The 144179-nt window shown below is 37.6% G+C and overlaps 1 pseudogene; it reads right to left on the reverse strand.

The window, feature by feature from the left end:
- Positions 1-3530: 3530 nt before the first annotated feature.
- On the reverse strand, positions 3531-4216 carry LOC149263157 (short-chain dehydrogenase ptmH-like; annotated as a pseudogene).
- Between the last annotated feature and the right edge of the window lie 139963 nt (positions 4217-144179).

Genomic DNA, 144179 nt, shown 5'->3' on the forward strand with positions numbered 1-144179 from the left:
TGTGAAGTTGATCATTTCAAATATTATCTTTGGTAGAAGGAATCATGTCTATCAGATACTTTTCATAATAGTCAACTCTAGGTTTTTCTTGTGAATGTTATATGGCTAATATTTTTATTCATCGCACCTAAAATCCTCTTGAGTGCTGGTGAATGCATAAGTTATTTAACAAATCAAATTCTTCTTCACTGATTGTATCCTGACTGGTCTCATGTGTTTTTTATACTAACATTCCTTTTCACTTCTTTCGACAATTACGATGCTAGTGTAGTGTGTAACCATTTACAAGGAAATGGATTTTTATATTTATCATGTGAGGAAGATGATTATTTTTTTCAAAGCATCTGTAAATTTGTTCAGCAATAATCTCATGCCACAAATGGTCCATATGATCATAGTATTAACTTTCATTCATTTTGTCATTTTCCCACTATTATATTTGATGACAATTGTTTCACATTGATGAATATTTATGGTTTATCTCACTATTCTGATAATTTTAAAGCGGCTGAGGAGTTTTAACCTTCCTTGATGATTATGTCAGGCCCTTACCATCTTGACAAGTGTTGGGTGAAACTATGTTCGTTTAATTCCGTTGTAGTACTTACCCAACTATTTAATTTGTCAATCCGAGGTCCGTAGACTTACGAGACACATGCAATATATATGCAGGACTGAAGTGGAACTAATCTAATCTAAATTACTGAAATCAAATTAATCTAAGAAGGCATTGAAACATTAACTATGAAAGCAGGAAGTTGCATAAAAGAAAAGCGATACAGCATGTGAAGAAGTGAATGGCAACAACATAGGTGAGCTCACAACAATGCAACTATGTTAAATTATATTACAATAACTAAATTACAAATCATAAGAATAAAAGAATCAAAGTTAATCTCCATTCTCTATTATTCCTTATTCCAATGAAGAGAGAGCACTCTCTTATATACATGAGGAAGATAACCTTTCCATAATTACATATCCAATATTCTCTCAAGCACTCTCAACTAGTTTCCCGTTATTACAAGATATCATCGCACAAATCTCTCAAACATGATCCCATAAATATCTCACATATCTTGGATAGATATGCCAACCAAATCCTCCATGCTTTTCTCCTAATTATCTCCTTTAGGAATTGGATAAGATATGTCTCCATGATTTTCTCCTTAGGATAAGATATGCTTCCATGATTTTCTCCTTAGGATAAGATATGCTTCCATGATTTTCTCCTTAGAAAAAGGCTTGCATAATTATCTCCTTGATGTGGTGGAGGAGATATTAATTCTTCACATATTTCCTACACATCACAAAACTCACATATTCTTGATATATATATATATATATATATATACATTTTTTCTAATAATTAATCATAAATTCACTTATAATACAAAAATGAATAAAATGGAAAATAAGAAGGTGAAACCCAAATGTATGTATGAAAGTGATATGATAACAGGTTAATGGGATGATGAAATGTAAGGAATAGTGAAGAAAAAGGTGGATGAAAATATGACATTTCTGAGTCCCAACATCCTCCCCAACTGAACTTGTTGCATGTCCTCATGCAACCATGCATGGGTATCTTTTAAGAACATTTGGCATATTGAACTTTGGCTTTACATGATGATGTCTTAAATGTTTCCAGGATATGTGAGAGACATTTAGTAACAATTTACATTTTCTTATGGTTGGTTCTTGTGTGACAACCATGAATATGGTTGGTTCTTGTGTTAACAACATTCATTTCATTTTCTGTTCTCTTTTCTTCAATAATGTAAACACTCACTGGAAATCATAATGTGCATAAGAAAGCCTTTTTGTAATATTAATGAAGCATGCCAATATTGCGTATGAAGCAAAGTGCAACAAGTATAATTGGGAAATAAATGTTGGTCAATGGTAAATGGAGTGATAGTGGTGAAGAAATGGAATCATGGAAGTGAATATGTAGTGAATGTAGTTCTCCCCCCCTCAACTGAATTGGTTGCATGTCCGCATGCAACTTAACATGGCGCATGAAAGGAAATGTAGCATGGTGAGGGAATTTTCCAAAATATTCAAGTTAGCATATAAGGAATTGCATGATTAAAGATTAGAAAACAACATACCTCTACTTACCCAAGAATGATGAATTATGCAATAGGAATGTAACTGCTGCTGCTGCTGGATCAGGAAAATGTGACTGATGAAACCGGATCCTGGAGAATGAAGGAATTTGAACTGCTGATGATGAATCATGGAAAAGATAAATGCTGAAAGTGGTACTGTGGTACTCTCATAGATCAGAATGCATGCTGCTGTAACTGTTGAGGGAGTCATGAAAAAGTGTATAGTCTTCACCTGCTACAAACCCGATGGTACAATTCTAAACATGCGAATGAATGTGTCGATGTCGAGCATGAATAGAACTCATTGGATTACCAGCCATTGATGTATGTCGTTAACCAATGCGAGGCAACTCACCATTGATGTCAATGAGTGCCAAGGTACCGGAGTACATCTTGCGAAGTGCGAATGGATGTGTCGAGGTCGATCCACTTGCAAGAAGATCTGAAGATCAAGGGACATTGATGTATTCCCATGATCGCCAGCGAGAGAGCTTGCCATTAAGGCATGCAAGCCTCTAGGTACTCAAAATGAACTCTAGTCTATTTCCTAGATAAGGTGCTGATGTCGATGGGGCAAGACTTGTTGAAAGGTGGGCCTTAAGGAATCCCACATCAGCCAACGCGACTTTGTACAAAAAGATTTGGTAGGACTATAAATGGAAAGAACCCACGGACAAGCAGTGTGGATCAGCATGGATAGGAAATCAAGGCAATGTAATCATGGAGAGGGAATGAGTTTTATTCAAAAGGAAAACTAGAAGGCAAAACTAAACTGAAAAGGATAAATGGATGTATGCGATTCAAAAAAATAGGTGTGCATGAAGTCGTGAAAGATAAGGAAATGAAAAATGGGCTTCAACATCAGGATGGTTGATCAGCTTTGAAGGAGAAATGTTACCGTGTCACAGCATGGATAATGGAAAAAGTGGAAATGTTGGTGTATCAGTATGGTCACTGTGTAACAGCAAACATCAAGAGGCACAAATAGTTTCTGGATAACAGCAAAGGTCATGATGTTTATCACGAGTTACAGCTCCTTCAAGCTGTTTATCAAAGCATGTTTCTCAAAAAGTTCTGTGATCTTTGAAAATCACTTCAGCAGCAAAATGCTATCATTTCCAAAACCTGTCGCCCGCGCTGGTTTCATCATCGACGGCTGTCAAAGTGACTTCAAGAAAACAAATTAGTGTTAAGCGTAAAAACATGCATTCGTATTGTTTTCAAGAATTTATTAAAAAGTCCATTTGCAATTTTCATGGTTTTTTTTTTTTTTAAAGAGAAAAATTAAACAATCGAAAATTTAAATATACAAATAAGGAGGCTGGATAGTTCAATACAAATGATGGACTGCTACCAAACCAGTGGAATGTTCGATTACTATACTACCGGATTAATATGATGAGAAGCCTACTAGTGCTACTTCTCCTTGGCATTTTCAATATTTGACATTTTATATAGTTTCCTCATTATTAGATCTCTAAGCCAGACTGGTAAATAATACAAGATCGCAGCAAGAGTGGAGTATCGACCGTAAGAAAACCAAGCGGGTGGTTTCGTTTTCTAAATGGCATCCACAGTTTTCTCTACAAAAACGACTGTTGGAGTGTTGCCAGGCTGTTGAGAGAATTCAATCTGTTCATAGATTGCCTTTGCAAAAGGTTTGTAGAACCTCCACTTTGGATTGTTCTTGTAAACAACTGAAGAATTAGCCCCAATATTGGATTTGATTGCCCCTAGAGCCACTGTGATAACATCTATCCCAAAAGGCTTCAATTCAACTCTCAGAGTGTCGGATAAAGAATGAACAACTGCTTTGGAAGCGGCGTAAGCACCAGCCCACGGTCCAGGAGTTCGGCAAGGATGTCTATGCGCCCATACTTGTCAACCACGGCCCGCACTGCGTTAGCTACTCCCTGGTCTGAGCGCACATCGACTTCCAATAGGTGCAAACCAGGATGCTTGTCGAGCCGTCCCATGGATGCCAGGGATCGAGCCGTGGCCACGACTCGGTAATTCCGTTGAGCAACCGCAAGAGCCAACGCGTGGCCGATGCCTCCAATTGTGCATCCTGTGATTACAACCACATCCTGTTGCTCTGCCATGGAAAGAAACGATCCGGGTGTGTCAATAAGAAGCAATCCCGTCAATTTTAAATTAGCATCAAACTTTAGAGTTCATGGAAAATACGTTGTTGCAATCTGCTGAGTGATCCCTAATTAGGTATGAGAATTAATGATAGAAGAGAATCCCAGCTTTCAAAATATGTAAACAAAGAAATAAGAATTGCGCTTTCATTTATTGGTTGCTTATCGTTTTGGTTTTGGTTTGTTGTTGCAGATTGCAGGTTTATGAACAATGGGCGGAGAAATGGGTGGATACTGGTGCATGATGGGAGGATGGTCTCTCCAACGTTTCTATAAACAGGACATTGATGATTTTATCCGTAAAGCTGTAAATATGAGTTTTTTAAACGAATAAATTGGGCATGGAACATATTGTTTCCCAGAAAACTCAAGAGAACTTCAAATGCGGAGATAGCAAAGCAGAGAGTGAAAATGATCCTTTTTTTCTGACAGATGTGCTGTAACTGATGATGCGAAAGGAAAAATCGTCTATAATATTGTGGGTGCACTCTCAGATTTTGTGGAGATTGACTCGGATCTTGGAACTGTCTATTTTGTAACAGTGCCAGTTCGACGTGTAAAGCCAGAGTATCAGGAGTACAGTTATTTTTTTTTGGAGTCAAACCACCATCGATTGGATAAGAATATTCTTCCATGGTGATGCATCGCCACGCTACGGCTCAGCGATAGTTGCAGATTTATGGCATGGAAGGACATGGACATGGACGCTTCTGAACCGAGGATCTTCACTAATTCATAGGCTACCTGAGTATGAAGCTATCTCAGTTTGGTGATATACAGGTTTACAAAACATGAAGTTTGGAGCTGGAATTATTCGGCGAGACATAGAGGTTTCACTCAGATGGAGACCAGATGGAGCTATTAGGAGATACAAATATACATAAAGATTCACTCAAAACTTACTATCGACAGGGGCGATTTTAAACTGAGGAAATTGACTGATTCACAGGCCTGCTGAGTATGAACTAATCTCCTTTTGGGTAATATGCAGGTTTACATAACAAGATGTTTTGATTGGTCTTTCGGTGCAGTTAGAATTATCCAGCAAGATATAGAGGTTTCCACTGATCAGGTTATTGAATTTGGCCTAGTTCTTTTTCATCAATTGAGTGGGTGTTAGAAGCCGAATTAATTTTGCATTTCTGGAGCAGTCTAATGGTGATCCAGCGCCTTTCACAAATCATTGATGCGGCAATGCACAGAGGAAGAATCTGCGATTCTTGGTCACTGTCGATGCAGCCTTGAATGTTCTATCTTGAACCTTTCACAAATTCCTTCTTCTTATTTGTTGTTTTAATCTTTGTGTTTTATTGTGAATTTTTTTTTTTTTTTTTTTTTTAATTTTTTAATCAATTAAAAACTAAAATTTAAAAAGAAACTAAACTTTCTTTAAACTTAATTAAATTTATTTTTTCTTCCTCTCTTTTTTTTTTTTTTTTAACAAATGGACACAGTGATTTGCGTATTGAAAGATGTTTTTGATCAAGCATATTGCAAAACATGAATTTATTCTTGAAATTAATCTATATCATCCTTATTTTCTGATCCTCGAGATCGTACAGAGACGCAGGAGGAGAGCATACTTATGAAAGCAAATGCTGAAACCTATTTTCTGATCCTCGAGATCGTACAAAGACGCAAGAGGAGAGCATACTTATTCTAGGTAAAAGCAAAACTGAAAATGAAAGCAAACACTAAAACTGAAAGCCTACCTACTCTATACTAATTAGAATTTACAAATTAGTTACGTGTAGTTAAACTTCCAATGAAGCCATTCACGCAGCAGTAACAACAATAGATTCAGTAGCAATTTTTCAAATGAAAAATGAAAATATTCGAGAGTGGATGAGTCTAGTGGCTGTAACTGCAAATCAACTAAAAAATAAAAAGAGGAATCTAATCTAATACTTACCTGGAACCATTGGTCGATAAAGCTTTGATAAGCACAGTTACTCTTACTCAGATCATGCTGTAACTTCTGTTCTTCTTCTCCAATTTGCTGCTCTTCTTCCTTGATCTCCTGTTCGAATGGTTGTTCGCCATCAGATACGCAGGATTCTTCAGACGTTGAGTCTTCATTTATTTCTTGGGGAGTAGTTGAACCTTTAATTCTTGTCAAGATCTCCTCTTCCAAGGAAGAAGAGATCCCGACTTCTGCTAGAATCTGAGTGAGTAGTTCCAAGCTGAAACTCATTGTTAAATCATGTTGAAAAAAACAAAAAATCAGCACACTAAAAATTGAATTAAAAACAAAAGGATCACAGAAATAATCTTGAATTCAATACTCAATTAAACCCTCTTACAAGGACTGCTCATTAATTGAGTAATCGAATGCTTCAATTATAACCATGAACCATGAATTTATCAAACACTCTTCACAGTTGCGAAAATCAAACACACTTGCAGAAATTAAAATTCACACTTGTATAAATGTAAACACACCCTACATGCCTTGATCCATAAGAGGTCGAGCCCGTTACGGTATCTCGATTGCGATGCGTAGGCTGTTCCCCACGTCTTACCGCCTTAACACCTCGGAGTTAGGAACATGTCTAAACACACTTGCATGAAAATCAAACTAAACTTCAATCCATCGTGCTTCCCCGGCAACGGCGCCAAAATGTTGGGTGAAACTATGTTCGTTTAATTCCGTTGTAGTACTTACCCAACTATTTAATTTGTCAATCCGAGGTCTGTAGACTTACGAGACACATGCAATATATATGCAGGACTGAAGTGGAACTAATCTAATCTAATCTAATCTAAATTACTGAAATCAAATTAATCTAAGAAGGCATTGAAACATTAACTATGAAAGCAGGAAGTTGCATAAAAGAAAAGTGATACAGCATGTGAAGAAGTGAATGGCAACAACATATGTGAGCTCACAACAATGAAACTATGTTAAATTATATTACAATAACTAAATTACAAATCATAAGAATAAAAGAATCAAAGTTAATCTCCACTCTCTATTATTCCTTATTCCAATGAAGAGAGAGCACTCTCTTATATACATGAGGAAGATAACCTTTCCATAATTACATATCCAATATTCTCTCAAGCACTCTCAACTAGTTTCCCATTATTACAAGATATAATCGCACAAATCTCTCAAACATGATCCCATAAATCTCTCACATATCTTGGATAGATATGCCAACCAAATCCTCCATGCTTTTCTCCTAATTATCTCCTTTAGGAATTGGATAAGATATGTCTCCATGATTTTCTCCTTAGGATAAGATATGCTTCCATGATTTTCTCCTTAGGATAAGATATGCTTCCATGATTTTCTCCTTAAAAAAGGCTTGCATAATTATCTCCTTGATGTGGTGGAGGAGATATTAATTCTTCACATATTTCCTACACATCACAAAACTCACATATTCTTGAGATATATATATATATATATATATATAAATATGTACATTTTCTAATAATTAATCATAAATTCACTTATAATACAAAAATGAATAAAATGGAAAATAAGAAGGTGAAACCCAAATGTATGTATGAAAGTGATATGATAACAGGTTAATGGGATGATGAAATGTAAGGAATAGTGAAGAAAAAGGTGGATGAAAATATGACATTTCTGAGTCCCAACAACAAGCTTTTTGAATATGATCAAATTCATTTTCCCTTACAAGATCCTCATCTTGATCCCATACTTTTAATTGAAAATTCATCTTTTCAAGGATCCCAGGGTTCTCAAGAGGATTGTTTAGAATTTCATGATCCAATTATTAAATGGTTGGAGCGATCTTACCTAGAAAGATTCTTCACAAACAATAAGTTTCGATATTTTCTCATGCTTGCTAAGGGGGACAATACAGATGAAGATACCTTCAAAAGGAGCTTCTGAAGTTTGTTTGATTATGGTTTTCATCGAAAAGGTAAGAGTGAAAGCTAGTTAGAAGTAGCCTCTATGACATATCTTTTTGCAAATAGGAAATACCTTCAATTTTTTGTAAAAGTTATTCAAGTGCTTATAATTTCTATTGCACATTGCTTTGTATCTGTTTTAATCACTTGTATCTTTGTGTATGCTGGTTGGGAGTAGTTACCATAGCTACATTGGAAATTTAACTACACTTGACCATGACCTTCTAGTTGGTTAGGTCAGGGGTAGGTCTAACTACATACCAGTTTTCCTTGCACACACATCCTAAACTCACTCTCTGTAGTTTTTTCTTGTTTGTTCTTACTTTTCTCTAGCATCCTGTTTTCGATTTACCCTCCATTTGCCTTGTCTCTTAGATTTTGTTTTGTCTTCCTTTTGTGGTTTTATTAATAAGACTTTACATGAAGGATTTTCCCTTCAGCTCAAAAGACAATGTGGAAACTTGTGACACTACAACATTTGGCTAACCTTCAATCCTTCTTCTTTGTCTTGGTTGCACCTTTTAGTTAATGATGTTTTGGCGCAAAATATGACCCTTGCGTAATGAAAACTTTGTTTTGAATCATGATATCCATGTATATTCTAGAAACCTCATGCCTACACTTGATTCTTTATGTTTTGGTTTTTTCCATGTTGATTTGATCAAGTAGAGAAGGACAAGGGGAAAATTTAAATGAGCAAACCAATATTAGATGTTTTATATAAGCTTCTCTAAAGGAACAACCTCTTCTTCTCTCTATATGTTTGGATCTCTCTTCCACCCCATGAAATAAATAAGCATCGATGCACAATCCTATATAATATAAATAAATAAAGGGTGAAAGAAGAGAAAGGCTTCCTATGTAGGGAGGTGAAGCAAGTAAATTCACCCGGGTACTATGCAGGCTCGCTGGAAGTGAAGAAATTCTTGTGTTCTTGAAGTGACTCTGTTGGGTACTGTCCAGTCCTAGTAGCACCAAATAAACATAAAATATGAAAAACTATACTCTAAATATCTTAAGTTCGTGAACAACATTACCCTTCTCCTAAATCAAGACATTGGAATATGGTTTTCTTTATGATTGTCTTCAATCAAGAAATGGTGAAGGGGGTCATGTTTATACACGGGGTAAGTTGGGAAGCCAAATTAATTTGCATGATAAATCAATATTTCCTAAAGAACTAAACCATGCACGAAAGGTTTGACCAATGCAAAGAAGTTGTAACTCAACGAGTGTGTCACCAAGTGTTGTTGTTGCCACAACACCCTCCAATTTTTTTCCCACATCTAAATTTTGGAGCCTACTTTGAATTTTCATGTTGTCATCACAAGTATTGAGAGTCATCACATGTGTTTTCTCTAAGTGTTCTTGTCCCATTCAAAAGAAACTCAAAGTGTCTTCTTTTAGCATGGCAAGCATCGCACATCGCACATTTTCATTTTTGGTTTGTTTTAAGAGGAAACCTTGGTGCTAATGAGTCATTCTTATCATGTAGACATGTATTGCACTCATTACCAAAGTTTCAAGAATTTTCGCACAAGTGTCGTCATTTTCGGCACAAAGTGTACGTTTAGTGGCGCACTTGGGGGAAGTTGTCGCAATGTTAGTGCACTGGGGAATTAGGTTGTTCATGTACTCTGAGTGATCAGTGTTGTGTCATAAACTGTTTTAAGTGTATCATCAAGCTTAGATTTAGTCCTTGTTCACTTTGGCCTTACTAATCCCACACTTAGCCAAATCCAGAAAACTTCCTAACTGAGCAACTTAGCCTCACTCAACCTTCCTGGGTTGTGCACTGTGCAGTCTCAGCCATCAAGCCTAGACCTTGCCTCTTGGAACTGCACAATGCACAGTCCCTGCCTTATAGAATTGTGCACTGCGTAGTATTAGTGATCAATCCCGACACTTGAGCTCAAGAACTATGCAATCTCTGCGTTTATTCAGTATCCTCTCTACACTATGTAGTCTCAATAAACAAGCCTCAACCTTAACCTCTTGAACTGCATAATTGCACACACCCTTGGCATTTTTCCCTCTAGAAAAATGTAGTGGGAAACATCAAGCCTCAAGCCTTCATACTGACCCCTTAAGCCCCTCAAATGCATAGTTTTCAAGCCCTCACCTGCCTGAACTGCACATTGCGCAGTCTTAAGGCTCAATCTCAGCCTCTGACCTCTTGAGTTGAGCAACTATGCAATCCCTGAGCTTGTCTTGCAACTTTTCAACTAGTTCCATATTAGTGAATGGTTGTCATGAAGCATGTTAAACTAGGGGTTTATTGGACTAATTTCATCTTATCATGAGTTGATTTCAATTGCAGGTATCATTTCATGTCATGAAAAGATGATGATGAAGGAGATGAAGAAGAAGACCTTACTAGAAGACACCTTTGTAGTTTCAAATACAATTTGATCAATCAAGGAAGACAAAGGGACACTAGATTGCAACAGTAGATGGAAATCAAGATCACGTTGAAGACTCCCTTCCTTGAAGCCTATGGAGGAGGAAAAAGAAGAACATGCACAATCTCTCAAGAAGACTTAAATATAGCAGCAAAAAGAATGGTTTGACATCACCATGTCATCATGCAACCCATTTCATCAGTGTCATGTCATGTCTTGTCATGAGTCATCATTTTCCATATCATTTGTGGATTATGTAATTTTAATATTCCATAAATATAATGTAAAGTGGAATACTAGGAGTCATCTATAGAATGTGGAAAGTCATGAAAGAGTCAAAAGGTCATAGAGAAGTAAAACAATCATGAGGGTAGTTCAAGAGTCACAAGGGAAGTGAATGATCACCCCATTCATTATATATACACCCTCATAGCTCATGTAAAGGACTTTTCACCTTGGCTCCTCCTACGACGCATTAGAGAGGAAGATATTTTTTTTGGAGGAGCAAGTGGCTACTCTAACTCTCCACTATTGGAGCTAGTGGTGTTCACTGTACTAATGTATCTTGGAACTTTTGCTTAATTACAAAGCTCGTTGAGCTAGAAACTTTCATGCATATATCATAAATATTGTAAGGATATTCTTTGAATGTTTGTGATGTATGTTTTTTTCATTTGTACTAAGGACATTGAACTATTTTGGTGGCTTTGGTACTTATCTTTTGGAAGGTGTGTTGTATGTGTTTTAACAATCATTGTTGATATGTGAACTATTCCGCTAGTTGACCAATGATTCATTCATATGTATATGTTCATATGTATTTACTAGATTAGTACAATTATTTTTATTTTAAAGGCTCACCTTTCTCTCCCCTTCAGTAGATGAACCTTGATACATTCTGAAACTGAACATTCCACAAGGAATACTCACTTGTTCATTCGGAAGTACATGTACATTACTCTCTTGTGATGACCATCATAGCCAAGGAAAATCTTTAAGAAATATGGTAGTTGAGCCTTATTTCTAGAATGGCTCCCACACCAAACAGTGTGAAGTTTGATTGTGACTTTTCATCGGGGAGACCCTCTTGGTTGACATATTTCTAGCACTGTCAATGGGGTTTTCTTTCCCTCTATGTAATGCTATAGTAATAGTCATTTACACATTCATTTCCTATATGGTCAACCACTACATATATGTTCCTTTCAAAAATTAAAGATGGACATGTGGTTCCCTTAATTAAAGAAAGCATACTACAATCATGCTAGTTAATCAAAATTAATAACATATTCAACAAACATGGTTGTACAAGATGTGAGCTATGATCATAATTTTTATAAATAATTGTTTTGTCCTTCTCTAACTGTGATAATTATATATTTATACATTTTCAAATTGGTAGTGATACATGATCCTAGCTATCGACCTATTCCATGGATTCACAATTGCCCCATTCAGTGCTACCACATGTAGCATAGAAGCAATTTTTCCATCCATATTTCAAGTATAATATTATATAATGTTCAAATTGAATAAAATCCATGAGTGTGCTTGACCTTTTTGAATTAATTTAAATGTTATTGATCTACATCAACCACCTCCTTGAAAAATCTATGTGCACGTGATTTATGTCTTGATTTGTATTCCTTCATTCTTTCTTCCTCCTCCATAATTGAAGAACACCATTCACAATGTATTTTTCATCTTGAATAATGGTAGTATTAGTGAAAATTTTATTTTGGTATAATGTGGTTTTGATGCATGCACCCACTCCATCATGCTCCCCTTTTCCATAACAAATCTCAAAATAGTTCCAAATATGTGGCACCTTATGTTTTTTATGAAACATACACAACCACCAAAATACACATGCATTTTTGAGTTGGCCATTGCAACCATCCAACCAAATCCAATGTTGATCCATATATATATTATTCTCCTTCAAGTGATTGTAGAATAATTAAAAGTAGTGTTATGCATAAGGTATGTCATGGCACCTATCGTCCCTTATATAAAAGTGATGCTCCTGTTGAAATATCTATCTAGGTTTGGTCTTAATAATGGCATATGTAATATACATCAATGCTATTACAACAATATTTATGTATGGGAATTGAGCTCTACAAGAGATGAAGTACAACTAGGTTTTGAAAACCTACAAAAACCCTAACAATATTGGAGGCGCTGCCAGGAACAAATGACAACTGATAGAAGGAAAAGACATAGAAGCCTCAGTCGGAGGGGGGGGGGGGGCAGAGATCCCCTCCTACCGGAATGTAACAACTGGCAAATCAATCAGAAAAGCCAGAAACCAGCCAAGCTCCCTGGAAGCTGCAGGCCCTAATATTGGCCCTATTCTTGGAGCTAGGTGGCAGGTAAGAAGTCGAGGGCATTGTCTACCATGTGCAACAGAGAAACCCAAATTTTTAATAACACTGAACAAATTGGAGAAATATCGCAACTATATGAAGGATAATGCGATGATATAAAAATTCATTGACGTCTAGACAACATAGAAGGACTTGACAAAGTGGATCTAGCAGAAATGGCAGCCAAAAGGCCATGTAGAACTCAAGCTAGGAGCCATAGGATTCTTCATGGTAATATTCTCAAACCTGCAAGATAAGGAAAGAGTCTTTGAAAATGGTCCATATTTTCATTACAATGCAGGATTGTTCATGAGATATTGGGAAGAATGCTATAACCCAGATAAGGAGCAATTTCTGGTAACCCCTGTCTAGGTTCGACTCTTTGGTCTCCCAATGGATTTCTGGGACCCAGAAATTCTGGAAGGAATAGGTAATTCAATAGGAAGATTTGTCAAAATAGAAGAAACCACACATAGGGTCTAATACACTTCATATGCTAGGATCTATCTGTATATGAATATTTTGAATCCCATCCTTGAATTGATAGAACTGAAATATGAAGACGAAATCTGGCAACAGACCTTCGATTATGAGCATATTTCGTTCTGTTGTCGCCGATGTCATGAGTATGGCCACTTATTCAAAGAATACGTGTTGAACCAAGAATATTGGTTGGATCTAAAGGAGCACCAAAATAATCCCCCACAACAGGCAAATGAGGGGTTCAAAGACGTCATGCATAAGAGGAAGACCTCGAGGGTGTAGCAAAATATAGGAAACAATAACCAAAAGGAAAAAGCTAATAAAAATAGATATGAGGTGTTGTAACAAGAAGAAGAAGAAGAAGAAGCAGAAAATGAGACATAAACAATGGAGAATCAGGACAAAGAAAATGAGAGCAGTCATGTTAAATCAAAGACCATCACAAAGAAAAAATCCCCAATAGATCTGACAAAAAAATAAGAATAGGAACTAGTAGATCTCACCACAATGGAAGTTGATGCAGTCAGGGAGGAGTTGAGCATGGAAGAGGAAGTTTTGAAAAGACTTTTAAATGAGTGGAGACATCTGGATGAAAGATTCATTCCAGAGGATCAAAAGAAACTATATAAGGAAACCTTCTAGCAATACAAGGCTAACCAAGGACAGAGACAAGTTGACATAGCAGAGCAGCTTGGCATGCAACAAGAAAATTCCCAGGAACAACATAGCAGAAGTAAAGGAGGCAAGAAAAGAGGGAGAAGAAATCTATAGGAGTCAATTCAAATAATGGGAGAGATGTTGGTAAACACGGGAAGGGTAGTACCACTATCAGTGGTATTCCAACAACTTAATAAAGTTAACCAATGATAGTAATATCATGGAATATAAGGGGCCTTAACAGCTGCGGAAAGTAGAGGTACCTACAAGATCGTTTGAGGAAGGAAAAGCCTCAAATAGTTCTCCTACAGGAAACAAAGGTAACAAGAGAAAAATTAGAGGAGATCCTATGGAAAATGAAACCAAGATATGAAGTAGTAGCACTAGATGCAAAAGGGAGTGCAGGGGGAATCGCCATATTATGGAACCCTGTAGAAGTAATGGTAGATTATTGGATCAGAATGTTACGAATCCTGACTGGCCATTTTCGTAATATAGGGACTAAAGAATGGATCATAATCTCAGCAATATATGGGCCTCATACTCCTAGAGAAAAGGAAAACTTTATACAGAGCATTAGGAATCTAAGCCAAATGCATGCAGAAAAACTATGGTTAATAGCAGGGGATTTCAATCTGATAACCTCACTGGAGGAAAAAAAAGGAGGGATAAGAAGGGAAGAACCTGAAATGGAGCAGTTCAGGGACATGCAAGAAGAGCTCCATCTAGTAGATATTCCCACCAATAATGGAACTTATACCTGGAACAACCGAAGAGGAGGAACCCGCCAAATCGCATCAAGGTTAGATCGGTTCTTGGCAACAGAGAATTTAATAAGTAGAGATGTATATTATGAAGCGTCAATCTTGCCATGCATGGGATCTGACCACTGGCCAATTAGGCTGGAAGTAGACATGAAACAAGGGCAGAATAAGAGGCCATTCCAGTTTGAAGCCTTCTAGCTTTGTGACCCTGCCTTCTTAGAAAAAATGAAGGAATGGTGGAGATCAAGTACAAAACAAGGGAGGAATAAAATGCATACATTCCAGCTACGTCTGAAATAACTCAAGGGAAAAATAAAGAAATGGAATAAAGAAGAATTTGGTAATATTCAACAAGATCAGGAACTGCTACAGGCTAGGATGAAAAGAGTGCAACAATAGATGATAACAAATGGCCACTCGAAATCCCTAGTGGAGGAAGAAGGAAAACTTTTGACTAGGATTGAGGAAAGGAGGAAGAAAGAAGAGATCTTGTGGAAACAAAAATTGAGAGTCCAGTGGCTCTGGGAGGGAGAAAGGAACACTAGATTCTTCCACAAAGAAATGATTCAACATAGACAGTATAACAAAATATTTTCACTACTCGACCAGGAAGGAAACCGACTAGTGCAAAATGATGAGATGGAAAATTTATTGGTGAATCATTTCCAAAATATTATGATAGAACTGAATCCTGACAGGGCACAAGCAATAAATAGGATAAATAGGCTTATCCCCCAATTACTCAGCAGGGACCAAAACCTAGCACTAATGAGGGCTATTACCTTGGAAGAAGTGGAGGAGGTAGTCAAAGGACTAGCAAAAAATAAATCACTGGGTCCGGATGGCTTCACGATAGATTTTTTTCAGGCAACGTGGTTGATTCTAGGAGAAGACATCCTAGAAGTAGTGGAAGAATCCAGAAGAACAAAAAAGGTACATCCTGCCCTAAACTCAACTTTTATAGCTCTTATTCGAAAAATTGACCACTCTGAAGAGCCATAGGGGTTTAGACCTATAGCTTTATGCAATGTAATCTATAAAATACTCTCAACCATAATGGTAAATCGGCTCAAACCGATCCTCCCAGCACTAATCTCCCAAGAGAAAATTGGTTTTGTCAAAGGAAGGAAAATCATGGATGGGATAGTAACTACTCAAGAGGCAATCCACTCCCTAAAGAACCTCAAAGCCAAAGGAATGATGATCAAGCTAGACCTATCGAAAGCATACGATCGTTTAAGCTGGACCTACCTCCAAAGTATCCTGAAAGCCTTTGGCTTTGACCCCCGATGGATAAATTGGATCTATTCCTTCATATCAACCCTTGTGTTCTCAATCCTCCTGAATGGAGCACCATCCAAGGCCTTCAACGCAACAAGGGGGCTAAGACAAGGAGACCTGATCTCCCCCTTTTTGTTCATTTTAGCAACTGAAGGGCTAGGAAGATATGTTAAAGCAAAGGTGCAAGTAGGACAATTTAAAGGTCTGTGCATGTGGGGAAATGACCTTCCTTTAACTCATCAATAGTTCATTGACGACATCATGATGTTTTGTCAAGCTACTCTCAAGGAAGCAAGGTCCCTCCTAGCCATATTGCAAGATTTCATGAATGCCTCAGGAACTCAGATCAACAAAGATAAGTCTGATATCTTTTTCTTTAACACAACAGCTCAATCTCAAGCCTTCCTGGCAAGAATAATGGTGTAATGTCCCCTAATAATAATAAAAATAATAAATAATAAATAATATAATATAATATTAAAATATAAAAAAATAAATGATAAACAATAAAGAAAAGATAATAATAGTAAATAAATAATAAATGATGAAGAAAATATAATAATAATAAATAAATAAAATAGTAAATAACAATACTAGAGTTCTAAATAAATATAAATATAAATAAACTATAAAAATAGTAAAAATAAGTAAAGTTAACAAAAAGTAAAATAAAATAAGAAAGAGTTAAATTAAAAGAACTATAAAAATAAGTAAAGTTATCAAAAAGTAAAAAGGAATAAAATAAGAAATAATTGTACTAAGAGAATTACTAAATTAAGTTAAACTTAAAACAAAAAAATAAAAGTTGCATGTTAACGCATAGAGTGTGTGCATACGGTCCCATTTCCATTGTTTGGTCTATTTAATAGACGAATAGGAAGATGAGATTCATCATTCCATCATCCATTCTCTTGGGAGAAAAGTGTGGTGAGACAAAGGATTCCCTGGAAGTAGTACGTTAATTGAGGGCTTGAGGGTGGCCAAATGTAGTAAGATTATATGTAGCTAGCATATAGTTGGGTGGAGAGTCATCCCCAAAACTTTGTTTTGGTTAGCGAGATTCAAATAGTGTTCAACTTCAAAATTACAAGTAAGGAATATCATCACTACAGGTAAGTTGCCTTTGCTCATATTTCTCAAAAAATCTATACTAATTAGTTGAATAGAGGAGTATTGGTTGTAAAATCGCATAATTGATCGAATTAGTTGCATGTTTTAATTCGATGAATGTTAAATTACTTATAATTAATTTAATTTTCTTTTTGTTCAATTTCTCCATATAACTTGTTTTAGGAAATATTTATACTATAACCAAAAAAATCGTGATTAAAAAAAAAAAAACCTTAATTATCTCAATTTTTCTTAAAAACAAATCTCTTTCATATATATATACTCCCTACTAATTCGAATTGATGGAGAGGAAGTAACAACTATTAGTTTTCGCTATTTAAACAAATTTTAACAGGTAGTACATACAAGGGAGGAGGAAATATACGTAGGAATTATATTCTTAACCTAACTTAAATTGCTTTTAGCATTTATAAATAACTGAATACGAGAAACTTATAATATTGAAGAAAACATATTTTAATGGATTTTATACTTATAAAATATATTTGGTCAATTTTATTTTATGTAAGGAAATTTATAATTAAATTTAAGAGTCTCATCATTGATGGATTAATGCCATGATTTTTATATATGATTGTATTGCCACAACCCATAAAATTTTCAGATTTATTTTCATATGACACATGAGATAAATGAAATTTACATCAACGTATATTAGGTTTTATGAATTAGGACTTTTCTTTGTAAATAAAAAATTGATAAAAATAATTAAAAATAAATAATAAAAAGAAAAACAGCCGATTTCAGTTTCTTTTGAAATCCGAACTTAAAGTATAGTGTTAGCTTTGGGTTCTCTGTCACCAGATTGTAATTGTAGTCCTCATTAAATTCCATTAGTACATTATTATTATTTGTTTAAATTCTTAGAATAAAGGACCTAACGATGACGCATACATCGTATGTACGATGACTTAGAGAAATCTTGCGTGGTTGGATGAGAAAAAGAGAAAACTGAAAATAAATATTTTACTTCGATTGTGACATGAAACTGAAGAGGCCGTTGACAAGGACATCGATGACTGCAGAAAAAATGAAGATGTAAATATAAATCTATTAATTAGCTCGAGATATTAATCCACTGACTTCGGAGGAAACACTAAAATATATGTAACTTAATATACGAAAATATTAATTCACCAAGTCGGGTCCATTGAGAGGTTAATGGATCAATCCCGAGGTTAAAGGATCAATCCCGAGCGGCTGGTCAAGAAGATCACTTACGGGCTATCTCATCAGGATGTATTATTAGGGAATTTTATTCTTTTGATGTCTTAAAATAAGAAATGTTAAGGGGATTCAATTTGATAGTCACTTTAATAAATTTATTTATAGGGTATTAATTAAGTTGGGGAATAGTAACAACATTTTCAAAGTATATCAATTTTATGAATTTAATAGATGAGGAAAAGAAACCATAATGAATGGAGGTGAGAAATTAAAGTGAAATTGATAACATGTTTTTAAAATTGAAGAAGTTTCCATTGTTGAAGCTAGTAGATATGGGATATTAGATAATTGAGACTAGGGGAAAAATAAATTGTATCTATGAATATTTGGTAGGAGGAAGTGAAGGGATGTTTCTGTTACGAAGAAAGTTTTGTTAAGGATATTAATGATTGAACCAAGCAACATGATTAGTAAAGGTCATAGTGATGATCTACATGGTTTAAAAGTGCCAATATAGGAAGTTGAGAATGCTCGTAATTGAGGAATGACTAGTGATAAACTAGGAAAATGTTTAAAGATATAAATGGTCAAAAATAATAGTTGAAGTATAAGAAGGAATGTTGTTAGAAATTTTATAAGTAGACTGTGAGAAGTATTGTGTACATATTGACAAAGTGAGAGTCAACTAATAGAGGTTGTACTTGACTAATCTACACTCATTGTTTCATGAGTAAGACTTCACATAGAGCAACTTATCAAGTTTTGTTCCAGTAGCGTAAAAGAAGTTTCCACAATACAACACACATTTAAACTTTTCATGGACAATAATGGTAGTAGTGTTCCAATAGTTTCAAATTCTAAACTAAAGATAGTATTTAAGGATAAAAAATTAAGTGGAAGAATCTCTTGTCGAACTTGAAGAAGGGTGAAGCTATGATAATGAGATCAAGTGGTATTGAGATGGGAACTTGATGAGATAAGTCAATCTTTTTAGGATGAAAATGATAATTATTAAGTGATGTATAAATCACCATGGATCAACAAGCCTTTGGACAAGTGAATTAACATGATATAAAATTAAATCATGATGACTAAATGTTTATATGAAATTGCGTATAGTGGCCTTGGAATCATTAATTTTGAGATTGATGATTTAGGGATAATTGTCTGACCAATAATATCTTAACAATGAATTTCACTAAAATTACTTTGGGAAGGAAGATTACATGACGAGACATTAAGTCTCAAGATAATGAGGCCCATTTGAAATTTAAATATGTACTTAAATCAATATATCTACGGTGTAAATAGACAACTTCCTAGTTGAAAGAAGTGGAAATGATTATTGAAAAGTAATTGGTATCTTGATGAAAACATGACACTAATAGTATTGGTGAGATAACTTATGTCCTAGAGGAACATTGAATAATCTTATTTTTGGTATTCATTGTTTATACAAACAAATGAAATTGTTTTTTTGATGAACCATGATAAGAATTCTTATAGTGTATTATTGTTCTATATATGATAAGTATTGAGATGGTTATCATATTAATGATGTTTCATGATGTGATGGTATGTGATAAATGGATATAGTTCTCATGAGAGGTTAATGATGCATATGTGGTGCTTATTTATTTATTCGTTATAATAATGACGTTGTATGCTCATGATGGATATGATATGCATAGGGATCATGATGTTATGATATGATGTATGTTGACATGTAGTTCATTTATTATGTGATGTCATGATATATCTTTGATGAAGATATGTTGATGTTATAACTTGTGATGATATTTCATAAAGTGAAGAATGTGGTATTTTCATGCAAGTTTTATGGCATACATGAGCATGTGGTTGGTTATTATTCAGAATGTTGTGATTAACAATGATGTTATGTTTTCATGATGACATGAAAGACTTGGCATGTAGATTATTTTCTATGATACTATGATTATAACTAATGCAGTGGTTGCATGTTGAGATGTGGTGATTGACAGGAACTCCACAAATGGGCTAAGAGGGCCGGTTTATTTGATGATCTCGTGGGAGCCCATATTTGCGAGGGAGAATATGTAACACCATATGGGCTAGGGACATACTCAATCAACACTACATATGTCACTATTTCCTTTGTCTTGTATAGCTCTTGAGGGGCTATGAGACCATCTTGAGGAGGCCAAGTGCCTGATATTGGATTGGGATGCCGAAGTCTGGTGGGGGTGTAAGGACTTCGATGCATGGGGCTATGCAGCTTTGTAGGTGTGGAGGGAGTGGGCCAGCCCTGTAAGATGCCCGAAGTCATTGAGTACCGTACCGATGCCTACCTTGGGGCAGATAAGGTGTAAGTCAAGTGCGAGCCTTGGGGCCAATCTTGGACTAGGATACATATCAATGAGGCTTATGCCTGGTTTCGAAAGTGGGAAAAAGGATAGAGGTTCCTTGACATTTCCTGGGTGATGTGAAAACTTTCGATGCCTGCTGTTTATACTAGTTTAGCAGAGGGTGTAGGGAAAACATGAAGTAACAAATAACTAAATAAATAAACTGTTGAATAATTTAACTTAACTTCCGAACGAAGTTCCTTAAAGAGGGGGAGTATGTAATGTCCCCTACTAATAATAAAAATAAAAATAAAAATAATATAATATAATATTAAAATATAAGAAAATAAATGATAAACAATAAATAAAAGATAATAATAGTAAATAAATAATAAATAATGAAGAAAATATAATAATAATAAATAAATAAAACAGCGAATAACAATACTAGAGTTTTAAATAAATATAAATAAAAATAAATTATAAAAATAGTAAAAATAAGTAAAGCTAACAAAAAGTAAAATAAAATAAAAAAGAGTTAAATTAATAGAATTATAAAAATAGTAAAAATAAGTAAAGTTATCAAAAAGTAAAAAGGAATAAAATAAGAAAGAATTATATTTTAAGAGAATTACTAAATTAAGTTAAATTTAAAATAAAGAAATAAAAGTTGCATGTTGACACATGGAGTGTGTACATGCGGTCCCATTTCCATTGTTTGGTCTATTTAATAGATGAAGAGGAAGATGAGATTCATCATTCCGTCATCCATTGTCTTGGGAGAAAAGTGTGGTGAGACAAAGGATTCCCTTGCAGTAGTACGTTGATTGAGGGCTCGGGGGTGGCTAGTTGTAGAAATATTATATGCAGCTAAGCCTATGGTTGGGTGGAGAGTCGTCCCAAAAACTTTGTTGTGGTTAGCGAGATTCAAATAGCATTCAACTTCGAAATTACAAGTAAGAAATATCATCGCTACAGGTAAGTTTCCTTTGCTCCTATTTCTCAAAAATTCTATGCTAATTAGTTGAATAGAGGAGTGTTGATTGTAAATCACATAATTGATCTAATTAGTTGCATGTTTTAATTCGGGGTTTTAATGATGATCAAGCTAGACCTATCTAAAGCATATGATCGTTTAAGATGGATCTACCTCCAAAGTATCTTGAAAACCTTTGGCTTTGACCCCTGATGGATAAAGTGAATCTATTCCTTCATATCGATCCCTGTGTTCTCAATCCTCCTGAATGGAGTGCCATCCAAGGCCTTCAACGCAACAAGCGGGCTAAGACCAAGAGACCCGATCTCCCCCTTTTTGTTCATTTTAACAACTGAAGTGCTGGGAAGATATGTTAAAGCAAACATGCAAGTAGGACAATTTAAAGGTCTACAAATGTGGGGAAATGACATTTCTTTAACTCATCAACAGTTCATCGATGACATCATGATGTTCTATTAAGCTACTCTCAAGGAAGTAAGGTCCCTCCTAGCCATTTTGCAAGATTTCAAGAATGCCTGAGGAACTCAGATCAACAAAGATAAGTCAGATATCTTTTTCTTTAACACAACAACTCAATCTCAAGCCTTCTTGGAAAGAATAATGGGATTTCGAATAGGAACCCTACCATCGAAATATTTGGGGATTCTGTTAAGTCTTAACCCACTCAGAGTGGAAAACTGGAAGGTTATTTTGGATAAGATTCAAGGTTGCCTTCAAAACTGGACCTTTCAGGCATTTAACATGGTGAGTAGAGTCATCCTGCTAAAGGCGATGTTGCAATCAATACCTATATACCATCTCTCAAGCTTAGCAGTACCCAAAACTATTTGTAATGATATGAAAAATATCTTCGAGAAATTCTCGTGGTAAGGGCCACAAACAATAAAGAAATTGGCTTCACTATCCTAGAACTGGCTAATTAAGCCAAGAAAAGCAAGGGGCTAGGCCTTTGCCACCCATACACTCTTAACTAGGTTATGAGAGCCAAGATGTGGTGGAGATGGATACATGGAGGAAAAGACCTATGGAAATAAATATGGAGAGGAAAGTATCGGATGCCTAGGTCGATAGAAGGAAGATTGAGAACCTAGGAAAATATAAAGGGATCAAATATATGGAAACTAGTAAGAGAAAATAGAGAATTGATAAGGAACCATAGCTTCTAGGAGATCAAGGGAGGGGATAAGGCTAGTTTCTAGCAAGATTCCTCACAACAGAGAGAAAAATTATTCAGCAGGCAGGACCTAGTGAAAATATTCTTAAATACAAATCGCCCAGCAAATCAGATGGTGAATAACTTCTGGGAAGCAGAGATAGGATTAATATGGAGAAAATGGAAGAGGAGACAACACTAGCCAGAGGCACCAGATTCTCTCCAATGGGAAGCATACGATAAAGAGGTAGACTCCAGAAGAATAGCGATAGTGGAAGGAACATATATAATAAGGTGGGGATATAGAATAAAATGAATGTTTACTATTCAAGAAGGTTACTACCTGAAAGAAGATCACCAACAACAGCAAGGGTTACCCATATGGGAACGAATATGGAAGGATCAACTATGGCCGAAAGTAGCCTTCTTCCTATGGGTGGTCCTCCATGGTCACGCCCTAACATGGGACCAATTACAGATAAGAGGGATGCAGGGACCATCGGTTTGCTGCACCTGTGAAGGACAAATAGAAATGATGGAACACCTTCTGAATGCCTGCAGATATAGCAATGTCCTATGGCAGAATCATGAAATTCTCTTTGGACATACGGACAGGGATTACTCAAGCACAAAAACAACAATGGAAAAATGGAGAAATAAAATCTACTAGAGTCCCATCTTAAACCGAGCCTGGAACATCTCCTTAGGATTTCTCCTGTGGGCAGTGTGGAAAGAGAGAAATCAAAGAATATTTAAAGGGGAAAAAAAGACTACAACAGACGTATGGAAGCTGATAGTACAAAATATCCGTGAAACTATTCTGGCTGAGAAATGGCACCCAGAAAACTGGGAAACCACACCATAGGAGGGCCGAATCATGGAAATGTTAAATATAAATCCGTGAATGTTGATGCCTAACTCCTAGAAACTGAAACCTACACCCCAAAAATCCTTAGCCTACTTTGTGTTTCCTCCAGAGGATTTATAAAACTAAACTTTGACGGTGTAGCCAAAGGAAATCCGGGCGAAGCAGGACTAGGAGGAGTGTTCAGAGACCACCAGGGCCAAACAATCAGGTTGTTTTCAATGGACTACAGAATAGCGGGAAACAACGAAGCAGAATTAAATGAACTCAAATAAGGATTAGAAATTTCTTGAAGGGAAAATTTTCAGAAGATGGTGGTGGAAGGGGATTCCACTTTGGTGATTGACACAATGAAAAAACTACAATAGGAAACCCAATGGGAAAAGATAAGAAAAAGCTGGAGAACGATGAGACTAGTTCAGGAAATAGGAATCCTGGTACAAGGGATAGACTACCTCATCCCGACACATGTCCAACGATCAAGGAACATGGCAGTGGACTTCTTAGCAAACTGGGGATGTGGTAAACCACGAAGCAACCTGGACATTCCGGGTGAAGAGATAAATCAAACAGAAGGAATGAACACCCTTAAGGAAATTCTGGGAAAGAGAGGGAGGCAGGACAAAACACCCGATCGGGGTGTGAAGGGACATTGGAGCTAGACGAAAAATGGGAAGGATAAATGTATGGTGGCGAGGACATCCGAATAATGGACAGGTTAGATAGGTTACAGTTAGGGTAGACAGAAAATGTAAGGTTATGAAAGATGACATAAAGGGGAGGGGAAGTGGGTGAATTTTTCGAGGTCCTCACACGAAGGAAGGGGAGGATGAGAGGAAAAGGCGGCAAGTGGACGACACCTCGAGAATGAAAATGGGAAGGTGGGAGAGTAGCCAGGAGAGGAAGGTGGGAAGGGAGTTGGGGGAGTGCATGCAGAGGGTAGAAGGAGAACGCGTGACAAGAGCTGCGGGTGAACATGGAGAGAAGAGATGGAGAGGGGCCAATAGTCGGCATGTGGAATTCTCCTAAAGTAACTTGGAATGAAATTGGTATGTAAACAAATCCCCCCTCAGAGTAGATTTGGAAATAATGTCACGAAATTGGAGGAGAGTTTGGAAAATAAGGAGAGAGGTGTTGAAAGAAATAGGAAAATGCTTATCCTATTTTAAGAATATAATGTCTGGTTTCTTAACCGTGGAAAGAAATGAAAGGTTTTGTGAATTCAAGTTTAATTATCTATTGATAATTTTTGGGTATGAATTGACAGTATACTATGAAGGGTTGGGGGGGGGGGAATGAGACCTGTGAAGGGTCTGAAGGGAAGCTAGAACTTGAGGGAAAGAAAATACTACCTTCCATAGGTAAATGTTGTAGACCGAAGCCAAGAAAAGGCTATGATTCCTCTATTAGCTCTCGGCGGCCCTGTTGCCTCCAGAAATAGTACGGGGAGAGAGGAGGGAACGAGAATTGGCTAATAGGAATTTCTAGGATAGTCTAGATTCTGGGGGATGCTTACACCAATGGGGAAGGAAAAATGTTTAGTGGATTACGAAGGTGAAAATTCCAGACCAGAGGGGCTTTGCATGGCCAAGGGGTAATCAAACCTCTATGACTCTGTGTAGAGATGGACTACAAAGGAATGATAAGTCTAAAAAAGCCAAGAGGGGTGGGGGTGGTGCGTAGCATGCTAAGAGGGTCCATCTCTGTGGCAAAATTGCAGCAAAAACATACCTCCCCTGTAGTAGGAAAGTTAATTCCTTTCCGGTGTAATCACAAGAGAGGAAGGGGACCTATTTGGGGACCCCAGGGGATGAGAACTAGGGGGGTATATAGGTGAAGGGAGAAGAGAAAATTGAGTGGATACGAACTGGGGGAAATTAGGTTTTCGAGAAGAAAATTAAAAGTGCTAATGCTGAAAAACACATTAAAAAGGAATGGCAGAATATTATGGAAAAACTTAGGACTGGTTTTAATGAATATATTCACGTTAACATTATAGGTAGTATTAATTTCGATACTATTCCATCTCTGGAGATCTGGTACTAGAAACAGGTGAGGACACATGAGGGGATGGGATAGAAGAAACTGCTGTAGAAAAATATGGCGAAAGCAGGAGGGAAATAGGGAAGAAAAGAAGATAGATGAGAAGGTAAGAAGGAAGACCAAAAAATGAAGGGATCGGAGGCACCAATGAGAATAACACAGAGAAAAAGGGGCAGAAGAACGAGAGAGGAAAGCATGCATAATTTAATACATGCTTACGACACAGGCACCCCAACACAAGTAAAGGACGTGGCAAATGAAGAACTCCCAATGGAAGATTGGGAGCCACTACTTAATGACTCAGGCCATACTAGAGGCCGCCAAACTCTATTCAGGAAGACCATACAATAGTACTAGGTAATGAAAAATCTACTGGCCAGGGCAATGATAACATATAGGGACAAAGCAGAACTAGAGAGGGACAGATAAGAGGAACCAATTTTAAAGGACATTGAGAAGGAAATACAAGCGGTGCAAGTGCGGCAATATCACCAGAACCTTCATTTTGGAAGGATTGAAATGCAGATCCAAACTTTGTTGCAGAGAGAAGTGCTTGAGTCAAGTGCTAAAGACCCAACCCCAATTGAATCATTTAATGACTAAAGTAGAGAGATAGAAAGTTATTTTTTGTTACTATTATGGACAACATTTATTTTACAAGCATTAAGTATATAGTAGATACAACACCAAACTTAGCATGGATGATAAGGATCAAACTGTTTAAATTTTGGATAGCTTTTGAGGTGGATAGGTGGCCAACAGACCTAGTTTCCTTCATGCAAGTTGAGGTTACTAGACTTATTTTGTTACCTGCTTATAGATAATTAATAGAAAAGGGAAGTACTAACAAGCTTACACTAATCTTGATTTTATGTATTTGATGTAAATAGAAAAATAAATTTATTATTTTCATTCTTGAGGCAGGGATTTCATGCGCAATGTAAATTTATTTATAGTTGAAGCACCCATTGAGTGCTTCTATGGATTTTCATTGAGTCAACAAGTCAATTAATTCATTATCATGTATGGAAGACCCTTTTGGGCATATTGTTTCATGTCAATAAAATTATTGTGAGTCATAAAATGTGTCAAAGACCCTACAAGACCTTATCAAACAAGCAACATCAAGTTAGCCTTCATGAAAGAACAAGTCGACCTACAAGGTGACAAGTCAACCTCATGAAAGGGCTACTCAATGAACTAGATAGACTATATATAAGAGAGCTCAACCTCATTTGTAAATGCATCCAATCAAGTAGAAACACATTCTATTAAGGAAGATAAGAAGACAAGAAAGAAACTGTCACACGGAATGGGTCGATCTTGCGGACAAGATAGACCTTCCTAGAATCTAAAGAAGACCTAATGACAAGCAAACCAATCACACACTATCTTTCTCTAAATATGCTTTTATAAACAAAGGCAAACAAGTGTTTTAGGCCTACCTTAGGTCCAATGCAAGTTTGTGGAAGCCTTCGCTCCTTCGATCCAAATTAGCTCCTTTGTCTCGAATCTGCAAACACAAACAAGCAAACAAATTAAATAGCACCTGAAAAGCCAATATCATAAAACATATTTAACATGAAAGTCAAGGAATTCATGAAACAAATGACATGAGACAATTTGTTGAGAAAAATGAGTTTGATTGTATTAATTCAAATCAAGAAGAACTTTACAACCTATGCCTTGACGCTGTACAAGCTCCTCCCAGGGTCCAGCAAGATGTCTCCTCTACTTTGACAAGTTTCACTCTTTTCCCAATAAAGCCAAAAAGGTATGTGATCTCTCCTCTTAAGCTCAACTAGGAAGTCTTAATTTCACCAGCATTTACCCTAAAAAATGTTCAGCTTCTAACCTCCCTAGCAACCAGCCCAATGCCTTAATTTATAGTGCAATGGAGGGAAGTTACTAGGTCCTCCTTCAAAGGGATAAAGCCGTCCTTCAAAGGGATAGCTCCTCTCATCAAGGGATTAGCTCCTTCTCTTTTGGGATGCATGAACCACCTAAGAGCGGCCAATCCACGTCAAAGTTCCTTCTAGAATCATCTAGAATTAACCCAAAGTGAGTTTTTTAGAATAAAATTGCGCCTTTTTGACTTTCACAGGGGTTCGCACCCACACCTTTAGGGATAGAGCGGACAGGTCCACAGTTTTTGTAAACAGGAGGTGCGGGACCGCAGGTAACAGTGAGAGAAAGTGCGGAACCAGAGTTTCCTTGATTTTCAATGTCTTTCGCTCATTTTCAAAGCTTGACTTGAAGAGCTGAGGTCTGAGACTTGCCTAGGAGGACAATACAAGTGATGATAGACCCATACTAACTGCAAATAATCATGGTGACAATATTTTTGTGTAAGAGATTGCCCCCTAAAGTGCGAAGTCTGTAGTAGATGAGGATTTCATTTATCATTTAGGAAGAGTGAAGTACTTTATCATTTCGAGGATCATCTTGTGGAGAGCCCGGTTGGAACCTGTAAAAACATTCAATGCAAGATCTATATATGAGATCATATCATCGCTGAGGTAGGCATTCCCATACTCAAATCAAAACTGACTTAGAAAACTAACTACTGCTCTGATACATGAATGATCTTGTAATACATCACAAGTATAGATTCATGTGGACACAGTATGGGCGCAGCCATCTGTTTATGAATAATCCATTATATAATGAATACAAAATTCCTCGCAGCCTGGATTGTGGAAACTAGTTCCAGGGTCTTCATTTCTACTTCCCGAAACAGTACGATTCTATCCATGCGAATAAATGTGTTGAAGTCGAACATGGTAGAAACCACTTGATTACCAGTCAATGATGTAAACTGTTAACAAGTGTGAGAGAAACCACCAGTGATGTCAATGGCTCTCAAAGTACCCAGTACAATCCATGAGATGTGAATAAATGTGTTGATGTCGAACATGTCATGGAATCCTTTGATCGAAGGTCAATGATGTAACCTATCGTCAAAGGCGAGAAACCTGCCATTGAGGCATGCAGATCCCAAGGTACTGACGACTTCTAGATCATCTTTCTAGATAATGAGCTGAAGTCGATAGAAAGCGATCCGTCGCAGGCAAGCCCACAACACGAAATCATAGATCAAGTTGAAGAAATTTAGTTGCAAGGAATGACTCAGGGATGGTCAAGATGGATGACAGATATTTTGCAGATGAATGGCTTATTGGCAGTGACCTCTTGAACACATAATGACACGACAGATGGCTTGGTGACAATTGACCCAAAGTTAATACCCAGAAACTGGCTCAAGGCTTTCAACGTGGTTTGATCAACTGTTAGGCAAAGGATTTCCTAACCCATGTGAATAAAAGTGTCGTGATAAAGAGTGGTTACAAAGTATGACAAACAGGCTCATTTTTCTCTCTTTTCCCCCACCATTTCTGGCAAGTACCTCTTTATTTTTTAACAAGCTTGAGGAGGATAACATTTGCTTGATTATAAGCTCATCCTTTGGATGAGTCCAACTTAGTTTAAATTTGAACCCTAAGAAGGAGCGGTTCGTTCCTGTTTGTAATTGAACAGGTCCTTTACTGTGAAATTTTAACGAGTCCAATATAGGAGACACTCGGCATTTTTCAATTTTAGAGAGTCTGAAAAAACTTAAGAAGACTCCAGGGTTGACCTTTTCCGTAAATTTGTGTCTCCCAAGCCCGAAAAAGTATAAAATAATACTTGAGAGAACCGCTTGATCTTTACGACCAATGAGTACTTTTCGTAATTAGTGCCCCTGATCCGAAAAAGTAAAAAAGCGATCAATGACACGTCGTTTTATAACCAATATCGAATTTGAAACGACAAAAATCCGGCAATCTTTTCATGTTTTTTATGGTCAGAAAAGAGTTGTAAGTGGATCGTCTTTTAGTTCCATTTTAACGAGTTTAAAAGAAAAACTCGGCAATCTTTTCATATTTCAGAAGTCAGAAAAGAGCTTAAAGGTGACTCTAAATGTTTTTTCGTCGAAAATGATAGATTTCGCCTGAATAATTTGTTATCCTGAACAAAAACGCAAACATTACTCATACCTGTTTGAAATGGATAAAAATGCTGCAAAAATTACCTTTCCAAAGTGAAACATAAACAAATTTGCAATTTATTTACTCAAAAAACTTATAAAAAGGGCTTTCATCAATTCATTTTTACCGTTTGAGTTTTGGGTGAGAAAAAGGTGTTTTTGTTCAGAAAACTTCCCGTGAAGATTGCGGAAAATCCAACCGTCGGAATCGAACGCCATCTTCTCCAGGTAATCCACATCATCCTACTCTTCATTTTTAACAGTTTCATTTCTTGTTTTAGGTTTTCATTTCATTTTTTGGAGGGTTTTTAGGCTTAAAACCCGCGCGCGGGGGCTCGCAGGTGTACCACTGCTAGCCCGCGGACCCCGACTTTTTCTCAATGGGGAAAAAGTCAGGGGTCCACACCTTCCATGTAGGCAAGGTGCAGACCCACACACTGTGTCTAACCTAGAGGGTGCGGTCCCCGCCGCAAGGGTTTTTAACCCAAAAATTCTCAAATTTGGCCGAAACAAATTAATTTCTAGCATTCTAATTTATCTTTTTACTTGATGCAGAGAGTACATCATGCTAGATTTGCGTGAACGAGAGCATGAGGATGTGGATGCTACCGCATGGAATCACCAACCTTCGATTGATGCTTTGAAGGCGTGCGGCTTGTACAAATTCTGGGCCATACCTGGCATGAGGGCCCAGGTGGATTTCTTACAGTGGCTGGTTGACAGATGGAGCATACAGGACCAGTGCTTCTTCATTGGCGGCCACCAGCTCGAAATCAAGCCGGCAGATATATATTTCTTGACCGGTTTGCCTAAGAGAGGCGAAGACTTAACTCTATTCGGGGCTAGGCTAGGTGGCTAGTCTGTCGATAGCCTCCGGCTAGAGTTCTGCAACAGCCAAGCTAGAGACAAATGGATAGACATAAAAACCATATCCCTTCCTGAACTCATGGTGATCGCGTTTACTGTCACCAGACTTTGCGGGAGTGCCGCATTACATATTGCCACCGGATCCTAGATGCGTATGGCAGTTGATTGCTTTCGAGGCACCATCTTCAACTGGTGCGATGCTGTGTTGGCCAATGTGAAAGGCCAACTGACCAAAGCCAAGAACGGACAACTAAAGACCTTTGGTTATGGGGCTTTGGTTGTGAGCTTTGGTCTGGAGAGGGTTCCCATGTTGATCCCGCAGCACCTTACTGTTGGAGCTGGGCTTCCTCGAGAGCCCAAACTGATGCGATGGGTTGCAGTTATGGCCCGTCATCCGAACGAGGGGACAGAGGTTGTTCGGTTCAAACCTGAGTATTTCCAATGGTTGGAAAACCAGGTTTATTCTATTCAGGACTTCCCTTATGCTGGGGTAGAATTTTGTGGTGACCCAGACATGGCTCTTCCACCAGGAGAGCAGTGGGATGACTCAGGTAAAATCATTTTCAACATTTTTCCTATTTTAATTTTTTATTTTTATTTTTCTATTGTTCCAAAACTGATAGTAAAAGTTTCAAATGCATATGTGGGTCCACAGCGACCAGCCGCTCTCCGGCCTTACGAGAGGAAACAACCAGTTGCAGCCACGCCAGCCCCACAGGACGAATCAGCAGAGGTTTTAGCCGAGTTGGAGGGTCATCTAGAGCGCTTGACAGGAGATATTCTGGAGACCACCATAGATGACATTCCTCGTCGACTTCAGCGCTATGTGATTGGGGTCCCAGGACCTTTTAGGAGGTTCCTTTGCAAGGTGGCCCGTGCAGTGGTTTCTTATCGAGATCATCACCAGTGATAGGATGATCGCCTATTGTGGGCACATATGACATTTTTGTTTTTTGTACTTATCATTTTTGCCGATCATAAGGTGTTTTTCAACCTATGATGGAGGACGATGTATTTTTTGACACACTCCTATATATATATATATATATCACTATTACTGGCTTATCTTGTAAATCATGTTATGGAATGTTTTTAAATTTACATGTATGATTATTGCAAATGTCTACTTAAAATTTGAGAAGCAATTGCATCTGCTAATGTATTTAAAGATCTTGGAATATGCTGATATTCAATATAATCAAATTCACGTTCCAAGAGACACACTCTCAAAAATAATCTTAATAACACTGGATTTCTAATGGCATACATTCTATTAAGCTGTAATACAACAAGTTCAGAATCTAACCTCACTATCAAACTCCGAATCCCAAATTAAATAGATTCAGATAATAACTCAATCACTGCACTATACTCGACAATGTTGTTCGTTGTTTGATCGAGGCTTACCCCATGCATAGATACTAACTTGTCAGAGGGCGAATAAATAACCCAAGCTGCGGAAGAAATGTTCCGTGTATTACGACAAACACCATCAGCGAAACCAATGTATGTTTGGATAGGCATCGACATCTGCAATATCAAGAGTAAAACCAAGATAAGCAGGAATAATGACGAAAAAAAACTCTCTAAGCTAAGCACACTGTTTAAACTAAAACACACCAGCTGGAAAGAAAAGCTATCCTAACTAAAAATATCCATATCCATTCTTTAAGCATAATACCTCTTCAGGTAAAGACCATTTCTGGGTTTACCTAAAGAGTCCCCGTCAAAGTCTACCAATTCATAGGCCCCTTTTGCTAGCTTTCGCTTGACAACATAGGGACCATGCCACATAGGAACGAATTTTCCAGTGCCTAATTTGTCATTAGCTTTATCGTAAACTAAGACTAGATCTCCTTCCAAAAAATTTCGAGGGGTCACATTTCGATCATACTGAGCTTTCATACGTTTTGCGTGAGTCTCGATCGCCAATGCAGCATCACGTCGATTCTCATCTAATTGAGCCAAGTATAACAAATTCTTTTCCTCTTCGGAAGTGGCTGGAAGTAACTCGATGGCCATTTGCAGTGACGGGATTTCACATTCAATGGGTAACACAGCTTCTAGACCATAAACTAGTTGGAAAAGAGTGAACCCTGTTGATGTTTTTACTGAGGTACGATACACCCAAAGCGCTGAAAATAGCATGTTATGCCAATTCGACCGATGAATCCCAATGATTCGTCGGATCATGATGACTAAGACTTTGTTGATGTATTCAACCAAACCATTAGCTTGTGGATAATAAGGAGTTGAACTATCATGACGCAACCCAAGCTGGCCTGTAAGTTCGGTCATCATAGCATTTCAAAAATGGCGCCCATGATCAGTGATAATCGCTTGTGGGACACCAAACCTAGCAATTATATGATTGAACACGAAAATTGCAGCTGTCTCGCCGTCTGCCTCAAATGTAGGCATTGCCTCGGCCCACTTGGTAAAATAATCTATCGCAAGAATGATATACGCATGCCCCCCGGCCGAGTGAGGGTTACATGTAATAAAATCGATACCCCATTTGGCAAAAGGAACAATGGCAATTATAGGGTGGAGAGGAGCAGGTGGAGCGCGCATCTTTCGATCAAAAATTTGGCAGTTGTGGCATTTTCGGACCGCAGTAACACAATCTTTAAACAAAGACGGCTAGAAGTAGCCAGCGCGCAATATCTTTTGGGCTGTGGCATACCCAGACATATGACTGCCACACGCTCCAGAGTGACAGTCATTTAGAACCCTTTCAGCTTCCTCGTGAGTTAAGCAACGTCGAAAAACAGAGTCTGCCCCACGGTGATAAAGAGTATCTCCAATAATCCTAAATTGTTGGGACTGGAATCATATTTTTTGACGTTCTGACCTTGAAACTTCTGGCCGAAAGGATTGGGTCTGGAGATAAACGATGATATCCCCATACCATGGATCTAAAGTGCTGATTAGAAACAAGGATTCGTCTGTAATGGGCTCTTCCACCACAGTATCCATGCCAGCACGCGGGAAGTCACACATTAACTCCGCAAAAACTAAAGATTTCTTAGACTTAGATTTTTCAAATTCCAAGTCGAACTCCTACAGGATAACAACCCATTTAGAGTACTTGCCCCCTAGCAATTGCTTGGTCAAAATGTAGATCATAGGGTTGCAATCCGAAATTACTGTAGTTTTACGTAGTAAAATGTAGTGACGAAAACGTTGGACAACTTGAACAACTGCCAATGCCAATTTCTCCACATGTGAGTATTTTAGCTCAGTTGGATTTAAAGTTCGACTAATGTAATATATCACATGCTCAGTTCCGAATTCATCTTCCTGAACTAAGACCATTCCAATGGTGGAATGAGAGGCGGCGAGATACAAGAAGTAATCCTGGTTGTAGTTGGGAGGATGCAATAACGGTGCATGGGTCAACGCGTGTTTTACTGCATCAAAAGATTTCTGAGCTATCTCATCCCAATAGAATGGAGTATTTTGTTTCAACAACTGGGTAAAACCCTTTGTAACCTCGGTGTAGTTTGGAATGAATCGTCGTAAAAACTTTGCTTTCCCTTGCAAACTTTGGAGTTGGCGAAGACTCGAAGGAGGAGGCAATTTGACAATAGCTTCAACCTTCGAGGGATCGATGCGAATGTCGGTTTTCGAAACTACAAACCCCAGCAATCGACCCGTTTCTATACAGAAGACACATTTGTGTGGGCTCAACCGAATCCGATAATGCCTACACCTCATAAAGATTGCTCGTAAATGGACGAGGTGATCAGCTCGATGTAATGAATGAACAGGCAAATCATCGAGATAGGGTTGCACAATGTGCTTGATGTCATGGAATGCATAAGACATGGCCCTTTGAAAAGTTGCTCCGGCATCCTTGAGCCCAAAAGGTAGTTTGCAATAAGCAAATGTCCCCCATGGACAAATGAAAGTCGTTTTTGGTTGATCGGCAGGTAGAATATTGATTTGATTGTATCCGGAAAAACCATCCATGAAGGAGAATATTTCGCTGCCGGCACAATCATCAATGATTTGATCGATATAGGGAGTTGGGTAATTGTCCTTTGGACAGGCTCGATTAATGTCCCTATAATCGATACATATTCTTATTGTCCCTTGCTTTTTGTTAACCGGAACAATATTCGATACCCAATCCGTTAACGGGATCGGATAAATGAAACCTGCTTTGAGTAATTTTTCAATTTCTGCTTTAATTGCAGCAGCTTTTCTTGGGTGAATCTGATGCAAACGTTGCTGGACGGGTTTAGCGTTCGGGTAAGTCTTGATCTCATGAACAACAATCGCGGGATCAATTCCTGGCATTTCCTAATAGGACCAAGCAAACACGTCGCGGAATTCTTGAAATAGGGCCTTATATATTTGAATTTCATCATCTGTACACGAGGCACCTATATGAATGTTCTCAACAATTCCAGGCTTAACCGAAATATCAATAGGAATAGTTTGAGAGATGTTTCCAAAATTTAACTCTGAATCAAGATGTTTCATTGGATTCTGAGGTTCCTTGACATATTCAGTCGTAAAAATTGATGAAAAATCATTTTCAAAACGATCATTCTCGGGTAAAAACGAAGATCTGTGATGGAGATCTTCCCATGGTAAATCATCTACACATAGGATTTCACGAATTTGCTCATCAGAGTGAAAAAGTTCAGGAAACGTGATTAAATTCGAGCTTGATGTGAAAAGTGATTCCTCACGGACCACATTCATGAAGTCAATTTCGGTTGAAGATGGGTCGGTAAATGATTGCACGGCCTCATATGCAATTTCATATGGACTCAAAGGCATGACATCACCAAATGAGTCTATCTCAGATTCAGAAGGAATGATCCAAGGATCATCATAAACAATGGTATCTGACATAATCATATGAATGGTTGCAAATGAAGACGATGCGTTGATCGGAGGAAAAGGAAAAGTTCCCAGTAAACCGACATCTTTAACTAATCCTACTCCAACATCCTTATACGGGATAGTCGTTTTACCGACATGCTGAATACTTTTAGAAGAGGCTGGGTCGGATGAAAAGTAAACCAGCTGGTCTATTGTTACGATCTTTCCATTATGAGGAAACTTTATAACCCAAAAGACAGACGAAACGACAACTGTCATAGCGTAAGACCAACTTCGACCCAAGATAAGGTTGTAATATAGAGGGGCATCAACCACCTCCACATCTAGATTAACGGTTTTTCCTTCAACCCCTATAGGCAAATCCTGTAGAATTCCAAAAGGATGAAACCCACGACCATCAAAGGCCTTAAGAATCGTCGGGGATTGATTTAGCGAAGGAGAACCAAGCGATCTCCAACACTGTATCGACATAATACACATTGAGGCTCCCTCATCAATCACAGTCCGATGAATAGGCCTGTTTTTTACTATCACTGGAATCTGGAAAGCCATTTGATGAGGTAAGCGCGGTGTACTATTTTCTAGATCAAAAGTTATGAGGTTCGAGTCCTGAACGTCAACAGCTCCTATAGCCGACAATAGTAATTTACGCTGTGCTGGACATGATTGCAGCACTTCCAAAGCTGACATTGCTGAGGGCGAAACAGCTAAATCCTCAACAATGTTATAGTTCTGAGCCACTCTCGCATGTGGATTGAAAACTGACTTTCGAAGTATACCCTTGGCGGGCGGTTTGATTACCAAGTCTGGATTAGGCTTCTCGATCTGTAGTGGATCGGAACCGAGAGCTGAGGTTGATGGATTAGAATGAGAAGATTCTGCTTCTTTACCATCAACAAGACTTTTACTACTATAATCATGTGATCGAGTCGCAATCCTAACATGGGACATCATCAGTATGGGTTCTTCATTGGCACTCAAGGAAGAACCTATCATCTTACTGTCTTGAGCTGGAAAAGGATCCTTCAAAACAGCAGGCGTTTGGGAACCTTTGACAATCTTCGCAACCTCTGCACGATGAGGGCAGTCTCTTGTAAAATGTTCATCGTCACAAATGAGACAAGGATAACGAGGTTTGCGTTTTTCATCATTGGATTCCGATTTTTCAGGTTTCTCCTTTGAATTTTTGTCCGTTTTATTCTTCTTCTTTCCTTTCTTCTTCCCACCGGATTTTGATTTGGCTGTAGATGACTCTACAACATGAATATCGGCGGAAATCTCCGCAGAAGAATCTCCTGTCGGGGAATCAGGCAAGGTTATGATAGGAGAAGAATTCTTGGAAGACTTCTTCTTACTTTTAGTGTTAACTGTACCAATCATACCGTCGGCGGCATGAGATCCCGAAGGAGCTACAACGATTTGATTTTGCTTGGGAAGATCGGGGATTTTCTCGTGTAACGTACATGATTGAGTATAGACCAAGTCAAGGTACTGTTCTTGAGCAATTACTTGCTCCTCAGTAACTACTCCGGTTTTAGCTACATCTTCAGTGATCTTTGGCAACAAATATTTTACGAACCATTCAGCCAAGATCTGATCCGGAATAAAAACCTTCACTAAACGTCGTCGACGTCTCCACTCATGAATATGATCTGAAATGTAAGTGGACGTCGATTACTTTAATGAAGTTAACAATTCCGTGCCATTGTCATATCGGAATGGCAACTGAAAATGAGTTAAAAACGAGGTAGCTAACTGACTAAAATTATAAAAAGTGCCTCGCGGTAACTCAATGTACCACTTGGCCACAAGACCAATTAGAGTGCACTGGAAAAGTCTTAGACAGATTGAATCATCTGAAATGGAGTTAGACGCACACCAGAGGTGATAAGTCATCACATGGTTCGACGGGTCCTCTCCTGATTTACCTTCGAACTTAGGAATGCCACTAGGCAACTTATTCAGCATTGGCGGCCAAAAAAGAAGATAATTAATGGGATCGTTCGTTAGGCGCGACAAGTCAGGCAAGTCCAAAGTTGCGATAAACGGTAACTGACGATTAGGGTCCCTAAAACTCTGGGTCATGAGACCAGCCCCAGGAGGAGGATATCCGAGATAACTAGGAATAGGAATTGCATTTGGGATATTGTATCCTCCCGGAAAACCAAGATTAACCGGACCGTACTGGGGTTGCTGAGGTTGTTGATATGTGTACCCAGGGTATAGTTGATACTGATAGACTGGTTGCTGCACAGCAGGACCAAATTGGTACTGTCCCTGGTACGGTTGATAAGTAAACTGTGGTTGACTTGTGACAACCGTACTTGAATCAGGTTTTCCTACAGGCATCTGAACCGAAGTTTGAATCGTGGATCCAGACGGTGGTAAATATGTCTGAGGAGTAGATACAGGAACAATAGAAACCGAAGCTGTCGATACTCCGGAAGTAGGTGGGGTAGATTGAATAGATGTTGCGGCAGTTGCAGCAGTTGTTTGAGGTGGAGTATGAGGCGTACTAGGCCCAGGCTGAGAAACTACCGAAGGTACAGAAGTTTGAATGTTAGACTGGACAGGTTGCTGGGGTGTACCAGAAAATAAGGGTTGTCCAGTTTGAGATGACAACTATACATTTGGCTGCAACACTTGTTGAGTTTGCGATGGATCCCACACTATATTCATTTGGGGTACGGACCCATAACAGGTTGAGAATATTAAGGACCATAACCGGGTTGAGGGTAATATTGATAATTCAAAGGTACATTTCCCGTTCCTTGAACATATGATTGACTAGAGGGTGGTTGGAAACCCTGGTTTGAGTACTGACCTTGGGGTTGATACCCTTGAGGCACATACTGATACTGGGGTTGACCTTGAGGTATAAATTGGTACTGGGGTTGACCTTGGGGTACATATTGAGTCTGGGGTTGACCTTGAGGAACATACTGTCCCGTAGGTATGTACTGTCCTTGAGGTTGCCCCCCAGATGCAAATTGGGTACCTTGAGGTTTCCCCCCAGGCGATAATTGAGGCTGCCCCCCAGGCGGTAACTGGCCACCTTGAGGTTAAGGATTGGGAATAGAACCTGACATCATGAGAATATCTTCTACGCTCAACGGCTTAGTACCATTGCTTCCAGTTAATAACCCTTGCTCAACGGGTTGAGGAGATGCTCCCAAAAAAGTACCAGAAAGTGACTAATACCCAGAGGGAACAGAAGGACGCCATACAAAAAGGATTCAGGCGATTTAGTAAACATGGACGACTGTCTTGACATATTTAACGGAGGATAGTAACCTCTAGGTGTTGGGTGATAAGGAACACGAGGTGGTGAAAAACTTAACCCTAGGTTTTCTAAGAAATTAGTCAAAGAAAGATACCAAGTACTGCTCCTAGGTGGACTGTAAAAAATTGATTCACGCTCCCTTAGCTCAATAACAGGTTGATTTTCAGGGATAGGGATGCCTACTTCTTCTTCCGGAGTAGCAAGATCTTCAATAGCTATAAGTCCAGAAGGAAGATCTTGGGTGATTACTCTTTCTACCCTGGGTGAACCAGGACCACTAGAAGCTGGAGAAGAAAACCCCGATGTTGGAGTAGCAGCAAATTCACTTTCAGGTTCAGATATTCCAGGTTCCTCACTATATCACTAGTAGATGAAAAGCTACTAGTAACTTCGGAAACAGACACTGATTACAGATTATATTCTGCTACTAAAGCTTGAAAATCAGGATGTACCACCAAAGAAGACTCTCCTTCTTCAGGTGACCCAACTCTACTGTCTCTAGGAGTTACGAGGACATTCAACCCTTCAGGATGGCTCGGTGAAAACTCAGGAGGTTGGCCCCAAAGTCTACGGGATTTCCTCGGTAATTCAGCCACGGTTAAAAACTTTTAACTACTTCACACGCAAACAAAGTAAAATCTCAATGAAAACCACCTAAAGCCTCTAAAGAACCAAACAAATTTGAATCACATGCCTAAAGAATATAGGAGATCAAACACACACAAACAGTAACTTTCCGTACTGAAAACACTAGTTGGTGATGAAATCCAACGTTGCAGAGTTCAATACAGAAATGGCGGTTGGAACAGTTACCCCGGCAACCTGCTTAATGAATAGACTGGCACAAGTTCCTCCACTTAACCGTCTCGAGTGAAGAGAAACCCCCAGAAAATCCAAGTGAGTCTAGTCGACGTCTGCTCCAGGTACAGTGGGATCTTCCCACCACTGTCACCTCAGGAAGAATCCTAAAGAATATGGCTACTAAGGTTACCAACTGAAACAAATATACCTGGGGGAACAGTCTACGATCCGATACGCACGCAAGGGCAGAGTAGAAAGCTCAATCCCCTTGAAGGCTCCTTGACATAATCCAAGGTTTACCAACAAGTGACCCCAGGCTCCTCGACAATGGTTAATCCGAGGTTTACCGTTTAATACGTGAATATCTGGCGTCGTTCCCAATGAGGAAGGATTGATTCCGACACTGGTTCGGACACGATCTCGTGCTTCTACTTTAAGAGGAGCTTTCCCAGAGCATAAATGCAACAATTGGATTTCTTCCCTACCACAATATACAGCTACTTGTTTGTTTTTACTGTCTTGGAGAGTTAATTACTCTCCTACTCCAAGACAATAGCCTAAGCTAAGTTGGTGTATCAAAGCCCTAGAAATAAAAATATTGCTAGATGAATTTTACTTTAAGCGTTATTTTTATTGGTTTTTGTTTAAGTCAAAAGGTGTGGAGATGAAACTCGTGGTATGAAGACTCGACTCAAAATCACTAAAAATGCACCTAAGATGATTTAAACAATCTTTTCTCTTCAATGAACTTCTAGCTAGGAAAGAGTTTGAGAATGCAAAATAATTTGTAAACACAAATCTTTCTTAACACACAAATTAAAAGAAGAGCTTTTGTCCTTTCCAATGCACTCAAAACGAGACAACTAGTTATTTCACAAAAATTTCCCTTTTCTTTTCAAAGCACTCAACCACTACAAAAAACAAACTTTTTCCAAAAGAGATTTTTTATTTTTTATAAAACACTCAAAACTATGCAAACAACTAACTTTGAGATCTATAAACTATAAAAACCTATTTGAATTCAAAGCCTACAAGATGTATTTTTAAGGATGTTTTACTTAGCTAGATGTAAGCTAAGGACCAATTTATGCAGAATCACAAATCAGTCAAAAACAACCAATTTTGTTTTCTTTTTAAAAATGAAAATCCAAACTTTTAAACACAAGCTTTTCGAAGTTTTGTAAAGAGAAAACACAAAGCGGATTCCTCAACAAGGGTAGATTTCATAAATGGTCAGACTCATAAGAAAGTTTGTAGACACCAAGGTGATATGAGGTCCCTACAACTTCTAAGCTCAGAGCTACTACAAGACCAAAATGAAAAACAAACCCAACAAGCAAAACTCCTAGGAATTTCACCTAAAACCCTAACACTAATGAAATCAACCTAAGGAAAGCTTCTGACAGGTTATATGCAGGTCTGGGCAGTGGATAATAACTTCTAAACAAAAACTAAGCTGACTAACAGAAGAAATCTTAGGTTTTTCAAAATTTTGACAGGGTCCGCAGGCCCACAGCTAACACAGGTGCGGTATGGCTATGTGCTAAAAGCAAAAGTGCGGATAAGTACGCACTGTGTCAAAAGGCTAGGGTGCGGTCCTCTCCCAAAGCTATGAAAAATGAAAAATAACCCTAGATCTACAATTTCCACCCAATTCCACACACAACAAGCCAAAAACAGAAACAAAAACACAGTTTCTCAGGTCAAAGTAAAAACAAGGAAAAAATCAAGTCCCCAGTGGAGTTGCCATTTTGTCACACGGAATGGGTCGATCTTGCGGACAAGATAGACCTTCCTAGAATCTAAAGAAGACCTAATGACAAGAAAACCAATCACACACTATCTTTCTCTAAATATGCTTTTATAAACAAAGGCAAACAAGTGTTTTAGGCCTACCTTAGGTCCAACGCAAGTTTGTGGAAGCCTTCGCTCCTTCGATCCAAATTAGCTCCTTTGTCGCGAATCCGAAAACACAAATAAGCAAACAAATTAAATAGCACCTGAAAAGCCAATATCATAAAACATATTTAACATGAAAGTCAAGGAATTCATGAAACAAATGACATGAGACAATTTGTTGAGAAAAATGAGTTTGATTGTATTAATTCAAATCAAGAAGAACTTTACAACCTGTGCCTTGACGCTGTACAAGCTCCTCCTAGGGTCCAGCAATAAGTCTCCTCTACTTTGACAAGTTTCACTCTTTTCCCAATGAAGCCAAAAAGGTATGTGATCTCTCCTCTTAAGCTCAAATAGGAAGTCTTAATTTCACCAGCATTTACCCTAAAAAATGTTCAGCTTCTAACCTCCCTAGCAACCAGCCCAATGCCTTAATTTATAGTGCAATGGAGGGAAGTTAGTAGGTCCTCCTTCAAAGGGATAGCTCCTCACATCAAGGGATTAGCTCCTTCTCTTTTGGGATGCATGAACCACCTAAGAGCGGCCAATCCACATCAAAATTCCTTCTAGAATCATCTATAATTAACCCAAAATGAGTTTTTAAGAATAAACTTGCGCCTTTTTTACTTTCACAGGGGTCCGCACCCACACCTTTAGGGACAGAGCGGGCAGGTCCACAGTTTTTGTAAACAGAAGGTGCGGGACCGCAGGTAACAGTGAGAGAAAGTGTGGAACCAGAGTTTCATTGATTTTCAATGTCTTTCTCTCATTTTCAAAGCTTGACTTGAAGAGCTGAGGTCTGAGACTTGCTTAGGAGGACAGTACAAGTGATGATAGACCCGTACTGACTGCAAATAATCATGGTGACGATATTTTTGTGTAACAGAAACCTCAACACCTAACGAAGAGAAGAAGAGAGAAATTGAAGTTTTGGATATGTTTTAGGGTTATATCTCTCAAACGTGTGAGGATTTATGGCATCATCTTACTATAGCAAGATTAAATTGAAAATATACTAAGTTGAAGCCTAGTTTGGGTATCAAGAGAATCTAATTTGGAAGTCGAAGTCTTAAGGAGAAGAAATAAAATCAAGCGATGTAAAGAAGGACTCAAATTTCCCTAAAGAAAAGCACACGTGAAATTACAGTGACTACTGTGAGTCAAAAATTGTAGGTTAAAGGAGTTTAAAATTGTTGTGGTCGAAGTTGATGGAGAAGTTGTTGGGGTCAAAGTTGTTGTTGTAAGTTGTAGAAGAGAAGCTTATCAAAGGATGGTTTGACTTTAGCTTGGAGGGATCTTTTTCAAGGGTCATAGGTCTTGGAATTTGTCATTTGAATTTCTATAAGAAGAGAAGAGTTCTTTTGGGTTTTCCTCTGAAGAGGAGATGTTTTGGCTCTCGTTGACAACCTACATTTTGTGTCTCCTTGTCTCATTGATCCTAATTGACAATTTTGGTTGGTATGATGAGATACAATGAGATAAGATAAAATAATAGCTTATGGTACTACTTACTAGTCTGACTCTTATTATGAGAATTATTCAGTATGAGAATGTCCCAAGTACTTTGTGTAGATTACGAACAACTCCCTAGTTAAGAGGGAGTGTTGAAATATTGTTGGATTGATGGGGCCTGACCTAGGTTCATCTTTATCTATGCCAGCCAACAAAACCCTAACTACTCGCCCTTTTAGAAACAACCTGTAGAGTGCAGGTTATAGTCTCACCCGAAGCAGTATTGAGGGATGCTAGAACTAGGTTTCTACATCTAGAGGCCAACGTGATGTGTTCATGTAGTTCTTAATGCTTAAATCTACCTTCACACACCTCTAACCCTTCAGGACATAAAACTACTATAAATCTATCTAAACTGCTTCCAGATCTTAATGAAGGTTCCTAATTATACTTAACATGCATAAAGATTACATATCTACTACTTTTGTGCAATAAACAAGAACTAATTCATGTAAATCATAACATATAATGGAGATACATAAACTTTTTAGAATTAATAATTAAGACACACATGCATCAAAATTGGCTCAAAATAGTCTTTATTAAGTATAATCATTTAGATACAGACTTCTTTTCCCTATGCACTCAGCTACAGGGGCCTGCGCACTCAGCCTGCGAAATTACCAAGGTGTCCTACACTCAGCTACAGGGGTCTTCCCCTTTCCCCTAAGTACAGGAAACAAAACTTTCCTACCTTAGAACCCTTTCCTTTACAATGATTCTTTTATATATGGTATTTTTTAAAACTTGCTATGACTTATCTATATATAACATTTTTTTTACAATACCATGGTCTGCAGACCATGGGTGGGTCTCAAAACCACTCTATCACCTACCCACCAAAGGGAATAAACTCCCTTTTACTCATACTAGCTTCGCACTCCACTTTCACATTTCACAGATTCTTTTCATTTGTTACAAAAATATATTACAAAATTGACCCAAAACTTGACCAAAATGACCCCGGTGACCCTATCCCAATAGGCCCCCAACAGAAATTGGGTGACTCGCCCTCGAGTCACTCGACTAGTGCAACAATATTCATCTGGATTTCGCGGAAATCCACCTTCAGTACCTAAAAAAGCAATACACTGCACCACGACCTGTTGCACTTCCTCTATCAGCATCTCTATTGTAGGGCCTTCCACCGCGAGGCCCATTGTCTATTGTATTTGCTGGATTGTCTTCAAATTATCTTGTACTGACAAAGTAAGATGGCTTGCTTCCTCTTTCCACGACTGTGTCCTAGCCTTCAAGATGACCTCTTTCCTCTACAACTCCTGAATTTGTGTCTGCACTTCTATGGTCTACACGTTGGAACTTTCCCATGCCTTGCTTGTACTTGCTCTGAGATCTGATATCTGCAACAACTCACCTAGCCATTTTCCCACAATCTCCTCTGCATCTACCTCATTCACCAGGTACGGAAACTTGTACCATGTTTTCTTCAAACCCTTCCTCACGTAGATAGACACATTGTGAAAATCTGCCTTGAACTCTAAATTGGCCTCTAGCTACTCAAATAGCGTTAGTGACAACCTTAGCCTCTGGATGATCACGGTGCGGAGCTCCATCTCTACCAGCACCCAGAACATGTTTATCTCCATGACCCTCTCAGGACCTTTTGTCTCCCATAGCGAAGTGAACCTCACGGCCTCTAGTAAGTCGACATCCTCTGGAGGAAATTGACTGTCTTTTGGTAGTCTCCACATAACTAGGGAAATCAACAACAACAACCAAGCATAGTGGAATTCCTTGCCGTCATCATGTGCTTCATGGAAATTGATAAAAAATTCTTTGCAGAGGTACTGCGCCTAGCTGTACTACACCCCCTTTGCGCATTGGATAGTAAGTGAAATGACTGGCACCAGAACCTCGTCCGTGCAACACTTTCTCATGACCTTGCAAGACAAAATATGTGCGACAAACTGTACTCCCTTATCTGTCATTGTCTGAATGGAGAATTCACGTGACTTCTTTACTAAGAAAAACTCACTCTTCATTATGCCCACGAGTTTCTTTTCCTTAGTCTTACCTCAAAACTTCTCGGCTGGATCCACCCTTTAGTATGGAAACCTTTTGATGTGGTGGATTAGCATATCTATAATGGGGATGGGTTCTCCCAACTAGACACACCCATCATGAACCAACGTGAGTAATTTTCGCACACAGATTGTATTGATAATCATTCTGCTGAAATGCAGTACCCTTAGTATATTTAACAATCTAGCATTCTCAACCCTCACAACCCACTTCATAGGCTCAAGTTGCGTGACTCCGGTCTCCTCATACTATATCTTGGCCAAATACTTATTCGGCGCCAACTGTGGGAATTTCTCATGATCCAGTGGATCCCAATCTTCCATTTTAAGCATAGGAATGCACCTTAAGAGCATGCATTCAAATAATACCTTCTCTGGTAGCAGTGGTGTAGAAATCATAAACTTGTCAATATCTATATCTTTTGGTATCTTCTCTTTGCCTTTCTGTGGAGGGATATACTTCGGGAGACTAGTGAGATTCTCTCCTTCCTTAGTGTCCAACTCTCAAAAACCTTCACGAAGCTCTTCTTCATCGAGATCCAGGGGTTCATGTGGCTATTTTGACTTGTCCATCTTCCCTTTCTACTGAATCTCAGTAGGGTTTTTCCTCGGAAACTGCCTTACTGGAGCAAACTATGGTTTCTTCTGTTTCTCCTTAGTGGTAGATGGTTTAGGCCTAGGAAACCTCGACACCATAGGCACCGACGGCTGGCTTAAATCGCTGACATGATTTTAGGGGTTGCGGCTTCAGAGGAAGCTACTTCATAACTTGCAACTTCTATGAGATTTGTGGCCATCATTCTCTCAAAGATGATCTAGTGGCGCCACTCAGGTAAGCAGGTGAAATCTGGTCGGGCTAAAATATCCTCCCAAATTTTCTCAGACATACAACAATCTTTCTGGCAACAAATTCTCTGAAATAAAAGTGTTCCAATGCAGGCCAACATGCCAGATTTATAGGCGATTTCAAATTCAAATCCGATCATTCCCTCCTAATTCTAATCATAAATGCATCCTTGGTGGTAGATTGCCAAAGATTTACACCATAAATGCAACCTACCCGCTCCTCCTAACAAGATTTTCGCCATCCAATTAGCTACAATGCACCCAATGGTTAATTTTTGACCTTGCTACATGGCATGAACTTTCATGGCACAACTCTTCTGGTGCAACTCCTTTTGGTGCTCTTCTTGCTTCAATCACCCAACCTCCTCACTTCGATTTTCCACTTTTTTGGTAGTGTAGTTTATAGTCCCACACTTCCTTGCAGCTACCTAGAGTACTAAGACTATCCTTCCATCATTTAGTCATTGTGTAGGGGTGGGATCCCCTTTCTACAACTTTAAATGACTTCCATTAACTTTACCTGGAAAATAATTCCCCATTTAGCTTCGCGAGCTAGACTGTGCCACAATCTATAATTTCCTTGAATACATAGGGTACTAGCTAACGCATTTGAAACTTCCTAGGGAACTTCGTGAATTTGCTATCATAAAGTAGGACTACATCATTTACCTTGAAGGTGCACAACTTAATATATCGATCATGCCAGGCCTTCTCACACTTTTTTTTCACCTATTGGTGAAATTGTGCTAGAAATTGGTCTTCTTCTAATTCCAAAATCTGTGCAAGGCATTCCTCCAAAGTATCGTGATTCACCATATCATTCAATGTTGCAATCCGTAGATTCGGCACAATATACTCCATGGACATCATAGCCTCTATCCCATAGACCAATCTGAATGGAGTTTGGCCTGTCAACTTTTTACATGTCATCCTATATGCCCATAGGACCGCTAGTATGCACACATACCAACTGTTCCTCTACGCGTTGTAGATCTTATCCAACACGTTCTCCAGGATTTTTTTGAATGCTTCAACTTTACCATTAGCTTGAGTATGATAGGGTGTAATCTTTTGATGATAAACCTAGAATTCTTCAAGCATCGCGACAATTGTTTCATTTAAGAAATGTGTACCCCTATCGCTCATCAGTATCTTAGGATATCCAAACCGAGTCAAGGCATACTCAAATAGGAACTTCGCAGCTGTAGTAGCGCTACAGTCTTTGACTAGTTGTGCTTTCACCCATCTCGTCAAATACTCTGTCATAGTATTAAGGTACTGCACTCCCATCTTCTTCCCTGGTGGCTATATCAAACCCACAAAATCAATCGCCCATTTATTGAATACCTACAATGAGATCTACAGGTTCAAGGGAAGTTTTTCCCTCTGTGATGGCTTCACCGTCCTCTAACAAGCATCGCATGCTTTGCAATACACCTTACAGTCCTTATGCACCATTTTTCACCACAATCCTGCGCAGTTGCTTTGCTTGCATAGTGTCCTCCCACTACTGCTCCATGTGCTTTGGCAAGGATGCCAGATCGTTCAAACTCTGGAACATATCGGTGTAGTATTTCATCAATGCCCATCTTATACAAGTGTCCCATAATCACAGAAAAATCAGATGCGCAAACCACTAACTCCTTTTTTTTTGTGTAGAGAATTCTTCCGGGGCTGTGCCAGTAATTAAAAACTGGATTATATCAGAAAAATCATCATCAGCAACACGTACAACGAAGATCTACACATCTGGAAACTCTTCTTCCAAATTAGTTGGTTCTTCGCCTATCTCAATCCTAGATAGATGATCTAGTGCTGCATTCAATCGTCCAAGCTTCACAATTGCCTCAAAATAATATTCTTGGAATAAAAGCAACCACCTACATATCTTTTCCCCCAACACAGGCTTGTTGACCAGGTATTTGAGAGTGGAGAGATCTATCTACATTTTGAAATGCATGCCTAACAGGCAATGTCAGAATTTTTGCAGCACATATAACATCACTAGTCATTCACGCTCTGTAGTTGAATAGTTCTTCTCGTCCTTTGAAAATTTCCTACTTGTGAAGGCTATAGGACGATCAATCTCGCCTTCTCTTGGCTGGGTTCATACCACACCCAACGCAATACAAGAGGCATCCACATGACCATGAAACTCATTTTTCCAGTCTAGGAAACCAAAATGGGGGTAGTTACCATTTTGTCCTTTAACACATCCATATTGTGCTAATACTCTTCATCCTAGTAGAAAGCCGCATCCTTCTTTAGTAATTTCTCCATCAATGCAATTATCTGTGCATAAGGTTTGATAAACTTTCTATAGTAGCCAATGTGGCCCAACATTACCTGCAATTGTTTTACATTCTTTGGAGCCTCTAACTTAATAATCACAACTATCTTCGTAAGGTCTACCATCAATCCTTGCTTACATACCACATGACCTTGCAAGATCCCATAAGGCACACAAAACATGCATTTCTTGAAGTTCAGGGAAATTTGGTATTGTCGACAAGTATCCAACATTAGGCGCAAACTTGCAACATGGTGCTTTACCAATCCAAACACAGTCCAGTCATCAAAATACACTTCTAAGAATTTATGGATGAACTCTTTAAATGCTGAAATTACAACCCTGGAGAAGATCATGGGTGCATTCTTCAGCCTGAGTGGCATTACTGTGTACTAAAAGCATCCCCACTCTATCACGAAGGCCGTCTTGCTGCAATCCTCTGGTGTAATTTTAATTTGATGGTACCTTGAGAACCCATCAGTGAACAAATAAGATTCCTACCCTCCGACATTCTCCAAAGCTTCATCTTTAAACGACATTGGAAATGGGTCATGAACACAATTATTGTTAAGCTTTCTCAGATCTACGCATATCCTAATTTAACCTTGCTTCTTCTTTTCCTGAACAACTATAGGGCTTACCTAATTAGACTCTTCTACTGCCTCAATGATTCTGGCCTCCAACATTTTATCCACCTCTTTGTGCACCTTCTCCTTATACTTAGGATTTAGATGGTAGGGTATTGCATCGAGCTTTTCATTAGGATTTAGAGTGATCTTCATTACACCCAGATCTCCTATAATGTCCTTCAGGTCTGAGAACTTGGTGGGAAAAAGGTCTTGATATTCACGCAGTAACTCTGCAACTTTATCAATAGTATCTTCATCCCAATAATCACATATCTTTGAAAACTTAGGTTGTGCATCAGATCCAATGTTTAATTTCTTGGTCTTCAGAGGTTCTATTACATCAAGGTTTGCTACTTTGGGTCCTTCAACCTCGCATTGTCCTTCAGTCTCTGGAATGTTGATATTTCGTGGGTCCTCTTCTTCTGCTTCTATAGTCACATTATAGCATTCCAATGCATGGCGCAACTATGTGTTCCAGTCTGGTTGAACCCATTCTATCGGCTCCTCACGCATCCTAAATGTTGCCGCCTTGATTTCCTGGAACGCTTCATCAATACACTGAAATCCATCCTCAAAGTTGAATGTTAACAAGAAAATTTCCCTAAGGATATCCCATTCGTTCGTCCCATGGCATAGCTTCGGTTCCAAGTACCCGTTCATTGGACTAGTATCGAGGGTGTGACAAAAGATATGTACCCATTTCAATTGAGGTTCCTCTACCCAAGCTTTAGTCCATCGCGCCAAATGCTCACACAGATCATCCTTTCTTAAATATTTCTTTGTCAGATAGGTATTCGCGTACCCGAGCCTTAGCTTCATCATTCGCTTGTACTCTTTCCATTCAACAAAGCTATCCTTATGCATACCCCACCAATGGGCAAGTGTGGCATGCAGTCCCAGATCAAGAGTCTGGAACCAATGATTTTCTGGAACCTCCCTTTCAAAGTTATCTAGAAACAAACTAACATTATCCAAACCATCATAATGAGGAATATTTCTTACCTCCGTGGATACACATCGAAGTGATTTTGTCATAATATTGCAGCACATCATTGAAACTTCGTGCAACCTATTCTACCAATGCTCGAGTTCTTCATCTGAATCTGAGGTACAAGAGTTATCTTTATCCCATTTGATTTGCCCATATGTGGTGGGATTAATCCATTCTTCATCCCATGTAGTAATCTTGTATATTTGATCCAAATCATCTTCCTCTTCACAGTCACGGACTGGTTCAGTGTAGTGTGCCCCCTCAACAGGATTCAGTGGTACAATAACTTGCAGTGCCTTTCTTTCAAATGTCTCCCTTTGCTTCTTCAACTTTATTACACCTCCATGTTGAAGGCCCAATCAATTCCCAATAGTGTAGGGTAAGTGATGAGCCTCATAAATGGGTAATTATATGGGCTCATTTTACCTCATAACCTAGTGAAATCAATTATTCTCTTAGCTTATTGTATGATTTTATAATTATATTTATGCTTATAGACTAAGTTGAGTTAGTTAATATGTGTTTAATGCAGATTATTGATGAATTTTGTGGTCAAAGTCAAGGATCCAGTGGAAAAATGGTATCAATAGCTCAAAGAGGACAAAGGAGAGGACTTATAGGAGGGAGTCCCCCTCATTTATTACTCCTCACTTTGAATTCCCCCTCATTCAGCTTGGAGTACAAGCAGCCAAGTCATGCATTAGCAGGCAGCCGAGCAAGTGGAGGATACCTGATGACTATCTCGAGTTTTGGGAGCCAAGCCTCCCTGACTTTAAGGAAGTTGTTGGTAGCTTCATTTGTATAAGTAGAGAGGCCTAGGGCCTCACGAGGGTTGGATTTTTGTTGTACTTTTGCTTATGTAAACTCTGCTCAACTTCGAGCTTATTATTTTGACAGTTCCATGTAATATTGTTATTGTTTTGGAAATAAAGATGGAATCCTTTTTGAGTTAGCACTGAGTTACCCAGAGGGATGAAGCTCTTGGGTTAGGGCCAAATCCAAGAAGACAAGCTCCTCTTTACTTGTATTTGTATGTTTTATTTTAGTTTGTAGATTAGGTTGCTATTAGATGAATTTCTTTTATGGTCAAGAATAGGTTGCTTTTGATGATTCAATAGTTTGCTTCCATTTGTGATTTCCATAGTAGGTTAAACAGTGATAAAGAAAAGATCCAAAAGGCTAGCAATAGTTCCTTGGCCTCTCTTCCTCCCTCTGGGACCATGATTTGAGGCAAATACCCTCTTGTTGCCCCAAAAACATAGATTTTCCTCATTCATAGGACTTCTAGTGTTCACAGCTTTTTAGTTGGTTAATAGTCTAGTTTGCTTTGCTACAAAACTTATCCATCATGATCACTTATTTATTTACAATAGTATTCTTTCATGATTTCCTCTATTACAGCAGTTATTAGCATTTCTTTTCGTAGATCACAGTTTAGATTATTTTGATGCAAAACTCTGTTTTTCTAGATGTACTTATTTCATTTCTTGCTTAATCTCATTGGTTAACTATCAGTTTTTTATGCAGCATAGATCTTATGGTAGTAGGCCAGCCTATAAATCATCCCATCATCCATCTGATCCATGCCCTACAGGTCGCCCAAGTCTCCCCTCAATTCTGCTTTAGTTTCCTGCATGTTCCATAGAATTTCTTCCTCTCTCCTTGAGCAAATCCAATCATATTTCTCTCTCCTAATGATTCTTGGTAGACCTTGGGTGCCCTAACACTTCATTCCAACCTTCATCCACCTTTTCCACCCACTCTCACACCCTCAAAATAGCCAAAACTGCTCTTAGCCTCCTCTTGTAGGCCTCCTGTAGAACATTGTTTTTCCTCCTGTAGATTTCCTGTGTCCTCCTGTAGATTTTCCTGTAGGCTTTCTTTTGAAGGTCGAGTGTGGGAAAAGCCTCCAGAAGGCCACCTGAGACCTCCTAGGACCCAACCACACCATCCTACATCCTCACAAGTCCCAAAACCGCCCTTCAACACCACCTATTCACTGCCACATTCACAAACAATAAATCACATGCATGTCAAATTCACATAAAAATACATAAAAATCCAAAAAGATGTTTTTTGCTCATTTACTTCTAGAAATAGCTTAGTTAGATGTTTTTTTCTTCCTTGAGTAGGTAATGGCATTCTCTTCATGGTTTCCATAGGATTTTCTGCAAAAGTAGGATTAGTAGGTTAATTAGGATTCACTTAGTTTGCTTTACATTTCAGTCTTTCTCCTTTCTGCAGTTAGAGTAGTATCTGTAGAGTAGTCTCTCTCTCCTTTCATCACATATAGAGCCTCTTTTTGAATCTATAGACTTTGGCTTGAGCTCCTAGTGATCTTATGCCGGCTAACCAAGTGATAACTTTGAGTAAGAACTAGTACTTGTGCATACAGCACCGTCGCTTCCATGTTTGTTACAAACTACCGAGTTGATAAGAGTAAAGTAGGTAGCCCAGGAGTTGCAACATTATTGCTGCAAATTGGCACTCACCATACTTTTTGGCACCATTGCCGGGGAAGTGTCAGAGTATTCTATGATTACTGCTTTCTTCTATTTTCTATTGCAAACATTCTACTAATAGTTTATTTCAGCAAGAGTAGACTAGTCATTCTTTTCTTCCAGTTTTGCATATCTTTGCTTTCCTTTTCAATTCTACAAATTTGATTTCAGCAAGAGTAGAGTAGTCATTATTTTCTTTTAAGTTCTGTGTTTCCTTGCTTTCCTCTTCAATTCTGCAAATTTCCATTCAACAAGTTTATGTTAGCTAGTTGCAATTAGTTTTGTTCAATCAATTTCAGTTTTGCATGTACTATCAGTGTGGGGAAAAAGAAACAAAAACCAACCAAAAATATTTCCTTTAATGCCTAGTAGGAATAGAGATAACATAGGGAAATTCTTGCCCAACACCTCCATTGCTTCACACAGCCAACCTTCTCTCTTCTTCGGTGGCTGCGATCAAGAAGAACTCTTAGGTGAACAACTAGACATATTTGAAGAACCTATAGGGGAAGAAGAAGAAGAAAACATTCCTTTTGAGCCAATGGCTGAACACAAAAATGCTAGGGGGAATGAAGAGAGAATAAAAGGTACCTTTCCCATTCAGGATACCAATGGGGACAAAAAAATGAAGAATAGAAGCCCTTCCACCCTACCTCATTTCCATGGTCTGACTACAGAATATCATGATACCTTTTTGTTTGAGTTTGTTGTTATCTGTTGAACCTATGACTATGCAAAAGATGAGAAAAAGTTGAAACTGTTCCCTTCTACTCTCAAGGATGTAGCCTTGTGCTGGTTCATGGGATTACCTGGCAATAACATCACAACTTGGGCTCAGTTGCAACAAGCCTTTGACAACAAGTATCGAGACTATTGTAGGTCAAAGGTACTAAAGAAGAAATTTTCGGAATGACCATAGGAAGTGATGAATCCCTAGAGGACTATGAAGAGAGGTTCCATCTCAGTTACAAAAGGGCTGGGTGTACACTTGACCCTGAGTCTCTGAAGCTAGTTCTGCTCAGGGGAATTCGGGAAGAACTTTTAGACAGCCTCCATCTACTGGCCGGGAGAGACATCTACCAACTGTCCTATGAGGACATAAAGAAGGTTTTTAGAAACCATTATAGAGCAGCCAAAAAGAAAGGTAGGGAGATTCAACCCATAGCCAATACCTCTTCCTCTAGCTCATCCATTAAAGGAGAAATTGGAAACATGCTAGAAGACTTCAAGAGTGAGATGCTGTAGACTCTTGCCATGCAAATGGATACCTTACATATCAAAAGGAAACAAGAGGAAGTAGAGAGGGCTTTGGCCATCTTTTTCCCTAGATGCACCAGGAGGCATCCAAGGAATGAATGCCCATTGAACGCTATAGAAGTTTGTTCAGTCTGTGAAGAAAGTAATTCTACATACAAGTGCCCTTCCTTACTTAGACTTAAAGCTGTATATCAAGGGGCTGAGGGAGTCACTGAACAAATCTATTACATAAACCAAAGGAGGCCACATGGACCCAGACCATACTAGCAGGGTATGCAAGGGACATCTCAGGCATACTAAAACCCCAACCAAGTCACTTCCATACCTTCTTGGGGCCCTCCTGCTCATCCTTCCTGGTCTACACCTCCTCCTTGGTCCTTCACATCTCCATATCATGCCCAACTAGCTACCCATTCATTCCAATCCTATGCTCAGCTGCAGCCTCAGTGGAATGCATCTCATCAGGGGTGGAGGCCCCAATACAACTCTCCTCCCACTCTTTTGCCTCCACCACCTGCCCAACCACAACTGTTACCTCCTACGCCACCAAAGAAACCCCAAATGCCTACCCAACCAAATCCGAACCTGAACAACAGACATGCTCAACAAGTGTATAGTGGGGAACCATCATGACTGACTTATGTTGTGGAGATTCAGGAAATTAACTTGCGATCTGGGAAAGTTCTTCCAGATAGCCAACCTCCACCCAGGGAGGTTGAGGAAGATAAAGAGGAAAGCGAACCTAAAGCAAATCCACCCTTTCTCGAGAGACTATCCACAACAGTCCAGCCTACCCCAGAAGAAACTGAACTCTTGGGAGAATTGAAACATTTATGTGTGAAGATACCACTTCTCCAAGCCATAAAAGATGTGCCTATCTATAATAGGTCGACCAAAGAGAAGTGCTTTAGGCATCTAGGAAGGCGCAAGAGGGATGCCCCAACAATCAATGTCATAGGGCAATTGTCCGACCTGATGTTAGGGCAGGTAATCTGTCCAAAATATCTGGACCCTGTAAGCCCAATAGTTGATGTCCACATCAATGGAACCATGATCCCACACACCTTGATTGATCTGGGAGCTGCCATTAATGTGATGACAAAGGACACAATGCTCAAACTCAACCTCTAGGGCTCCTTGAGGAAGACCATGACTGTGCTACAACTTGCAGACCACTCCACCGTGACCCCTGAGGGGATTGTGGAAGATGTGATGGTATCCATTAATTCTTGTGAGTACCCTACTGATTTCTTAGTTCTCGAGCCAAAGGCAAAGCTCGCTGGGTATCCTCTCATTCTGGGAAGACCCTGGTTGGCTACTACTAATGCCTACATCAGCTGTCGAGCTAGGAACATGACCATAAAGAATGGGCATATGTCCAAGTAGTTAATCTTATATCCTCCTGCCCAACCCTTGCTAGAACATGATCTATCTCTCTAGTTGGAGGAGGAAGATGAGGATGAATTCTATTTTGCACTGCTTTGTGCATTAGAAATCGCCATGGGGGGGAAACCACAAGATGAGGATGATATGAATGCAAATTTGATTCAAAATCCACCCCCAGTGTATCACCATTAGAGGACATAGTAAGAGAAACCCAAAACAACCCCTCAACTGATCTCTGTGTGGCCGACTCCACTCCTCTCCATGTTAAGAATATAGAGTTTGGCCCAGAAAGAACCTTGAAAATCAATCCATCCCTATCCACTTCCCAAGAGAAGGAACTATTTAGCTTGCTAAGAAAATAGCTAGATGCCTTCGCCTGGAGTTATAAGGAGATGAAGGGAGTGCACCCTTCAGTATGTACTCATCATATATACATCAAGGAGGATTGAAAGCCAGTCAGGCAGGCTCAAAGGAGGATAAATCCAGCACTAAAGATATTGTTAAGGAAGAACTATAGAAATTTCTTGATGCAAGATTCATCTATCCCATCTCTGACAGTGAATGGGTCTCTCCTTTGGTGCTAGTGCCAAAGAAAAATGGTAAGTGGAGAATCTGTGTCAACTATCAGGAATTGAACAAAGCCACTAAAAAGGACCATTTTCCTTTACCTTTCATAGATCAAGTGTTAGACGGTTTGGCAAGGAAAAAGATTTTCTCTTTCCTAGATGGGTTTAGTAGGTACAATCAGATTCAAATCAGCCCAGAAGACCAAGATAAGACCACTTTCACTTGTCCTTGGGGTACCTTTGCATACCAGGTCCTTCCTTTCAGTGTGTGTAACGCTCCAGCCACTTTCCAAAGAGCGGTATTGAATATATTTTCTGAATTAGTTCATGATGCAGTAGAGATATACATGGATGACTTTACTCCTTATGACTCTGACTTTCACAAAGCCTTGTCTAATCTAGGAAAAGTTCTAGACAAGTGTATTGAGATGAACCTATCCCTCAGTCCAGAAAAATGTGAATTTTTTATGACTGAAGGGACCATGCTAGGTCATGCAATATCTCAACAAGGACTGCAGGTGGACCCCAACAAAATTGCCATCATCCAAAGGGTCCCACCTCCTCAAAAAGTGAGAGATGTTAGAAGTTTCCTAGGTTTAGCTGGGTATTACCGGAGATTCATTAAATATTTCAGCAAGCTAGCCTCTCGTTTGTTTGGCCTTTTAGGTAAAGATGTCGAGTTTATATGGTTAGAAAACTGTCAAGAAGCCCTAGATACCTTGAAGAGCAAGCTGTCACTACCCCAATTTTGAGAGGTCTAAACTGGGCCCTACCTTTCCACATTCACACAGATGCCTAACAAAGCAATAGGAGCAGCCTTGGTACAAATTGATGGAAAGTTACCTTATGCCATATACTTTATAAGCAAAAACTTGTCAAAGGCAGAGTTAAACTATACGGTGACCGAGAAGGAACTCCTAGCTATTGTGCATTCCTTAAACAAATTCAGACATTATATCATAGGCTATCAAACCTTTGTGCACACTGATCATGCTGCAATTAGATATTTAATGAACAAACTAGATGTGAATGCTTGCATTATTAGATGGTTGCTTTTATTGCAGCAGTTTGATTTAACCATTATTAATAAGCCTAGTAGAGAAAATGTTGTTGCTAACTTTTTGTCTAGAGTAAATTTTCCTGCAGGTGAAGAAGGAATGGTGGATGACCAAATGTCGGATGAACACATGTTTTCTATCTTAGTACTCTCTCCATGGTTTGTTGATATAGCGAACTACTTGGTTTCAACACAGTTTTCACCACATCTGTCCTCAAAAGGGAAGAGCAAGATAGCGAGGAAAAGCGCCCCTTTCACCTGGATTGGGGGAAATATCTTCGTACTTGGCCCAGATCAAATCTTGAGAAGATGTGTCAGGGAGGAGGAAGTATTTGACATCCTCCTAACATGTCATGATGGGCCTTGTGGAGGTCATTTTGTAGCAAAAAGAACTACCTTCAAGATACTGCAAGCAGGCTACTACTGGCCCACTCTTCATCAGGATGTGAGGATATATACCAACCAGTGTGATCGATGTCACAGGATGGGGATACCTACTCCAAATGATGAAATGCCCATGCAACCTAAAGTGACCTTTGAGCCATTTGAGAAATGGGGCATGGACTTTGTGGGTCCTATTGGCCCTCCTTCAAAGCAGAAGCAATACATCATTGTGTGCACCGACTACTTGACAAAGTGGGCAGAGACAAAAGCAATCAAAGCAGTGAAAAAGGAAAAAGTAGCTGAATTTTTGAGAGAGAACATATTCTACAAGTTCGAGTATCCAAGAGAATTGGTCAAAGACCAAGGTACTCAGTTTACTTCCAATTTGATTGAAGACCTACCCACACATCATAGAATCAAGCACAAAACTTTGACCTCTTACCATCCACAAGCCAATGGGCAGGTGGAGGTTACTAATAGAGCATTGGAAGGGATCTTGACAAAGGTAGTGAGCAGCAGCAGAAAATACTGGGCGAACAGATTAGTTGAGGCCACTTGGGCCTACAATACAACATGGAAGACCATTACAGGGTTCACACCCTATGAGCTGGTCTATGGGAAGAAGGCTTTGCTGTCAACATAATTTGAGTTCAATACCCTAAGGATGGTAGCTCAGCTGGACCTAGACCTTAGCCATGCACATAAAGAAAGATTACTTCAGCTCAATGGATTGGATGAACACAGAATGCAGGCCCTTCTCCATATAGAGGTAGTTCAGCTTCAGAGAAAGACATGGCACGACAAAAACATCAAGGAGAAGAAATTCCAAGAGGGATATTGGGCATTATTCTATGAATCAATATATAAATATTTCAAGGGCAAGCTTAGGACAAGATGGATGGGACCCTACACTGTGGAGAAATGCAATGACAATTGTTCAGTTTTGATCAGAACCATTGATGATGAAGCCATCCCCATGCTTGTCAATGGATATTGGTTGAAAGTATACAAGAAACCCCTCTCCAAACAAGAATTCATTGAAGATTTGAATATGATAGTGATGGTAGTGGAGCATGTCTTAGCCTCCACTTCATCCACTCATTGAAGAAAAAGAAAAAATAGAAAAATAAGGACTCAAGTGAAAACCTCCATGAGGCGCTTGAGTCCCATCATTGGATTGAAAACCTCTTCTAAGGCAGCCCAGTGATGTCAAAAAAAAAGAAGAGATAAAAATAAGATCCCTGGGTGAAAACCTCCCTTGGAGGTGCCTAGGGCAGGTAGTTAGGGTGAAAATCTCCCTGAGGCGCCCTAGTTGTTTTCCAAAACAAAAAAAGAAAAAAAAGAAAAAAGAAAAAGAAAAATGAATTTCCAGTTGCATTGCAGGTTTGTAGGAGGACTACAGGAAGCAGCAGAAGGTGCCAAGGGAGCTTTGAAACCAACACCAACACCTATCCTACCTTCCCACACTTTTCTCCATCATTCTTGGCATTTTTTTCACCTCATTGTGCTTATTTTTCAAAAACCGTGTTTTCTACAGGAGGGTCCTATAGGAATTACAGAGAGCCAGAAATGGATAGAAAAGGCAGTTTGAGGGACAGGGAAGCTTCATAAAAAATCTATAAATCCTCCTGCAGTATTCAAACCTCCTTTCCATCATTTCCAAGCCTGCATCATACCCCAAGCACCATTCTTCTTCCTATCCAAGAAAAACACAGAGAAAAAACAGTTTTCAGGAAAAAGAAAAAAAACAAAAAAATAAGAGAGTAGGCAGCACCATCAACCTCACTTGAAGCCTACCTATTACCTCTCCATCTCTATCTACATCTCTGGAATCATCCTCATAGCTCCAGGAATAGAAATAAGCTAAAGTTTCAAGGGGAGAAGCAGCTACAAGAGCTCCTGTAGGAATTCCTGTAGCAGCTGATCCCATTAAAATCCAGCATCAACAGCAAGAGGGTGCAAATATAGAAGTTGAAGAAGACACCTGAAGCTTAGATCCAGCCAGAGAAGAACCTGTGTAAGGCACAACCACACATCAGAAAGTAGAAAGCATGCAGCAAAAGAAACAAAGGCATGCAGCTGAGAGAAAGAACCACAACACCTCATAAGCAAATACATTCGGATCTCAGGTAATTAACTAACCTGCTCCTCTGTTTGCATTTGTGTAGTTAGAAGGCATGCAAGAGTAATGATATGGTTGAGGTTGAATAGGGAAAGATGGCCAGTTAACTTGGCAACCTTCATCTAGTTGACTTCACTCATCTAAAGATGTCACCCACACGTGTAAACAGTTAACTCAAGAAAGATGTTAAGGACAAGAAGTGGAGGAAGTGTGAACTTTGATGCAATCACAAGGGATGATTACGAGGAAAGGGCCATGATGACAAGGTAGGTGGGGACCAACGGTTCAAATATGGCCAACATACACTTGGCTAGCTCACCCTCCATCACTGGAAATATCCATGAAAAGAATTAAATACTCCTCCCTGAGCACTCTCACCACCTTTTCCTTCATTCTCTCCTCGAAACTCTGCTCCTGCAATCTCCTTGTGCCCCCACAGCCTCGTAACCATCGTTCTCCATCGATCTCTCCCATATTCCTTCTCTCGGCGTTTTCTACAGGATCACTTACAGGTTCTACAGGAGAACCTACAAGAATTCTACAAGAGGGCTAGAAGTCTTCTACAAGAGGGCCAGTGAGTTGTTTTGAGAGGAGAAAACATAGGTTTTAGCAAAATTCTTGGGCTGAGGAGGTAGGTTCTATGCATACCCCCATTGAATATCAAAATATGCAAGCATTGGTTTAATTTTGATGAGGAAATAAAGCCTTTAGGTGGACGAAATACATAACATAATTTCTTCTTATTTCTTAAAAAAACACAGTCTCCCTGTTTCTCTGTTTTTCTTCAAAAATTGTTGTCTCCTTCTCCACATTTGGTTTCCCAAAGAATCATAAACAAAAATGACAGGAGGTTTTATGAGGAAGATCCCACCAACTCCTCTAGGCTCCATGCACATCCCCAAGTAGTGGACATATTCACAAGAGCAAATTGGATGAACATTTTTGAGAAATTTCGAGGGTTTGATGAGGAAATTGCTCAAGAATTTGCCCACTCTTTGGTCCCTCACACTGAAACACATGCCACTATCACCTTTAGAGGTCTTTCCATGGAGATAACCCCTGAGTTTATCAGTAGGGTCACTACCCTTCCTCTTGGATTGCCTTGGAGTAAGGATGTGTTATAGACATTTTTGTGCCTTACAGCTCTAAGCATGAAATGTCCATAATCCAAGGGATCCAAAGTCCCTAAAAGTGTTGTTCCTACCCCTAGAGGAACAAGGTCAACCAATTACAGCTTCTCCCGGAAGTTCTCCACCAGAAACTACTCAGAAACAATCAAATCAGGATTATTTCAGCTGCTCCACTAGCTACCTGCGTTGCATAGCACCCTAGTACACTAGCTAGGTGCGTTGCAACGCACCTAAATGCACTACCAGGGTGCGCTGAGTGAGAAATGCCAAATGGCAGTGTCATTCCGCGAGGTGGACAGACAATGGAAGCTTCCAGAATCTTCCTCAATGACACTTGCCTCACTGAGTTCGACCAAGGATGAGTAAGAGGCTCTCAGCCTCCAAGTGGAAGCAAGAACTGACAGAGAGAAGCCACAAGTCAAAACATAAGTTGACTCATCCTATCTGCTTACATATATATATGGATCCCTCATCCCAGAGATCCAGAGGCTAGAATTTTGTACTTTGCAGAGAATTGCAGTTGGTTTTGAGATTGAGATTAGTGCATTGGGTGGTTTATGCTTTGTTGGAGGTGAAGAAGGGATTCCTTTGCTGGGAGGTAGATGCTAGATCGGGACTTACTTGGTTGTATCTCCTCTTGAATCTTCTTGTTATATCAATAAAACTATTTGAGTTTCTCCTACATGCTTGTGTATCAATGATGTTTTTGTTATATTTGCATGTTTAGCTTAAATCTGATCCTAAGCTATTTATGAATGTAAATCTATGTCTTTGTGTAGTTTTCCTCTTCTGTGATCTTGCAGGAACTTGGTGAAGCTGGGAAAGTAAGGGAGCAGGTAGCTGGGAGCTGTCAAAGAGGAGAGCGATTGTATCAACAATCTAGCGCAAGACACATGTTAGTTCATCCTTCCTCTTCGTTTACATTTCATAAAGAAGAATACGCAAGTAGTTTTCCTTGTTTGTTGCTAAGGCACTGTCACACCTTAGAGTGGGATAGGGGCGTTCTGAGTAGATACTTTTCCCAACAACAGGATGAAAAACATATTGGCTAGGCTGCCAAGAAAAATTTCATCCAAAACAATGAAACCCCTATAGCGGATAAAAAGGGCATTAGAAGTGCTAGCATACCATATCCTTGGGATGAGGTCAGCTACCAAATAATCAAATATATTTCCTGTGAGGGGAGGTATAACATTGTCTATGGTTACCATTTTAGAATCCTTCATGAATTAAGATATGGCATGGACACTCCAGCCCCTCAGAAGCTCAACATCCCCTAATTCCTCCTGCGGTCTCTCATTGACTATAGCATTAAAGTTCAAGTAAGGAATTCATAGCAGCTCGCTCACCATGGGTTAATAAAAATTTTAGTGGAAGAAGCCCTCCATACATTTACAATCCCTATAGCATGGGAAATCTTCCAAAACATGATAGCAGAAGATGACATAAAAGCCCTAACCTATGATATCAGTCCTACTGGTAGTGAGGAGGAAGAGAAACAAGGGGGAGAAGGTGAGGCAACTGGTGACTTAGTAGAACAAAAAGGGAAGGAGGAAGAAACTAAGATAGAGGAGGAGAAAGCTGAAGAAATAAAGTAGGAAGAAACAGAGCAAACAGAGACAGAAAGAGAAACAAAAGGAGGAGAAAAAGGGGTAGAAAATATAGAAGTGTCCCTTGAGACTCTAGAAAGAGAGGCAATAGCTACTCTCACTACCCTCAACAAACCAATTAAGCCAAAATAGAAGAGGAAGAGGCAGATCTCAATGTATTTCAGGGCTAGGAAGAGCACAAGAATCAAAATAGGGAAACCCTAGCCTTCTTCAAAAGTGCCAATTATTATTGAAGATTCAACCTCTACCCAAGGGAAAGAATCTTCTTCCAAGGAACCTATCACATATGAAAGGGGGACTCCTAGATCCCCCACATGGAAAGAAATGATAGAACTACAGGACCCAAAAACAGTCCTATAGGACGCACAGATAGTTCTACAGGAGACCCTGTCAAAACTATAGGAGACCCAAAAGCTGGAGAAAAGGGTAGTAGGACAACCACAGGGAAAGGAAGAAGAAATAGAGCTACAAGAACCTGATCCCCAACCAAGTCTTGGCTCCTACTACAGTCTTCTTGAGGGGAAAGAATAATTCCACAAAAAATTGCAATTCCAATATTATTTGAATTAGAGAAAGAAAGGATAAGGACCCATAGGTGGATGAAAATGGCCAAATCCAAAGGGGTTGAGGATATTAGCCATATGGAGAACAAAAGCAAAGAAATGGGTAGAGAGTTAAGTGCTGTCAGACACATAGAAGCAATTGCAAGAAGCCAACTTGAAACAGAAAATGAATTACTAAGGAGGCAGCTGCAAGAGAAAGAGAAACAATTGGCATGCATGGCTAGTTGGTCCATGGAGGCATTGCAATGTAGGACACTAGTATAATCCTATGGCCTATATCTCAAGGACCAATGGTTGCAATTTCAAATAAAGACTTTGGTACAAAGAGGAACAATGCCTTTCCAAGATTACAAGAAGTTTATGGACCTATGTGATCAAAGCACATCAGAAGATAAGCCAAAGATGGAAGAATTCTACCTACATAACATGGACCTCACAAACATGAATGTGTGGGACCCCAATGCTAGGTTAGGGGACGTGCAACTAATGGCCATGGCCTCATGGATGAACCATGAAGAGTTAAGCGCAATATAAATAATAAGGTTGATGATAAAGGAGCAGAATGAACCATTAATGATCAGAGCTGAGCCATCAGACCCCATGGCACTCATCAACACAAATAACCTGCTTGCCAATAATCCTTATATTTCCCCTAGATATATCAGTCATCAGGCACAAGCCATTGCACATTTTGAGGATATGGAAAAGTTACTTCGGGATGAATGTGTGCATGCATGTATGAGGAGATGGAATACCTTACCACACAATCTGCAGATCAGGGAATATCATTCTCCAATGAGGATGAAGGAAGAATTAGGGAGAGTGCCAATGTATAAGCGCTCCATGCAGAGGCTGAAGGTCAATTGGACTGGCCTCAAATTGAGTCCCCCACTACTGCTAGGCATACTGGAAGGTAGGAGAGAAGAAGAAGAGTAGGAGTAGTGGGAAGAAATAGAAGGGAGGCAGGATTCTATGACAAGGAAGAGAAGACAACATCAGAAGCATGGGATGCTAGGGAGGCCACTAGGGCCATAAAATATGAGGAGATGGACTAAGTTGCTCAAAGGATGAGCAACACTTTCAGTAGGGGGTGATGACAAGGGTCATAAATGGGTAATTATATGGGCTCATTTTACCTCCTAACCTAGTCAAATCAACCATTCTCTTAGCTTATTGTATGGTTTTCTAATTATATTTACGCTTATAGAGTGAGTTGAGTTAGTTATGATGCCATGTGGTCTAATATGTGTTTCATGAAGATTATTGATGAATTTTGTGGTCAAAGTCAAGGATCCAGTGGACAAATGGCAGCAATAACTTGAAGTGGACAAAGGAGAGGACTTATAGGAGGGAGTCCCCCTCATTTATTACTCCTCACTTTGAATTCCCATTCATTCAGATCAAAGTACAAGCAGCCAAGTCATGCATTAGCAAGCAGCTGAGCAAGTGGAGGATAACTGATGACTATCTCGAGTTTTGGGAGCCAAGCCTCCCTAATTTTAAGGAAGTTGTTGGTAGCTTCATTTGTATAAGTAGAGAGGCCTAGGGCCTCACTAGGGTCAGATTTTTGTTGGATATTTGTTGTACTTTTTCTTATGTAAACTCTGCTCAACTCCGAGCATATTATTTTGACAGTTCCATGTAATCTTGTTATTGTTTTGGAAATAAAGATGGAATCATTTTTGAGTTAGCACTGAGTTACGTCATAGGGCTGAAGCTCTTGGGTTAGGGCTCAATCCAAGTAGCCAAGCTCCTCTTTACTTGTATTTGTATGTTTTATTTTAGTTCGTAGATTAGGTTGCTGTTAGATGAATTTCTTTTATGGTCAAGAATAGGTTTCTTTTGATGATTCAATAGTTTGCTTCCATTTGTGCTTTCCATAGCAGGTTAAGAAGTGATAAAGAAAAGATCCAAAAGGCTAGAAATAGTGCCTTGGCCTCTCTTCCTCCCTCTGGGACCATGATTTGAGGCAAAGACCATATTGCTGCCCCAAAAACATAGATTTTCCTCATTCATAGGACTTCTAGTGTTCACAGCTTTTTAGTTGTTTAATAGTCTAGTTTTCTTTGCTTCAAAACTTCGCCATCATGCTCACTTATTTATTGACAATAGTCTTCTTTCATGATTTCCTCTATTGCAACAATTATCAACATTTCCTTTCATAGATCATAGTTTAGATTAGTTTGATGCAAAACTCTGTTTTTCTAGATGTACTTATTTCATTGCTTGCCTAATCTCATTGGTTGACTGTCAGTTGTTTAAGTAGTAGAGATCTTCTGGAAGCAGGTCAGCCTATCATTCATCCCATCCTCCATCTGATCCATGCCCTACAGGTCACCCAAGTCTCCCCTCAATTCTCCCTTAGTTTCCTGCATTTTCCATAGAATTTCTTCCTCTCTTCTTGAGAAAATCCAATCATATTTCTCTCTCCTAATGATTCTTGGTAGACCCTAGGTGCCCTAACACTTGATTCCAACCTTCATCCACCTTTTCCACCCACTCTCACGCCCTCAAAACAGCCAAAACTGCTCTCGGCGTCCCCTTGTAGGCCTCCTATAGAACGTTGTTTTTCCTCCTGTAGATTTCTTGTGTCCTCCTGTACATTTTCTTGTAGGCTTTCTTTTCAAGGCCGAGTGTGGGAAAATCTTCCAGAAGGCCAGCTGAGACCTCCTAGGACCCAACCAAACCATCCTACATCCTCATAAGTCCCAAAAGAGCCCTTCAACACCACCTATTCGCTGCCACATTCACAAACAATAAATCACATGCATGTCAAATTCACATAAAAATACATAAAAATCCAAAAAGACTTTTTTTGCTCATTTACTTCCAGAAATAGCTTAGTTAGATGTTGTTTGCTTCCTTGAGTAGGTAATGGCATTCTCTTCATGGTTTCCATAGGGTTTTCTGCAAAAGTAGGAATAGTTGGTCAATTAGGATTTACTTGGTTTGCTTTGCATTTCATTCTTTCTCCTTCTTGCAGTTAGAGCAGTATCTGTAGAGTAGTCTTTCTCTCCTTTAATCACATATAGAGATTCTTCTGGAATCCATAGAAGTTGGCTTGAGCTCCTAGTGATCTTGTGTTGGCTAACCAAGTGACAACCTGGAGTAAGAAATAATACTTGTGAACAAAATACCATTGCTTTCAAGTTTGTTACGAACTACCATGTTGATAAGATTAAAGTAGGTAACCCAAGAGTTGCAGCATTATTGCTGCAATACTGGCGCTCACCAGTAAGGATTGTTTTCATCGACTATTTCAATTACTTCAAAGTTAGCCACTGCACTTGCTCCCTCAATGTCTATTGTCACCCCGTATAGGCACTCCATAGGAATGATCTTCTGTTAATTGGCCATACGTAGCTGTATAGGAGACCACTGTAGCATAGGTATCCCCATACTTTCCCATGTCTACTTAGGTAGTACGTTTGCATCAGATCTGAGATCCAAGATGACTTGATCCATTTCATATTCTCCAATCTGCACGGTCAACCTCATTTCACACCTTGTCTGCTTCTTATGTTTACCCAGTTTCCTCACAGTGTGTTGTTCTAAAGGAATCTTAATTTTACCCATATAATTGTCAATTAGCTCCTGGAGCACTTCTACTTCCTTCCTATCCCGCAACAACTTCATATAGGTTTTCAGAAAAGTAGCCAATAGCGAGGGATCCACGTCCTATGCTTCATTGTTTCCAACCAGTTTTTCCTGACTCCCCGACATAGAAGCCTCAACAAATTTCTTCTTGGCTTCAATGAAAGTTTCTTTAGCCTTGTTGAGGTCAAATCCAACTTCTTTTTTTGCAGCCTTGTGTACCCAACCTTCAGTTTCCGACTATTTTCCTTTATCTTCTCATGTGGAAATACCACTTCGTGCTGCTATATTAATGTTATGGTCCTCCTCGCGAGGCTTTGCCCTCATCATCTATATATTTTGTGTGGGAGTTTGCGTCTTTTTCTCTTGTATCTTGGCAATCAACATCAGGCAATATTCAATTACATGGTCAAACTATTTGCAATACTAACAGGATGGATGTGTCAGGTTCTAATAGTCATGCACAAGATGTCCAGCTTCTCCACTATTGTAGCAAATAACTTGTCCATGACCTTTGCCAACCCCTCCTCTTCCTCTTCCACAACCTTTGTTGGCTTGTAGGGGCCTGACCCAGGTTCAGAGGTGATTTAGCCAAACAAATCCCTGTACTATTGGCCCTTTCAGCAATAGTCCATGGAGCGCGAACTGAGGTCTCACCCGAAGTAGTATGGGAGGGTGCTTGAACCAGGTTTTTACACCCTGGGGATGTTTGATGAGCTCTAGTGGTCCAGGGTTTGACCCAATGCACATGTTGCTACGTGCATCTATTAGTCCCTTACAACCTGTGATGATGCCTTCGCGTAACCCTACTCAGGGCGCAACCCATATTATTACCCAAGTTCCTTAATATTAACCTATTATTATCTGAATACTTAACTTATTTGTGTAAGTCTAGTGATAATTAACAGTATATCTAGCATTCATATAAGTGCGTGCAATAAAAAATGTAGTATAAATGTATAGAATGCAATATACAAGCAGATGCACAGATATTGGAATCAACTTCTCTTTATTATTCTTTGTTTAAGGTTACAGACTTGACACCGTCTTGCGCACTTAGCTGCAGGGGTCTATGCACTCAGCTGCAGACTCTATCAGGCCTTTGCGCACTCAGCTACAGAGCATCTTCCTTCTATTACGACCCAATACACTTAGACTCTTACTCTACGCCCGAACCATTCATATTCGTCTATCTCCAGTTTTCTAATTCGCTATCTTTACAACTTAGAGCCTCGTTTTATTTATACAATCCCATGGTCCATGGACCATGGGTAGGCTAACATGACACTACATTACATTACATTACATTACAACACTTAGAGTGGACAACCCTATGAATCAACCTATACTTCGCGCTCCGCACCTGCAATTCATGGAGTCTTACAATACATTTGAACAAAACTTGGGCTTTGAGCCCCAAAACATGATGTGGGGGGATCCGATACCCAACAGACCCCCAACACAAACATCGTGACTTGTCCCCAAGTCACTCAGTTGGCATGACGATCTTGACACAGAGTCCCTCCAATTGGTCCCGCGCTGCTCGAATGTCGGCAACGCACTGAGCTGCCACCTGCTGTACCTGATGCATTCTTATGTCTAAATCATCTATGTTTGAATTGTGTTCTTACCTCGGTACTGGCATCTGCTATGTGTGTTTATAGTCCTATGCCCTGGTTCGACTCCTCGGGTCGCAAAGACTGTGCTTCGCCTGGTTAGTTAGATAGCCAGCCCACCTGTGTAGGGCTTTAAGTGACTGCCATTTACTTTGCCTAGGAAGGGTTCTCCATTTAGTTTGACTAGCTAGACTGCACCTCCGTCTGTGACCTCCTTAACCATGTATGGTCCCAGCCAGTGCATTTGGACTTTTCCTAGAAAATTTTCAAACTTACAGTCATACAGTAGCACTAAGTCATTTACCTTGAAGGTGCGCAACTTGATATGGCGGTCGTGCCAAGCCTTTCCATGCTGCTTTTGTACCTACTGATGAAATCCGACCAGAAACCATTCTTCCTTGAGTTCTTCTAATTGCGCGAGCCTTTCTTCCAGAGCTTCGTGGTTTGTCATGCCTGTGAGCGCTACTATTCACAGACTAGGCACGATGTATTCTATCAGCATGATAGCTTCCATGCCATGGACTAACCGAAAAGGTGTCTGTCTTGTCAATTTCTTGCACATTATCCTGTAAGCCCCTAATACGGCAGGTACGCGCAGGTCCTAGTCATTTCGCTATGCATTACATACTTTGGTCAACGTAGTCTCCCATATTTTGTTGAATGCCTCTACTGTCCCATTAGCTTGTGGGTGGTATGGTGTACTTTTCTGGTGATACACCTGGAACTCTTCTGCGAGTGTGCTAATGGTTTCATTCAAGAAATGTGTTCTGTGATCACTCATTAAGATTTTTGGACAACCAAATTGGGTCAACACATTTTCGAACAAAAACTTTGCAGCCGTAGCGGTCGTGCAGTTTTTGACTAGCTGTGCTTCTGCCCATCATGTCAGGTACTCTCTTGTGGTGATGATGTAGCGCGTGCTCGTCTTTCCCTGAGGTTTAATTGGGCCCACAAAATCAATTTCCCATTTTTCAAACGACTGCAGTGTCATTTGTGCATTTAATGGCATCTCGTCCCTTCGTGATGGTTTTCTAGTCCTATGACATATATCACAGGCCTTACAGTGCGCTTTCAAATCCTAGTGTAGGGTTGGCCACCATAACCCTGCGCGAAGAATCTTCTGTGCGGTCACGCATCCTGCATAGTGTCCTCTTGTAGCACCCCCATGTGCTTCCACGAGGATTTGAATTCGTTCAAATTTAGGTACACATCTTCACCATATCTCATCATTTCCCATTTTGTAGAGGTGCCCCGCGATGACAAAAAAGTCCGCCATGCGCACCACCAATTCCTTCTTCTGTTGGACTGAGTATTCCTTCGGCGTAGTCCATGTGGTTAGAAAATGGATTATATCTTCGAAGTGTCCATCCGCGACACGCACTGCAAAGAGTTGTGCATCAGGTAGTCCCTCCTCTAGATTCATTGGTTCTTCACTCTTCTCAATTCGTGACAAGTGATCTGGCCCTGCGTTTAGGTGTCTTGGCTTAACTATGACCTCAAAATCATATTCTTGAAATAGTAAGATCCATTTGCATATGCGCCGCCCCAAAACAGGCTTATTTACTAGGTATTTCAACGCGGAATGGTCGGTATACATCTTGAAATGTCCTCTGAGTAAATAGTGTCAGTATTTTTGGAGTGCGTACACCATTGCCAACCCTTCACGCTCGGTGGTGGAATAGTTCTTTTCTGCTTTGGACAATCTCTAACTTGCAAACGCGATTGGGTGATCCATGCCCTTTGCGCCCTCCTCTGTGAGTACGGATTTTAGCGCAATACACGATGCATCAACATGTACATGAAATTCCACTTCCCATTTTGGGAAGACCAAGATTGGAGTGGAGGCCAGTTTCCCCTTTAAGACATCCAAACTCTTCATGCAATCATCATTCTAGCCATATGTAAAATCCTTTTTCATTAGATTTTCCATCAGCACTGTTATTTGGGCATAACTTTTGATGAACTTCCTATAGTATCCAGTGTGCCCCAAAGTAGCGTGTAGTTGTTTAACACTTTGCAGTGCTTCCAAATTTAGAATAATGGCAATCTTCGCAGGGTCCACCATCAGTCCTTGTTTGTATACCACATGTCCCAGCAGGTTTCCAAAGGGAACGAGGAATGTGCACTTCTTAAGGTTCAACGCAATCTGGTGTCGGTGACAAGTATCCAACATCAAGCGTAAGCTTTCTACATGGTGCTTAACTAATCCAAAGATAGTCCAATCATCTAGATAGACTTCCAAGAATTTGTGGATGTATTCCTTGAACGTAGCCACAACGATGGGCAAAAATATAGTTGGTGCATTCTTCATTCCAAATGACATACCAATGTATTGAAAGCAACACCATTCTATTGCGAAGGTCATTTTGCTCCTATCTTCTGGTGCGATCCTGATCTGATGGTAACCTGAGAACCCATCTGCGAATGAGTATGCTTCCTGACTGCCAACATTCTCTAGTACTTCATCTGTGAATGATGTCGGGAATGGATCGTGTAGACAGGCTTCATTCAGCTTCTTGAGGTCCACGCGTATTCTTATTTCGCCCTTCGGTTTTTTCTCCTGTACTACAATAGGACTCACCTAGTCAGATTCTTCCACTGGTTCAACAATTCCGGCTATGAGCATTTTGTCTAATTTGTTGTGGACCTTTTCTTTATACTTCGGATTCAAGCGGTAAGGCTGCTACTTAACTAGCTTTGCATCAGGTTTTAGGGTGATCTTCATCATCCCTAAGCCGCCAACGATCCCTTTTAAGTTCGTAATTTTGGTCGGGAACAAGTCTTGGTATTTGCAGAGTAACTCAGTGACCTTATCCACCATGCCATCATCCCAATAGTCCCCAAGCATTGCGTGCTTTGGCTCTACCTCCATTCCAATGTTTACCTGCTTTGTCTTTAGCGGCGCGGTGATGTCGGGGTCTTCGAGTGATGGTCCTCGAATCTCACGACAACCTTCCATTTTTGAAATGTTAATATTTCATGGGTCCTCATCATCCTCCTCAACATTTACGTTGTAACACTCTAGTGCGCAGCTCAACTGTGTCACCCATTCTGGCTGAGGTACTTTCATTGGATCCTGGGGTATTTTGAAGATAACTGCTTTAACTACCTGTAGTGCATCGTCAATAGAATCTGACCAACGACCTTCAAACGTGAAAGTTAACAGAAATCCCGTGCGCAAGGCATCCCATTCCCTTGTACCATGGTGGAGCTCTGTCTCAATATACCAATTCATGGGTATGACATCCAGAGTATGATAGAATAAATGTACCCATTCAGGTTGTGGCTCTTCCCCGTAGACCTTGGTCCATTTTGCGAGGTGTGTGCATGGATCATCTCATCCGTCATATTTGTCTACTAGCTGTATCTATGTTTTCCCAAATCATAGGTACATCATTATTTTGAATCCACGCCAGTCCTCAAATCTTCCTTGATGTGTACCCCACCATCGTGTGGGCATTGCACACAGTGCCCACTTCAGAGCATTGAACCGCTGCTATTCTTATACTGCGCTTTCAAATTTGTTCAGGGATTCATCCACCACTATCAACCCATCATATGTAGGTAGATCCCTTTCCTCTGTTGTCACGCAATGCAATGATATAACTATCATGTTGTAATTAAGCATTGTTACTTCGTGCAACCAATTCTACCATCGCTCTATCTCTTTGTTTGTATCCAAAGTGCAGGTGCTTTCTCGCTTCCACGAAATCCTTCCATCGACAGTTGGATTCACCCAATCCTCTTCTTGTGTGGTTATCTTGTAAATACAATCGAGATCGTCATCATTATCATCATCATGCACCAGTTTAGTGTATCGCGCTCCTTTGGCTGTCTAGCGGTACTACTACGCGTAGTAATTTTTTTTCAAAGATCATTTTGCGCTTCTTCAGATTTATCACTCTGTCCATATCGATGGCCCAGTCTATTCCTAGTAGTGTGGTATAGGGATTACTGTCATCGATAATCTCTATCACTTCAAAATCTGCCTGCACACTCACACCTTCGATATCTACTGTTACCCCTTGCAATCTTCCCATGGGCAAGATATTTTGTTGGTTCACCATTCGTAACTGAATAGGAGACCATTGTAGCGTGGCTCTTCCCATGTGTTCCCATGTGTTCCCATGTTTGTTTTGGTAGTACATTCACATCTGATCTGAGATCCAGGATTACCTGATCCATTTCATACTCGTTGATTTGTGCAGTCAAACTCATTTTCCTTCCTGTGCACAATGCATGCTTTCCAAGTTTCTGGACCATGCGCGGTTCTCCTGACCCCACGCACCTAGTGATAAGTTCTTGTAGTCCTTTTACTGCCTTTTTGTCACATAGCAGTTTCATGCATGTTCCAGGAAGGTAGTGAGCATTGAAGGATCCATTCTTGGTTCTAGTTGATCCTTACTACCAGAAGTGGAGGCCTCCGTGAAGCTCTTCTTAGCTTCCATGAATGTCTCCTTCACGCGTTCTAAATCAAATTCAGGTTCCCTTGTAGGAGCCTTGTAAACCCATGCACTTTCTTCTAACTACTTACTTTTATCATCACTAGTGGTCATACCACTCCTGAGCATCATGTTTATATTCGGGTTCTTTGTGTGACTCAGACCTCATCATCTGTAAATTTTGAGTAGGAGGGGGCCGAAGTACCCCATTTTCACGCAGTCTCGCTATCAATGTAGGGCAGTCTTCTACCTCATGATCAAACTAAGTACAGTACAAACATAATGTCCTTTTCGGGTTTGTACAATCATGGGCATAGTATCCTCGCCCTATGCAATTGTAACAAATTAGTTGTCTGCGACCCCTTCTTGGTCCCATTCCACCTCGACCTCGACCGCACCCCTGAAATCCAACATGCACCATTCTTGTATTTGGTTCGAGGGTTCGTGTTTCGATTTGCACCTTGTAGGCAGGAGTTCGATCCATCATTAGTTCGTAGCTTCTGCAGGTGTGTTCATCATGGCCTACCAACCTGCAGAAATTACAAAACAATTGCTGGGACATTTGCGTATACTTCTGCAATAGATGACAATCATCCATAGTGTGTTTTCTTCCTATCTGATAGATCACGCACCATAATGCAATTGTTGTGCTTGGTATTGCCTGTGCCTCAGGTCTTAATGGCATCAACCCTCCTCCTGCTAAGTAATTCGTGAACACTGGGCAGTGGTACTTGTCATGCCCTTGGCCTTTGAATTTTATGCACCATACCTCCTCGTGTGCCTCTAGCTGAGGTGTCCTATCCTGTTTCAAATTCTGCATCTCCAGACATGGATTTTGCAGTTGTGCGTGGATTTGTTGGACTCGCAGACTAGCGTCTTGTATAGGGGTCTCGTGCAATCTCATTTCCATCTACAAAGCTTCGACCTGGGTGGAAAGTTTTTGCTGTGACAGTGTCATCCCCAAGTACAGTGTTAGTGATGCTACAAAACATGCGTAGTGCTGTCCATCCATCAATGTCATGTTGGTTTCACGAATCATGCCCTTCAATCTTTCATCCATATCCCAGGGGGTTTCCCTTGGGAGAATCACAATCTTCTTAAACTTGATGATTGATTGTGTTTCTGACATTGGCCTGCTAAATTCCCTGTTCAGCGCGGTTTGGATTTTTGTGATTCCTGCATTTGGATGGTCATTAGAATGCTTGATGTACCATGTTAATGCACGATCCTGCAACGTGCTTACTAGCATAGCCTTTTTGATATTTTCATCCACGACTCCTTGTGCTTCCCAGACTGCTCTTACCACAAACCATAATTGGTCCAGATCTTCATTCCCTACTCCTCTGAATACCGGTAGTTTGATTGCACTCACCATACTGAACTGTGGTGGTGGCGGAGGTGGGGAGGGTGGAGATGGAGGTGAGGAGGGTGAGACAGGTGGCGGTGTAGGTGGAGGTGGTAAGCGCGGAATCGCTACCTTATCAGACTAACCACGCTTCTTAGAGAAACTTTCGTGAGCTCCTCCTCACTTTCCCGTGAGGGGAAATTAAGGCACTGGTTTCCAATTCTTCACTACTTCTGCTTCTATAGATCTCCCCACTTCGCATTGTCCCAAACATTAATTTATTCGCATAACCTACTTTCCACACAATAGCATCTTAATCCAAGTGTTAAAAGATTTAATATACTTACCTCACGGTCCCTTGAGGAAACGTCGCTCTACCTCACTGTAGCTGACGGTCGTATCTACCGCGAACTTAGTGATAAATCCTCCTATAATTCGGTTGAGCCAATGGTCCACATCTCGTGCGATCTTATCTCCTGATGCTTCTAGTTTGCGCACTAATTCTGGAGTCCACACAATTGGTTTGTCGAGCCTACACCTTCCCTGACTGTCTACTAGCTCCGTGATCCACTTATACAGCTCAGAAGGAAAGGATGCAAAGAAAATTTCGCAGATTTCCATATATAAGTAGCGTTCCAACCACTGTTCCTTAGATACTCGTGGATTTCTTTTTTCCTACGCCGCGAACTCATGAATATTCTTGTCCAACCACCCTTCAATTTCTTTCTTTGTTGGATTCTAGTGGTATGACATAAAACATCCCTTATGCAGATCCCGGTCCTGGAAACAGAACCATTTGTTGGCTTGTAGGGGCTTGACCCAGGTTTAGAGGTGATTTAGCCAAACAAATCCTGGTACCACTGGCCCTTTCAGCAATAGTCTGCAAAGCGCGGACTGAGGTCTCATTGAAGTAGTATGGGAGGGTGCTAGAACCAGGTTTCCACACCTTGGGGATGTCTGATGAGCTCTGGCGGTCCACAGTTTGACCCAGGGCACACGTCACTACACACATTTATTAGTCCCTCGCAACCTGTGATGCTGCCTTCACATAGCCCTACTTGGGGTGTGACCCGTATTATTACCCAAGTTCCTTACTATTAACCTATTATTATCTAAATACTTAACATATTTGTGTAAGTCTAGTGATAATTAACAGTATATCAATCATTCATATAAGTGCGCGCAATAAACAAAGCAGTATAATGTATAGAATGCAATATACAAGCAGATGCACAGAAATTGGAATCAACTTCTCTTTATTATTCTTCTTTTAAGGCTATAGACTTGACACCGCCCTACGCAGTCAGCTGCGGTGGTCTACGCACTCATTTGTGGACTCTACCAGGCCTCTATGCACTCAGCTGTAGAGCCTCTTCCTACTACTACGACCCAATACACTTAGACTCTTACTCTATGCTCGAACCATTTTTATTCCTCTATCTCTAATTCGTTAATTCGCTATATTTACAACTTAGAGCCTCCCTCTATTTATACAATCCCATGGTTCACGGACCATGGGTAGGCTGACATGACATTACATTACAACCCTTAGGGTGGACAACCATATGACTCAACCTATACTTCGCGCTCCACGCCCGCAATTTGCGGAGTCTTACAATACATTTGACCAAAACTTGGGCTTTGAGCCCCAAAACATGCTGTGGGGGGATCTGATGCCCAACAACCTTGAAATCCTCCATGTGCAACACCCATACCCTAATTCTGAGGTTGATTTATTTTTTGCATTCGATATGTAGGGGTCTGCTCCATCATCAATTCATAGTTTCGACAGTTTTGCTCATCATGCCCAACTAACTTACAGAAGGTACAAAATAGTTGTTGTAGAAATTTTGCAAGAGGTGAGAATGGCCAGTTGCGTGATTCCTAGCTATCTAGTAGATAGCGCACCATAAGGGTACTCTTGTGCTTGGTCCTGCAATATTCTCTGGTTTCAAAGGAACATAACCTCCTCCAATCAAGTAATTCTGATAAAAAGGGAAGTGATCCTTATCATGTCCATTGTATTTTCATTTTATAAACCACACTTTAGCTCACACCTCTGGCTGAGCTTCCCTTCCTGTCCTCAAGATCTATAACTCCATGTGCAGGTTTGCGAGCTGCAACTGAATCTGTTGCACTCCAACATTCGTATCCTGCATTGGTGAGGCTTCCGACCTCATCGCAATCTCTATAGCCTCTGCCTGTGTTCCTATATTCTGTTGTGATAATGGTAATCTCAGATGAGGAAACAATGAAGCAATGGGTCAGTCTTTGTGTTGATCATCTGTGATCTTCATATTATCCTACTGAATCATCCATTTTAGCCTTTAATTGAAATCCCAAGAGGACTGATTTACCCGCTGTTGTATTTCCTTAAACTCGGTTACAGACTGCGCTTGAGACTTAGGCTTCTTAAACTCACTGTTCAATGCCTACTGAGTCTCTGCCATTGTCACTCCAAGTATATCCATACAGAACTTGATGTACCAAGTCAATGCTCTATCCCGCAGCACTGTGACCAGTTGCGGTTTCTCCATATTATTATCTCTAATATGTTGCACTATCCATACAACATCTGTGACAAACCAAAACTATTCAGGGTCTTCTTTTCCCACCCCTTTGAAGATCAACACCTTCATTGCATTCACCATGTTGAATGGTTGATGCGGAGGTGGAGGTGTAGGTTTATGGGGTGGAGGTGGAGGTGGTGGTGGAGTGGATGGATGGGGTATTCCCAGGATACCCTAGCTGAATATCTGCAGAGCGCTTCGTGGTGTTCTAAGAAATGTCCCCTCGTCATCACTATAAGATGATCCTAACAGCGGACTGTATTTAGAACCTGATTCTTCGTTCCTTCTGAAGGGTTTTCCACTTCGCATAGTCCAAAACATCAATGTAATGGCATAACCCGTTTCTCACACAACAACATCTTAATCTAAGTCTTCAGGGATTTTAAGTACTTACCTCGCGGTCCCTTGAAGAGCTCGCACTCTTCTTTTCTGTAGTTGATAGTTGTGTCGATCGCGAGCTTAGTGACAAATCCTCCTAAGATACGATCAATATAGTGATTGATAGCCCACACGATGTTATTTTCTGAAGCTTCCAAGCACTTCACCAGTTTTGGAGTCCACACAATAGGGCCATCAAGCCTCCACGTACCCTGACTGTCTGCTAATCTGGACAACCACTCATGTAATTCACAAGGAAAGAAACAGAAAAAGGATTTTGTCTCGTTTGTGTACAGGTATGTATTCAACCACTATTCCTTGGATAATCGCGGGTTTCTATTCTCCAAAGCTGCAAACACATGCAAATTTCGATTGATCCACTTCTTAATTTCCTTCTTAGTAGGAAACCACTTATTCGACATCACACATTCCTTAGACAGATCCTGGTCCTGGCAACGAAACCATTTGTTGGCTTAATGGGGCCTAACCCATGTTTAGCATTATCTGCACCAACAAATAAAACCCTAAGTGCTCGCCCTTTTGGAAACAACTTGCAGAGCGTAGGCTGTAGTCTAACCCAGAGCAATATTGGGGGATGCTAGAACTAGGTTTCTGCATCGAGATGCCTGTGTGATGTGTTCCTATAGTTATTAAGGCTTAAATCTACCTTCCCGCACCTCTAACCCTTCCGAACAAACAACTACTGTAAATCTATCTAAACCTCTTCCAGATCTTCGTGAAGGTTCGTAATTATACTTATCATGCATAAAGATTATAGATCTACTACTTTCGCACAGTAAACAAGCATTAATTCATGTAAATCATAACATATAGCGAAGATACATAAACTTTTCAAAAGTAATAATTAAGACACAAATGCATCATAATTGGCTCAAAATAGTCTTTATTAAGTATAATCATTCATATACAAACATATTTTCCCTGTGCACTCAGCTGTAAGGGCCAGCGCACTCAGCCTGCAGAATTACCAAGGTCTCTATGAACTCAGCTACAGGATCCTTCCCCTTTCGCCTAAGTATAGAAATAGACCTTTCCTGCCTTAGCACCCTTGCCTTTACAATGATTATTTTCTATATGGTACTTTTTAAGACTCATTATGACTTATCTATATATAACATCTGCTTTATAATACCATGGTCGACGAACCATGGGCATGTCTCAAAACCACTCTATCACCTACCCACCCAAGGGACTAAAGTCCCTTTGACTTGTACTAGATTTGCGGTCCCCTTTCACATTTCACAGAGAATTTACACTTGTTACAAAAAGATATTACAAAACTGACCCAAAACATGACGAAAATGACCCTAGGGACCCTATCCCAACAAATATATAACTAGGTTCAGTTTTCATAATGACATTTGTAATCATGATTTTATGTATTTGATGTAAGAGAAAAACAAATTCATTATTTTCATTCTTGATGCATGGGTTTCATATTCAAGGTAAATTTATTTATATCTGAAGCACCCATTGAGTTCTTTTAGGGCTTCTCATTGAGTCAAAAAGTCAATTAAGTCATTGTCATGTATGGAATGCCCTTTTGGGTATATTGTATCATGTCAAGAAAATTATTGTAAGTCATAAAATGTGTCAAAGAACATACAAGACCTTTTCAAACAAGAAACATCAAGTCATCCTTCAAGAAAGAACAATTCAACCTACAAGGTGATAAGTTGGCCTCATGAAAGGGTTGCTCGACCAGCTAGAGAGACTATATATAAGAGATATTGACCTCATTTAGAAAGGCATCCAATCAAGCAGCAACAAGTTTGATTAAGGAAGATAAGAATACAGTAAATAAGCCTCAACACACAAAGACGAGAAGAAGAGATAAATCAAAATTTTGGATCTACTTTAGTGTTATATCTCTCACATGTGTGAGGATCCAGGGCATCATCTTACTGTAGCAAGATCAAATTGAAAATATACTAGGTGAGGCTGAGTTTGGGCATCAAGAGAATCTACTTTTGAATTCTAAGCATTAAAGAGAAGAAATAAAGTCAAGCGAAATAAATAAGGACTCAAATATTCCCTAAAGGCAATCACACATGTAAAATTACGTGACTATTGGGGGCCAAAAATTGCAGGTCAAAGGAGTTGACAATTGTTGTGGTCAAAGTTGTTGGGGTCTAGGTTTTTTTTGTAAGTTCTTTAAGAGAATCTCATCAAAGGAAGGTTTGGCTGAAGGGGTATTTCTCAAGGGTAATAGATCTTGGAATTTGTCATTTGAAGTTCTATAAGAAGAGAAGAGTTCTTGTGTGTTTTCCTCTCAAGAGGAGAGGTTTTAGCCCTGGATGAAAACCTACATTTTGTATCTCCTTGTCTCATTGATCCTAATTTTTTGGTAGTTTTTTTATGATAGACAACATTAATAATAATTAAGTGAAAGAAAAATAAAACCAAGTTAAGTAAAAATACATCACAAGAAATTATCAAAGTAAGATAAATCACCTAATCTAGTTTCCCTTAGAATTCGCAACATGGTACTAGAGCTAAGGTGACTACAACAAGAAGAAGACGAATCTTGAAGATCACATCATTGAATAAGGATACATAATGGTCGGGTAAACTAAGGAGAATCAAGGAGGACCATCCATCACATCACAATGATCACATCATCACAACTCTTGGAAGAAGGAAAAAGACCTCAAAAGCCCTACCTCTATTGAAAGAAGGACTCTACATTTGAAGAACCTTTGGAAGCCTCCACATTCTACATTATAATCTAAGGAAGGAAGAAGAATAATTTCCATCATCATCAAATAAATCAAGGTGATGTCCATCACATTGAAGCAAAGGTCACATATCCAACATCCTTGAAGAAGATCATCAAAGCTACATCATCAAGAAGGGATCACATTGAAGACATCATCATCTAAGAACATATTCAATTGAAAAGTAATTATATTTGTATTTATGTTTGAATCTACTATCAACATTACTTCATTCTATAAGGAGAGAAACAAACTAGTTGGGTCATCAAATTTCCTTGCATGGAAAAAGAGGATAGATTTGATCCTCATAGAGAATGAAGTTATTGAATATGTTAAGGTTTCAGTATCCAAATCATCTTAAGAGAAAGATAAATAATTACCAAAGTATATGAAAGAGGAAATAAAGGCTCAAATAATCCTCATAGGATCAATCAGGGGTTCCCTCATCCCTTATGTAGCAAAATTGGAGAAATCAAAGGATATCTATGAGAAGTTGGAGGAATTATTTTCTGTGAGCACCGTAGGAGAAGTCATATCATTGAGAACCAAATTATACAAAATGAAGTTATCAAAGGAAGAATGGATAGCCTCATACCTTATTAGGGTGTCTCAAATAAGAGATCAACTACAAGAACTAGGAGAAATAATTTCTATTAAAGAAATGACCATCGTTGTGTTCAATGCACTACCTGTTGAATTGGGCAACTTTGTATCAAGTATATAGGAAACAAGGAAGCCACTCCATTCAGTGAACTTTGGTCATTATGTATGATTGAAGAAACTAGGTTGAAGGGAAAAAATGATGTTGGATTAAATGAACAAGTTAAAGCATATGTTGCCATGGCGAGGAGAAAAGGAAAGTGTGGAAAGTTTTATCCATGGAAAAAGAAGAATATCGATATGTCAAAGGTACAATGCTATGATTGTAATGAATATTGGCACTTTAAAACAAATTTTCCCAAACTCAAGAAGGACAACAAGAATATAAAGGAAAAAAAATCAAGCCTATGTTACCCAAGAAGTGGAAGAATAAAAAAAAGAAGAAAGCAAAGAAGGAGGAAGTCAAATATCTCTACTATGATTGAGATAATCTCCTTCACTTAGTTCTTTTCATTTATAGAAAATTATAGGAATCATAACAAGTATGATAGGATGCATTATAGAAAGATAGAGATGACATCATTATAGACGCATGGAAGGATAGATGAAGTAGAAAGTCTACATGGTTATAGTAGTCATCATGATAGAAATGGCATCTCCACTGACAGCATATAACAAAAACCAAGTAGAAGTATATATGGTTGGAGGAAAGTCATCTATAAAGATAAAAGATAAATAAAGGTCATCAAACATCATCATTATTAGAAGGAGCATATGCAAAATGAGGATCATCGATGATGCAGGAGCATTAGGGCTTCCAAGTCATCAAGATTTTTGGAGATAAAACTCCAAACAAGGTTTCAACATGGAAAATGAATTTTATTTCCTTATTGTAAATAATTTTAATTTCTTTATTTTTTAAAGAATTGTAGATAGAGATAATATTTAGTAGATAGGTTTTTTAAGAAGAAAATCTACTTTTTAAGGCATGAAAAAATTTAGGAAATAAATCATGAGAGGTTGTAGGAGAAAAATTCTTTGTAGAAATTAGAAAGTTGTTAGGATAAGAAAATTTTTAGAAATCTTAGAAATTATTGGGGTGCTTTTAGGATTTAGAAAACTATGGATAGGCAAGATTTTTTCAATAAGGCAAAGGCACCTTGAAAAGCATGAGTGATTTGTGGATTGATTTATGGATATAGAAAATTTTATTTTGTTTGTATATGTTATTATAAGATTGTAAGAGTGAGGGGAAAACTAATAGCCAAATTAATGTGACATCGGGCCAAGAGAGGAATGAATACTTTTGTAATTGAATGACATGATTTTATTAATGAAAGGATTTTTCATTATGTTCATAAATTGTCTCGTGTATCTATGTAATGGATAATAGTTATACTTTGTGCATGCTCTAGAATTGACTGTAAGTGAAGTAGGATTTTTTATATGAAATGTTTTTGAAGAAAAAATTAAGGGCCCAATGGTGAAGTGATTTATTGTGTGATCATGAGAAGGTGAATTTTGCAGGAAAATTGATTCTTTTCTTGCATCAATCGATATCCTCCAATAGATTCTTCATAAGAAGGTTTACCTCTACTTGGAAGAAGAAAGTGTCTCACTAATTGTCTACATTAAACCTTGTGTGGGATTCATTATTTATAAGGGTAAAAGTATGGTGTCAAAGGAGTGCAACATGTCAAGTTGGTTGAAGTACTTTCATATTCAAGAAATGAAAGAAAGTTTCTAGAAGAAATTCTAGATGACCAAAAGAAGTAAGAGGCATGTATATATTTGATAGATAAATTCATGTCAACATATAGTTGCAGATAACATGGTTGAATTCTCTATCTCATGAGCATGATCGAAGAAGAAGGATATCTTCCATTAGAATGATTCATGAAGGCATGTATACAATATTCCTTGAATCATTTTAAGATGAAATCAACATAATATGACATCATATGGAAGATGAGGTAGTTGAAAAATCATGGTTCCTATAATGAAGGAACTATGTATAGAAGTTCCTTGGGAATCAATATGTGAAGAAAGGAAGAAGAGTTTGTGAAAGATGCAACTAGAGTCATGTAAGATAAGATAAGTGATCAATGTTTGATAACTAGAAGAATTAGTTATGACATATCCATGGAAGAAAAAGGTATGAAGACCTTGATATGTATACTACAAAAGAAGAATCTTGGTAATGAATGTTTTGGAGATGAGTTCATACATGTGTAGGATGTTGATGTTGCAAGAATTCGATGTCATGAAAAAATGCCATCATAAAAAGGTAACTTTGATTTGATGTTCATTTTGATTTTTAAAAACATCTGGTTGGGTTAATACATGGCTACTAAAAGAGGGTTTTATAAGTCAACGACAACTAGTACTCATGAGATTAGATGGAATATCGTGAAAGAAAAATGAATTAGAAGAAGTAGTTGTATGAAGGATAGCTAGATGTGGACTAGAATATCACTTTCAAAAGAAGAGAAGGATGATATGACTATTGGTATCATTGAAAATAGAGTTATGTAGAAGATGGTCAATGCCCTATGAAGAAGTAATGATGAAGAAGGCTCCACAATGAAGAAGATGGAGTTCATTACATGACGCAAAAAGAGGAGCCCTATAAGCAACATATAGTACCATAATATCCACCAAAGAGTAGAGAACTATTGTTGGAAACAAGTCCATAGTTGATAGGGAGCTTGGGCAGGTACCTTATTAAAAGGGATCTTGGGTATATTCATTTTATAGGAATGAGTTAATCCTCCCTAGTTGAGATGGAGAGATAGACACATAATTCTTGTTTTCATGTTATGAATAAAGAATGGAGGATTGTGTAAGCATCTAGTTTTCGATACTCTTTCAAGATGTGGTAGGGAATCCAATAGGTAAGAGTAGTCAAAGAGGAAATTCCTCAAAGATGTGTTATTCCAAGACAGGAATTTTCCTGGAAGGACATACCTTTTGAACATGTAGGTGGGGTATGTGCCTTAAGAGGTCATGATGATGGTTTCTATCAGTCATTGTGTCGCAAACATTGTGCTATGATATTGTGGAAAGATAAAGTTGTTAGTCAAGGCCTTTCTATGTGACAAGGTTGGTTGATATGATGAGATGCAATAAGATAAGTCGAAATAATAGCTTATGATAAGGCTTACCAATCTGACTCTTCTTATGAGAATTATTTAGTATGAGAATGTCCAAGTACCTTGTATAGATTATGAACACCTCCCTACTTAAAAGGGAGCACTGAAATATATAACTAGGTTTAGTCTTCATAATGAAATATGTAATCATGTTTTTATGTATTTGATGTAAAGAGAAAAGGAAAATCATTATTGTCATTCTTGATGCATGGGTTTCACGCTCAAGGTAAATTTATTTACAGTTTAAGCACCCATTGAGTGCTTTTAAGGCTTGTCATTAATTCAAAAAGTCAATAAAGTCATTGTCATGTAAGGAAGACCATTTTGGGCATGTTGTATCATGTCAAGAAAATTATTATAAGTCTTAAATGTGTCAAAGACCCTACAAGACATGTTCAAACAAGCAACATCAAGAGAGCCTTCAAGAAAGAATAAGTCAGCCTACAAGGTGACAAGTTGGCCTCATGAAAGGGTTGCTTGACTAGCTAGAGAGACTGTATATAAGAGAGATTGACCTAATTCGGAAAGGCATCCAATAAAGCAACAACAAGTTCAATCAAGGAAGATAAGAAGACAAGAAGGAAGTTGGATCTGTTTTAGGGTTATATCTCTAACACATGTGAGGAGCTAGGGCATCATCTTTCTGCAGCAAGATCAAATTGAAAATATTCTAAGTGAAGTTGAGTTTGGGTATTAAGAGAATCTACTTTGGAATTTGTTGTATGGAAAACCCAACACCCCCCATTTTTGACTTATTGATTCAAATAATGGGGACCCTTTCTATAAATTTTTAGCCAAGCATATTTTATGATTTTCATTTAAGTTAATTGGCTTACAATCTTATCATTTTTTTTTTATTTCCATCAGATTTATGTTTTGATTGTTTCATTGAATCCGAATTTTCATAAGATTTCCATCGATACTTGTTTCGACTCATTGGGTCAACCGGTTTGTAAATGACACTCCTTTGAAGTTTGCTCATTTTCTCCCCTGGACTAAAAATGTAAATAAATAAATAAAATTTTGATTTTTCGTAGCTAATTAAGATCAATAGTCATTCATTGTAAATATTGAATTTTAGTTAACTTTTATTAATTTTGCATTTTTCCACTAACGGTCCTACAAAATGACCCAACTAAATCATACAACAGATGAAAACGCATTTTGTGATCTTGCTCCAACTTATTATTTTAAAACAAATTGCTAAGAGCAGATTTTCAAAATTGCAAAATAATTATAGTTCAATTTGTAGGATTAATAATTCACACAAGGCCACTCATCTTCATTAATATAATAACCCTCGAAACCAAAATCACAAAAAACTTATAAAAAAATCATATCCTGAAAAATTTCAAAAAAAAAATTCTCGCAAAATTCCTAAAAAAAAATAAAATTAAACATTAACATTGAGCATTTAAAACATGTGATATGTAACACGCTGATGCGATCATGCTTCGAACTCATGTTCATTTCAATTCATTTACTTTACATTCATTCAAATCTATTTTGGATGAATGAGTAGTGTGATATATATATAGATTGAATTTTAAATATAATATTTAATTATTTTAATGTAGTTTATGTTTATTAATTAATATTTAATATTAATTTTAAATTAATTAATATATAATATATTATTAATTAAATTAAATTAAAATTAAGTGTATATTTTAGTTAATTAGATTAATACTAATTATTAATTAGTTTGTAAATAATTAATTTAGTTTATAGTTAGATTAAAATTAATTATTAGATAACTAAAATTTAATTTAGGATTAAAATTTAATTAAAAAACTCTAATTTTTATCCCAGTAACAGAAATTCCAGAATTCTCGCAGTTTTGACTCTTAAACTTTGTAGGTTCATAGATTGAGTTTTACTTGGACAAATGAGGCCCAGGATGGTTCATTGGAAAGATAAAATCACGGAGAACATTTTTTAGAAGGTTTAATTAATATAATTGATCATTTATTGGGTCTAAAATCCAGCATAAGATCAAGCTACGAGTTTTTAACAAAACCAATTTTTCTGAATTTTATTTTTTGCATTTTCATTTGCCCAAGCCTCTTCTGAATGCAAATCCATTCATCAATGATATACTTGGCCAATTAAATCATCATAGGAATCAATAGAAAGCTCATATTTCCTTTTCAATTATTTATTTAATTGAATTTGATTGGATTTGTTTTAATTCCAGATTTAACATTTTGATTTTATTTTTGCATTTTAATTTTGTTTTGATTTGATTTGTAGGAAAACAATTGAAGAGCTGAAGAGAAAAGAAACTCAATCAATGAGAAGGCTTTACAAATAGAAGAATGAAATTACGAGCTAATGAAAATTGATTAACAAATTTATTCTTCAACAAACTTTCTTATTCTAAATTCTTTTGTAAATAATATAAATACCAGATTGTAGAATGTAATAAAGGCTTCTCTCCTATGCAATTCTATAATTCTAAAAGCACTGCTGTAATAGGGATTTAGAGTCGTAGGTGGGATGAGTAAAAAATCTCAAATCTGGGGATTATTGAGGATTTTTCTTTTGCATTCTGAATTATGTATGAAAGACAGAGTTTGCATTATTGTGGCTCTTGTTTTGAAAGAAGAAGTTCAAGTATTGTAAAGGACTATTAGAGACCAGAGCTGGAGAAATGGATTCAATAAATTGATATTTATAATACTATTATTTTAAATGTTAGTTTCATTTTATGATGACAAGAATGTGTCAATTTACTTTCATATTTGTGTGCTTTTGTCGGTATAGGTAATTTGTCTCTATTTTATGTTATTATTTATCTCTGATCCTATGGGCTAAATTCTTATTATGAGTAATTGTTTACTCAGAAATCTGTCTTTTAATACCAGTTTAATAAATAGTGATATGTTGTGAACTTTTTCTGCATATTATTTTTTAATTATTCAAGTTATTGATTAAATGATCAAAATCATTCTACAAACTTTTTCCTGAGTGTTGTTGGTTAATTATTTAAGTTAAGAGGTTCCTAAGTAGGATGTGTTTGGTATTCATAATGTCACTTAATTGAACTAATTCGTTAGCTTGATATTCATTATAATCCACACATATTTAAATCCCAATAATTTAAATATCTTGCTCTCAGTTGGGTTAGATCTATATTTGCTTAATTGAGATAGAATTAGGACTTAGTTCCTTTTTCTTGCGTTATAGAATAAGTTTGAATTTAGATTAATTCCTACATCCTTTTAAGTCTTCTTCCCAAAGAGGAAAATTTTAGTTGTGGCTTGGCTAAGCCCAAAATCAGCTTAAGGATCACTTTCTTGTCTGATCAACAAGAGGGTTGATCTGATGTCTCTTCTCCATTGGTGAATGAAAGTTATATTTTAAATCCATTGGAGATTGAAAGAAGGTAGCTAGACCTAGTTAAACGAGTCTAAACGACCATTCCAAATGAAAAAGGAGTTGCTTTAAGGTCTAGACCGGGTGGTCATCCCCCATGTTGTTGCAACGAATTTTGAGGCTTCAACATTTTGGTGCTAGAAGGAGGGCCTGAAACTTGTTGTCTAAGTGGAGTCTTTGTATTCTAACATCTTATTATTTATCACAATGGCTCCTCTTAAACTTCCAATTTGGAGTTGTATCCATGGACGTGCATCTTCCAATACTCCACCTGAAGTGGTAAGACTCTTGTCTCAGGTAAAATTTAATGGTAAGAGAAATTCTTCTGCTTTTAATCATGCCTTTCAATTTATTCAAGAATTTTTGAATTATGATTTTCAAGGAATTGATGAAGGCATTTTATGTAGAATCTTTACTCTCACATTCATGTCAAAAGCCAAAAACTGGTGTCGAACTCTTCCAGTTGCCTCAATTCACAACTGGGATCAATTTGTTAGAATGTTCCTTTGTAAATTTGACGGCTATAACTACGAACATGTATGTGACAATTTTAAAGATTTACAAAGATTAGAAAATGAATTTTTGATTGATTTTACCATCAAGTTTTGCTTAAATTATTTGAAATTTAAAATTGAAGAAAAACCTACGATGATAAATTATTAAATTGCTATGAACATATTTGCTCTCTTCCTCCTATTCATAATCCATGTGAAAGTATTTCAATCTTTTCTCAGACTCCTTCCAATTATATTAACACAATTGAGAATTCCAATATGAAGATGCAAAAAAATGATGATGAAGTGGCCTCCATTATGTACGATCAATTTCTTCATTTAGTGTGCACTTCTTATAGTATTGATAGTGATCAAGATGCACCTTCACATGTAAGCGAATCTCAAACACAAAGCTTGGAGAATTTTACTATTCAAGTGCAAGAAGATACTAGCAATAATGTTGAAGAAGATACCAATTTGAAATCTAAAAATCAGTATGTGTTAAATTCAGAAAATCAGAACATAAATCAGCAAGTACAAGCAGTGAAAAAAGTTTCTAATAATTCGCAGCTTGCTGTACAAATTTTTGAATTCTTTTCGGATGAGCGAATGTCAAATTCAGGACAACAAAACAACATTCTTCAACAAAGCACAAGTACATAAATGAATGATCTCAAATCTAAAATTTACAATGAACAAAATGCACAAGATATATCGAATAGAAACATTTTTAATTCCATTACTTCTGATTCTCATTTTTCCCTTTATCCTGATATTTTTTCTGATCGCAATTTATCCCCTCTTGATATTAATGATATTTCAGAAAATAGAAAGGTTGATCTTAATGAATTGCAATTAGTTTTTATCAAGATAGAGAATTAAGTATTGATTATTCTTTTGGCATTAATGAATATGTGTTTTATATCCCTTCTTGTTTTGATACATTGAATGAGATTGAAAGGAATTCCAACAAATTTCGTGAGGTCATTTATGATAGTTACTTTGAAATTGAGGATATAGTCTTCATGCTTACATCCTCATAATCAATGTCGAATCAAATTTGAAAATGAAGAACACTCAAATTTAGAAATTGTTTCAAACGATTTTCATTTTCAAACAATTTATCATACTCATGATTTCAACATTCGAGAAAACATTTCAATCTATGATTTATATGATGATCAATATCTCATTCCTATTCATACTCATGATTCTCTTTCTAATTCACAAGTTGGTATTAGAAGTCATTCAACTTCTATTATTCTCACCAAGTCTTGTGAAAAGGAAATTATTTTAAATCAATCCCAATTGTGCTATAACAATAATTGTAACACTAGTGTAAACTATGATTTGATTTTATTATTTTTCCTTCATTTATTTTGTTTAAATTCAGATTTGTTTTCTGTTTTTAATTTTCGATTTTTAGATAATTTGTCTTGGCATATTGAGTAGCTCAGTATTCAACATTCAATTGATGTGTTTTACGAATTGGAAAATGAAGTTTCGGATTGTAATCGTGAAAATCAAGAGCTATTTCTCATCCAATTTCAACTGATGTTCATTTCTTATCTATTACTTCTACCTTCTCAAAGGCAGTGTCAATAAGATAGTGTATTTTCACAATATGACCAACAATCTAATTTAATTAATGATCTTCCATTGTATCTAACAGGTTTCCATTCATTTTTCATAGACCCCTTTGAAAAAGATTTGGAAACTTTTCCTTCACAGAAGATAGTTAATAGTTTAACGTTTGTACATAACACTAACAAATTGATGCAGGCCATTATATCTAAAAACTCATTCTCACAATTTGGCCTATCATCTTCTCTTCTGAACATCTCCCAATCAATAGTAGAAATTCATCAAGGTTTCTATGATCCAATTGAAATTCAATTGAAAAGGGCATTTCAAGAGAAGGTAATTGTAAATAAACTACTAACTGTAACTATACATTCTAAAATCATACTTATTTTCTTTAGTTTAATTTTACTCATATTTTTGTTACTAATGATTGATTTGTACATACATGAAGGAATCAAAATGCTTACATGGTTACATTAGAAGTATGACTATACCTAGTCATGTTTCCTTCATTAAGTTAGAAATAAGAATAGATTAATTTAAATTAGATTTTTTTTTGTTTGCATTTATTTCATTATTTCAGTTTTCAATAAAGAAAATAACAAATCTGACTTCTTCTGTGCCTCCCCTTTTAGTTTTGGAAGAATGGCTTAGTACCTTTTAGAGGCTCTTGAAAAATAAGATCATACATATTTATGAAAACTTTAATTGTCTTGTCTTGCAAAAAAATTCATCTAAAAAATCATACAGAAATTCCAAGAATTTGCTTTAACTTGAATTTTGGACTCATAAGTATTTCTGAAAAAGAAACCACCACCACTCATGATTTGTGATGTAAATTGGAGGTGGATGAAATTTGGAAAATTCATTATTTATAATTTTAGGTTAAAAAAGTAGGTGATGTTGAACATATGAAAACTTTGAGAAATTTTGGAAGAACTTGAAGACTCATAAGGTAATATTTTCAGTCAATTTTCTTCCAGGAATAGATTTACGGGCTCATCATCATCTATGGTTATTTGTAGTTTTTATTTTTATTTTTTATTCTTTTACAATGGTAATTTTTTATTCTTTTTTTGTTTCTTTTGCAGGTTTTCATTCATTTTGGAGCCTTGAAACAAGTAGGTAACCATTTTAAATCTGCAGCATGTTCAGGGAAGTATTAATTTTTTTGTCATAATTTGAGGATTTATTAACGTTCCTTATATATTTCATTAAAATTTTGTTCATACTTTTAAAAACATTATCAGGAAATTCATGTTGCATCATTATAATATCGCAAATCTCCTCATAAGACAGTCACGATAACATATTCCTTCGATTGAATAATCTGATGGTTAATCAAATTATTGAATGGAGTTTTTATAGGAAGGAAAATTGAGTTGGGAACTTTTATTTCAAATGCTTTAATAAAATCCCAATCTTGTTGTATTTTCATATAGCATTATCAGAGCATTCCAATTTTGGGACATTTCATATAAAACATGAATTGAAGTATTGAGATATCCACCAAATTCCGGACATAATAACACATTTAATTCTATGCAGGGATTCAATTATAGAGTTGAGGCTTCTGTGATCCATATCAAGTTTACAAAAGATTTTTCGGCGAAGATCACATGAAATATCATTTATCGACGCGTTTCGAACCAACCAGTGTGGTTCATCGTCAGGACAAGTTGAAGAAACAGATCCAGCTTAGCATGTTAAATAGACCGAGCAGAGCCTCCAACAGCTAATTTGACCAACAACTAATATTGACTATTGGACCGGGATTAAAACTTTTTTAATAATAAAAAGGAGATAAGTTATACAGGGGATCAATCCCTTAATAAATAAATAAAATAATTTAAATTAGTGATAATAGTTAGTTAAAAGTTAGTAATAAATAGTTAAAAATTATAGGTTAATTATTATTTAAAAGGAAATTAGTTATAAAGGACCTCTCCTATGAATAAATTAAATGTGAATACAAGTTAAAAAATAAATAAATAAATAAATAAATGAATAAAAAAAAAATAAAAAATTAAATAAATAATAATAATAATAATAATAATAATAATAAAATAAATAATTAAATAATAAATAAATAAAAAAATAAAAAAAATAAAAAATAAAAATACAAATACAAATAAAAATAAAAATAAAAATAAAAATAAAAATAAAATAAATAATAATAAAAATAAATAATTAATAAATAAAAAAAAATGGATAAGAAAAAATAAAGTTAGAAACTAACATACAAGAAAAAATAAAATTAGAAACTAACAAAAAAAAAAGGAGGAAGGTGGCGGAAAAATGACTAGGAAAGGAGTGTTGGGACCCAACACTTATTGATTTTCCAGCCATGTTCTCTATTGAGATTGTTCGGCCTCTTTTCAATCTCAAGCACTTCCCTAAATTTCTGATGATGGAAGTGCGAAACCTTAGCAATAAGACTAGCCTCCTCAATACAAACATGATGATTGGTTTTCTCAGCATGCTCAGCTAAAGCGGAAGACTTAGTTCGCCTATGTTTAAGGTCCACTGAATGCTCACTAATCCTTTGATTAATGGAGCGACCAGTCTCCCCAATATAGGGGGTTCCACAGGAACAAGGGATCAAATACACACCTTTCATATCTTTAGGGTCGATAGGATCCTTCACTGATCTGAGGGACGCACGAATGGTTTTCAAGGACCTAAAGGTCACAGGGACATTATGCCTCCTGAGAATCCTTCCAATCTTATGAGTAGTCCCCTGAACATACGGAATATGGACACCTGGAACACGTTCCTTTGGTTCCCTTTTAGATAGAGAATTCTTGGAAGCTTTAAGGAAAGCCTTCTGACCCATGTATCTACTATAACCATTCTCAACAAAGACATCAAGGAGATGAGATTTCTCTTTCTCAAAACTTTGCTTATCCGAGATCCTTAGGGCTCTAGTAGCAAGGGTATTCAGAACACCCATCTTTTGAGCCGGGAAATCGTGGGAACTGGCATGAAGATACTGCTCAGTATGGGTTTTTTTCCAAAAAACCTGGTGGGCGAGGGAACCATCACTATTCTTAGAAATAAGAATATCGAGGAATGGAAGGCAACCATCAACTTCCTGCTCTTTAGTGAACTTAATGGCAGAGGATTGATTATTGAGATGATCGAAGAAGAGATCTAATTCTTCTTGGCCGTGAGACCAGATAACATTGGTATCATCCACATATCTTTTCCAAAGCTTAGGCAAGAGCCGAGAAGAGTTTAAAGCCTTGGACTCAAAATCTTCCATAAAAAGATTAGCAACAACAGGGGAAAGGGGTGAGCCCATGGCAACCCCACAGGTTTGCTCGAAGAACTCTCCCTCAAAACAGAAAAAGGTGGAAGTGAGACAGATCTCAACTAACTTAGCAGTGTCAGGATCTGTTAGACGGTTGATCACATCCATGGCCTCATTAATAGGGATGCAAGTGAACAGGGAAACAACATCAAAACTAACAAGAATGTCCCCAGGGTCAAGCTTGATGTCCTTGAGCTCCTCAATAAATGAAGCAGAGTCTTTTACGAAGGACTCCGTACGACCAACCAAGGGCTTAAGCTTTAACGCAAGGAACTTAGCAAGAAGGTAGGTCGGACCTCCAATGGTGTTGACAATGGGCCTTAAGGGAGCTCCATCCTTGTGAATCTTGGGGAGACCATAGATTCTAGGAGTGATAGGGTTGCTCTCAATGAGTTTATGGTGCAAGGGACTCATTGAGCTAATGGATTTAATGGCAAGGGCCACATTCCTAGCAACCTTCTTTAAAGGATTCTTGGGAAGCTTTTTGTAGCTACCACTATTTTGAAGATGATCCAACATCTTGCTGCGGTAATCAACCTTGTTAAGAATGACGGCTGCACCACCCTTGTCTGCCTTCAGAACAATGATATCCTTGTTCTGGTTTAAGGATCTGAGAGCTGCTGATTCTTCCTTGCTAAGGTTGCTCTTAGGGGGCTTAGCCTTTCTCAAGACAACCGCACAATCTTGCCTAATAGTATCCTTGATCCTATCAGGTAAACCTCTGATCCCATACTCTATGTCACAAATGATATCATCCATAGGGATCTTTTTCGAGGCTAAGGCAAAATTTAAACCTTTACCCAAAACTTTAAAAATGGAAGGGGGAAAGGAGAAACTGGAAAGATTAATAACCCTGTTACTAGAACAAGAAGAAAGGAAATGATTAATAATACCATTAGTACTATTATTTTTATTATTCTCTATATTAGAAAAGTTTGTATTAAATACTGAATCTTCATTAATATCGACCATCAAATTATTATTATTAGTATTAATGAATTTATCATTATCATTATCATTATAATTATTATAATTGTTAAAATTATTAATATTACAATTATTATTATTATCAATATTAATATTATTATTCAAATTATAATTATAATTCCTGTTCCTACTAACATTATCATTCTTATTAATCGTATTGTTATTATTATTCCTATTAATCAAATTGTTCTTATCATTCATAATATTATTATAATTAATATTCTTATTAATGATGTTATTATTATTATTCATATTATTATTATTATAATTATAATAATAATAATAATTATTATTATTAATGTTAAAATTATTAATATTATGATTAATACAAGTATTATTATTGTTAATATCAATATTATTATTATTACTTATATTATAATTCCCATCAAAATTATTCAAATTATTATCATTATAATCAATATAAACATTATTATGTGAAACAATATTGCGCGCAGGATAATTACCCAACGATGAAGGGCGGGGAAAGGGGGTTGAACCTTCTTGTCCACACCAGACCGACGAGGTAATCCAACTCCGGATGAACCCTCTCCGTCCACACCAGACCGACAAGACCATCCAACTACGGGCACTGAGATCTTTCCATACACCGAGGAAGCAGAGTGACCAGAATTCGGTAACAATGCATGCGAAACCAACGGATCAGAACCCACGCTGACCACACTGACCACATCAAATCGGCCAGCCAAATCAACGTTCGAGGACCAACTACGCAACGGGGAACCGGAGCCATCATTCGGAGCCTGCGAATTCAAAACCACTAGATCAGAATCCTGGTTGGCCACACCAAACCGGCCTGCCAAATTACCCACTGGTTTCGAGGTCCTCCTACGCAACGAGGAAGCAGAGAAAGCGGCGAAATCAAAAGGAGAAACCGCAGTTAAAACCCCAGATCAGAACCCTCCAACGCAGGCTTGGAACCTGAAGAAGGCAAGGACAGAGAATAACCTACAACCCAGTTTCTGTCTTTCGATGCCTGTGCCTGGAATAGAATCGCGTTCTGGATGATTGGCGACCGGAGGAGAGAACTCGTTATCCTCGGAGAGATTTCCCTCAATGCAGAAGTCGGGAAGAACATTCTCCTGGGAAGCAAACCCCGACTGCAGGGAGCAAGGACAGCTCGATCATCTCCAGAGTTGCTAGATAACCAATTATTAAGCGCTGACATTTGACCAGAAGAGACACGGCTACGGGAAGCTGCTCCCACGGATTTATCAAGAACCGCTGAATTCCCAACGAGACTTTGAAACTTAGAAGCTTGATTCTGCTTCCGAATCTCCTCTAACCGAAGGGACTTCAGAGCCGAACAGGCATCTATTCTGGCCCAAAGAGAGGCCGAAAATAAGTTTCCGAGATCCAGATGCAAATCCAAAAGAAACGAGAAAGCAGATTCAGGGATTTTCTGACCATTCGTGCATCCCTCAGATCAGTGAAGGATCCTATCGACCCTAAAGATATGAAAGGTGTGTATTTGATCCCTTGTTCCTGTGGGACCCCCTATATTGGGGAGACTGGTCGCTCCATTAATCAAAGGATTAGTGAGCATTCAGCGGACCTTAAACATAGGCGAACTAAGTCTTCCGCTTTAGCTGAGCATGCTGAGAAAACCAATCATCATGTTTGTATTGAGGAGGCTAGTGTTATTGCTAAGGTTTTGCACTTCCATCATCAGAAATTTAGGGAAGCGCTTGAGATTGAAAAGAGGCTGAACAATCTCAATAGAGAAGATGGCTGGAAAATCAATAGGTGTTGGGTCCTAGCACTCCTTTCCTAGTCATTTTTACGCCACCTTCCTCCTTTTTTTTTTTTTTCTTGTATTTTAGTTTCTAATTTTTATTTTTTCTTATCCATTATTTATTTATTTATTAATTATTTATTTTTATTGTTATTGTTATTATTATTATTATTATTTTTATTTGTATTTGTATTTTTATTATTATTTTTATTTATTTATTTATTTATTATTTACTTTTATTGTTATTGTTGTTGTTGTTATTATTATTATTATTATTATTTATTTATTATTATTATTATTTATTTATTTATTTAATTTATTTTTATTTATTTATTTATTTTTATTGTTATTTATTATTATTATTATTATTATTTATTTAATTTATTTTTATTTATTTATTTTTTTAACTTGTATTCACATTTAATTTATTCATAGGAGAGGTCCTTTATAACTAATTTCCTTTTAAATAATAATTAACCTATAATTTTTAACTATTTATTAATAACTTTTAACTAACTATTATCACTAATTTAAATTATTTTATTTATTTATTAAGGGATTGATCCCCTGTATAACTTATCTCCTTTTTATTATTAAAAACGTTTTGATCCCGATCCAATAGTCAATATTAGTTGTCTGTCAAATTAGCCGTTGGAGGCTCTGCTCGGTCTATTTAACATGCTAAGCTGGATCTGTTTCTTCAACTTGTCCTGACGATGAACCACACTGGTTGGTTCGAAACGCGTCGACAAATGATATTTCATGTGATCTTTGCCGAAAAATCTTTTGTAAACTTGATATGGATCACATAAGCCTCAACTCTACAATTGAATCCCTGCACAGAAAAGCCATTGCAACCAAGGTCCATCATTTTGAACGGGCACGCTTGCAGGTTTCAAGGTTGAAGTCAGATCTAGTGTTTCTGAAAAGATGCAGAGACTCCTCCACCATCCTTGTCTTTGCCCGAATTAAGCATCGCCTTCACACTCCCCAAAACCATCAGGTTTTCCTTAAGGCGAGTTTGGCGTTAATAAGGGCGGAGATCAGCAAGGTCAGAAAATCCCTGAATCTACTTTCTCGTTTTCTTTTGGATTTGCATTTGGATCTCAGGAACTTATTTTCGGCCTCCCTTTGGGCCAGAATAGATGCCTGTTCAGCTCTGAAGTCCCTTCAGTTAGAGGAGATTCGGAAGCAGAATCAAGCTTCTAAGTTTCAAAGACTCGTTGGGAATTCAACGGTTCTTGATAAATCCGTGGGAGCAGCTTCCCGTAGCTGTGTCTCATCTGGTCAAATCTTAGCGCTTAATAATTGGTTATCTAGCAGCTCTAGAGATGATCGAGCTGTCCTTGCTCCCTGCAGGTCAGGGTTTGCTTCCGAGGAGAACGTTCTTCCCAGCTTCTGCGTTGAGGGAAATCTCTCCGGGGATAACGATTTCTCTTCTCCGGTCGCCAATCATCCAGAATGCGATTCTGTTCCAGGCGTAAATCAGGCATCGAAAGACAGAAACCGGGTTGTAGGTTATTCTCTGTCCTTGCCTTATTCAGGTTCCAAGCCTGCGCTAGAGGGTTCTGATCCGGGGGTTTTAACTGCGGTTTCTCCTTTTGATTTCGCTGCTTTCTCTGCTTCCTCGTTGCGTAGGAGGACCTCGAAACCAGTGGGTAATTTGGCAGGCCGGTTTGGTGTGGCCAACCAGGATTCTGATCTAGTGGTTTTGAATTCGTAGGCTCCGAATGATGGCTCTGGTTCCCCGTTGCGTAGTTGGTCCTCGAACGTTGATTTGGCTAGCCGATTTGATGTGGTCAGCGTGGGTTCTGATCCGTTGTTACCGAATTCTGGTCACTCTGCTTCCTCGGTGCATGGCAAGATCTCAGTGCCCATAGTTGGATGGTCTTGTCGGTCTGGTGTGGATAGAGAGGGTTCGTCTGGAGTTGGATTACCTCGTCGGTATGGTGTGGACAGAGAAGGTTCGACCCCCTTTCCCCGCCCTTCGTCGTTGGGTAATTATCCTGCGTGCAATATTGTTTCACATAATAATATTTATATTGATTATAATGATAATAATTTGAATAATTTTGATGGGAATTATAATATAAGTAATAATAATAATATTGATATTAACACAATAATATTTGTATTAATAATAACATTAATAATTTTAACATTAATAAAAATAATAATAATAATAATAATAATATGAATAATAATAATAACATCATTAATAAGAATATTAATTATAATAATATTATGAATGATAATAACAATTTGATTAATAGGAATAATAATAACAACACGATTAATAAGAATGATAATGTTAATAGGAACAGGAATTATAATTATAATATGAATAATAATATTAACATTGATAATAATAATAACTGCAATATTAATAATTTTAACAATTATAATAATTATAATGAAAATGAAAATAATAAATTCATTAATACTAATAATAATAATTTGATGGTCGAGATTAATGAAGATTCAATATTTAATACAAACTTTTCTAACATAGAGAATAATAAAAATAATAGTACTAATGGTATTATTAATCATTTCCTTTCTTCTTGTTCTAGTAACAGGGTTATTAATCTTTCCAGTTTCTCCCTTCTCCCTTCCGTTTTTAAAGTTTTGGGTAAAGGTTTAAATTTTGCCTTAGCCCCGAAAAAGATCCCTGTGGATGATATCATTTGTGACATAGAGTATGGGATCAGAGGTTTACCTGATAGGATCAAGGATACTATTAGGCAAGATTGTGCGGTTGTCTTAAGAAAGGCTAAGCCCCCTAAGAGCAACCTTAGCAAGGAAGAATCAACAGCTCTCAGATCCTTATTTATTTATTTATTTTTATTGTTATTTATTATTATTATTATTTATTTATTTATTTAATTTATTTTTATTTATTTATTTATTTTTAATTTTTTTTTTAACTTGTATTCACATTTAATTTATTCATAGGAGAGGTCCTTTATAACTAATTTCCTTTTAAATAATAATTAACCTATAATTTTTAACTATTTATTAATAACTTTTAACTAACTATTATCACTAATTTAAATTATTTTATTTATTTATTAAGGGATTGATCCCCTGTATAACTTATCTCCTTTTTATTATTAAAAACGTTTTGATCCCGATCCAATAGTCAATATTAGTTGTTTGTCAAATTAGCCGTTGGAGGCTCTGCTCGGTCTATTTAACATGCTAAGTTGGATTTGTTTCTTCAACTTGTCCTGACGATGGACCACACTGGTTGGTTCGAAACGCGTCGACAAATGATATTTCATGTGATCTTTGCCAAAAAATCTTTTGTAAACTTGATATGGATCACATAAGCCTCAACTCTACAATTGAATCCCTGCACGGAAAAGCCATTGCAACCAAGGTCCATCATTTTGAACGGGCACGCTTGCAGGTTTCAAGGTTGAAGTCAGATCTAGTGTTTCTGAAAAGATGCAGAGACTCCTCCACCATCCTTGTCTTTGCCCGAATTAAGCATCGCCTTCACACTCCCCAAAACCATCAGGTTTTCCTTAAGGCGAGTTTGGCGTTAATAAGGGTGGAGATCAGCAAGGTCAGAAAATCCCTGAATCTGCTTTCTCGTTTTCTTTTGGATTTGCATATGGATCTCAGGAACTTATTTTCGGCCTCCCTTTGGGCCAGAATAGATGCCTGTTCGGCTCTGAAGTCCCTTCAGTTAGAGGAGATTCAGAAGCAGAATCAAGCTTCTAAGTTTCAAAGACTCGTTGGGAATTCAACGGTTCTTGATAAATCCGTGGGAGCAGCTTCCCGTAGCTGTGTCTCTTCTGGTCAAATCTTAGCACTTAATAATTGGTTATCTAGCAGCTCTAGAGATGATCGAGCTGTCCTTGCTCCCTGCAGGTCAGGGTTTGCTTCCCAGGAGAACGTTCTTCCCAGCTTCTGCGTTGAGGGAAATCTCTCCGGGGATAACGATTTCTCTTCTCCGGTCGCCAATCATCCAGAATGCGATTCTGTTCCAGGCGTAAATCAGGCATCGAAAGACAGAAACCGGGTTGTAGGTTATTCTCTGTCCTTGCCTTCTTCAAGTTCCAAGCCTACGCTGGAGGGTTCTGATCCGGGGGTTTTAACTGCGGTTTCTCCTTTTGATTTCGCTGCTTTCTCTGCTTCCTCGTTGCGTAGGAGGACCTCGAAACCAGTGGGTAATTTGGCAGGCCGGTTTGGTGTGGCCAACCAGGATTATGATCTAGTGGTTTTGAATTCGTAGGCTCCGAATGATGGCTCTGGTTCCCCGTTGCGTAGTTGGTCCTCGAACGTTGATTTGGCTGGCCGATTTGATGTGGTCAGCGTGGGTTCTGATCCGTTGTTACCGAATTCGGGTCACTCTGCTTCCTCGGTGCATGGCAAGATCTCAGTGCCCATAGTTGGATGGTCTTGTCGGTCTGGTGTGGATAGAGAGGGTTCGTCTGGAGTTGGATTACCTCGTCGGTATGGTGTGGACAGAGAAGGTTCGACCCCCTTTCCCCGCCCTTCATCGTTGGGTAATTATCCTGCGTGCAATATTGTTTCACATAATAATATTTATATTGATTATAATGATAATAATTTGAATAATTTTGATGGGAATTATAATATAAGTAATAATAATAATATTGATATTAACACAATAATATTTGTATTAATAATAACATTAATAATAAATAATAATAATAATAATAATAAATAATAATAATATGAATAATAATAATAACATCATTAATAAGAATATTAATTATAATAATATTATGAATGATAATAACAATTTGATTAATAGGAATAATAATAACAACACGATTAATAAGAATGATAATGTTAATAGGAACATGAATTATAATTATAATTTGAATAATAATATTAACATTGATAATAATAATAATTGCAATATTAATAATTTTAACAATTATAATAATTATAATGATAATGATAATAATAAATTCATTAATACTAATAATAATAATTTGTTGGTTGAGATTAATGAAGATTCAGGATTTAATACAAACTTTTCTAACATAGAGAATAATAAAAATAATAGTTCTTCTTGTTCTAATAACAGGGTTATTAATCTTTCCAGTTTCTCCTTTCCCCCCTCCGTTTTTAAAGTTTTGGGTAAAGGTTTAAATTTTGCCTTAGCCCCGAAAAAGATCCCGGTGGATGATATCATTTGTGACATAGAGTATGGGATCAGAGGTTTACCTGATAGGATCAAGGATACTATTAGGCAAGATTGTGCGGTTGTCTTGAGAAAGGCTAAGCCCCCTAAGAGCAACCTTAGCAAGGAAGAGTCTGCAGCCCTCAGATCCTTATTTATTTATTTATTTTTATTGTTATTTATTATTATTTATTTATTTATTTATTTATTTTATTTTTTTTAACTTGTATTCACATTTAATTTATTCATAGGAGAGGTCCTTTATAACTAATTTCCTTTTAAATAATAATTAACCTATAATTTTTAACTATTTATTAATAACTTTTAACTAACTATTATCACTAATTTAAATTATTTTATTTATTTATTAAGGGATTGATCCCCTGTATAACTTATCTCCTTTTTATTATTAAAAACGTTTTGATCCTGATCCAATAGTCAATATTAGCTGTTTGTCAAATTAGCCATTGGAGGCTCTGCTCGGTCTATTTAACATGCTAAGCTGGATCTGTTTCTTCAACTTGTCCTGACGATGAACCACACTGGTTGGTTCGAAATGCGTCGACAAATGATATTTCATGTGATCTTTGCTGAAAAATCTTTTGTAAACTTGATATGGATCACATAAGCCTCAACTCTACAATTGAATCCCTGCACGGAAAAGCCATTGCAACCAAGGTCCATCATTTTGAACGGGCACGCTTGCAGGTTTCAAGGTTGAAGTCAGATCTAGTGTTTCTGAAAAGATGCAGAGACTCCTCCACCATCCCTGTCTTTGCCCGAATTAAGCATCGCCTTCACACTCCCCAAAACCATCAGTTTTTCCTTAAGGCGAGTTTGTCGTTAATAAGGGCGGAGATCAGCAAGGTCAGAAAATCCCTGAATCTGCTTTCTCGTTTTCTTTTGGATTTGCATCTGGATCTCAGGAACTTATTTTCGGCCTCCCTTTGGGCCAGAATAGATGCCTGTTCGACTCTGAAGTCCCTTCAGTTAGAGGAGATTCGGAAGCAGAATCAAGCTTCTAAGTTTCAAAGACTCGTTGGGAATTCAACGGTTCTTGATAAATCCGTGGGAGCAGCTTCCCGTAGCTGTGTCTCTTCTGGTCAAATCTTAGGACTTAATAATTGGTTATCTAGCAGCCCTAGAGATGATCGAGCTGTCCTTGCTCCCTGCAGGTCAGGGTTTGCTTCCCAGGAGAACGTTCTTCCCAGCTTCTGCGTTGAGGGAAATCTCTCCGGGGATAACGATTTCTCTTCTCCGGTCGCCAATCATCCAGAATGCGATTCTATTCCAGGCGTAAATCAAGCATCGAAAGACAGAAACCGGGTTGTAGGTTATTCTCTGTCCTTGCCTTCTTCAGGTTCCAAGCCTGCGCTGGAGGGTTCTGATCCAGGGGTTTTAACTGCGGTTTCTCCTTTTGATTTCGCTGCTTTGTCTTCTTCCTCGTTGCGTAGGAGGACCTCGAAACCAGTGGGTAATTTGGCAGGCCGGTTTGGTGTGGCCAACCAGGATTATGATCTAGTGGTTTTGAATTCGTAGGCTCCGAATGATGGCTCTGGTTCCCCGTTGCGTAGTTGGTCCTCGAACGTTGATTTGGCTGGCCGATTTGATGTGGTCAGCGTGGGTTCTGATCCGTTGTTACCGAATTTTGGTCACTCTGCTTCCTCGGTGCATGGCAAGATCTCAGTGCCCATAGTTGGATGATCTTGTCGGTCTAGTGTGGATAGAGAGGGTTCGTTCGGAGTTGGATTACCTCGTCGGTATGGTGTGGACAGAGAAGGTTCGACCCCCTTTCCCCGCCCTTCATCGTTGGGTAATTATCCTGCGTGCAATATTGTTTCACATAATAATATTTATATTGATTATAATGATAATAATTTGAATAATTTTGATGGGAATTATAATATAAGTAATAATAATAATATTGATATTAACACAATAATATTTGTATTAATAATAACATTAATAATTTTAACATAATAATAATAATAATAAATAATATGAATAATAATAATAACATCATTAATAAGAATATTAATTATAATAATATTATGAATGATAATAACAATTTGATTAATAGGAATAATAATAACAACACGATTAATAAGAATGATAATGTTAATAGGAACATGAATTATAATTATAATTTGAATAATAATATTAACATTGATAATAATAATAATTGCAATATTAATAATTTTAACAATTATAATAATTATAATGATAATGATAATAATAAATTCATTAATACTAATAATAATAATTTGATGGTCGAGATTAATGAAGATTCAGTATTTAATACAAACTTTTCTAACATAGAGAATAATAAAAATAATAGTACTAATGGTATTATTAATCATTTCCTTTCTTCTTGTTCTAGTAACAGGGTTATTAATCTTTCCAGTTTCTCCTTTCCCCCTTCCGTTTTTAAAGTTTTGGGTAAAGGTTTAAATTTTGCCTTAGCCCTGAAAAAGATCCCTGTGGATGATATCATTTGTGACATAGAGTATGGGATCAGAGGTTTACCTGATAGGATCAAGGATACTATTAGGCAAGATTGTGCGGTTGTCTTAAGAAAGGCTAAGCCCCCTAAGAGCAACCTTAGCAAGGAAGAATCAGCAGCTCTCAGATCCTTATTTATTTATTTATTTTTATTGTTATTTATTATTATTATTATTATTTATTTATTTAATTTATTTTAATTTATTTATTTTTAATTTTTTTTTTAACTTGTATTCACATTTAATTTATTCATAAGAGAGGTCCTTTATAACTAATTTCCTTTTAAATAATAATTAACCTATAATTTTTAACTATTTATTAATAACTTTTAACTAACTATTATCACTAATTTAAATTATTTTATTTATTTATTAAGGGATTGATCCCCTGTATAACTTATCTCCTTTTTATTATTAAAAACGTTTTGATCCCGATCCAATAGTCAATATTAGCTGTTTGTCAAATTAGCCGTTGGAGGCTCCGCTCGGTCTATTTAACATGCTAAGCTGGATCTGTTTCTTCAACTTGTCCTGACAATGAACCACACTGGTTGGTTCGAAACGCGTCGACAAATGATATTTCATGTGATCTTTGCCGAAAAATCTTTTGTAAACTTGATATGGATCACATAAGCCTCAACTCTACAATTGAATCCCTGCACGGAAAAGCCATTGCAACCAAGGTCCATCATTTTGAACGGGCACGCTTGCAGGTTTCAAGGTTGAAGTCAGATCTAGTGTTTCTGAAAAGATGCAGAGACTCCTCCACCATCCCTGTCTTTGCTCGAATTAAGCATCGCCTTCACACTCCCCAAAACCATCAGTTTTTCCTTAAGGCGAGTTTGGCGTTAATAAGGGCGGAAATCAGCAAGGTCAGAAAATCCCTGAATCTGCTTTCTCGTTTTCTTTTGGATTTGCATCTGGATCTTGGGAACTTATTTTCGGCCTCCCTTTGGGCCAGAATAGATGCCTGTTCGGCTCTGAAGTCCCTTCAGTTAGAGGAGATTCGGAAGCAGAATCAAGCTTCTAAGTTTCAAAGACTCGTTGGGAATTCAACGGTTCTTGATAAATCCATGGGAGCAGCTTCCCGTAGCTGTGTCTCTTCTGGTCAAATCTTAGCACTTAATAATTGGTTATCTAGCATCTCTAGAGATGATCGAGCTATCCTTGCTCCCTGCAGGTCAGGGTTTGCTTCCCAAGAGAACGTTCTTCCCAGCTTCTGCGTTGAGGGAAATCTCTCCGGGGATAACGATTTCTCTTCTCCGGTCGCCAATCATCCAGAATGCGATTCTGTTCCAGGCGTAAATCAGGCATCGAAAGACAGAAACCGGGTTGTAGGTTATTCTCTGTCCTTGCCTTCTTCAGGTTCCAAGCCTACGCTGGAGGGTTCTGATCCGGGGGTTTTAACTGCGGTTTCTCCTTTTGATTTCGCTGCTTTCTCTGCTTCCTCGTTGCGTAGGAGGACCTCGAAACCAGTGGGTAATTTGGCAGGCCGGTTTGGTGTGGCCAACCAGGATTCTGATCTAGTGGTTTTGAATTCGTAGGTTCCGAATGATGGCTCTGGTTCCCCGTTGCGTAGTTGGTCCTCGAACGTTGATTTGGCTGGCCGATTTGATGTGGTCAGCTTGGGTTCTGATCCGTTGTTACCGAATTCTGGTCACTCTGCTTCCTCGGTGCATGGCAAGATCTCAGTGCCCATAGTTGGATGGTCTTGTCGGTCTGGTGTGGATAGAGAGGGTTCGTCCGGAGTTGGATTACCTCGTCGGTATGGTGTGGACAGAGAAGGTTCGACCCCCTTTCCCCGCCCTTCATCGTTGGGTAATTATCCTGCGTGCAATATTGTTTCACATAATAATATTTATATTGATTATAATGATAATAATTTGAATAATTTTGATGGGAATTATAATATAAGTAATAATAATAATATTGATATTAACATAATAATATTTGTATTAATAATAACATTAATAATTTTAACATAATAATAATAATAATAATAATAATAATAATAATAATATGAATAATAATAATAACATCATTAATAAGAATGTTAATTATAATAATATTATGAATGATAATAACAATTTGATTAATAGGAATAATAATAACAACACGATTAATAAGAATGATAATGTTAATAGGAACAAGAATTATAATTATAATTTGAATAATAATATTAACATTGATAATAATAATAATTGCAATATTAATAATTTTAACAACTATAATAATTATAATGATAATGATAATAATAAATTCATTAATACTAATAATAATAATTTGATGGTCGAGATTAATGAAGATTCAGTATTTAATACAAACTTTTCTAACATAGAGAATAATAAAAATAATAGTACTAATGGTATTATTAATCATTTCCTTTCTTCTTGTTCTAGTAACAGGGTTATTAATCTTTCCAATTTCATCCTTCTCCTTTCCCCTTCCATTTTTAAAGTTTTGGGTAAAGGTTTAAATTTTGCCTTAGCACCGAAAAAGATCCCTGTGGATGATATCATTTGTGACATAGAGTATGGGATCAGAGGTTTACCTGATAGGATCAAGGATACTATTAGGCAAGATTGTGCGGTTGTCTTAAGAAAGGCTAAGCCCCCTAAGAGCAACCTTAGCAAGGAAGAATCAGCAGCTCTCAGATCCTTAAACCAGAACAAGGATATCATTGTTATGAAGGCAAACAAGGGTGGTGCAGCTGTCATTCTTAACAAGGTTGATTACCGCAGCAAGATATTGGATCATCTTCAAAATAGTGGTAGCTACAAAAAGCTTCCCAAGAATCCTTTAAAGAAGGTTGCTAGGAATGTGGCCCTTGCCATTAAATCCATTAGCTCAATGAGTCCCTTGCACCATAAACTCATTGAGAGCAACCCTATCACTCCTAGAATCTATGGTCTCCCCAAGATTCACAAGGATGGAGCTCCCTTAAGGCCCATTGTCAACACCATTGGAGGTCCGACCTACCTTCTTGCTAAGTTGCTTGCGTTAAAGCTTAAGCCCTTGGTTGGTCGTACAGAGTCCTTCGTAAAAGACTCTGCTTCATTTATTGAGGAGCTCAAGGACATCAAGCTTGACCCTAGGGACATTCTTGTTAGTTTTGATGTTGTTTCCCTGTTCACTTGCATCCCTATTAATGAGGCCATGGATGTGATCAACCGTCTAACAAATCCTGACACTGCTAAGTTAGTGGAGATCTGTCTCACTTCCACCTTCTTCTGTTTTGAGGGAGAGTTCTTCGAGCAAACCTGCGGGGTTGCCATGGGCTCACCCCTTTCCCCTGTTGTTGCTATTCTTTTTATGGAAGATTTTGAGTCCAAGGCTCTAAACTCTTCCCGGCTCTTGCCTAAGCTTTGGAAAAGATATGTGGATGATACCAATGTTATCTAGTCTCATGGCCAAGAAGAATTAGATCTCTTCTTCGATCATCTCAATAATCAATCCTCTGCCATTAAGTTCACTAAAGAGCAGGAAGTGGATGGTCGCCTTCCATTCCTCGATATTCTTAGTTCTAAGAATAGTGATGGTTCCCTCGCCCACCAGGTTTTTCGGAAGAAAACCCATACTGAGCAGTATCTTCATGCCAGTTCCCACCATTTCCCGGCTCAAAAGATGGGTGTTCTCAATACCCTTGCTACTAGAGCCCTAAGGATCTTGGATAAGCAGAGTTTTGAGAAAGAGAAATCCCATCTCCTTGATGTCTTTGTTTAGAATGGTTATAGTAGATACATGGGTCAGAAGGCTTTCCTTAAAGCTTCCAAGAATTCTTTGTCTAAAATGGAACCAAAGGAACGTGTTCCAGGTGTCCATATTTTGTATGTTAGGGGGACTACTGATAAGATTGGAAGGATTCTCAGGAGGCATAATGTCCCTGTGACCTTTAGGCCCTTGAAAACCATTCGTGCATCCCTCAGATCAGTGAAGGATCCTATCGACCCTAAAGATATGAAAGGTGTGTATTTGATCCCTTGTTCCTGTGGGACCCCCTATATTGGGAAGACTGGTCGCTCCATTAATCAAAGGATTAGTGAGCATTTGGCGGACCTTAAACATAAGTGAACTAAGTCTTCCGCTTTAGCTGAGCATGCTGAGAAAACCAATCATCATGTTTGTATTGAGGAGGCTAGTGTTATTGCTAAGGTTTTGCACTTCTATCATCAGAAATTTAGGGAAGCGCTTGAGATTGAAAAGAGGCCGAACAATCTCAATAGAGAAGATGGCTGGAAAATTAGTAGGTGTTGGGTCCCAACACTCCTTTCCTGGTCATTTTTCCGCCACCTTCCTCCTTTCTTTTTTTTTTTGTTAATTTCTAATTTTATTTTTTCTTGTATGTTAGTTTCTAATTTTATTTTTTCTTATCCATTTTTTATTTATTAATTAATTAATTATTTTTATTGTTATTTATTTTATTTTTATTTGTATTTGTATTTTTATTTATTTATTTATTTATTATTTACTTTTATTGTTATTTATTTTATTATTATTATTATTATTATTATTATTAATTAATTATTATTATTATTATTATTATTATTATTATTATTATTTATTTATTTAATTTATTTTTATTTATTTATTTATTTATCTATTTTTTATTTTATTTATTTTTATTTTTTAACTTGTATTCACATTTAATTTGTTCATAGGAGAGGTCCTTTATAGCCAATTTCCTTTTAAATAATAATTAACCTATAATTTTTAACTATTTATTAATAACTTTTAACTAACTATTATCACTAATTTAAATTATTTTATTTATTTATTAAGCGATTGATCCCCTGTATAACTTATCTCCTTTTTATTATTAAAAAAGTTTTGATCCCGGTCCAATAGTCAATATTAGCTGTTGGTCAACTTAACCGTTGGAGGCTCTGCTCGGTCTATTTAACATGCTAAGCTGGATCTGTTTCTTCAACTTGTCCTGACGATGAACCACACTGGTTGGTTCGAAACGCGTCGACAAATGATATTTCATGTGATCTTCGCCGAAAAATCTTTTGTAAACATTTAATTCTAGTTCTAAAAGATATTGCATCCATTTCTAAATCACAAATTTAGTTGAAGTGCATGTTTTAAAAGTTCCGATGTCCTAGACCCTATATGGCATTTAAATTCAGTTTTAAAATATATCGCATCCGCTCATAAAATCACAATTTCAATTGGGACATACATTTGAAAGTTCTGATATCTTGGATCTGATAAGAGATTGAATCCATTTAATAAAACTACTGCATTCGTTCTACATTGCATATCGAAGGTTTTCGCATATGAATGCATCAAATATCTTTGATCATGCGATACTCTCCTCCCCTACGATCTCCGCTATTTTTTTTTTCACAATATCGCACCATCCATATCACATCATCCATATCACAAAATTTTATCATAAGTATTCCTGATAGGAACCTACGATACAAAATCCCCAATATAACTCCTCACCGATCTTTCATATCATAATATCATGCATATAAGACGAACCCACTAATTTTCCACGTCGTCCATCGCATCCCCGCAATCGCAAAATAATATCGGCATGTCCTTTTAACAACTTCTATCTTTTATTCTCTGATATTGCGATCACTCTATCGCATATATTCACATCACATATTTTCTATCACAACAAATATATCGCATTGCAAAACTCAAATGAAGCCTTGCCTTAAGATTCACCAATGTGATAAACTCTAATATATTTCTCTCTGCCATTGTGAATTAACTATCATATATTATTCAATTGCATATCGACAAAGGTAAAAATCGTAGATTGAAATTTATACATGCGAAAGAAACTTGCGATGCGAAACATTCGATAAGGCATTGTGTTGTATAAAATATTTTAAGCCACTCTTGGGAAAGCACTATGGTAATGAGGCAATCGATAAAAAAATTGCAACATGGTTAAATTATTTTTATTTCTCTTATATTTGAGTTTTAGATATATCACTCTATATTTAATATATGAAATTCAAGACCTCCCCATTTACACATCTGTATTTCATTATCTTGGATTTGGTCTTAATTATGAAATATTTATGAAAATCATAGAGTTGATATGAAAATTATAATATTATGAGAACATTCATCGCTACAATCCATTAAAAATCATCCTTTCATTTTTGATAAATTCAATTCACTTCATATTCCTAGAACATGAAACATTGTTTTCTTCTAGTTTGTTGCTTGTTGTAGTATAGATTTAGTAAATGGTGATTTTGGGTTATTAATATTTCAGTTAGTTCAACTTATCCATGCTTTTTTGCAATTCTCCAATGTTAAGTTTCATGTACCCATTCTCATTACTTTACTTTTATTTTTAGTTTCATTTTTAATTTTTGTTGATCTTAAACTCTATTTTTACAGGCCTTCATGAATCTATTGCACCTCTACCAGATCAATGTTGAAGTTAATTCTCTTTTGTTTAGTTTTCTTTGAGATTCTTGAAAGAAGCAATAATTCTTCTCATTGAATAAGCTAAACTGGGGAGTTTCTGAACCTTTAATTGTTTCCTTAAACATTTCTTTTATTAGAAAATGGTTAAGATGATGCTTTGAAACAAAACATTGACACGAGACATAAAATTTTTCATTTTCGCTGAGTTTTATCATCACTGCTATCGGAATCCAAAATTATTATAACTCTGCAAGATAAAATTTATCTAAATCTCAACAAAAGAAGGAACATTCACATGATTATTTTCATTCATCTATTTTGTTGAGACATTTGTATGAGTAGTTTTGATGGAGTTTATCTTTTAAATTTGGATTTTTCTTTCAGTTTTTGTTTTCTTCAATTTTATTTTGGTTTATTGATTTCTTTTCTTACTTTAGTTTAAGAATTCTTTTCCTTTTGCTTTCAGTTTTGATTTCATTTTGGTGACTCTACTATGATTTATATGAAAGGCCTTTTTTCTTCACCTAACAATGATTGGCATACATGGGAAATCTCTTAACTCTATCCATTTCAGTGAATTTCATTTATCATTAAAGGCATATCCTTATGGAATGATAAGATAATCTGGCTTTAAATATTTTTCATGGAGGAACACACATCCTTTCTAAGTGATTGAGTTTACCTTTTCAAGGAAAGAATTGATTTGGGTTTAACACAATGCATACCTCCCACCCCTCCACATAAAAGCCTCTGATTGATGGTTGCAGGGAAAGAATTTGGAGCAAATATTATGAAAATATTATGTCCATTAAATATAAATCTCTATTACTATCCCACCTCTTTCACTCAAATATATCATAAACTATAAGCTTGCAGATACGCTTATCCAAAGAGTGATTAAAGAGGAAACATGGGAAATAAAAGTAAACCCATTGGGGCTATGGACACTCACTGGCAGCGGGGCTAGGCTTGTATGGCATAAAAGACAAGTTCGCCAGGGTACTGTTCTGGCTCACTGGAAAGGAAGCGATGTCAGAGACAATCATAAAATGAATATATGTTTTATAAAAAAACTCTTATCTCTACCTTTTTCTATTATTATCTGAGGTAGTTTTAAAATAAATTTTCCTAAATTTGGATTCATGACTTTTACTCTAGTCTGTTTTGAGTACTTATCTTTACAAACTCATATTACTTAATCTATTTAAATGGGACCTATGGAAATGTTTTACTGTTAGACGGTTTCCTGAAATCCATTATTTTTAACCTTTCGATAAATTAAAGTTCATTATCTTTAACTAGATATAACTGGTTCTTTTTAGTGTGTCACCATTGTTGTAGGGAAAACCCAACACCCCCATTTTTGACTTATTGACTTAAATAATGGGGACCCTTTTTATAAATTTTTAGCCAAACATCTTTTACAATTTTCATTTAAGTTAATTGTCTTACAACCTTATCATTTTTTATTTCCATTAGATTTATGTTTTGATTGTTTCATTGAATCTGACTTTTCATAAGCTTTTCATCGATACTTGTTTCGACTCATTTGGTTAACTGGATTGTAAATGACACTCCTTTCAAGTTTGATCATTTTCTCACCTTAACTAAAAATGTAAATAAATAAATAAAATTTCAATTTTTTGTAGCTAATTAAAATCAATAGTCATTCATCGTAAATATTGAATTTTTGTTAACTTTTATTAATTTTGCATTTTTTCACTAATAGTCCTACAAAATGACTCAATTAAATCATATAACAGATGAAAACACATTTCAGGATCTTGGTAATTTACTCCAATTTATTATTTTAAAACAAATTGCCAAAACCAAATCTCAAAATTGAAAAATAATTATAGTTCAATTTGTAGGATTAATAATTCACGCGGGCCCCACTCATCTTCATTAATATAATCGCCTCCGAAACCCAAATCACAAAAAACTTATAAAAAAAAAACATATCCTGAAAAATTTCTCAAAAATAAAATTCTCATAAAAACTTCTCGCAAAAAATTCTCAAAAAAACTTAAACATTAGCATTGAACATTTAAAACATGAGATATGCGATAAGCCAATGCGATCATGCTTCGAATTCATGTTTCATTTCAATTCATTTATTTTACATTCATTCGAATCTGTTTTGAATGAATGAGTAGTGTATATATATATATATATATTTTGAATTTTAAGTATAATATTTAATTATTTTAATATAATATAGGTTTATTAATTAATATTTAATATTAATTTTAAATTAATTAATATATAATATATTATTAATTAAATTAAATTAAAATTAATTGTATATTTTAGTTAATTAGATTAATACTAATTATTAATTAGTTTGTAAATAATTAATTTAGTTTATAGTTAGATTATAATTAATTATTAGATAATTAAAATCTAATTTAGGATTAGAATTTAACTAAAAACTAGGATTTTTAGTTTGGCAATAGAAATTCCAGAATTTTGGCAGTTTTGACTTATCAACTTTGTAGATTCATAGATTGAGTTTTACTTGGCCAAATGAGGCTCAGGATGGTTCATTGGAAAGATAAAATCACCGAGAACATTTCTGAGGTTTAATTAATAGATTTTATCATTTATTGGGTCTAAAATCAAGTTAAGATCAAGCTCCAAATTTTTAACAAAACTAATTTTTCTAAGTTTTTTTGTTTTTTGTTTTTTTTTGCATTTTATTTTCCCAAGCCTCTTCTGAATGAAAATCCATTCGTCAATGATATCCTTGGCCAATTAAATCATCGCAGGAATCAATAGAAAGCTCATATTTCCTTTTCAATTATTTATTTACTTGAATTTGATTGGATTTATTTTAATTCTAGATTTAACATTTTGGTTTTATTTTTGCATTTTAATTTTGTTTTGATTTTATTTGTAGGAAAACAGTTGTAGAGATGAAGAGAAAAGAAACTCAATCAATGAGAAGGCTCCAACAATAGAAGAATGGAATTTTGAGGTAATGAAAATTGATTAAATAGATTTATTCTTCAACAAACTTTCCGATTCTAAATTCTTTTGTAAATATTATAAATACCAAATTGTAGAATGTAATAAAGGCTTATTTCCTCTGCAATTCTGGAATTCTAAAAGCACTTCTATAAAATGGATTTAGAGTTGTAGGTGGGAGCAGTAAGAGATCTCAGATCTAGGGATCATTGAGGATTTTTCTTGCATTCTAAATTATGTATGAAGGGCAGAGTTTTCACTATTGTGGCTCTTGTCTTAAAAGAAGAAGTTCAAGTATTGTAAAACACTATTAGAGACTGGAGCTGAAGTAATGAATTCAATAAATTGGTATTTATAATACTATTATTTTAAATGATGGTTTCATTTTATGATGACATGAATGTGTCAATTTACTTTCATATTTGTGCACTTTTGTCGGTATGGGTAATTTGTCTCTATTTTATGTTATTATTTATATCTACTCTTATGGGATGGATTCTTATTTCTGAGTAAATATTTACTCATAAATCTATCTTTTAATACTCGTTTAATAAATAGTGATATGTTGTGAACTTTTTCTGCATATTATTGTTTAATTATTCAAGTTACTAATTAAATGATCAAAATCATTCTGCGAACTTCTTCCTGAGTGTTGTTGGTTGATTATTTTAGTTAAGAGGTTCCTAAATATGATGTGTTTGGTATTCATAATGTAATTTCATTGAACTACCTTGTTAACTTGATATTTGTTAAAAGCCAGACATATTTAAATCCCAACACTTTAAATATCTTGCTCTTGGTTGGGTTAGATCTATATCTGCTTAATTGATATAGGATTAGGATTTAGTTCCTTTTTCTTGCATTATGGAATAAGTTTGCATTTAGATTAATTTCTACATTCTTTGAAGTCCTCTTCCCAAAGAGTAAAACTTTAGTTGTGGCTTAGTTGAGCCCCAAATCAGCTTAAGGATCACTTTCTTGCCTAATCAGCATGAGGGTTGATCTGATGTCTCTTCTCCATTGGTGAATGAAAGTTATGTTTTAAATCCATTGGAGATTGAGAGAAGGTAACTGGACCTAGTTGAACCAGTCGGAACCGCCATTCCAAATGGAAAAGGAGATTCTTTAAGGTCCGGACCGGGTGGTCATCCGCCATGTTGTTGCAGCAAATTTTGAGGCTTCAACAGAAGTCGAAGTCTTAGGAGAAGAAATCAAGTCAAGAGAAGTAAAGAAGAACTCAAATATTCCCTAAATATGACTACATGTGAAAAATTATAGTGACTACTGGGGGCCAAAAACTGTAGTTCGAAGGAGTAAAAAATTGTTGGGGTCGAAGTTGATGTGGAAGTTGTTAGGGTCGAAGTGGCTGGAAAAATGGTTGGGGTCGAAATTGTTGGAGAAGTAGTTGGGGTCAAAGTTGTTGTTGTAAGTTGTAGAAGAGAAGCTTCAAAGGAATGTTTGACTTGGTCTTAGATGGTTCTTTGTCAAGGGTCATAGGTCTTGGAATTCATCATTTGAAGTTCTATAAGAAGGGAAGCGTTCATGTGGGTTTTCCTCTCAAGAGGAACAGTTTTTGCCCTGACTGACAACTTTCATTCTGTGTCTCCTTGTCTCATTGATCCTCTTTTTTTGGTAGATATTTGATTATATATAACACTAATAATAATTAATTGAAACAAGAAGAAAATAAAGTTAATTAAAAATACATCACAAGAAATGATCAAAGTAAGAGAAATAACCTAATCTAGTCGCCCCTAGATTTATCAACAAATCCTACCATATAAGCCTATAGTCTTCACCATTATTTGGAATGTGCCTATAATGATATGGACAATTATGATCACCTTATCTAAGCAATAATATTGGATTTGAATGACATTTTTTTTGAAGGGTATAGTTCTCTACAAAATACACCAATGGTAACAAAGAGATATGTATCTTTACACAATTAAAAATGCTTATATTGTTATCAATCCACATGGACATGCTATGATACACATATTATTAATTATTTTCAATGAATTCATTGATGAAACAACATACTCATACCTAGTAGAACAAAAATAAAAAAAATATAAATACATTGTCACCAATACCAATTGCTACAATGTTAAAATCCTTGCATCAAACAACAATTTGAAATAAAATATATTATTCATGGGGGCTTCACTGAGAAAGAAATATCATACCACATGCATTCATATTAGGGCATAACAAATGTGGAAAAAATGAAAATATATATTTAACATATAATAGGGGGTAAAGGGTTTTTATATGTGTTAGGAAAAATACTAAGGGGGGAGGGGGGTGAATCAGTATTTTTAGTTCACTACAACTTTCAATTTCACATTCAGAATTATGTACATTTCTTTTATTCAGAGAACTTGTGTGTGTGCGCTCCTTTAATTAGTTAGATCTACGTATATCCATATTACCAAATTTTCATTATTTCTGTCAATTGTTTAAATTTAATCATTGCATCAATATTTATTTAGTCATTCATTATGCCGTAACCATGGGCAGTAAAGAGAAGATAAATCATCAACACATAAGAAACACATCGACACATATCGACACCGGGATTTTAGTTGGAAACCCAATGTGGGAGAAAACCACCGTTGTTGTCATCTTTATCTTCTTTCTTATTATATAAAGAAATACTCATTACCTTTTGTACTGGTGCAGAATCTTAACAACATGAAAACACCCACATGGAAGAAGATACAACCTCCACTCATTCTCCAAAACCAACTAGAAGGGAGCTACAAAACCCCTAATTTCATTTACCGACTCCTACCGGAATGAAGCTCCTACCCCCTCACTGAAGGCTACAACCCTCAGCACCCTATGGAGCACATTTTACAATGTTTCATATTGGATCCTCTTGTTAATCAATCATCAAAACATGCAAGCCACCTTTCATCAAATTTTCACATTGGACCGACGCCCAACAACATGCTCAATACAATATACCATACTAAATTATTCTAAATATCAGAATCTGAATATAATGATTGAATTACAATTGATACTAGTCACCAATAAATTGAATCGTTGAAGCAAATAAATCACTGAATACTGAACCAATCCCAAGTTACCAATCAGCTAAACAAATCAAGAAAAATCAACTATTCAAACTAATGCTCCATCATTCAATGATTAATCAAATTTTTAGTCATCTCATAAACAAAATGCAGTCATTGCAAACCTATATCAAATTAACTTTAGAATATATATGCAATTGTTCTTAAGCAAACTCACATATATACACACTTCTTGTGCACAAAACCTACTCACATATCTCAACTCACCTAATACTAAATAGTGAAAAACTGGATCACTATACCACTGAATAACTACATACAAGTACTAAACCAATCAAAAATCATTGAATCAATTATTAAATACAAATATTGAGTCATTGCAACTGAATCACTAAAAACTCAATCACTGATCAATATACCAGGCCATATCTAATTCAATCTAATTAACACTTCTACAAAAAAACCATCCTGTGCAAGACATCATTGAATGAAAACAAAAAAAATAGATAATTCATTAATTTTCATCACCAAGTAGAAGTTATAAACCCTGGAATAGATGTGCGACTATAGTAAATAAAACCCGCGTATATACGTGATTCTCATGCATCAGACCTGCTTACAGATCTTAAATCATTGAATATCAAACTTGTTCTTTGTCAAAGTCTCTTTGCATCAAACACAATATGTGAATACATACTGCAATAAATTTATCAAGATGTTAAAGCCATTCAAACCATTTCTTTAACAAGTTCATCAAGATTCCAAATTCCAAGAAACAAAATCTCATAAATCATTAGTATAGTCACCAATCATGTTATGTGGAATTTTGCATCTACGAATAAACACAACTTCCCTAAGTGGGTAGCTACACTTAGAAAAATAGATTTAAAGAGTTCAATCTTTTCCTATAGAAGATAAATAATACAAGGGACCTACTTGTTATCTTTCACTTCCCTTTGTCTCCTTTGAATAGCTCTCGTCGCTCATTCTCAAACTAAATCCGCTCGATCAGTACATGCAATCATAAACAGAGGACAAAAACAAATCAAAGCAAGAGATCTATCTACTATAAGCAAATAGAATCAAAATCATTTACACATATAATCATCATACATAAAGACAAGAATATGGGAAAAGGTGTAAACAACTTTATTAGGTAGAAGGAAGAGTTACAACCAAAGAAGTATGATCCCATGTCACTCATCTAGCTTGAGTTCCATCCTTCATCACACCAATAGCACAACACTCTGGAAACATAACAATAATTGCTATAATCTCAAACCTCAAACCAACATTATCTCCTTACAATTGTTCAATGTCCAACCCCTGATCACTATGATGAGTGCTCAATTTATAGGGAAATGGAGGTGGTTTTGTCATAAATTGGACATTGAATGGCTTTGAAATTTGGGAGTTAGTTTCCACAGAAGAAGGGATGAGAGGATAGGAGGTTATTTGATTCATTCCATATCCAATTCAAGCTCATAGGCGAGGATAAGAGGTGGGAATCTTCTAGAATGGTCTAGAATGAAAGAATATTCCCAGAACCCTATGACTATTTCGCTCAATCTCGGCCAACGTAGGTCAAAGTGGGCCTAGGTGTTCTATAGAGTAGGCTTGAATGGGCCTAAGTGGGTAGTGCATTTACCCCTGACTAAGGCTATGCTGGTCCCTCAAGGAGTCATTTCAGGATGTCTTCAAGCTAGGAAAGTCTCAGGAATGATAGCATTCAATGTGATGACTTGTCTAGGGCATGTAGCAACAAAATTAGGGTTTGATGAGCCCTAAAAGTACCAATCTAAATTTTGGGAGTGATGTGCCAAATATACCTGTAAAAATTTTCCCCTAAAGCATGAAGTCGAAAATGATAATGTCGAGTGATATGCTTTACGATGTGATGAGGAGGTTCTGAAGCGGATGGTGACCTGCATCAATTACAATACATAATATCATGATATTTTGGATTTTTCATGAATCACTGAGGGAAGGCATACCCATGCTCAACATATAAACTTTCATTACATTTACATAGATAGTTGTCTATAGATATAGATCCATGATGGGATGACCATCAATGTAAATCCATCATACATATGATTGAGTACTCTCCAGAAATCACAGCACGGATGGATGAAGCTAGATCTGGGGTCTTCTATCTCGTTCAATCGTTCACTCAAGTATGAGTCTAACCATGTGAATATGTGATCTGAAGTCGAACATGGGAAGACATCATCTGATTACCAGCCAATGATGTAAGCCGTTAACAGACGTGAGAGAAATCATTGATAATGATAATGATCCTCAAGGTACTTTAGTACTTTTTTCATGGTGTGAATGGATGTTTTGATGTCGAAAACCATACAAAGACTTTCGGTCGAAGGCCATTGATGTAAACCTATCACCGAAAGTGAGAAACTTGCCATTGATGTATGCAAGCCCCAAGGTACTGAAAGGGTGTTTCTAAGTCAACTTCTTGCATAATGTGTTGATGTCGACAAGAAGCGACTCATTACAGGAAGGCCTTGATGTATCCCACATCAATGACAGAAAACAAGTGTAATGATTTTTGGAGACAGACTGTGATTGACGACACAAGGTTCATGAATGACAGTCATGAGAATGAAGGTTTATGAGTATTGCAAAGGATGAATTTACTGAATGACTTCTCTTGAACATGTCGGTGACACTGAATGAATTGGCAGCATTGACCCAAAACCAAAGTAATGGATGGTATGAAAGACCATAGGTATGATAACAATCAAGTAGATAACCCAACCCAAGTAGACACAGAGATGAAGTGAAAGTGTTATGTTCAAGAGTGACCTGCTACCATAAAGTGGTTTACCTCTTTTCCCATTTCCCCAGTCATTACTGACCAGTACCTATTTATTTTTTTATCAAGCTTAAGGAGGATAACATATGCTTGTTGTATAATTCGACCTTTCAGGTGAATCCATCACTATGTAATGTTTTAACAAGTCTAGCGAAGGTGAAACTCACTCTTGTCATGATGGACAAGTTTGTCACTATTTGATGTTTTAACAAGTTTAACGACAATGATAACTTAGTCCTTTTCATGTTTAGAGAGTTTGAAAAGGGACAAAAAGAAAACTCCACAAGTTCTTTTTCGTAATTTTGTCTCTCAAGTCTAAAAAAGTGTAAAATAATAGGAGAGAGAACCTATTGACCATTTTCGATCAATGTATTCCTTTTTCCTAAATAATCTATCTCAGTCCAAAAAAGGGTTAAAATTATACTGAGTAGTTGTCGTTTCCAATCCATTAACAAGCTAAAAAGGACAAGTGCTCAACAATCTTTTCATATTTCGAGAGTCTGAAAAGAGCTTAAGGAGGACTCCAAGGGGTTTCCTTTTTTGATGTTTAATAGAGCTCTAAAAAGAGATAAAAGTATGCTCTGTGGTCAAAGTCCAATTCACGATCGTGCATGCAAAATTCAATGTATCAGTTGTAAATCTATTCAAAGCAACACAAAATGGATCAAACATACCTGTTTCATTGGTAAAAATAGGTAAAGGCTAAAGTTTATTCATTTAATGATCATGAAATAAACATAAAACAAGAATTTACCATGTCATTTTCACCATTTGATATTTACCATTCATTTTTGTGCTCTGAACCAGTTTTTTACCTCAAACTTTAGCAGATGATTGCGAGAGATTATCTAGATCATTTCTCGTGCCGTCCAAACCAGGTAGAATATCTACTCCTTCTCTTTCTTTTCATGTCATTCTTTTGCAATTTCAGGCAATTTTTTTAGGTTGTTAGGGTCCCTGGGATTATTATATTTCGCCCTGGGATCACCGCAACCTTCTGTTGAGGGCCCAGAAATCGGGTCAACAACAAGGGGGATACCCACCCAGTCCGGAACTTGGTTGGCAGCTCCTTGTCCATTTGGTATAGCGGGTCCGACTGGGGATAATGGGACCAGTTTCCCAATCTAAGGGGTGTGTGTGTGTGTAGAGTTTGATGATGCTGATCTAGAAGTATTTTAAGCTAATTTAATTCTAACTTCTAAACTGACTCTATGCTATTGTAATCTAACAAAAACAACACATCTAATCTACGCTAACCCGGGGTAGATTTCCTCTATTATGCGATCTAAAAATATTTCGAATGATAACTGGTAATAAAGATCATTCAACTATCATAAGAATAGAAATCAATTAAGATAAACCATTCTGCAAAAAAAGTTAGGCAAAACAGTTGTGAACAACATATCGCATAATAAGTTATTCATATGTCAAGTACAAATAAATGACTCCACCGTACAGAAGTGCCAAATGGTAACCCACACATTCATACATTAACATATAAACAACTCAGCTGCATATCACTCTAAGAATATAAGCAGAAATTTGTCAAGAGATAAAAGTACCATTTATGACTGATTTCACTCACAAACTTCAAGCAATAACGATTTATCTCTACTTGTTCTAATATCTACTAAGAGTACAGAAGTGCAACATCAGTAGCAGACATTAAAATGCAAACATAAATAAATCTCGATCCATCCATTCATCAAAAACCCCCTCCGAGGGTGCAAAAGTGCATGTTCTGAGGACAAGTTTTTTGACAAATTTCCGGACCCTTCTCCAAATGCCATGAGAAGGGTTAAATACTACTAACTAATTAATATTAATTACACAAATTTAGGAACGGCTTCAAATGACCGCCCTTTTACTAAAACAAATTTATTTCTAAAAATTGAATCTAATTTCTAACCGTTTCTGTATCTGCTCCTTAGTGCTGTAAGCAATGCAACGTTCGCCTGGAAAGAGTCAGATGGTTGTCTTTTCCTTTCGTTCGAGCAATAAAAGTAGAAATAACAAGAGCTGGCACCTCTTTCTGACAAACTAGAAGATATTTTCGAAAATCTTCCTCTGGCTGGGTGTATTCGCTGTGTGTATACTTAGTATAACCCAGAATTCTTTCAAACTGATTGTGTTGTTGCTATTTCGGTTTCCGGCCGTGCGAATGACTCAATGAGTTAGGGATTTCGTTGCCTGAACAATCTTTTGTATTGAAAATTGCTTCCGTTCTTTGTTCCAGGCTTTTCTGGAGTGTCCTCCCTCTTTAGCATTTTTCTTTTTGCTTTACCCAGTCTAAGCTTCAGGATCTTTTGTAAACATGCTGCTTTTGTGCGCCTTTGACTCTGAGTCTTGGATAGTCTAATTTCATCAGTGTCTGTTGAGTGATACTCTGGAATCCGCGGTCCTGCTGCATGCGGCATCCATTTGCGAAGGCATCTCCTCTCTGTTCTCCTAGTATTGGCGCTTTCCCCTTTTCCTTAGATGTTTCCTGCATATTGATTTATATTAGTCGCTGCCTTACAGTTTATGCAAAGGAAAAGAGAAATGACGAAAAGATTGACATGAAAGCTTTAAGTTCTAATGAATGCATAATCATGACACTCATAATGACTTGACTCTTCGAAAAACGTGACACAATCATTCTTGGATACTCAGGCGTACAATCATTAATTTCCCTTAAGGTGCGCGCTCAATTTTGGGTTTACAGACTATGTCGAGGAAATCTTGCGATGAGTGGTTTCCGCGATTCACATCGCAGTATCGAGGATTGCGATGTCAAGAAGTGTCATCGCAGGAATTGATAGTCTCATTCATCGCAGATTGCAGATCGCGTTTTTCATTCAATCACTGTGTGCTGCTTATGCGATGTTGCGATATGCGACGTCGCATATCGGCCGTCGGCGATTCCTTAAGATTTTTCATTTAAGAGTGCTTTCAATATATGCGATGCGATGAATTTCGCGTCGCTTCTTCGCAGCTTATTTATGCGCATAGGAAACGCTTCACTCTCTCTTCGCAATGCGATCTAGCTTTAGGGAGTGGAAATACAAAAATTTTGATAAAAATATTTTTTTGGATTTTTTGTTAAGGGTCCCCCTTTGCTTGGTGTTATTGCTAATATCAAACAAAGAGGGGGGTTGTTGGTGACCACAACAATGGCGATTCACTGTGAAGAACCAGTTATCTCTGCTTTTCTATTGAATTTCCACTTCCGAAACAGAAAAATTTTCATATGTCTAAATTTTGTTATGGACAGATAGAGTACATTACTCCTTATCCTGTCAATGATACTTTGTCTCAACCTTTTCATATTCCAATTGTCTGCTTTCTCAGGCTTAGTTCTTGCATTCATACCAGACATTACTCGGTCTTTTTAAAGATAAAATAAGGTCTTCTCTGCGTACTGGCTTTTTAAAATATGCTCATTTGTCATAGGTAGAGCCTCTGTTGCCCACAAGCGTCCATAGCCTCGACAGGGTTACCATGTTATCCAGCAATGATCCTTTTTCCTGCTTGAGGTTATTTACAACATTTCAGAGAAAAATTCTTTTTGACACTTTTTCCTTTTTTCTTCTCTAAAGAACAATGTCTTGGTTTGGTGGCCAAATTATGACACATTCATTCACTTGATTTACACTTTTGCTGAACAAGCTGGCTCGTGATGAGACCCCTTGTCTTTTTATTGCAACAATCTTGAGTCGTTGCCCTGTTTTGATAGACAGTATTGGCAAAGTCAGCAAGTTATAATATCTGTGATCATGATAAGCCGGCTCGTGATGAGACCTCTTATTCTTTGAGATATAGTGTTTTCTTGGATTGTTTCTCTGAATGCTGCGATTTCCTTTAGCAGGGAGGAAGTCATTGTTTTTCCTTAAGAAAGTTCTGGACGACAATAATAGAGTTTGAAAACAGCAGCTTTATAGAGAATATTTATTTTATTATTGATGATACCTTTCATTGTGCTGACATAAAACAATTTTTTACCAAAGGTTGCTTTCATCAAAGTTTTTTGAGGTTGAAACTAACATCATATTCAGGCTAAAGTTAACTCTATTTGTCAATAATAAAAATAAGATTTTTCGAAAATTTTTGCTACTTGTACAAGCGAAATCAAAATCTGATAGAGGACTAGTGTGCTCTTTCATGAATCCTTTTTGATGATCATTTACAACCGGTTTTATTTATAAGAAAGAGAAAAACAAATAAAAACTAAAACTATCCTACAAAAATAGAAGAATGATCTTCTATGGAAAATACATTTTAAGAATCTGTCCATTCACAGGCAAAGAATCTCTTCTACCTGCCAAATCCTGCAACACAAACGTCGATGGGCCTATGACTTCTACAATCTGAAAAAGGACCAAGCCACAGCTTCTGAAATTTCGTATGTTTGCCCTTTTCTTCATGAGCCTTATCCCATTTCAAAACTAAATCTCCCATCTGAAAGTTTTTTCTGGTCATTATGCTTGAGTCAAAAGAGGATTTTATTAGCGCTTGGTGGTGAGCATGGGTTTTCTTAGCTTGTTCTCGTCGTTCTTCTAGTTTGATTATTTCCATTTGTCTCAATTGTAAGGAGGAAGTAGATACTTCATCGATGTATTGTACTAAAGACAAAGAGGGAATGACTAAGTGAGTTGGAAGAACCACTTCTTTCCCATAAACTAAATTAAAGGGAGAAGTGCCGATTGAAGCTTTCTTCGTAATTCTATCTGCCCATAAGGCATTTACCAGCGCTTTGTGCCAATTCTTTTGGTTTTGGTCGACTGTTCTTTTAATAATCCTGATTAGGTTTTTGTTTGTTGATTCAGCCAACCCATTACCTTGTGGATAGTAGTTGGCAGAATACTTCAGTTTGAACCCTCTTTTAAGTGCAAACTCAGTCATTGTATTTCCAGAAAAGTATGAGGCATTATCAAACATTAAGGCCGTTGGCAATCCAAACCTAGTGATGATAAATTGATCTATGAATTCAATAATGTTTTCAGAATTAGCTGTCTTGAGAGGAACTGCTTCTACCCATTTAGTAAAATAATCTGTTGCCATGAGGATATACCTATGCTGTTTAGAAGAGTGAGGAACGATCTCACCTATTATGTCCAAGCCCCATTGGCTGAATGGTTGCTCGATGTTAACCGGCTGTAGTGGCATGGACGATTTCTTTTGTTTCCCTGCATCAGTCTAGCAGACTTGGCATTTCCTTACGTAATTGTATGAGTCTTTGAACAGCGTGGGCCAATAATATCCTGCACGTAAGATTTTATGTGCAGTAGCTTCTCCAGCATAGTGTCCACCTGCTGGTCCATCGTGGAGTTCCTGCAAAACCTTTTCGGCTTCAGTTTTCTCAAGACACCTAAGAAGTACATAATCGTAATTCCTTTTAAACAGAACATCATTTATGAGCTGGTATTGTTTAGCTTTCAATCTCAGAGCTCTTTTCTTGGTGTGGTCCAGGTGTGATGGAGCATACCCGTTCTTAAGATAATAAATGGTGTCAGCATATAATGATTCTGCGTCATTTAGGCTTACCTCATATGTATGTACCTCTTCAGATGAGTTCTCAGGAATTTGCGATGCTCCAGCTAACATCTTGCAGAAGCCTTGACCTCTTACGATGTTTGCTGGCTTGATCTCAGGATCGTATTCTTGTAAGGCGGTAATCCAATTTTCTCTCTTTTCACCCACATCCTTCTGTATCAGAAGGTTTCTTACCGCTGGAAATGGTACTACGACTTTGGTATGGGCTTTAAGTAAGAAAGGTCTGAAATATTTGATTGCTTTGAAAACAACATATGCCTGTTTCTCCACGTCTGAATAATTGAGTTCAGCACCTTGTAAGTTCGAGCTAAAAAATGCGATTGGAGCTTCCGCCTTCTCTTGATTTGCTTGAGTTAAAATCGCGGCATAATATTTCTCTGAGGAAAACGTGTATAAGATAAAAGATTTTGAAAAATTTGGGGTCGCTAAAGATGGAGCATTGATGATAGCTTGTTTGATCAAGTTGAATGCTTCATGCTCATCTTGACCCCATTTAAAATTTGAATTCTTTTTTATCATATTTTGTAAAGGAGAAATAATACGTGAAAAATCCGGGACAAACCTTTTTACAAAATTGATTTGACCAAGGAAAGATTGCATGGACTTTTTGTTATGGGGCATGGATATTTCGGAAATTTCTTTGATTCTTTCAGGTTCAATGTGAATACCAGACTTTGACACTATGAATCCTAGCAATTTCCCTTCACTTAATGCGAAAAAATATTTCTTTGGGTTAAGTGAAATCCCATACCTTAAACAACTTTGAAAGATTTGTTTCAAGTCTTTGAGATGGTCGCTTCGCTTCTTGGAGTACACTGTTATATCATCCAGGTAAATCACTACAGATTTATTGACTAAACCTTTAAACGCGATGTCCATGGCTCTCTGAAAGGTAGCGCCGGCATTGATCAGACCAAATGGCATCTTCCGATATGCGTATGTTCCCCACTTAGTTCGGAATGTGGTTTTTAACTGATCATCGGGGTGTACCAGCACTTGATTGTATCCTGAAAATCCATCCAGAAAAGACATTAATTCTGAGCCTGCTACTGCCTGTAATATTTGCTCCATAGATGGGAGGGGAAAATTGTCTTTTTGACAGGCTTTGTTGAGATTCCGGAAATCGATACAGATCCTAATATCTCTGTTTTTCTTTCTAACGAGCACCATATTGGATACCCATTTGGAATGTCTGACAGGGAAAATTATTCTGGCTCTCAACAACTTATTTAGCTCAGTCTTTATCTGATTTTCTAAGTTGGGGTGGATTTTTCTGAGTTTCTGCTGGACAGGTTTTTCATTGTCAATCATAGGGATAGTGTGTTGAATGATAGAAGTGTCATATTTCTTCAACTCATCGTAATTCCAGGAAAAAACGTTTTTGTATTGTCTCAGAAGACGGATATATGTTGATTTTTCTTCAGGGGCTAGGCTGTGGCCTAGATTAACGTTTTGTGGCTTCTCATTGGTTCCTAGGTTCACTAATTCATAGTTCAGAGTCGAACTGTAGAGTTTAGAATTGGCAGACCTTTTAAACCGACTTTTTAAATCATATAAGTCTTCTAACTTAACCACCGATTTAGGTATAGCATTATCAGTGCTATTTTGTTGTATTTGGTGATCATGATGGTCTTCGTCAATTATTTGGTTTGAGTAGGATCCTTCAGAAGTGAGGAAATTTACAATGTCAGGATCGTCGTTGAATACTCTCCAGTTGGTGATGTTGTCAGGGATGGATGGTCTAAAGATTAATTCTATTGAGAATCTATCTGGACTAAAATCTTCGGAGGGAATAAGTCTAGAGGCTACGTTAGCTAACAGGTCTGCGCCCGCATTTTGGAGTCTTGGGATTGACGAAATATTGAATGCTATGAAATGTGCAGTCAGATCTTGTACTAAAGATTGATAGTGCTTCAAATGACCTGATAGGCATTGTATGGTGTTACGTACCTGTTTGACGACAATCTCAGAATCTCCAAAAACTTGAAGATACTTAACGTTCAGTTCGATTGCTTTGTATAGGCCTTGCACCAAGGCCTCGTATTCCGCTGTATTGTTTGTGCAATCGAACTCAAGTCTACACGTAAGCATGGTCTTATTTCCGTCTGGGCTAATCAGAACGCATCCTGCTCCTGCTCCCTCGTTAGATTTAGAGCCATCAAAATATAATTTCCAAAACAAAGATGTATTTACAGGGTTATCTAAAAAATTAACACATTTTGAATTATCAGTTTGGGAAAAATTTTCAACTTGGGACAAAACTGAATTTTCTAAGTAAGGTGAAATATGAGCATTGAAATTGCCGAGGAAAGAATCTACCGAGTAATTGCCTATGATACTGCTGTTGTATGCTATTGCTTCATTCTCTCCTTCCAATTCCGTCACTATGTACTTTTGGTGTAACTCTCGTTCAACCTTTATTTGATTCGGTTTACCGTTGTAGGTTAACCACATGTGCGACCAGTCGGTTGAGAAATATCCGTGGAGTTTTTCGAACCAATCCCTGCTAAGAATCAAACCATAGAATTCAGGGATATCAGCAACTAGAATGTCGATAACCTGGCATACCTTCGGGTTAGACGACAATCTTATGGTCACTTGATTAAGTTCACCAATCACTTCGACTTGAGATCGATCAAGTTGAACTATGCGCACTGCGGATTTTTGTGGTTGAACATTCAATTTGGCACATATTGATCTGGGTAAAATATTCGTTGAAGCACCATAATCAACCAAGCAATTGTGCACGTTTTTATTGAAAATTTCATAAGTGAGAAGAAAAGGAGGAGTATGAGATCTTGATCTTCCTCCAATCAAGGCGATGTCATTTGGATCAATCTTATTGATCGTGTTGGTTGGAGGTCTTCCCATGTTGTGGGAAGCTACAGCTGTAGGTAAAGATGTAGTAGGCACGGCATGTAATTCTTTCATCATTATTTTCTGTTGATGTTTCAATTTGCTCAACTCGTAAAGAGTGATATTAGCCCTAGTCTTTTTCATGTCATCGATAATGTTATACTCCATTTCATCCGACACTATCAGTGTTCTTGATGTAGGTGCTTGATCTGATTGGACTGGGCTAAATTGGGTCGCTCTAGCGGTTGTTTTCTTTGTTGCGACCTTATCTTTTGTTGCAGGGCTTGCGCCCTTCTGTTTAGGGGTAGTTTGGGGAGGATCAAGTTGATTTTTGCTTCGTGTGCTAACCGGAAATGCTTCTTGATCTTCTTCTTGTGGGAGGATGAAATCCCACATTCCTTGTAGTTCCACAACTTCTTCATCATCGGTCTGCCCTTCAGTGGTATTCTCTTCTTCTTCTTCTTCTTCAGATTTGACGTTTGAGACAACATTGGGTGGTTTCAAATCCATAGGAGGATTTCTTTTAAAAGCTCTATAGGGCTTTTTTGAAGAAGTTTCTGCTACTTGTTTTCTTATGTCAATCATCTCATTGGACATGGCCTTTAATACCTTTTGTAATCCTTCCAAATCGAAAGGATCTTTCGTTTGCTTCTTCTTGGTGTCTTCTTTGAAAGAGATTTTCTTAGATTTGCGTTCTTCTATTGCAGATCTCTTTTCTAGGGCTACTACGCGTTTTTCTACTGCTAACGCCTTTGTCAAGTTTTCAACTAAGGTCGTCTTGTTTGCCCTATCTACGAAGATAGCCAAGTTTGATGGTAAGGCCGTGATATACCATTCACATCTTACTTCCTTGCTGGGTTGAGAAGCAGCGGGAATTTTTTTGAGGATCTTATTGAACCGTAAATTGAAATCTTTAATGGGTTCTCTAGCCTCAGCTTTAAGATTGGATAGGTCATTTATCAATGTCGCTGTTGATTTGTCATCACCGAACTTGGTAAGGAATTGACTTTGAAAAATGTCCCAACTTGTGATAGACCCGGAAGGTAACGAAAAGTACCATGACCCGGCTGTTCCTTGCATTGTGTAGGGAAAAAGCCGGAAAACAGCGTCTTCGTTGGTAACTCCATTGAGATTAACAGAAAGCATGAAATTATTGATATGCTCTTCAGCTAGCATGCCTGTTTCTGGATTGAATTTAGGTAGCCATTTCTCAGGATGGGCCGGTATTGGGCTCAGGGGTGGAGGCATTAAAACCGCCCCAGGATTGTTCCATGGAGACTGTGCCATCGTTGAGCTGCTAGTTAATGAAAGTGCAGAGGATGATCCCTGATGCTGAGAAGATGAAGATATTATGATCTTTGATGATTGAAGAGGAAGGGTTGTGGAAGATGGATGAGTGATTTGGGATGAAGATGTGGGTGGCTGACATTGCGGTGAGGGAGTTCAAATGGACGAAGTAGATGAAAGAGTCTCACTGTCAGACTCTGGTGGTGTTTTCCTTGCTCTTTTCCTGGTGGGGAGAGGAAGTTCAGTTGGCTGGATGCCAAACTTTTCACTTTTCAATTTGGTCAAGGGATGAGTAGGATTGTACTGCGAAGTCATGCTGCTTTGAGATTTATCAGACCTCTGATTAAAAATAGAGAATCCCTGGAGTTTACGAATCAAAGTTTGAATTTCAGGGGGTTCAATGATAAGTTGGTCTGAAATATTAGGGTATGTAGCAGCGGTGGATATTCGAGCGACTTCAAACTCCGAGTTTAATCGTATTGGAGAAGTCGGGGGAGTTGATGAGGGTGATTTACTCTCAGAATGGTATTTAGATTTTGATTTAGGTGCCATTCATAGTTCGTGCCCTCCTTCTAGCACCAAATATGTTGAAGGCCCGGAAATCGGGTCAACAACAAGGGGGATACCCACCCGGTCCGGAACTTGGTTGGAAGCTCCTTGTCCGTTTGGTATAGCGGGTCCGACTGGGGATAATGGGACCAGTTTCCCAATCTAAGGGGTGTGTGTGTGTGTAGAGTTTGATGATGCTGATCTAGAAGTATTTTAAGCTAATTTAATTCTAACTTCTAAACTGACCTACGCTAACCCGGGGTAGATTTCCTCGATTATGCGATCTAAAAAGATTTCGAACGATAACTAGTAATAAAGATCATTCAGCTATCATAAGAATAGAAATCAATTAAGATAAACCATTCTGCATAAAAAGTTAGGCAAAACAGTTGTGAACAACATATCGCATAATAAGTTATTCATATGTCAAGCACAAATAAATGACTCCACTGTACAGAAGTGCCAAATGGTAACCCACACATTCATACATTAACATATAAACAACTCAGCTGCATATCACTCTAAGAATATAAGCAGAAACTTGTCAAGAGATAAAAGTACCATTTATGACTGATTTCACTCACAAACTTCAAGCAATAACGATTTATCTCTACTTGTTCTAATATCTAATAAGAGTACAGAAGTGCAACATCAGTAGCAGACATTAAAATGCAAACATAAATAAATCTCGATCCATCCATTCATCAAAAACCCCCTCCCAGGGTGCAAAAGTGCATGTTCTGAGGACAAGTTTTTTGACAAATTTTCGGACCCTTCTCCAAATGCCATGAGAAGGGTTAAATACTACTAACTAATTAATCTTAATTACACAAATTTAGGAACGGATTCAAATGACTGCCCTTTTACTAAAACAAATTTATTTCTAAAAATTGAATCTAATTTCTAACCGTTTCTGTATCTGCTCCTTAGTGCTGTAAGCAATGCAACGTTCGCCTGGAAAGAGTCGGCTGGTTGTCTTTTCCTTTCGTTCGAGCGATAAAAGTAGAAATAACAAGCGCTGGCACCTCTTTCTGACAAACTAGAAGATATTTTCGAAAATCTTCCTCTGGCTGGGTGTATTCGCTGTGTGTATACTTAGTATAACCCAGATTTCTTTCAAACTGATTGTGTTGTTGCTATTTCGGTTTCCGTCCGTGCGAATGACTCAATGAGTTAGGGATTTTGTTGCCTGAACAATCTTCTGTATTGAAAATTGCTTCCGTTCTTTGTTCCAGGCTTTTCTGGAGCGTCCTCCCTCTTTAGCGTTTTTCTTTTTGCTTTACCCAGCCTGAGCTTCAGGATCTTTTGTAAACATGCTGCTTTTGTGCGCCTTTGACTCTGAGTCTTGGATAGTCTATTTTCATCAGTGTCTGTTGAGTGATACTCTGGAATCCGCGGTCCTGCTACATGCGGCATCCATTTGCGAAGGCATCTCCTCTCTGTTCTCCTAGTATTGGCGCTTTCCCCTTTTCCTTAGATGTTTCCTGCATATTGATTTATATTAGTTGCTGCCTTACAGTTTACGCAAAGGAAAAGAGAAATGACGAAAAGATTGACATGAAAGCTTTAAGTTCTAATGAATGCATAATCATGACACTCATAATGACTTGACTCTTCGAAAAACGCGACACAATCGTTCTTGGATACTCAAGCGTACAATCATTAATTTCCCTTAAGGTGCGCGCTCAATTTTGGGTTTACAGACTATGTCAAGGAAATCTTGCGATGAGTGGTTTCCGCGATTTGCATCGCAGTATCGAGGATTTCGATGTCAAGAAGTGTCATCGCAGGAATTGATAGTCTCATTCATCGCAGATCGCAGATCGCGTTTTTCATTCAATCACTGTGTGCTGCTTATGCGATGTTGCGATATGCGACGTCGCATATCGGCCGTCGGCGATTCCTTAAGATTTTTCATTTAAGAGCGCTTTCAATATATGCGATGCGATGAATTTCGCGTCGCTTCTTCGCAGCTTATTTATGCGCATAGGAAACGCTTCACTCTCTCTTCGCAATGCGATCTAGCTTTAGGGAGTTGAAATACAAAAATTTTGATAAAAATATTTTTTTGGATTTTTTGTTAAGGGTCCCCCTTTGCTTGGTGTTATTGCTAATATCAAACAAAGAGGGGGGTTGTTGGTGACCACAACACCTTCCACATCAAAAAATGCACTGCAGAGCACCCAAATAGAAGGGTACCTTCTCTCCAACACATTGTCTCCTTACTTGGGCTGCGCTGGGTGAGTTTCACAAATTTGTTTCACCTGTTTGGCCCAAAATTTCTCCAGTTTTTTGCATGAAATGGATCTTAACTAAGCTTATGGTTTGATTTCAGGATTTGATTGGATCATAATTTCTATTACTTGATGAGAAAGAGAGCATGAAGAAAAATACATGGTTTCCCTAAATGATCCAGGTACTATTGAGGCCCTTGAAAATTGTGGGTTGCTCAAATAATTCAAGTTGTCCGAGATGAGGCATCAATTAGAACTATTGCAGTTCTTAGTTCATGCATGAGATCCAACTGATCAAGCTTTTCACATAAGGGAAAAAGTGGTCCCTATTATGATCAATGATGTTTACTTTCTTACTGGGTTGTCGAGATGTGGTGCCCCCATTTCTCTTTCAGGATTTTCTCGTGGGGGTGAATCGGTGAGGGACAACATTTGGTAGTTTTGTTGGCCAGGTACACAGCCTAGCAAGGATGGGAAAAAAAACATCAAGGATGTACGTGATTTTCCTTTTGAGAATAATCCTTTTCACTATCTTAAAGTTGGTAGGCAGCGTGACATTGAATTTGGCGAATAGATCATACATGCAGTATGCGCTTGAGTGTCTTGAGCCAGCTATATTCAACTGGTGTGAGGTTGTACTTTCTTCACTGAAAGAGCAGCTGACAAAGGTAAAGAGTGGTAAGACGAATAATTTTAGCTATGGATCAATCTTAATTGCTTTTACCTTAGAGAGAATTCCATTGATGCAACCTCAGCATATAACACTGGGTGTAGCTGGTCCTAGAGATCCACAGATGCAGAGGTGTTGCCAATTGATGGCTAGACATGCTCGTCTGTCATCAATCACATTTTATATTGCATTCTTCAGTTGGATCGATTGAAAACACATTGTAATCAAGGAGAATCTATACATAGGGATGGATTTTTGTGGAGATCCAGATTTGAGTTTACCAGTGGGCGCTGAATGGGGTGCTATAGGTAAATTGTTTTTGACCAAATGTTTTTGATTTTTAAGTTTCTACATGTTTTTGTGTTTTTGATGTTTCCAAGACTAAACTAAAATCATTCTCATGCATATAGATGATGGTACTATTTGACCTATGGGACATCAATTGGAGGCAGGTGGACCATCGTGAAGAAATGTCGGGAGGGCAGTTCTCCAAGATTTGGATTTGACCAAGACATTGGCAGAGTTGCAGGATCATGTAGAGGGGTTAACACTTGGTATTCATGATATCTAGATAAAGGAGTTACCTATGAGGCTACAATGATATACTATTGGTATTCCTAGCCATTGGATGAGGCTATTGTGCATGATAGCTCAAGCTGTGACTTGCTATCATGAGCATCACTAGGGCTACTTAGGATGATTTTTGTATGCATTTTGAGTTTTTAGGTTAAATGACCAAACATTTCTTGGACACAAATTTTGTAAAAAATTTAAATAATCTATCTATTTTTATTTTCAGAGTTTTTATATATGGTTATATGCAATCCTATTCAACTAAAGATGTGAATTAAAAATCTACTTTTACATGTGTCGCAAATGTCTGTTTAACACATAGTTCGCTAAAGAATCAGTTAATGTGTTAAAGTTTCTGGAAATATGTTGATATTGAATGTACTCAAAATGTCTTTCCAAAAGATGAACTTTAAGGAACATACAAAGAATAGTTGGGTTTCAAACGATATAAAAACTTGTAATTTGTAGTACGACGAGTTGTGAGTCCAGCCTAACGATTATTCAGCGAATGCCAAGTGAAATGGCATTAGAGAGAATTTCTATCAATGCACTATACTCAACGATATTGTTCATAGAATTGACTGATACAAATCCCTTGAAAAATCACTAACTTGCCACTTGGAGCGGAAAGGGCCCATGTTGCAAAAGATAGGTTATGCGTACTATGACTAGCAACATAGGTGTAACCAACAAATGGTTCCAAAGATTCTAACATCTACAACAAATGCAAAGCGGATTACTAACCACATAAAAATTCTAAAAGAGACAATAACACACACACATGCAATTAAAGCATATATACAATGATTTTACTACACTCAATTAAGCATAGTAATGTTTGAGATACAACCCATTTCTGGGCTGTGACAATGGAATTCCATCGTAATCCACAAACTCATAGGCACCTTTTTCCAAACAAGCTTGAGAATGTAAGGGCCCATCCATAGTGGTTCAAATTTTCCCGCTCCTAGTTTATCAGCTTCCTGATAATAAAGCAAGACCAGGTCTCCTGAGAAAATGCAAGGCTTGACATTTCGGTCATATTGTGCCTTGATTAATTTCTTATGTGCTTCGTTAGCCGATGTGGCTTCATGATGGGTTTCATTCAGATGGATGAATTATAACAAACACGGTTCTTCATCAGAAGTGTCGGGTAACAGGTCAATTGCGAGTTTAAGAGATGAAATTTCACATTGTATCGGTGAGATTTCCTCCAGACCATACACCAACTGAAATGGTGTGAATCCATTTGCGTTCCTTATCGAGGTTCGATATGCCCACAAAGTAGAGTACAAGATTAAATACCAGTTTCTTTTATGAACTTCTATCATTCTTTGAAGCATTCACTTCAAGGATTTGTTGATGGCCTCAACTTGTCCATTAGCTTGCGGATAATAAGGAGTGGAACTATCATGTGAAAGTCCTAACTTGGCAGTTAACTCAGTCATCATCTGATTGTGAAAATGTGACCCATGCTATGTAACTATAGCCTATGGTACACCAAACCGGGCAACCACGTGGTTGAAAAAGAAAAGTACATCCATCTCGCCATTTTTTTTAATGTAGGCATCGCCTCGGCCCATTTTGTGAAATAGTCAACTGTGACTATAATGTACCTATGCCCCCCGACCAAGTGAGGGTTACATGTCATGAAGTCAATACCCCATTTGGAAAATGGTCCAATAGCAACGACATGATGCAATGGTGTAGGTGGTAATCTAGCTTTACGTTATAGATCTAGCATGCATGGCAGCTTCTGACATCAATAATGCAATCTTTTAATATGGTAGGCCAGAAGTAATCAGCTTGGAGAATCCTCTGTGCGGTAGCATAACTAGATAAGTGTCCACCACAAGCACCTGAATGGTAATAATTCAAAACTTTCTCAGCTTCCACATGTGTGAGGTACCTCCGTAAAATCATATCGATACCATGACGGTAAATAGTGTCGCCAATGATTAGATAATCTTTGGCCTGGTATCAGATACGTCATTGTTGCGAGTGAGAGGTATCGGGCCAGAAAGTTTGATTCTGGAGATAAATTAGTATATCTCCATACCATGGGTTAGATGATGAAATCAAGAATAGAGACTCATCTAGAATTGATGGTTCTGATGTTGACTCAATGGCACTTGAGGGAAGGTCGCAAAGAATATCGACGAAAACTAGAGATTTCTTTTATTAGGATTTGATGAATTCCAAATCAAATTCCTACAAAATGACGATCCATATTGAGTATTTTCCCCCAGCAATTGATGTGACAAAATATATGTCATAGAGTTGCAATCTGAAATGGTAGTGGTCTTTCAGAGAAGGATATAGTGCCAAAATCTATGTATGGCTTGAACAACAACCAAAGCTATATTTTCGACGTAAGAGTACTTAACTTTTGTATCATTGATGTTACAACTCAAGTAATATATCATATGTTCAATCCCATTTTCCTCTTGTACTAAAACCATCGCAATGGTTGTATCTGCAGCAACGAGATACAAGAAGTAGTCATTTTGATCATTCGGGGAATACATTAATGACGCTCTAATCAAGGTATCTTTAAAAGAATCAATGGAAGCTTGCACAACCTGATCCCAATGGAAGGGTGTCTCGTTTTTCAAAAGATGAGTAAATCCTTTAGCCATTTGAACATAATTGGGAATGAACCTCCTCAGAAAGGTAGCCTTCCCTTGGAGTCATTGTAACTGTAGTAGATTGGAAGGTGGAGGCAAGTCAAGAATTGCCTGAACCTTAAGAGGGTCGAGTTGAATTCCTTCCTTAGACATTATGAAACCAAGAAAATGACCAAAACCAACAAAACACACAAATTTGTGTGGATTGAGTTGTATTTTGTAGTTTCGACATCGTAAGAATATAGCTCTAAAATTTTGTGGGTGATCAGTCTGCTTTCGTGAATGAGTATGAAAATCATCAAGGTATGGTTGAACAATATGTTTGATGTCATGGAAGGCATAGTTCATTGCCCTTTGAAAATTTTCCCCTGCGGTCTTCAAACCAAAAGGCCGTTTCCTGTAAGCGAATGTGCCCCATGGACAAATAAAACCAGTTTTAGATTGGTCCTCTAGGTAGATATTGATCTGATTATAGCCGAAAAAGCCATCCATAAATTAAAATATTTCACATCCAACACATTCATCAATAATCTGGTCGATAAAGGGAGTGGGATAAATTTTTTTTGGACAAGCTTGATTAACATCCCTACAATCGACACAAACTCGTATTGTCCCTTCTTTCTTCATGACAAGAACAATATTGTAACCCCAGTCAATAAGAGGAATAGGGTATATGAAACCATCATGCAAAAGTTTTTCAACTTCTATTTTAATGGCAACAACCTTCTTCAGATGAATAGGACGAAGGCACTCCCACACTAGTTTGACATCAGGATACATTTCAATTTCATGTTAAACTATACTAAATACCTTGCATTTCCTCATATGACCATGCAAATATATATCAGAATTCATGAAAGAGAGCATGGTAAATATCAAGTTCTGATGGAGAACAATATTTTCCAACATGAATGTTTTCTACAACTTTAGGTTTGGTCGAAATATTGATAGAAATAATTTCTTCGATATTTGACAATTTTTTCTCGAAATCTACTGTATCTATAAAAACATAATTCAAAAGAAAATCAACAACTGAAGGGTGATTAAGTTCATTTGAAAAATCCTCTATGTGATCTAGAAGATGGGAACGATAATGATAATCTTACCATGGTTCTTCTTCCATCATCATTGATTGGATGATTCCTTCATCAGTAGAAAATATATGTGAAAAAGGATTAGAGGAAGTACCATATTCTAATGAACGATCTACCCATACAATTGGCAAAGATGGATTTGGGTTCGCCGCGCAAGCCAAAAGGATTGATTTCTATGTAAGCTCAATGGGGCATAGCAGCATGATTTAATTACTACTATCAACTTCATAAATATTGGTTATCTTCCTTAAATCAGATGAAGTGGAAGATATCATATTGCAAGTCTCAGCTTTTGCCACTTCTGCCATGTTTGATGGTGACGGTAGTGAAAAAGTACCCATTAGGGAAGAGTCCTTGAAGAGACCTATATGAATGTTTTGAAGAGATAGCAGGGGTCCGTGAACTAACGGAATGATTCCATTATCCTGTGAACTAAAGGCGAAGAAAGTGAGTTGATCAAAAACTGTGATTCCGCCTTTATGAGGGAATGCAATCATATGAAAGTATCTCGAAACCACAACAGCCACAACATATACCCATGGTCTTCCTAGAAAAATGCTGTAGTCAAGGGGTCCGTCAATGACCTTAACTTCAATAGTTACTGTTTTTCCCCCTAGTTCAATTTGCAGATTACTCAAGATTCTACAAGGCGTATATGTGAGATCGTCAAAATCTTTTAACTTTGTTGGTGAACGTGACAAAGGCGGTGAGCCAAGTCTTTTCCAGCAATTCATCGAAATAATACAAGTAGATTCCCCCTCGTCAATAATGGTTCAGTGAATAAGTTTATTCAAGGCATTTACTTAAATTAGGAATGCTAATTGCGTTGGTAACTGTGGCATATAACCCGCATGGTTGAAAATCACAAGATTGGAATCCGTTGGATCGATTCCACCAATTTCTGACAACAAATCCTGCTTTTGGGAGGGACAATTTTCAAGCACCTCAAACATCAACATAGCAGAAGGTGACTGAGCCAAATCTTCTACTATGTTATAGTTTTGTGCTACTCAAGCTCAAGGGTTAAATGTTGATTTATGTACAACTCCCTTAGATGGTTTTATTGTTAACTCTGGTGCAATAAGTGGTGGAATAAGATCAGACGAAGTCGAAGTCAAAGGATTAGGTTGATTAGTAGCCTGGTTATTCGACGACAACAATGGATTTCCATAATATTTACTTCGTGTTAACACCAAAACATCAATTTTAGGGTTAGAGGTAGATAGCATAAGCACTTGGGAAGTGGAAGCATGGTCTGTAGCAGCCATATGTGTCTCCGGAATCAGAAAAGGATCAATCAACACTACGGATGTACTAGAAGTCTTAAGAATCTTGAGACTTCAAAGCGGTGATGAAAATCTCACGTAAAGAGCTCATCATTACATATTAAACATGGGTAACGAGGTTTCCTAGCCGAAGGAGAGGAATCAGATGATTTCTCTTGAGGGGGATTATTTTTTTTCTTCTTGTTTTTCCCCTTCTTCTTTCTTCCTGGTTGCTTTTCATTCTTGCCTTTGTCAGATGACACAGTATTAATTTCAGAAGAAAGAGTGTTATCAGATACATTTCAAGTTTGTTTGGAAATGGCAAGTGTTTGACCAGATGGTTTACCTACCATTTGTGTGCTTGAAGAACCAATCACACCGTCATTGGCATGAGAGTCCTTACTTGATGGTGGTGGAGGAACATTATAAGCTAGTTTGGGTGCATTCATGATCTTGTCATTGAGCGTGCTAGACTGTGTATAAATCAAGTCCAAATATTGGGCACGAGAAATTACTTGCTCTTTAGTGACAACTCCACCTTTCGCCACATCCTCGGTGATAGATGACAATAAGGATTTTATAAACCACTAAGCTAAAAGTTGATCAAGAACATAAGTTTTGACCATTCGATGACGATGACACCACTCATGAATATGATTAGAGATATGAGTAGCAGTAGTCTATTTAAAGTTGGTCAATAATTCTGTTTCAGTTTCATATCGTATGGGTAACTGGAAGTGGGATAAAATCATGGTAGCTAAGGATGTAAAGTTATCAAAAGAAGCTCACAATAACTCAATGTACCACTTCGCAGCCGGACCAGTAAGTGTTATCTGGAAAAGATGTACTCTAATTGAATCATCATTCAGGGAGTTTGATGAACACCATAAATGAAATTCATGACATGGTTGGAAGGGTCATCTCCAGGATTTCCATTGAATTTTGGAATATTGGAAGGTAATTTATGAGGAATCATCAGCCACTAAGGTGCATAAAGAATTGGGTCATTGGTGAGCCGATTTAGATTTGGTAATTGAAGTGTTGAAACAAAGGGTAATTATATATTGAGGTCAAGTTGAGCATAACCAGGGTAAGATGGGATTGCCTAGGCAATAGGCCTTTTCATACCAGCATAGGGCATTTGTTGCTGGTGACCTTGATAGGGGTAAGTTTGTTGAGAAAATCCACTATAAGGTGGTTGTTGAGCACCAGGATACATTTTCTATTGTCCAAACCCAACATAGGCTTGTTGACCAAGATCTGGGTAAACTTGTTGCTGACCAAACCCATCATAGGCTTGTTGACCAAGTCTAGGATGAGGTTGGTATTGCTAGAATTGTTGCTGTTGATATTCGGGCTGGTAAAGCTGTTGGAGAAATTGTTGCTGTTGTTGATACAACAGTTGTTGCCCACCAATGTAAGCTTGACCAGGTTGTGAATACACTAAACCAGTGTAAGTCTGAGTCATTCCAGTAAAAGGTAAACTGGCCCAAGGTTATTGGACCCTAGGCACAAACGGTTGTTGTAAAACTACCTAAGAAGGTTGAATCTATAAAACTAAAACTTGGGGGTCTGAGGTTGAAGGACCAGCTTGCATAGGTTGAGATACAACTAACTGAGATTGTGATTGCGGTAAAGCTGTAACAACAGGCATAGTAGGTATGGATGAGATATATTGCATAGGTTGTGATGGATACACAAGCCTTGGTTGAACGGGCATTGTTGGCTTCCATTGATAGACAATCATTCTAGGCTGACCTAAAGACGACGACATATTGCCATATGGTTGCCCCCCAGAAAATGGAGGATAAGGAGATTGTGCATATTGTTCTTCATATGGGGGTAATCCAGTGTAAAGTGGATACATTGGATGGTAACCAGATGAACCAACTTGATATTGACTTGATGGGTCAAGCTGTTCAATATTCGTTAATGAAGAACCAAATAAAAGTACTGTAGAGGACATGGGTGAATACCAAGGGCTAGAAGTAACACCTAAGTGGGTTCTAGATAAAGATTGGTAACCCGGTGGGATGGATGGAACACCATACAAATGTGACTCAAGTGTCATAGTAAACATCGAAGAGGTAGTGACCGAATATTTTGTCGTAGTTGTAACAGATGGTAAAGTCTGAGATGTTGACTATGCTATAGTCAAATGTCTAAATAAATTTCCTAACAAATCAATGAGTGTCTGAAAGTAATCAAGATCAAAAGGAGTAGTGAAATGAGGAGTATGAGGATAAAGATAAGTCTAGTTCCAAAATGAAATGGAGTTCTGGGCGTTTCTTCCTTAGGTTCCTCTTTAGTTGAAATCAAACTAGGTGGAAGGATTTCACCCTCAGGTCCATAATAGATTTCCCGTATTTTTTGCTAAGGTAAAGAGGAAGCCTCGACAGCTACATATGTCTGAGGATTAACCGGTCGATCTTCTTCCAGTATGGTAAGAACTTATGATTGTTTAACTTTAAGATCCAAGTGTTCTGGTAAAATAACAACATGTGCAGGTTGGGCTTCTTGAACAACTTCTAGTTCAGAAGTAACTTCTGATTGAACGATGATAGGTTCAGGATCAAAATTTGGCTAAAAAGATTCAGGTTCATAAGTAAGTTCTTATTGAAAAACTTTGGGTTGAGAATCAACTTCTTGTTGGACAACTTGGGCTACCTTTTCACTAGTTTTAGTTCTAGTGTCCTTAGGTAATTGTGGAGATTCCACTTCAGTAACAGATGTACCAATAATTGTAAGAGTAACTGCAGTCACAGTACTTACCAATATAGGTGTTTCTAGTAATTCAGATGAATAACTAGAAGTTTTTGAAGTACTGGATTCAGTCAAACGAGACCGCTTTGACCAGATAGGTGTAGCTACAGGCAGTAAATGCAGTTTACTCGCTGTCCTCTGCAAATAATGGGGTAAGGGTTGATGTTCCTCCATAATTGCTGATTGATTTTATTCCAAAAAAGAAATAAACAAAAAGGGGTAAGCTAGGCAAAAGGATTACCAAGCAACTATGAACTGTAGAATACCTCCCAGCGAACTGAGAATTACGGGCAGGTAATCTCCCCAAATGCTATGTTCAGTGTATCACAGTGTACAAGGTAGCCGACTCAGTTACCTAAGGATGGATAGCAACCTAATGTAGTCCTCCCATATATACCCAAAAGTACATGGAGGCCCAATCCATGTTAGCGATGTCTAATGTGAAATCACATAATGAGAGCATTCCTTTATAATTTACGTATTGTAAAACCGCCCTATATACCTGAAGGTACATGGACGAGCTACGATATACTCATGTATGTGGAATGAGGTATCACACTCAGAATGGACCGCAGACAAGTTAGTGATAGCTGCTACGTTTTATCACGTCGGAACACGTCTCTAGCCTAGAACCTCTAAATTTTTTGCGTTAGGTGACAATGCTCCATTAGGTTAATTGAGATTAATTTTAAGTTGATCTTGATTAAGAATTTGTCTTTGAAGGTTCACCACATGATGTCTTTGAAATTCCTAGAATGCAACTATAATGAGAAACATTCTTTCCATTCAATTTTGAACAGTGAAAACCTTAACTACAAGGGATAGAGCAATCAGAATGTTTGATCAAAGAACAAAGAGCACATCTAATGCAATTTCCCTAAACTATTCTTATAAGCACACACAAACTTTAAATGCACAATGCAATTTTTTCTTTTCAATTACCTTAATGTTGAGATGAAAAAAAGGAAACTAATGCACATACAATCAATCAATATTTTTGCAAGAAAGAAGACTTTATGACAGTTCCTTTTCGAAAGAAATGAAGACTTTTGTGACACTTTCTTTTCAACAAAGATTATTCGACTATAATCTAACTTTGACAATGAATTTATAATGATAAATAAATCATTTAACAAACCCTAAACAATCAAGGCCAAAGTAGGACGAGGAAGGGAAGTACAAATTGATTTTAGAGACACAACAATCATTGATCTTTCAGCAAGCAAAAACATAAGGAAATTTGGAAAAAATCAAGCCAAAGGTGGGATTTTTGACCTAAGGAGGACCAACTCAGCCCTAAATGGGAGGTAGTGTGCTTCAGAGCATTGTCATCAAGCCAAAGGTGCTTTGCATCACTCTGTGTCCCGAACAAGATTTCACTAGTGCTAGAGAGGTCATTCAAGGGACTTTCAAGCACAATTTTTACCAAAAAAAACTTCAAAAAGACTGAAATAAGATCAATGGAAGTAATTAAAGTCTACTAGGGTGTACTAGGATGAGAATAAACTACCTGTAACGATGATCATTCCCCAGAATGGTCGCCAATTTTTTATGTGGAACTTTTTCATCTACAGATAGACACAACCTCCCTAAGTGGGTATCTACACTTAGAACAACAGATCTAAAGAGTTTAACCTTTTCCTACATAAGATAAATAAGACAAGGGACCTACTTGTTATCTTTCGCTTCCCCTTTTCTCCTTTGAATGGCTCCCATCACTCCTTCTCGAACTAAATCCGCTCGATCAGTACCTGCAATCATAAACAGAGGACAAAAACCAAACAAAGCAAGAGATCTATCTACTATAAGCAAATTTAATCGAAAGAATTTACACATATAATCATCATATATAAAGACAAGAATATGGGAAAAGGTGTAAACATCTTTATTAAGTAGAAGGAAGAGTTGCAACCAAAGAAGTCTGATCCCATGTCACTCATCCAACTTGAGTTCCATCCTTCATCACACCAAAAGCACAACACTCTGATAGAATAAAAATACTTTCTATAATCTCAAACCTCAAACCAACGTTATCTCCTTACAATTCTTCAAAGTCCAGCCCCTGATCACTATGATGAGTGCTCAATTTTTAGCGAAATGGAGGTGGTTTTGTCATAAATTGGGCTTTGAATGGCTTTCAAATTTGGGAGTTAATTGCCATGGAGGAAGGGATGAGAGGATAGGAGGTTATTTGATTAATTCCCTATCCAATTTCAAGATCATAGGAGAGTATAAGAGGTGGGAATCTTCTAGAATGGTCTAGAATGAAAGAATATTCCTAGAACCCAATGAATATTTCGCTCAATCTTGCCCAGCATAGGTCAAAATGGGCCTAGGTGCTTTGCAAAGCAGGCTTGAATGGGCCTAAGTTCTCTGCAACACATTTACCCCTGACAAAGGCTGCGCTGGTCCCTCAAGGAGTCATTTCAGGATGTCTTCAGGCCAAGAAACTCTTAGGAATGATGGCATTCAATGTGATTACTTGTATAGGGCATGTAGAAATAGAATTAAGGTTTGATGAGCCCTAAAAGTACTGATATGAATGTTGGGAGTGATGTGCCCAAATAAACCTGTAAAAAATAAGCAAGAAAAAAATTCGTCTAAACCCTCTCATACATCACAATAACAATCAATAGGAACCAACAACAAGAAGTTAGTTTAATCAACCCACATTAGTTTAAATAGTATAGATTGTTAGGACTCAGAATTGACCTATTTTGACCTTATATTTTTGCCATAATATTATCCTTTTCAGTCATAAGTTGTAAGCTTTGATTACATAATGACTTAATCTCCCCAAGGTACGAAGTAACTTTCCGCATATCTATATGTTTAATTGTTCATTGCATATTCGTGAGTATCTTTATATTTATCTTTGAAAATCTGAATAAGTTGCCAAATAATTGTCTTAAGCCTGCAGGAATTATAATTTATAGTTGCTGCAACACCAGAAACAACAACCATGCAGTTGCTGCAACACCAGAAGCAGCAACTACGCAGTTGCTACAGTCAGCAACAGCAACTATCTAAAGCAGGCTATTTTGCAACCGCTGGGAATAACAACTGACAACTATCTGAAGAACGCTGACGCGGCACGATCTGCAGCTATCTAAAGCGGGTAGAACACAATTACCATTGCTTAAATCAGGAACAGCATGGGGAAACAGCAAAGGAATGCGAAGATCCCAAGAAGACGGTCGAAGACAGTCACCAGCTGTGTAACAGCCAGAACCTAAGAAAGAATATGTTGTTATACTTTTGTAACAACGGTCTGTAATTCTTATTTTTGATAGAATGGGTTAACTGAATGAACTGTAACAACCTATTGTAATAGATGTCTCCTCTATAAAGAGGAGACATCTACATTAGAAGGGGTTAATGTGTAATCTGTAAGGGAGATCTTGAGAGACATCAGCAAGTCTGAACTTTATTGTACTTGAATCTTTTGGCAGATGAATAGAAGATTGTTCTGAGCACTTAATCTAACCTTTGTGTTCTGGAGAATCTTGTGAGAGGGACTGGGCCCGCCTTCCTCACAAGATTCACCCATTTACTTTTTCTGTCAAAGTGTGTAAGTGTGTGATAGTTTCTTTCCGTTGGTACTCTGTTCGGATTCTGTAGCATTACCTCTGGTATTTCTGCTTTGCTAGTACTCTGTTTCATTCATTGCTTGAAGTTGTGCAAGGATATTTCACCGGTGAATTAGAGTGCAGTGTGTGTTAGCAATCTGGTTACAGAGGCAGGTGCTGAACGTCCTTACCTAGAGGATAGGGTCCTGACCCTCTGCCAACAAATCATCCATCATTTCGTTTTTCAGATTTGTAATTTTAATTAATTAATTGTACTATGATAACTTAGCGTAAGAATCACGTATACTACAGCTTTTTAATGCTTTTAGGATTAAGTACATACAGTACGAGGTAGCCTTTGAAATAAAAAGACTTTCCCAGGTTGACAATTAATGTGGTACTTGAATGTTTAATCAATAAACAATTCAACTAGCCAACATAGATGACTATTATGAAGCAGTCTATGTATGTATGAGACATTACACAAATAAACATACGTATAGATCTTAAATTACTGAATCAGATCTTCACTGCAAACACATACCATATCAAACCCAGATCTTTGTGCACATATTTTCAAAAGCTTCAGCAAAAATATTCAAATCATATTCCCACCATAATCACATATCCTACATTGTTAGCCACTTAAACATATGTAAATAAATCAATCATATCAATACTCTTTAAATAACCTTTCAAATATATTAGACCTGAGCCATCTCCTTGCTCTCTGGTGCACACCTATTCCATATCATATCACACATGAATAATCCATTACATTACACACATAACACCTTTATCTCCTTCTCCTTATATATATTTTCTCTCCTTCCAATACCACAAGAAAATCCTTTGGTAATGTTGTTAGTATTTGTTGATGGGATCAAATAGACATTGGCATCACAAAATTGTGGGAGATCACCATGGAAAATGTTCATGGTGTTTTATGTGCATGCACAATTCGAGAATTTCATTATGAGGATGTGTATGTGACTTTTCTAAAGGAAAGTTGCATATGTACGAAACTTTGTTGAAGGAAAGTAGCATATATTTTTAAAAATTCAAATCCTTCAATCTATTTCAAATCCAACTAGTGACTAACCTGCCAAAACTCTTCCTCATCTTCTGCAGCACCTGTACATGCATTCATATCATTTTCAACTAGCTAGGCATAACAAGAGTGCGACATCTTATGACAAGTTCACAACACATTTTTTAAGCAGTTTTCCATCAAGGACAACACATTAGCCATAATGCTAATAATTTCCCCCTTTAGACTTCTTGGCAACCTCTTAAGTGTTTGGAAACCGCTTGCAAACACCAAGTATTCCATCCCTCTTTGACATAAATGGCAACGGGCTGAACCAGGCTTAAGGAAATAATTTCCCTTGTAGTGCTCATATTTGTAAGTCAGATTTGCTGATATGAACTATGATTTCTTCATACTGACCATGCTCCCCCTTAACATATGTTAGACCCTCTAAATATATGCAATAAAAGTAAAATACTTTGTGACTCAAATACATGGCTATTCATGATATCTCCTATAATCAATGACTCTATGATCAATCACCCAGCATAATGGGCTTACACATTTTACCCAAATTTTACATCAATCACCCAAAATAATGGGATAACTTACATAGCATGACTTGATCCCAATAGCCCATACATGATTGAATTTTACAATGATTACAACATGGTTCTTTTCATGACCTTTACATAAAGAGACATACATTAAATCTATAACCATAAACAATAATCTCAATAATGAAGTATCCTTTTTATAAAAAACATGATAATCATTAGCAACCACCATGGACCATATAGGCATCTGCAACATAATCATCTAACAACAACAACATGAATGAAATAATAGAAACATAAACATTCTCAT

This window comes from Pinus tabuliformis, chromosome 6, assembly GCF_031772625.1.
Source record: "Pinus tabuliformis cultivar Carrire ecotype Pingquan chromosome 6, CPIR1, whole genome shotgun sequence".
Taxonomy (NCBI): Eukaryota; Viridiplantae; Streptophyta; class Pinopsida; order Pinales; family Pinaceae; genus Pinus; species Pinus tabuliformis.